At 43.7% G+C, this 144,179-nt stretch overlaps 4 protein-coding genes across 5 annotated transcripts in view; 2 read left to right on the forward strand and 2 right to left on the reverse strand.

Annotated features, from left to right (window-relative positions):
• Positions 1 to 31,061: 31,061 nt before the first annotated feature.
• On the forward strand, positions 31,062 to 91,107 carry PRRT3 (proline rich transmembrane protein 3). 2 transcript variants are annotated; one of them, XM_069966815.1, is made up of 4 exons: positions 31,062 to 31,372; positions 67,220 to 68,712; positions 72,850 to 72,996; positions 88,612 to 91,107. In XM_069966815.1, exons 2-4 carry the CDS (start codon positions 67,308 to 67,310, stop codon positions 90,648 to 90,650), a joined length of 3,591 nt encoding a protein of 1,196 aa, XP_069822916.1. In that variant the 5' UTR covers positions 31,062 to 31,372; positions 67,220 to 67,307; the 3' UTR covers positions 90,651 to 91,107. The 2 variants fall into 2 exon arrangements, with proteins under 2 accessions (XP_069822916.1, XP_069822915.1); XM_069966814.1 differs by lacking the exon at positions 31,062 to 31,372 and adding an exon at positions 38,308 to 38,456.
• Positions 91,108 to 102,704: 11,597 nt separating this feature from the next.
• LOC138788698 (uncharacterized) lies at positions 102,705 to 113,560 on the forward strand. The gene is made up of 7 exons (XM_069966817.1): positions 102,705 to 102,754; positions 104,233 to 104,272; positions 105,368 to 105,495; positions 109,443 to 109,570; positions 109,943 to 110,002; positions 111,860 to 112,049; positions 113,093 to 113,560. The coding sequence occupies exons 2-7, from the start codon at positions 104,263 to 104,265 to the stop codon at positions 113,201 to 113,203; spliced, it is 627 nt and encodes a 208-aa protein (XP_069822918.1). The 5' UTR covers positions 102,705 to 102,754; positions 104,233 to 104,262; the 3' UTR covers positions 113,204 to 113,560.
• A 199-nt stretch (positions 113,561 to 113,759) lies between these two features.
• On the reverse strand, positions 113,760 to 127,254 carry CRELD1 (cysteine rich with EGF like domains 1). The gene is made up of 11 exons (XM_069966816.1): positions 127,119 to 127,254; positions 122,250 to 122,412; positions 121,608 to 121,690; positions 121,168 to 121,278; positions 120,103 to 120,194; positions 119,849 to 120,025; positions 118,882 to 118,977; positions 118,033 to 118,113; positions 117,762 to 117,857; positions 116,326 to 116,463; positions 113,760 to 115,750 (listed from the first exon to the last, which is right to left on the reverse strand). Exons 2-11 carry the CDS (start codon positions 122,379 to 122,381, stop codon positions 115,530 to 115,532), a joined length of 1,227 nt encoding a protein of 408 aa, XP_069822917.1. The 5' UTR covers positions 122,382 to 122,412; positions 127,119 to 127,254; the 3' UTR covers positions 113,760 to 115,529.
• A 12,811-nt stretch (positions 127,255 to 140,065) lies between these two features.
• IL17RC (interleukin 17 receptor C) overlaps positions 140,066 to 144,179 on the reverse strand; it is a 51,799-nt gene continuing 47,685 nt past the window's right edge. The window contains exons 18-19 of the mRNA XM_069966818.1: positions 143,974 to 144,009; positions 140,066 to 142,568 (exon numbers count right to left, since the gene is read on the reverse strand). Of these exons, the coding sequence (XP_069822919.1) occupies positions 141,937 to 142,568; positions 143,974 to 144,009 (668 nt within the window). The 3' untranslated portion in view covers positions 140,066 to 141,936. The remainder of the gene's footprint in view (positions 142,569 to 143,973; positions 144,010 to 144,179) is intronic.

Below are 144,179 nucleotides of genomic sequence, written 5' to 3' on the forward strand. Positions count from 1 at the left end.
CCAGAATAAAGAAGACATATTGGTAATGTAACTTAGTAACTCATTTATGTGATACGACTTTCTTTTTTTAGAAGCAGAGAATTTCAAAGTTCATAAAATGCTAATTTTTTTAATTTTTCATTATATTTTGATGTTTTTCACAAAAAACACACAAAGTAGTGACCAAATTTTGACACTAACATAAAGTGCCACATGTGACGAAAAAACAATCTCAGAATCGCTAGCATACGTTAAAGCATCAATGAGCTATAAGAGCATAAAGTGAGACAGGTCAGATTTTGAAAAATGAGCCTGGTCATTAAGGCCCAAATAGGCTTAGTCTTGAAGGGGTTAAAGGACAACTCCCACAATTTTTTTTTTAGCTTATGTAACACACATTACAAAGTTATACTTTCCAACCCCCATCTTAGCAATAAAAAACAAGATCTTAATTTTGCATTACTCCGCAGCCAGCATATATTTAAAGGGGAAAATTTGCGTTCCAGCCCTTAGTGTGGCTTGGAGCCAGAAGTTGGGCAATTACCCTATCACTGTGTCCCTCACATACATCTTAAGAAATCCCTTTCCGTCTTGACATTTGCACAATGCTGAGCTGTGGCGGCTACAGACGGTGAATTAAAAATACTCAAAATTGAACCTAGATTAAAACTTAAATCCAACATGAATGTAAATCAGTAAAGTAGCAAGAGAGATTTAGGAACAAAGTATCTGCGGGCAACTGGCATGGAATTTCTCAACCAATAAAAAAGGGATTTTTTTATTTTTTGTTCTACCTGAAACAACATAGAGGAATTTATTAATCCAGAACAACAGTGGAGTATTTCCAGTTCACATATAAGTTGCAGCTATTTGGGGAATTGACCTCTTCAAGACAAAGAGCTGAAATGCAACGTATAGCAAAATATTATGCAGAAACAATATACCGAAACATTTATAATTCCCTTGGTTGTTACTATAAGCAGTTAACATGCATATTATAAGACCCCTCTCAACACCCCCCGGACAACAGCTTAGCAAAGGTAATGTCATAGAGGCAGTGCTGACCCAAAGCACAATGTCCTCCCTCCACCACCCATCCCTGCATTAACTGTTTGACTAAAAGCACAAAATGGGGTGGCTAACTACTACCGAGGAGACCTAACTACTATATAGGGGCACAGAGGAGCCTAATACTATATGAGGAAACAGTGGGGCTTATCTACTATATGGGGGCACAGAGGAGGCCTAACAACAATATATATGGGCATACTGTGGGGACCTAACTACAATATTGGAGTCTTACTACTATATGGGGACAAAGAGGGGCCTAACTACTGCCTAACTACTATTGCTTGATATAAATGTAGGGGTCTGCTGTGGGTTTCTATTTGTTTAAGGGTTTGGTCTGGCATCTCAATTCATTTTGGGATGAAATAAAGAAAGCCTAAGGATTACATGTGACTCAAATTCCTTAGTTTGGGGGCATGTCCTAAGTAAATGAGCCTTGCTCCATGTATTGTTTTCAGAATGTACACTTATAATACATAAATATTATCAATTATTATGTAATTATATCCAGAATATAACAGTACAAGGCCCCCATCCCGAATCCTGACATAGCAGAGATGGCAGACCCTCTTTATCACATAGATGATTGCTGAAAAAGCAGATGGAGGAGGAAGAGGAGGAAATGTATATACAGAAGACATTCACCATTTCTTGGGTGTGGTAGGAAATCTGACCATTTCCTTTACCAAATTCCACAGCTTCCAAAGTAATGGGTAAAATGTGCGGCTGAGCTATCAGGCTCTTTGTGACCAAGCTGTGGGAACTCTGAGAAAAATAAAGAAATTCTTTAGGAAGATCCTCAGACTCCTGAGCAATTTACTGATAACAGCAAAAACTTGACATAATAGGGGGAATAAATAAACACGTGGCTGAATTTTGGTCGTTCATCCAATTTTCTAAATTAACAGACAAAAAATCAAGTGGGGTGTGGTTCGCACAGATGATAAGTACGCTTTAAAAGGTTGTCTGGGATTTGCCTTATGCAAATCTATAGAGATGAGTCCGACGTCCATAGAAAATGACTGCTCCAGTCATTTTCTATGAACGTCAGACTCATCTCTACTGCTTTGCATAACGCGCGCGCTCAGCTTAAGGCCAGGATTTTGCCACCCAGGGACCGGGTCCAGGAGCGGGACTTCTAGGGAAGGTTAAGTATGCCGGGCTCCACCGGGGGGTCGGGCGGGCTCCGCCACGGCATCCCGGCTGACAGGTTCCCTTTAAGTATCAACTGCTAGGCTCCACTTCATAAGGGCCCTTGCACAAATCAGCTCTGGCGGATTCCGTCACTAGCCCCCCGGTCCCACTTGACGTTCTGCCGGTCCCATAGACCCGACCATAGAAAGTAGACTTTGGGACACCCCGGTGTCGGGCGGGCTCCGCCACATCATCCCGGCTGAGAGATTCCCTTTGAGAAAGAAATTAAGAAATTAGGCTGGTTTACTCTGGCTAAACTTTTACCAAACACTTTGCATTTTTATGTTTGTTTGTTTGTTTGTTTTAGCAAAAAGCAGCCAGAGGTTTGCTATGAATCAATGGGATTTCATGAAATGCCATACTAACTTGGCGCTTTGTTTTTGCGACGTTTTCTCTCCTCTCACCAAAGGCAAAAAAAAAAGCCAATCACACACCGCAGATTTTTACACTGGCAATTTGCTATGGATTTTAATCGACTACAAATCTATAGCAAATTTTCATGTGTTATATGTTTAGTTGTAGATTTAGGTGATGTTCACACTATGCAAAAAACAACAGCCATATTTCATAACAACTACCGATGTTGTGCAAATGTCGGCCGTTGTTTTTAAATAGTGTGAACAAAGCCTTAGTGTGAATTTCATCTTTGCTATATTGAAACAGGTGAAATCTGTGATTAATTCAACAACAGAACCTGACATATGGATGGAATTTGTAAAATCTCATCTGCTTGCCCAGTAGTGTGGGATTTTACCTGCACAGCATTAACTCAGCGTATGGAATTTTTTATTTGGATGTGTCATACTTTATAAGTTACTTATGGGTGCGCTGCCTATGGCGTAGCACTGGGGGCCCAGGGAGTTCCTACAAACCTTTTAACAGATCAGAGGCCTTTATAATAATCTCCCAGATGCAGAGCTGTAGTTAAATCTCTGAGCTTTGCTTTATTACAGCAGCTGGCTCATGTTTGTAGTGTATTGTAAGGGATTTGATTACAGCGCACGTCATATTCTGCACCTGCTTTATATCACCTGCTCCATGCAATAGAAAAGTCAGGTCAATGGTAACACCAGTACACCTACTGCAGCTGTACCGACTCCACCAAATTCTGTATGTGGCACCTATACAGTTATTTAAAGGGATTGTTTAGTCTGAGGCTGGGCTAACACATTTTGGGGAATTCATGAACAAATGGAGGGATTTCTCATCCATGCCCCTGGCAGAGTGCAATGTGGTGACCAAGAGGTCTGCAAGGTGGTGTAATGCAGGAGCTAGCAGGTGGGGCAGTATTGCCACAGGGCCTGAGTGGTACACTAGCTGTCCCAGGATACCAACAAACACTCAGATAATAATAGCAGTTGACCCCTTTTTACCAAGTGTCGATGGGGAACATCAAGTACAAGAAGTCAGAGAAAATGGACGCTTATCTGAGCTCCTCCGGACCAGCTGCTAATCCCAAGATGGCGTCGGCGCCTGCCCGTTGTCAGTGGCGCGCCTCGGATCCGGGCTCCCCGCTCCCAAACATCTCTCCATGCCCTCCGGTGAGGACCCCAACAGCAGAGAGTGCCTCAGATCACCCCGTCCGGTCCCCTGAGCGATCGGAACACCCGATACAATTGGCGGAGCCGCGACCGGAAGTGGGCAGCGATGACCCGGCCTGGCCGCCATTACGGCAACAAGTGAGTCCCTCTTTGCCCCATGCCGCAGCCCAGGTTTCATCCCCACTGCAGGGACCCCCGTGTCCCTCTGGACCGGGAGGGGAACTACCCCCTAAGCCACAACGCCTCCCTCCACAGGCTCAGGCACATCCTTGCGCCTCGGCAGAGACAGTGAGCCCCATGGAGCAGGGGGAGAGAGCTGGGGGCCCAAGCCAATCACCACAGCCAGAAATGAATGGTGGTCCTCCCAATCTACTACCTCTGACCGGGACGAGTTCCCCTCTCTTGCAGATGACAACTGGTCACGTTTCCTACAGAATATGCCTACTAAAGAGGACTTTCGCTCTCTGATCACTGAAGTGAGGGAGACATGTAAAACTGAAATAACTGCTGTGAAACAGGACCTGCAGGCTATGACCCAGAGAATTGAATCCCTAGAGGATGATCATGATAACACACGTGCTTACATTGTAGACCTGCAGGCTACAGTCTCCTCTCAACATGTGGCTTTATGTGAATACCAACGCCACCTGGAGGACCTAGATAACAGGGGCCGCAGACATAACATAAAAGTAAGAGGCCTCCCTGAAACGGTTCGTGATACTGAACTTAGACGCACACTGGAAATGATATTTAACAAGATCCTTGGAGCTCCGCCGGATCACCAGATACAGTTGGATAGGGCTCATAGAGCCCTGAGACCCAAGGATGCCTCCCCCCTGCCTAGGGATGTGATCTGTTGTGTTACGGACTATCTAACAAAGGATGCCATTATGACCAAGGTCCGTGATGTGCAGGACATTGAATATGACGGAGCTCCTCTACAACTGTTTCCTGACCTGTCTTGGATCACCCTTCAAAAGAGAAGACGACTTCGTCCATTGCTTCAAGTGCTCCGGGATGCTAATATTTTATACCGATGGGGATTCCCATTTAGCCTGACGGCCCGGAAAAATGGCCGCTCGGCCACACTGAGAGCGGCGGATGATTTGCACAGTTTCTGTGAGGCCCTTGATATTGTCCCTCCCCGCCTTCAGAATTGGGAACTTTTTTTCTTACTCACTTTCTCTTCTGACTCGATCCCCCTGTTACCTGCTGGGATTACTGCCTTCTCCCCAGGAATATGGGTGGGGCAGCCGTAGGGGATGTGATGCTCTCACTTTCCTCTGCACCTGGCAGTCACCGGGAGAGCATGGATTGCTCCCCTGGTGCATAGTGATGTTGTTTTATTTTGTTTTTGTCAGTTTGTGTTTGTCAGTTTATGTCTTTTCTTGTCGATTTCCCAAGTCTACTTGTTGTGCACCCTCCTTTTTGTTTCAGGTTTCTCTGTTCCATCTCCTTCTTCACGTTGTCGGCTGGAAAGGTGTCATCGTGAGATCTCCTCTCTTCCTGAAGGGCTCGCTGGGACCCTGCGGGACTGTTTTACGAACCCTGGTGTGTAGGGTACAGGTACATCACTGGATCGCTTTTAATCTCTTTTCATCATGATGCGCCTCGTGACTGTTAATGTGAAGGTCCTTAATTCTGACCTAAAGCGGCGCTTATTGCTGCGAGAACTGGCCCACCTCAAAGCGGATATTGCTTTTATTCAGGAGACCCACCATGATGAGACATGCTCCTTTAAGTTCGCCCTTCATAAATTTCCTCAGGTGTACTCGGCACCCAAAGATAAAAAGAGAGCGGGAGTGGCTATCCTGATTGGCAGGCATTGCCCGCTGCAGGTAGATACCTCAGTCATTGACTCCCAAGGTCGCTATATTCTCCTCCAGGGATCCTTGCATGGGACCCCAGTCACATTATGCAACCTCTATGCGCCTAACTCGGGTCAAGTGGGGTTTGTGGGTAGCGTTCTGGCCAAAGTGGCTCGCCTTCCACCTGCCCTGTTGTTGGTTGGAGGTGATTTTAATATACCGCCCTCGGAGGTCTGGGATAGGCAGACAGTTACACCGACTTCCCCCTCTAAACATGTAAAGCAGCTCTCGGCAGCCTTCCGCAAAACGCTTAGACAACACTTTCTCTATGATCTGTGGAGGATTGGACAACCCACGGCTAAGTCATATACCTTTTATTCACACCCTCACTGCACTCAATCCAGAATCGATTTTTTCTTAGGGAATGTTCTAGGGCTCAGGTCCATGGTACAGGCAGATATCCATCCCATTACCTGGTCAGATCACCCATTACCTGGTCAGATCACGCACCTGTCTCCTTGGATGTTGAGCTGGCGTCACACCCTCGTAGGGTATGCCACTGGCAGCTCAATGAGGCGTTATTGAAACACCCCCCGCATAGGGAATCTTTGGCGACAGGGTTGCGTGATTATTTCCAACTTAACGAGGGTAGTGTATCCACTTCGTCAATATTGTGGGAGGCCCACAAAGCTGTCTTTAGAGGGAACTGCATCTCCCTGTCTTCCCGCCTTAAAAAGGACAGGGAGCACCAGGTCTCTTCGCTTACACAATTATTAAAATCTAAGGAAACCCTTTTGTCCAATCGCCCCACCTTGCCACTTCTCCGAGACGTGGTAGCTATACGTAACCAACTGAAAGACTTGGCCACGGCCAGAGCCAGCCGTTTGCTCTATTTTACTAAACATAAATATTATGATAAAGCCAACAAGACCCACACACTGCTAGCTTCACAATTAAGGGACAATACTCTCCTGACCTCCCCTTTTGCCATGAAGGATAAGCGAGGATGCCTGCATCATGACCCCAATAAAATAGCTACGATCCTAGCAGAGTTCTACACTTCCTTATACTCCCTCCATGACTCCCTCCCACTGGACCCCATGCAACGTACACACCTCCTTGAACAATACTTAGCCTCTTGCCAATTGCCGAGTCTCCCCTCCTCTGATCTTGCCTCTCTAAATGGGTCCATCACCCTGGAGGAATTGTCTGAAGTGATTAAAAACCTCCCAAATGGGAAATCCCCAGGACTGGACAGCCTGCCCTATGTCTATTATAAGACATTTGCTGCCACATTGACCCCGTATCTCCTGGAGATGTATAATTCCTTCCTACAGGGTAATCCTATCCTTCCAGGGATGCTGGACTCATTTATCACTGTGGTCCCCAAGGTAGGAAAAGACCCCTCCGATCCGGCGAGTTATCGCCCCATATCTCTTTTGAACTCAGACCTCAAAATTTTTACTAAAATTCTGGCGGTCAGGCTGGGGATGTATTTACCGTCACTTGTACACGCGGACCAGGTGGGGTTCGTCGCAAATAGACAGGCTGGGGATAACAACAGACGTACCATTGACCTCATTGAGATATTGAACAAGACTGAAACACAGGGCCTTCTCCTAAGTCTCGATGCCGAGAAGGCTTTCGATAGATTAGGTTGGCCCTTTTTGTTCTCGGCTTTGGAGGCTTTTGGTATTTCTGGTCCATTCCTAGAGGCAACACGAGCACTTTATGCAGCCCCCATGGTTAGAGTGCGTCTGCCACATGCTATGTCACCACCGATACCCATCAAAAACGGGACACGCCAAGGGTACCCCCTGTCCCCATTATTGTTTATTCTAAGCATGGAACCCCTTGCGGCTAAAATACGTCTATCCCCAGACATACAGGGAGTTCAGGTTAGGGATCGGGAATTTAAGTTGTCCCTTTTTGCGGATGACGTCTTATTGACTTTAAGGAATCCCCTGATTACCCTCCCTAACTTGCACTCCCTCTTAGATGAATTTGGTGCCTTATCTGGCAACAAGATAAATCCCCATAAAACTGAGGCACTGGCCATTAATCTTCCTCCATCGACGGTCTCCCTTCTGCGGGCATCCTATCCCTACAAATGGGGTGAACACTCCCTTAGATACCTGGGTACAAATATAACCCCGACTTACTCCACACTTTATAAGCAAAATTTCCCCCCTCTTTTTCAAGATATCTCATTGCAACTGATTAAATGGGCCAAATTGCCTCTCTCTCTCATGGGTAGGATAAATGCTGTTAAAATGAACATTCTCCCCAGGTTTCTATACCTGTTAGAAACACTGCCTGTTCCTATACCTAGACTAGCTATCCGGAAATTGCAAGGGTCTTTGTTAAAGTTTGTGTGGAAGGGGGGGGGGAGACATAGAGTGGCTCAGTCAGTACTCTGTGCGGGACGTAGTAATGGGGGACTTGCCATGCCAGACTTTTATAGATATTATCTAGCGACCCATCTACGGAATATACCTTTCTGGACTAATCTCCTGGCCTATACTAAATGGGCGGAGATCAAGAAATTGTGGATAGCACCGATACACCCCAGTAACCTAATCTGGTCCCCTACCCCACCTCCTGTCACCCTCTCCTTACTGAGCCCGATGAAACATACCTGGGACCAGGGGCGTAGCTAAAGGCTGATGGGCCCTGGTGCAAAATTTTAGCTTGGGGCCCCCCTATCTCCCCCCGATCAGGCAAAGTCCTATCTAACGTTATATCCAATTACTCTAATGTGCCACCATGTTCTAATGCCCTGTCACTGCCTCCACCTCATGTACTGCACTACTGCCCCCTATAATTAATGGACTGTACTGTGTCATTGTCTAATCATTGTATTCCAATCTTTGACTCTACAGCTGAAAAACTACAACTCTCATCATGAACTGCCAGTTGGAAACGATGGGGGATGTAGTGCTGCAACCTGAAGAGCCACATGCTGCAAAACTACAACTCCCATTATAAACTGTCAGCAGGGCATGATGAAGTTTGAACTTCTGCAACCTGGAGAAGTCACCTGATATCACCTGCAGTCCTATGTAACACCACAGATAACAGTGATATCCCTCTGAGTACAGATAATGTAGTAGTCATCTGCAGTCCTATGTAACACCACAGATAACGCAGTGATATCTCTGAGTACAGATAATGTAGTAGATGTCACCTGCAGTCCTATGTAACACCACAGATAACACAGTGATATCTCTGAGTACAGATCATGTAGTAGATGTCCCCTGCAGTCCTATGTAACACCACAGATAACACAGTGATATCTCTGAGTACAGATAATGTAGATGCAGCACAAGCTGGAGCTCAACGCGGTAAAGATACGGCCATAGGACATAGCTTGGGCCGCCAAGGCAGATGTCTGGAGGAGGGGGCGCTGGCACTTGCTGTCATCTGATTAGGTAAGAGGCCCAATCAGATGACAGCATGTGCCAGCGGGCGCAGCGGGACAGATTAGCGCAGTGCTTCCCAACCTTTTCCACCTCGGGGCGCCCCTACTAAATGATGTTCTACAAAATAAGAAAACCGTCATACAGTGACTCACCGGTGATGTCTTCTTTGATCTGAGGCGTCACTTTCCCTTTTCCTCTCCATCCGGCCCAGATCTCCAAGATGATTCCTTCCAGATACGTTTCATCCCCTTAGAACCTGCGAGACAAACAATTTAGGCTCCGCACATTTCTAGCAACTTCCTTCCCTTCCTCCCTCCTGTAGGCTCCCATAGTAACTGCACTGTTTGGTGTAATGTGCAGTAAAGTGAGTAGGAAAGTGGGATGCCCCCTGTATGTAGGATTCCCTGCTGTGCCCCCATGAGCTAATAATGCCTCCAGAGGTGCCCCCATACAATAATAATGCCCCCAGAGGTGCCCTCATGAGCTAATTATGCCCCCAGAGGTGCCCCCATGAACAAATAATGGCCCCAGAGGTGCCCTCATGAGCTAATAATGCCCCCAGAGGTGCCCTCATGAGCTAATAATGCCCCCAGAGGTGCCCCCATGGACTAATAACGCCCCCAGAGGTGCCCCCATGAACTAATAATGCCCCCAGAGGTGCCCCCATGAACTAATAATGCCCCCAGAGGTGCCCCCATGAGCTAATAATGCCCCCAGAGGTGCCCCCATGAGCTAATAATGCCCCCAGAGGTGGCCCCCATGAGCTAAAAATGCCCCCAGAGGTGCCCCCATGAACTAATAATGCCCCCAGAGGTGCCCCCATGAACTAATAATGCCTCCAGAGTTGCCCCCTATGAACTAATAACGCCCCCAGAGGTGCCCCCATGAGCTAATAGTGCCCCCAGAGGTGCCCCCATGAGCTAATAATGCCCCCAGAGGTGCCCCCATGAACTAATAATGCCCCCAGAGGTGCCCCCATATACTAATAATGCCCCCAGAGGTGCCCCCATGAGCTAATAATGCCCCCAGAGGTGCCCCCATCAACTAATAATGCCCCCAGAGGTGCCCCCATGAGCTAATAATGCCCCCAGAGGTGGCCCCCATGAACTAATAACGCCCACAGAGTTGCCCCCATGAACTAATAATGCCCCCAGAGGTGCCCCCATACAATAATAATGCCCCCAGAGGTGCCCCCATACACTAATAATGCCCCCAGAGGTGCCCCCATACAATAATGATGCCCCCAGAGGTGCCCCCATACACTAATAATGCCCCCAGAGGTGCCCCCATATACTAATAATGCCCCCAGAGGTGCCCCCATACAATAATGATGCCCCCAGAGGTGCCCCCATACACTAATAATGCCCCCAGAGGTGCCCCCCATATACTAATAATGCCCCCAGAGGTGCCCCCATACACTAATAATGCCCCCAGAGGTGCCCCCATATACTAATAATGCCCCCAGAGGTGCCCCCATACAATAATGATGCCCCCAGAGGTGCCCCCATGAGCTAATAGTGCCCCCAGAGGTGCCCCCATCCTCACGGCTGCCGGAGAGGTCACGGCCCGGCCTCCCATAGGCTGCTGGCATGAAGTGCCGGCAGTCTATGGGAGAGAATACAGGAGGAGGACGCTGACAGGTCCTGCTCCTGTATTCTGATTGCTTTAATGTTCCGCCCGCTCACTGTGCGGGCGGAACATCAAAGCGATCTGTGCATCCCGAGAAGCTGCGCGGCCGCAGCTTCTCGGGATGCTTAAAGTGACACTGTCACAAGTGGCAAGGGGGGGCCGTGCGGGCCCCCCTAGCGTAGGGGCCCGGTCGCCATGGCGACCCCGGCGACCCCTATAGCTACGCCACTGCCTGGGACGTATGGAGACAGACCACTGCCCAGTTTCATTTACACTCACAACCATCTCTGCTAACACCTTTCTTATATACAGATCAGATACCCAAGGCCTGTAGCTATGACGCAATCTTGCCTTGGCAAAAGGCCAGACTGTTCCACTTTGCCGATGTGGTATGCCCCTTTACTCGACAGGTCTTGCCATTCCAGACACTCCGAAAGCGGTTTGACCTACCCTTAGGGGCGGCAGCCTACCACGAAAAGATATCCTACTATGCAGCCCAGATTACGGATTATAATCCCTTCCAGAGACCTACTTTGTTTGAACAGCTGTGTAAAGGTACCCCATGTACCAAAGGGCTAATATCAACGATTTATATCCTTATTAACTCCCCCCCCAGTGGCGATTCCCTGCAACATAAATATATGGAGAAATGGGAGGATTACCTGCAGGGCCACTGTCCCGGGGCTTGTGGCAACTTATTTGGTCCCAGGCGGCCAAATCCTCCTCTTGCATCCCTTATAAAGAGAATCAATATAAGATCCTTTATTTCTGGTACCACACTCCGGATTTGTTAAACCGTTTATACCCTACTACTCCATCGGAGTGCTGGAGATGCCTTGCTCATAGAGGGACCCTACCGCATATCTTTTGGGATTGTCTTTTTTTAAACCGTTTTGGAATGGAGTTCAGGGGTTGGCAGCCGCAGTGCTGGGACAGGTGGTACCTCTTACTCCGCTCTCCTACATCCTGAATGTCCCCCAAAAACTATGAGGAAACACCAAGCAAGGTTGTTTTTATATATACTGACGGCCTCTAAATGCCTCATAGCCAAGTACTGGAGACAGCGTCTCATCCCATCAGCTGTTGAACTTGTGAACCGTATACAGGATGTTAGGAGACTGGAGTACACCACGGCATCCCGAGAGGACAGGGTGGATAAATTCATGAAGATCTGGGCACCTTGGGATGCTTACTTTGAGCTCTCTCATACACCTGCTGACAACAGACACTAGAACAACTTTGACCCTTCTGTCTCTGTCTTGTCCTGGTCTTCCCCCCTGTGTGTCCATGTGGTGTTCTGTGTTTATTGTTCTTTCTCTATAGAGGCCCGGTTGGCCTTTTTGGTTTGTTCTCCAGGTACTTGACCTGAGTTTTTCTGTGAATGGAGTTTGCAAAGTATGTTCTTTGTTGATAATACTATTCCTTCTGGGACTGGAACGTACCTAGTCCTCTGTGGGATGTTCTTTACTGACTTTGCTGAATGTTCTCCGTTGTGATACCCTGTGAACTCTTGTACCTGGATACCATGTTATCTTTTTATTGTTCTAGATTAATCTGTATGTCTCCTTGAAAAATCCATAAATAAACAATTTATTAAAAAAGAAGTCAGAGAAAAACTGAGCAAACTTTTACTATTGGAATCTATTGACAAGGGTCTTTACAGCTTTGTGGGGATGCAGCTGCAAAGCGTGAAACCCAGTACGGAGAATCTGACCTCGCTTTGAAACACTTTCCATTTCAGAGTATCCAGAAGTACTAGGAAGCTGGTTGGAGCTGTCCTTGGCATTAACTGGAAACAGGACTTGGCAAAGCAAAGGGGCCCAATTGGCGTCATGCAATGTCTCCTCCCCTGACTGGACGTAATGTAACCTCTGCAAATTGCAAGCTTTAGTAGATATAATGACCCTTGCAGTGTGGTAAGGCAGAATCCTGCAGTGATAGTGGTTTAGCAGTGCATTCTACAGGTACTCAAGAACACAGAAACACACAGTAGTCTGTACTCCTTCATAGCTACACTAGATTACGCTGAGCAAATGGCTCTCTCCACCCCTACATATAGACTCAAGAAGCTTGTACCCTATTGGTGGAGAGAATCCTGAGGTAATTTGAAAAATGATCGGTGGAGGGGAAACAGGAGACATAAGACTAAGCCTACTCCTGTGCCCGATTTATTATGATTTATGCCTGCAAGCAGGGGCGCCGCAATGATGAGGCGACCTGAATCGTCTGCCTCAGGCGGCGCCACCAGCTATCTTCATGGGGGCGGCATTCAGTGGCAGATTATAATATGAGCGGTTCGGGCGGCCGCCCACATTATAATCCGCCACTGACTGTACCCAGGGCCGCTTTAACCAGAGGGCACATGGTGCACGTGCACCGGGCCCACTGGTTAAAGGGGCCCCCCCCGAGCAGGCCGGCCGTTGCTATGTGCGACCAATGCGGTCGCACAGGGCTCCGGCCACCAGCCTGTCATGGGGGAGCGCCATGGATGGGTAATCTACTTACCCCTCCATGGCGCCCCCTGCAGGGCCCCCCCGTCCACCGCTGCCCCCGTCCGCTGCTGCTGCGGCGCTGAAGCGCCGCAGCAGCAGCGACACTGACAGAGAGAGAGCCATTGGCTCCCTCCCTGTCAGTCACTCACTCTTGTGGCCGCACTTCCTGCGGTCACAAGAGGCCGCGCTCTCCCTCTAGCGCCCGACGTCACTGGAGCGTCGGCGAGAGGGTAAGGGGAGTGCAGCCTCTTGTGACCGCAGGAAGTGCGGCCACAGGAGGGAAGAGAAGAGGAACGCGAGGACCTAGGTGAGTAAAAGTGTTTGTTTTTTTCAATGTTATATAGCAGGGGGAGCTATATACTATGGGGGGGCACAGGGGGCTATATACTATGGGGGAGAACAGGGGGCTATATACTATGGGGGAGAACGGGGGCTATATACTATGGGGGAGCACAGGGGGGCTATATACTATGGGGGAGAACGGGGGCTATATACTATTGGGGAGCACAGGGGGCTATATACTATGGGGGAGCACAGGGGAGCTATATACTATGGGGGAGCTATATACTATCAGGGAGCACAGGGGGGCTATATACTATGGGGGAGAACGGGGGCTATATACTATTGGGGAGCACAGGGGGCTATATACTATGGGGGAGAACGGGGGCTATATACTATTGGGGAGCACAGGGGGCTATATACTATGGGGGAGCACAGGGGGCTATATACTATGGGGGAGCACAGGGGGCTATATACTATGGGGGAGCACAGGGGGCTATACACTATGGGGGAGCACAGGGGAGCTATATACTATTGGGGAGCACAGGGGAGCTATATACTATTGGGAAGCACAGGGGGCTATATACTATTGGGGAGCACAGGGGAGCTATATACTATGGGGGAGCACAGGGGAGCTATATACTTTGGGGGAGCACAGGGGGCTATATACTATGGGGGAGCACAGGGGGCTATATACTATGGGGGAGCACCGGGGGCTATATACTATGGGGGAGCACAGGGGAGCTATATACTATGGGGGAGCACAGGGGGCTATACACTATGGGGGAGAACGGGGGCTATATACTATTGGGGAGCACAGGGGGCTATATACTATGGGGGAGCACAGGGGGCTATATACTATGGGGGAGCACAGGGGAGCTATATACTATGGGGGAGCACAGGGGAGCTATATACTATTGGGGAGCACAGGGGAGCTATATACTATTGGGAAGCACAGGGGGCTATATACTATTGGGGAGCACAGGGGAGCTATATACTATGGGGGAGCACAGGGGAGCTATATACTTTGGGGGAGCACAGGGGGCTATATACTATGGGGGAGCACAGGGGAGCTATATACTATGGGGGAGCACAGGGGAGCTATATACTATGGGGAGCACAGGGGGCTATATACTACTGGGGAGCACAGGGGGCTATATACTATGGGGGAGCACAGGGGGCTATATACTATGGGGGAGCACAGGGGGTTATATACTATTGGGGAGCACAGGTTAGCTATATACTATTGGGGAGCACAGGGGCTATATACTATTGGGGAGCACAGGGGAGCTATATACTATTGGGGAGCACAGGGGTCTATATACTATGGGGGAGAGCACAGGGGGCTATATATTATGGAGAGCACAGGGGGGCTATATACTATTGAGGGGGAGCACAGGGGGGCTATATATTATTGTGGGAGAGCACAGGGGGGCTATATACTATTGTGGGAGAGCACAGGGGGGCTATATACTATTGAGGGAGAGCACAGGGGGCTATATACTATTGTGGGAGAGCACAGGGGGGCTATATACTATTGTGGGAGAGCACAGGGGGGCTATATACTATTGTGGGAGAGCATAGGGGGGCTATATACTATTGGGGTAGAGCACAGGGGGTCTATATACTATTGTGGGTGAGCACAGGGGGCTATATACTACTGGGGAGAGTGCACAGGGGGGCTATATACTAATGGGGGAGCGCACAGGAGGGCTGTATATAACTGGAGGAGCATATGAGGGTCTATATACTACAGGGACACCTTAAAACTATGGAGGCACAGAGGGGTGTAACTATGTAGGAGTACAGAGGGGTGTAACTACTGTATAGGGGTACAAGGGACCTAACTACTGTATGTGTTGGAGCCTAAAATATTTGTCTGGCAGATTCTGGAGAGAAGATTCACAGCCAGGAGAAGACTTCAAGGTGGCCCAGGCTGGATGGAGAGAAAAAGAAAAGGTGACAGACTCTGATCGGAGAAGACGCCTCCGGTGAGTCACTGGATGTAACTTCACTCTGTTATAGGCTTGTACTGATAGGGGTCATGGTATGGCGGTATTATGTAATGGTATCAATGGTGATATCTTTCTGTTTTGTTTAGTGCAGTTTTTATGTAATATGTAATCACTGAATGGTGGAAATAGTGTTATAAGGTAACTACTGTATGTACTGGGGCTCTTGATACAGTGTGGGGGCAAATTCAGTACATTATACAATGTGCAGAAAGGTAAGGGGGGGCCCACTCTTGAGGGCTGTGCACTGGGCCCACCAATGTATTAAAACGGCCCTGACTGTACCATGTACTGGAGCCCCCCCCGCCCCCGGGCAGTATCTGTAATGAGATGCTGTGAGCGGGGGAGACTGTATTCATAAGCGCCGCGCTGTACTAAATCAGCCGCGCGGTGCTGATACTACAGCGCGGCGCTTATGAATACAGTCTCCCCCGCTCACAGCATCTCATTACAGATACTTCCCGGGGGCGGGGGGGCTCCAGTACATGCATTCCACGTCCGTGATCCGTCAGGATCACGGAACGTGGGAATGCAGCCTTAGTCCCCCGGCTGATGTGCGGCTGCCCGGGGTGTCCCGTCCTGTCCCCGGCAGCGCGCGCATCAGAGAGCTCCCCGTGCGCCGGAAGTCACAGGCACAGGCGCACGGGGAGCTCTGTGATGCGCGCGCTGCCGGGGACAGGACGGGACACCCCAGGCAGCCGCACATCAGCCGGGACCAGACCAGAGAGGCTCGACGGGGGAACGGAGGGCAGGTGAGTTGTGTGCTGTTTTTTGTTTTTGTTTTATCTGCTGTGCAGGGGGGGGGGGGAGAGGGGGACCATCTATAAGGTAGGGGGGGGGAAGGGGGCCATCTATAAGGGAGGGGGGAAAGAGGGGGACGATCTATAAGGGAGGGGGGAAAGAGGGGGACGATCTATAAGGGGGGGGGACCATCTATAAGGGAGGGGGAGAGGGAAGAGGGGGACCATCTATAGGGGGGGGCCATCTATAAGGGAGGGGGGAAAGAGGGGGACCATCTATAAGGGGGGGGCCATCTATAAGGGAGGGGGGAAAGAGGGGGACCATCTATAAGGGGGGGACCATCTATAAGGGAGGGGCGGGAGGGGGACAGTCTATAAGGGGGGGGGAAGAGGGGGACCATGTATAAGGGGGGAGGGGGACCATCTATAAGGGAGGGGGAAAGAGGGGGACCATCTATAAGGGGGCATCTATAAGGGAGGGGGGAGAGGGGGACCATGTATAAGGGGGGGAGGGGGACCATCTATAAGGGAAAGGGGACCATCTATAAGGGAGGGGGAGAGAGGGAAGAGGGGGACCATCTATAAGGGGGGGGAAGAGGGGGACCATCTATAAGGGGGGGGGAGAGGGGGACCATCTATAAGGGGGGGAGAGAGGGAAGAGGGGGACCAACTATAAGGGGGGGGAAGAGGGGGACCATCTATAAGGGGGGAAGAGGGGGACCATCTATAAGGGAGGGGAAAGAGGGGGACCATCTATAAGGGAGGGGGGAGAGGGGGACCATCTATAAGGGGGGGGAGAGGGGGACCATCTATAAGGGAGAGGGGACCATCTATAAGGGGGGGAAGAGGGGGACCATCTATAAGGGGGGAAGAGGGGGACCATCTATAAGGGGGGAAGAGGGGGACCATCTCCTAAAAGATCAGCACCCTCCTCTCCTGACATCCTCTGTGCTGCTGGGACTTCTCCTATAGGATTAGCACCCTCCTCTCCTGACATCCTCTGTGCTGCTGGGACCTCTCCTATAGGATTAGCACCCTCATCTCCCGACATCCTCTGTGCTGCTGGGACCTCTCCTATAGGATTAGCCCCCTCCTCTCGTGACATCCTCTGTGCTGCTGGGACCTCTCCTATAAAGTCAGCCTCCTCCTCTCCTGACATCCTCTGTGCAGCAAGGGACCAAACATTATGTTTATTGGGGACAGCAGTGGGGGGGGGCAGTAGTGGATTATAATGTGGGCGGATTGACGGGGGGGGGGGGGGCGTCATTCTATAGTTCGCCTCGGGCAGCAGAGAGGCTAGAATCACCCCTGCCTGCAAGGATGGTGAAAATCTATGCCTTAGATGTCTGAGACTGTAGCACAGCAGCCTTAGGGTGGTATTACACGGGCCGATGGGGGCCCGATAATACCTGTAAACGAGCAGCGATCTGCTAGATCATTGCTCGTTTACTTGGCCTAATATACGGGCTGATAATCATTAAACAAGGGCTGCAGGGACATTGTTACCGATGTCCTTGCAGCCTTTGTTTAAACTGTATACATACCTAATCCATGGTCCAGGGTTCCTCTTCTTCTTAACTTCTCCCCGGGACCGCGCACTTCAGCTTCACAGCGGCTTGTCTCTGCTGACAGGCCGCTCGGCCAATCACTGGCTGCGGCGGTTCCGGCCTGTGATTGGCCGAGGAGCCCATCAGCTGACACAGGCCGCTGAGAAGCCGGAGCGCACGGGACCCGGTAAGAAGCTCTGAGGAAGAGGAACCCTGGACCATGGATTAGGTATGCATTCTTCTTTGCTAATCGTCAGCATCGGCCGCGCACTGCTATTACACGTAGCGGTGCACGGTCGGCGCCCGATGATTATAGGTCTGAACTTATATCAATGATTAGCCGATGACAATGATCATCGGCTGATCGTTGTCTTTAGTACACGGAACGATTCGGCCGATTATCGTTCCGTGTAATAGTACCCTTAGATTTGCCAGATGCCCCTCTCAATAAATCCAGTGTGGGACGTCGGGGCAAGGATTTACTACAGATCCACTAGTCTTTATAAATTCCCCCTTCCAAAGAAAATGGTGTCAAAAAGTCATAGATATTTGCCCAAGACCTGTTTTACGTAAACATATGCAATGTCTGACACAGAATAGTGACCAAGTACTAACCAAAATACTGCATGTGCAGCTAGCCTTAGGATGGAGAAATGCAGTCTTTTTGTGTGGTATTTATCCTGCTTAATGTCAATAAAATCACTCTTTTAGGCTTCTGTTAGGAATGTTAAAAATATATGAATTGTGCCATGAAATTCATGGTGTTCAAGCCAAAGTAAATGTACTCCGGGCATTTATACTTTTGGATATATTGCTGGTAATAAATAGAAAATAACCCTCCTATACTGACCTAACCATGCTCCCTCAGGATCCTTCTGTCACGTCTTTGGGTCCCCCTGTTGAACTCTCTGGCCACTACTTTTGAGATAGACTCTTCACAGCAGTTTCTCTTCTTGCCGTATCTATATTTTCCAGGACACCCTAGGGCTGCATCCAACTTCTTCAGCCTCCGGTATTAAAATGCTGAGTGAACGAGCTCATCTCTAGTTTCCTCACATAATCCTTGTCCTTGCTCATTTATGTATTTGCTGTTGTTTTGTAGCCTATTTGTGTTTTGTAGGTTTTTGTGTTTTGTAGTCGTGACAAACGAATGGAAGAATAATTATCCCACACAATTCTTCACTTTCCGGAAAACAGCATCAGATATAAAAATATAAACCTAGACATACAGTAAATTAAACAAAGACAATTCTGCCCGGACTGATGAGTCTCTCTGCCTTTGTTGGCAGCATCTAGCAACGAGTGGGTGGATGACTGCAAACTATAGGCCTGTATTTTCTGTCTGACTCTAAGAGCCATACAAGACAACAAGGAGTTAACATGTGGCAGTAAAATCACTATTTGCATCTCATATTTGCACAGAAGTGATGTTTGCTTCATTTATGCCAGTATTTTATATTGTTCCATCATGCAGAAGATTTACATTTCCCTAACAATACAGTAGATGATAAAAACCCAGCATGTAAGGGATTTATCAAAACTATTGCAAGTAGAGAAGAAAACTGAAGTTGTCGCCTTAAGAAACCAGTCATGTCATTGCTTTTATTTCCTGAAAGGCCTCTGAAATATGAGAGCTGGAATCTGGCTGATTAATACTTTCTTCTTAGGCTATGGGCCAAAAAGGACAGCTTTGCATCCCAAAACATTTCCTTTCTTTCACACAAAGTAATATTACAGAGGTAATCATCATAGCCATAAAATTGAGCTTTGGGACCTTTACTACCTGTTTAAGTGCAAAAATATGGACATATTTTTAGACGTAACCTGAAAAAAACTTTAGCTTGATGGTTGCAGGTCCTTCGTTGTGGCCCTGTTACTCGAATGTACCAGAACACTTTTTGGAATTTAGTCCACAAGCAAGACAAATCCTTGGCACTCCCGTACCGCCGGTAATCAACCTTAGGTGCTTAGGTGAACAGAGTCTCTCGAGCCGGTGCTACCGGAGGTGCTCAACTCAAAGCAGTATAGTCCAATGTAAACATAACGACTTGAAAGGATAAACGTGGCACTCACCGAGTTGTAGCAAAAACAATTATTCCTTCTTTAATAAATGATCCAACAGGTTACATGGTGCAGACAAAACAATTGGGCAAGAGCTGTATCACACGTATCGTGCTTTATCACAGCCCTTGTGATAAAGCACAATATGTGTGAAACAGCTCTTGCCCGATTGTGTTGTTTGCACCATGTAACCTGTTGGATCATTTAATAAAGAAGGAATAATTGTTTTTGCCACAACTCGGTGAGTGCCACGTTTATCCTTTTAAGTCATTACTTTTTGGTATTTAACCATGAAAACTTTCTCTCAGGTTACTGCTAACTCTACGAACAAAAAAGAAAAGGTGTAGCTCACCAGTATGTAACTGATGCGCCCCACCAGTTGCACAATATGTCAAAAGAAAGCAGAAAATGTATCAGTCCTCAAAGCAAACATAAGGTATACAGGCTTATTTTGCAACTTATTTTTTTATTACATTTTCATACTTACACAACGGCATACATGGACAATTGTGACAATATACCCTTAAGTCACCATATATCTATTGATATGATCATAACCATCAATCTTATGACTAATACACAGAACAGTCCCTTACATTCTCTTTTGCCTAGCGGGTTCAGTCTCCTGCTGGTCAGGTATGAAGGTTTTAATGTAAAGTTTAAAAATAATAAAACTAATACACTATGACAGATCAGTAAAACATGTAAATATATACATATGGTGAATAAAGGATGTTGGGAGTAGTTATCCTATGAAATTGCATTGTTTTAATAGACTGCATATATTTGGTACAACCTACAACCTTCATCCGCACAAGGGCTAAGGAGGATGTTGGGAGTAGTCATTCTATGCAATTACACTGTTTTTAAGCGACTGAGCACTCTCAAACGGCCGTAGGCTTGATGAACTTTCATTATATATCCTTTATCATTACATGTAGTATTTGTTCTTATGTTTTTATGTGATTCATTTATGTTACCACATGGGCCCTGTGGTTTATGCATTGATTTATTGACATTGCCCTAATCATTATTTTGATGTCCGCGCAGACAACGTCCATTATTTTATACATTGTGTGCATTGGATGTCCGTCATCCCCATTGACTTCAGTGCATTGCATTGAAGTCAGTTAAATCGTGTCAATAACGGACGTTTTTTTAATGGAAATAGCGGATGCCTTTTCTCTTTTTTTGACGTTGTGTGAACATAGCCTTTTACTGATCTTTCTTAGTGTTTAGTTTTATTATTTTAAACTTTGTATTAAAACCTTTATACCTTAGATTTTCTTTGAGGGCTTTGTAGTCAAGCTAACCTACAGACCATGTTGACTCCACACTGCTTCTTATCATGTTGTACCAAGTACTTAATAGCACAGTTTCTAGTACACACAGCATCAAGAATACCTTTCACCCAACTCATTCCCATTCAGTCCACTACTGCTGTCACGGCTAGGATCTGCCTGCCCATCCACTCCATGGTCCATTCAGCAGATGCTCTCCAGAGGCTTCCTCAAGCACAGCTTCAATTGCCATTGCCAGTCTTGCTACACCCAGGTGGCCTGGGGTAATATCTACTGGAATAGTGGGGGCACTTCACACAGTTCTCTGGTAGGACTGTCCTGCCACCTTATTGCTAAACTGTACATCAGCACAATAACACCATGAATAATGCAGAGTCCGCTACAAAGAAAGGCATCAACAGCAACAATATATAAAATAAAGTATAATACTTGTGATTAATATGGCGGTATTTTAGGAAAGGTGACAGTAGGTGAAATAGGGGTTCACCTTTTTACAGGTAATCTCCCTATACCCCCCTTACAAGCTACATCTGAATTTCTAGACACATTAGATATCTGCAGCTCATTATACGCCGTTTCACATTTATAAGGCACTGGATTTAGGTTTTATGTTCCTTTAACAACTGTACAGATCTACAACTCTGCATAGCTGCTGCAGGTTGCTGGTTTTGCAGATGACTCAAGACACAGGGCTGCTATTAATTTCAGCCCTCTGTCAAGTACCAGGCCTACACTACATCGTTCATCGAGAAACGAACCTATATCCATAGTAACCAGGCAGGGGTGATAGAATCCCTCCATGGCAGTGCCTCTTCTACCCCACTGAGATTATAATTAGAGATGAGCAAACCGGTTTGGCCGGTATGGGATCCGGTTCGGATTTTTCCAAAAGTCCGAGTCCAGTCGGATTCGGATTTTTGGAAGTCCCCTCCAAATTTTATCGGTATTGCTTTAAGAGGAGCGGTCTGCAGAGAGAGAGGAAGGAGGTTGTTACTGCACACAGCTCGTCAGTGACAAAACACTGCTGCTGCTGTATGCTGCTGTACTGACTACTGAGAAGATATTGCACAAAAGCAAAGACCAAAAGATTATTAGGGAAGCGGAGAGGAGAAACATATAGTGATTCAGAGAGAAAAATAGAGAGGGCGAAAGATAGATAGATTAGGCATAGGAGAGCAAAGGGTACACAGAAGAAAAACGTGCTGTACAGATATGTAAGTACTATACCATACCTCCCAACCGTCCCGGATTCCGCGGGACAGTCCCATTTTCGGGGTTCTGTCCCGCGGTCCCGGAACGGCCCCCCGTGCCCCGCATTATATGTGGCCCGACCAAAAAAACAATAAGCCAGTAACTCACCTGTCCGCCAGTCCCAGCAGCTCCTCTCCCGGCAGAGCGCGCACTCCCGTCATCCTCCAGGGCGGGCAGCGGGGTACAGAGACACTGACTGTGCCGGAAGTGACCTGCAGCCTCTCATGAATTACTTCCGGCACAGTCAGTGTCTGTATACCCCGCTGCCCGCCCCGGAGGATGACGGGAGTGCGCGCTCTGCCGGGAGAGGAGCTGCTGGGTCCGGCGGACAGGTGAGTTACTGGTTTATTGTTTTTCTGGTCGGGCCACACAAATGGAGGCATTGGCTACTATGTGGGGCACTATATGGAGGGATTGGCTACTATGTGGGGCACTATATGGGGCTGTGGCTATTATGTGGGGCACTATATGGGGGGCATTGGCTACTATGTGGGCACTATATGGGGGCATTGGCGACTATGTGGGCACTATATGGGGCAGTGGCTATTATGTACGGCACTATATGGGGGGCATTGGCTACTATGTGGGGCACTATATGGGGGCATTGGCTACTATGTGGGCACTATATAGGGCATTGGCTACTATGTTGGGCACTCTATGGGGGATTGGCTACTATGTGTGGCACTATATGCGGGCATTGGCTACTATGTGGGGCATATATGGGGGCATTGGCTACTATGTGGGGCACTATATGGGGGCATTGGACACTATGTGGGGCATATATGGGGGTATTGGCTACTATGTGGGGCACTATATGGGGATTGACTACTATGTGGGGCACAATATGAGGATTGGCTACTATGTGGGGCACTATATTGGGGATTGGCTACTATGTGGGGCACTATATGGGGGCATTGGCTACTAAGTGGGGCATATATGGGGGCATTGGCTACTATGTGGGGCACTATATGGGGACATTGGACACTGGGGCATATATGGGGGGATTGGCTACTATGTGGGGCACTATATAGGGCATTGGCTACTATGTGGGGCACTCTATGGGGGATTGGTAACTATGTGGGGCACTATATGGGGGCATTGGCTACTATGTGGGGCATATATGGGGGCATTGGCTACTATGTGGGGCACTATATGGGGGCATTGGACACTATGTGGGGCATATATGGGGGTATTGGCTACTATGTGGGGCACTATATGGGGGATTGGCTACTATGTGGGGCACTATATGGGGGGCATTGGCTACTAAGTGGGGCATATATGGGGGCATTGGCTACTATGTGGGCACTATAAGGGGCATTGGATACTATGTGGGGCATATATGGGGGGATTGGCTACTATGTGGGGCACTATATGGGGATTGACTACTATGTGGGGCACTATATTGGGGATTGGCTACTATGTGGGGCACTATATGGGGGGTTGGCTACTATGTGGGGCCCTATATGGGGGGCATTGGATACTATGTGGGGGATTGGATACTATGTGGGGCACTATATGGGGGCATAGGCTACTATGTGGGGCACTATATGGGGCATTGGATACTATGTGGGGCACTATATGGGGTCATTGGATACTATGTGGGGGATTGGATACTTTGTGGGGCACTATATGGGGGATTGGATACTATGTGGGGCACTATAATGGGGGATTGGATACTATGTGGGGCACTATAATGGGGGATTGGATACTATGTGGGCGCTATATGGGGGATTGGATACTATATAGGGCATTTTTTCGGGGATTGGATACTGTATAGGGCACTATTCAGTCAGCAGCATGTGGTGACTGTAGGGCAGTGATTTTCAACCAGTGTGCCGCGACACATGGTCGGGTGTGCCGCGGGGAAAGTTCCCCAAACTATGGTGCCCCTGTGAAACAGGAGAAAACAATGGGGAAGAGAAACCTAGGAATGGGGGAGAAACAGGGGAGAGAAGCAGGGGGGAGAGAAACATGGGGATGGGGGAGAGAAACAGCGGAGAGAAGCAGGGGGGAGAGAAGTTTGGTGGAGAGAAGCAAGGGGGAGAGAAGTATGGTGGAGAGAAGCACAGGAGAGAAGCAGGGGGAGAAGTATGGTGGTATGGTGGAGAGAAGCACAGGAGAGAATCAGGGGGGAGAAGTATGGTGGAGAGAAGCACAGGAGAAAAGCAGGGGGAGAAGTATGGTGGAGAGAAGCACAGGAGAGAAGTAGGGAGGAGAAGTATGGTGGAGAGAAGCACAGGAGAGAAGCAGGGGGAGAGAAGTATGATGGAGAGAAGCACAGGAGAGAAGCATGGGGGAGAGAAGCACAAGAGAGAAGCATGGGGGAGAGAAGCACAAGAGAGAAGCATGGGGGAGAGAAGCACAGGAGAGGAGCAGGGGGGAGAAGTATGGTGGAGAGAAGCACAGGGGGGAGAAGAAAACAGGCCCAGGTTTCACACTGAGTGAGTATAAATACATTTAGAATCTATATTATTAACTATATGTATAATATGTACTGTTTTAGTGTCATTTTGTGCCATTTTGGTTGGTGGTGTGCCCCGGGATTTTTTAAGTATAAAAAGTGTGCCGCGGCTCAAAAAAGGTTGAAAATCACTGCTGTAGGGGAGTGGCTAGGGAGGGTTGCTATGGGGGCGTGGCTATGGAGGGTCGCTATGGGGGCGTGGCTATGGGGACCGTGGCGCACATGTCCCTCTTTGCTCTTTGCAAAAGTTGGGAGGTATGACTATACTGTCACCCTTGTAAGAGTGTATATGACATAGGTGTTATCCTGAGGCACAAATATACCTCGTGCATTTGTGGAGAAAAAACTCTAAAAAAAGGGATCTACAGATATACAAGTACTGGCCTCCAATGACTACTGCTGCTCCTTCACTGCATTTGTGACCTTTTTCCTGCATAGACCTTGTAATGGTGAATTTCCTGCTTAGACCCTGTAATGGTGAGTTTCCTGCCTATACCCTGTAATGGTGAATATTGAAGTCTAAAAAAATTATTTGACTTTGAGATATTGAAAAGATAATGATGTTACTGACATGTAGAAACCTAAATTCAACCAAATACACTACCCCCATATCATATAGATGTTTTAAACTATGAAATCCGAATAAATCCGAAATTCGGTCGAACCGAACTTTTAAAAGAATCCGGAAGTCCGGTCTGAACGAACATTTGAAAAGTTCGCTCATCTCTAATTATAATATAGGTTTCTACAACGTACATAGTATTTGTATGCAGAGGCATTATAATCAGCACTGGGCTTCCCCGGGCAAGTGCCACAGAGCCTCTAGAGGCCAAGAGAGGAGAGGGGCCTTGTGCCCTAATGTTCAGCCTGATCACTGTAGTGCAGGGTGAGCAGGCTGAACATCAGAAGACAGAGAAGGAGCAGGACCAGGTCAGCATAGAGAGATAGAGGGGGGGAGTGTGAAGGACCTGATCACATGACCTGCAGGATCAGCTTGGCAGAGAGGAAGAGGGAGAAGACTGAGCAGTAAGTGCCGTGTGTGTCAGTCAGTCAGTAATGTCTGTGTCAGTGTTTGTGTCAGTAATGTGTGTGTCAGTCAGTAATGTGTGTGTGTGTCTGTCTGTCTGTCTGTCAGTAATGTGTGTGTCAGTGTCTGTGTCAGTAATGTGTGTTAGTGTATGTTAGTGGTGTCTCAAGTAATGGTGCTTAGTGGATGGATCATGGGTGCATAGTGGATGGATGGATGAGGGGCCCGCTATACTTACAGCTACAATGAAATTACTAATACAGATGAGTATGCAGGAATTTGTAAAATCCTCAGAAACACCCATTCTGAACATATTTGTGATCAACCCCTTTGAGGCGTGGAATGATTATGGGGTATGCCACGGACTATATTGTAATTGTCTCATGTCTATTGGGAGAAGGGGAGTCCTGTAGTACCAATCAAGCAAACCAGCAAGCAAAGTATCACAATGATTTGAGTAACCTAATCTATAGGAAAATTTTTCAATTTCACAGTAGAAGGACACAATAGGAAATCACATGAAAGAAGCTGAGTAATAATATAATAGGGGCGGACAAGTGGGTAAGAGATTGATGTTATCGGTTTCTATCTTGTTTTGCAGAAAATGTAATGAGGGTGACTTACATTTAAGGTTTTACTCTTCAGAGCGATAAAGATTACACAACAGTCAGTACAGAGGATAGGGTGGTACACATGTTCTGTGTTGGGGATCTAATTGTAATATAAGATATGCTGGTAGAATAATCTCAATAGGGGAAGAAGTGAAACTTCCCATGAAGTCTATAAACAATTCATCATATTCTGTCAAGTTGGTAAAGACTAAATCTCCTTCTGAGAAAGTTGGGTGACAACCAGTAGGGCACACAAAGTATGGGAGCAGGATGCTATACTGAAGAACCATGTTGGTTAATTAAAAATTTGGAGAAGTTGGGTGACCCTTATCTGAGCTTTAATGGTGGCCAAATAGCTAGTCATGAAAGTTCTGTGTTTAGTCCATTCATTTACATCATATAAGTGACAGCCAGAGCTGAGTTAGAAAGTCAAGAGAGAGGTAAGCCCACAGATCACACTTCTTTCTTCTTTCACTAATATCATTTAATATCTATCCATGTTTTAAATATATAATTTCTGGGGGTCTGATCTTAAGAACAGCAGTCCCTAGTGCCCCATGGGTTTGTCTGGCCACCGCTCTGTTCACTGACTATAGCACTGATAGAGAAAATGAATGGCAATCTCTGCCAGTCCTATAGCAGTGAATGGGATCCTAGCGGTCATGCTCATAGGAGTTACACATTTACCACCTAATATTTGGATAGATGATAAATAATTGAAGTGGAAAAAGTGCTTTAAAGGGTTGTCCAGCAAGGCAAATATTTTTCAAAGGGGCCATGTTGGCTTAAAAAAGGGTTGCCCAAATCTTTACACAGTAGTTTCAAGAGTGCCCACCTCCCTGCTGACCTCTACTTCCTAGTCCCATCTTGATATAAGGAAATGCCCAATTAATTAATCACTTGATGTTCTATTTTATTGGCACAATTTAATATACCACATGATGTATTGAGAAACTTTCATATTATGTTTACATTATGATGTCCCACTGTTATTCTTCCTAGAAATGTATCAGTCAATAGCCAGCTGGGTATTACCAATTAGGGGTGTGTCTCTGCACTCTGTCAGGGACTATCCAATCAGAGCTAACAGTGCCGCACTGTGTAGGGACACACCCCCAACTGATAACACCCACTTGACTATTGAGTCATATATTTATAGTTAGAATAACAGGAACGGCACAACACTGAGCTATGATAAACATTCAAGCTTGATAAAGACCAGTAGGTTGAAACGTCGCACATTTGTCTTGTACCCTGATGTGTGAATAAAACACACTTGCTACTACCTGTGGATGCTGTGGGAATCCTTTTCTTTGCAAGTCTATAGTGCCCACACCAAGGATTGTGGGTCCACCGGTGTGCCTCCAGTTTCCAAATTGGCCGCCATATTCAGAGTAACTCCAAAAGGTGCTGTTGGACTCTTTTTGTTTTTGTTATGCCATAGAGACATGTTAAAAGTTTTGATCAGTCTGGGTCTGAGTGCTCAGACCCGTACCGATTGGGAGATAGAGTGGTGCAGTGTGTCCACTCATCTCTCTTATAATGGGCTCCTATGGAGCCTGATTCTTTTTTTTTTTTATTCAGAGCAGGAAGAGGATGCGCTGCAGCGCTCTCCCCACTCTATCTCCCAATCAATACAGGCCTGAACACTGAGACTGAGTCTCTGTGACATGTCAAAAGTTGTTTATAACGACGGATACACTTTAAGGTTTTTCAAAGAAAACGCCATAAAGAGTTGTGGACATGTATTGCATGTGAGATATATCCTGAGGCACCACCATTAGGATATTCCCCCCTTATGTCTGGCACATCTTTACAACCAATTTTTATTGCTTTAGTGCATGTAAATGAAAAAGAAGCAACTTTCCAAATGGTCTTAATTAAAAATTCCCCATGCTTCTTTTGTACAGCTGCTGTGCAGACCTATGAGTCTCCATGGTAACAAAAAACAAATGCTGTTTAGTCCGTTCCTGCATTCGTATTCATGTCAATCTGTCCCTTAACTTACATTTAGCAGATAGAAGGCAGTATGACAGGGGAGTTGCCAAGTTTTATCAAACTCACATATATTTAAAGAAGGCTAAAGATTAAAATAGAACACAATTTCATTCTAAATAGAAAATCTGATTATAAGACCTGTAGAAGCACCAGCAGAAGGCAGAGCACAGCACAACATCGTGTATGTGTCCTCCTAGGACGGGTACAACATGCTTCGGGCCTCCTCTGATCTGCACCAGCTTTTGATGCCCAGTAAACAATGGCTTACACCCTATAGTGTTGTGCAAGGGCTCTTCTACAAAGCCAGATATGTGGCCGAATATGGACAATGAGCGAGATTGGAGCGTCTTTACACGTCACAATTTATTTAGCTGGGCCACACAAACGATTGCTGTATTGACGCACATCTCTCTGTAAAGCCAATAAGGATAAATAAACCCGGGTCAATTGTCGGCCAAACAAGCCTTTCTAGGAAGACTCATTGCTGATAATCAATTAGCTTGATATACAGAGATTATTTGGCTGTTGCATCTTCTACTGGGGAGTGGCCAGCTGAAAAGCTTTAGATAAGGTAGACAAAGAATCAACAGGATAGCTGGGCTTCAATGAATACCAACATAAGATAATGACCAATCTTCAAATAAGATGACACAATGGACAATATACCAGGTATTAGTGACACAAATAAGAAGATACCAGGTTTAAGGGACACAATACACAAAAAATAATAAATAAGAAGATACCAGGTTTAAGGGACACAATACACAAAAAATAATAAGTAAGACGACACCAGGTTTAAGGCATATAATGAACACTATACCAAAACATTTGTCACATAAACTTTGTATACAAGCTGTGTAACTCATGTAACATAAGTAGATACATGACTTAATACACTGTGGTGAAGGCTTTGTAATGAATATGAAATTCATTTTTATAGACTGTAAACATCCACAGATTAGCCTGAGCATTACACAGGATCAGAGTCACTGGATTCTTTCTTGGTTTAAATAGCAACTGTAGGCAAAAAAATGGTAAAACTACTGTAGGTTCACACTTCTGCCCAGACTGTATGGGAGCCTTTGTAAGAGAACCCATTGGCTTCATCAGAACGGAGCCAGATGGTCCATTCAAAAAGAGACAAAACTGGATGGAGAGGGATAGCTGAGAGAGCCCATTGACTTCAATGAGATCTGTCAGGTTTCCATCAGATCAGAATCTGCTAAATAAATGGAGCTTGCAATGACGGCCCCTAAAAACCCCAGTGGGGCTGGAAAAATGGTGAAAAGAAGTCTGGCATGCAAGACAACAATGTAACCTTGTATTTTCATTTTTATTATTATTTATTTTTGTGTATATATATATATATATATATATATATATATATATATAGCGCGATAAGTCTTTAGTCTTAAAAATCTGTCAGATAATATATGTGTGTAATAGGGCCTGTACAAGGTGAGGGGAGGAAGACAGAAGGCGAGAGGAGAGACACAGCAGGTGAGAGGAGGGAGACAGCAAGTAAGGGGAAGGAGACACCGAGTAAGGGGAGGGAGACACCAGGTGAGGGAAGGGAGACAGTAGGTATGGGAAGGGAGACAGTAGGTGAGGGGGAGGAGACAGCAAGGGAGGGGAGGGAGACAGCAGGTGAGGAGATCGAGACAGCAGGTGAAAGGAGGGAGACAGCAGGTGAGGAGAGAGAGACAGCAGGTGAAAGGAGGGAGACAGCAGGTGAGGGGAAGGAGACAGCAGGTGAGGGGTGGGAGACAGAAGCTGAGGGAAAGGAGACAGTAGGTGAAGGGAGGGAGACAGCGGGTGAGGGGTGGGAGACAGAAGCTGAGGGGAGGGAGACAGTAGGTGAGGGGTGGAAGACAACAGGTAAGTGGAGGGACTAAGAAACAGTAGCTAGGGGGATGCAGGGGGGGGCAAAATTTAGGGTCTCTAAGGGTTCTTTTACACACAGAGATATCTGACGGATCATTTGACAAATTTTTTAAGCCAAAGCCAGGAATGAATTTAAAAAGATCTTTCCTGTATGACCTGTTCTCTGTTCATAGTCTGTTCCTGGCTTTGGCTTCAAAAATTTGTCAGATAAGGTGTGTAAAAGGGCCCTTGTGGAGAGATTTATGAGACAGATTTTTAGAGCCAAAACCAGTAACAGACTGTAAACAGAGAACAGGTCATAAAGGAAAGACTGGGATTTCTCCACCTTTCAAATGCATTACTTTCTTTGACTTCAATAATCTGTCTGTGTAAACGCACCTTAACTCTGGTGACTGGTGGGATTTTCAGCACAGATCTAGCACTTATTCAGGTGATAATTGCTGTAGGCCAGATGACCCCTTTAACATCATCATCCGTGTTCTCTAACTAAAAAAACTATTAGCCTAATTTTCCTAATTTCAGTCTTCGACTAATAGACACATGTAAACTTTTTTTTTCTTGCTTTTTTGGTGGGAAGGGGGTGAATTTTAAATTGGAGGGTTAGTGGGGCACCTTTTCAGGGTTCACTTCAGACAGCTGCAGGGCGGGATGCATCCCGGGACCTAATAATAAATAATATGACAAAACATGAAAGGAAATTTCTAACTTTTCCTCAACCATTGACTTTACAACAGGAAACACATGTCAAAACACAGCAAAACCCTGTCCTGAGGACACAGCGGGAGACCTGGGCTCTGCGGTTATTCCTAGCCAGGTCATGGATGAACCCTGTGTGAAGTGCTTAAAGCCTGTCGAGCTGCATCCCACGTGGCCTGCTTGGTAATCCCTGCATAGAGAGGCTGACCCATAACAGTGCCACAGGCTGACTTCATTCAATTAGGCGTCTCATTATCCGACAGACAGCAAACCTCACTGGTGTACACATGACACAGCTCTCCGCCGGATCCCAGAGCTTCCAGAGGACAGTATCCTGAGGAGATCTAGGACATCGGATGTTAACTCTCAGGGTAAGAGAGACGACTCCTTGCCAGTCTATTGATATCTATAACTGATAGTATCAGTGTACGTATCAGTCTGGAGTCTAGGTTGTGTCACTTTTATCAGATTGTCAAGACTAGATCCAATGCAATCCCAGCTTTAAACTATTAGAATTCTGGGAACAAATATTTCTATTCATTTTTAGCATAGTTAGAAATTTAAATTTAAAGCATACGTATTTCTAAGTAGAACGCCACTCTTGCCCATAAGGTGGGCCTAATATTGCAGCTCGGCCCCATTCACGATATAAAGGAGTTGCAGTATCAGAAATACCCATGGGAAATCATTTTGTGGTTCTGGGAAACTAGATCACTTCTGATCACAGACATCCTCTTTATTGCTCTAGTTACCCAAGACTGGAGAATGTAATAGAATGACTCAATACTGGTTTATCAAAGGTTCTGGATTACTGGAGATGTCATTTAAATAAAGGAAGCAATAATAATCCTCTACTATAACTCTACTATAATCCTCTGCTATCACTTTATAAGTAACAAGAGGACATCTTTGCTCTGCCTTTGCTTCTGCTCCTGTGGGATCCCAAATGACTATGTGTAGGAGACTTGTGTCTTACCATTAGAAGATTGGGCCATTAAGGGGGATATTGGAGATTTTGAAGGGTCCTACCTTTTTTTGCTCTCTGGCGCCCCACTTTCTCAGTCTGCCCATCCATGCAGAGGGAGCATGTTATGCAATGTTCAATAGCTGCCCAATGTAGCAGTGACATCAGTAACATCGGGTGGCTATTGGTCATTGCCCTCAACACGCTCTTGCCCCCACCTCTCATCTGCAGAAGTATCAATGCAGATGTGGAGAAGTGCAGTGCTGGATATCCCCTTTAAATAATCTATCAGCAGGAAAGCCTACCATATAATGCTAAAAAGTTGTAATAGGGCAGGAAGGCTCCATGTAACTTTATTATGCCTTTATTGAGTAACTTTAACTTTTATTATTATGCAAATGAGGATGTTCAATGAACTAAGGGTGGTCCTTTACCGCTAGTGCACCAATCTGCCAGTGCACATATTGTCTTCCCTTAAAATCCATACTGAAGGTTCCGCATGCATTTTCTCTGCACTGTGTAGATAGGATGTCTTAAAATCTCATCTACATTGCTGCAACAGAACATACTTTCTGAACCCAAATTTACTTTTCAACCGTATCAGAAAACAAAAAAAGAAAAAATCCTTTCAGTCAAGTGTACAAGAGGAACAAAGTGTCTTCAAGTGGACTCAACAATTGTAGTAATTTCTTCTCTGCCCATCACAGCCCCTTGTATGAGTAATGCCACAATTGCTGCTATTAGTGGTGCACAAAGCCAGTGAGTAATGTTGTGTCAGAGGTGACGGCTTCTGCAGCTGTGCCCACTGATACACTACTGGAGCGTGCACTCAGCCATCTTCTCCTACAATCCATAGGATTTTGTGATACTTTGAATTCCAGAGCTCCGCATACAATGGAGTGATTTATCAAAGAGGGTGAGGGACAAAAATACCAGCAAAGTGGCAGCGTTTTGCGGAGGGGCCGTATCTACAAATTCATATGTACAAGAACATATAAACCGCCTTAGTTGTTGGGCTGCTATATCCTTGCCCAGGGGTAAGCAGCAGTGATGCCTATGGGTGATGCAATAGGAGCATGACAGCAAGTTTATACATGTATTATACCGTGATATCACTTTTTCTTTCTATGCTGTGATGTTAGTGTATGCATTAAGACAGTACTGTTACATTTTCCATGCATTGTGATGTCTCTGTGTGCTTTGTGCCATGGCAGCACTGGGTATATAATCCCTTTCTTGTGACATCACTGGGTATATTATCTCTTAGCTGTGAGATTGCTTTATGCAACACCTCACTGTTGTGATACCACAATATTAGTGAATAGTGGTTGAGCAAACTTGTTAAACATATTGGCCGAACTCGAACACTTGACATCTGACTCACGGTGGCTGGAGAAGCTGGATGCAGCCCTAGGACTTCCAACTTCTCCAGCCACCGGTAAGTAGAGATGAGCGAGTACTAAAATGCTCGGGTGCTCAATACTCGAGACAAATATTTCCAGATGCTTGGGTGCTCGTTTTGAATAACGAACCCCATTGAAGTCAATGGGAAACTCGAGCAATTTTGCAGGGGACCAAAGCTCTGCACAGGGAAGGTTGCCTGAAAACCTCAGAAAATGATGGAAACAACACGGAAATGGAAAGGAAACAGCAGGGGCAGCATGCATGGACGCCTCTGGGGCTGGCTAATCGCAACATTTTACATTTCATCAAATTGACTACTGACAGCGAATTTAGGGGTAGACGTATAGAGGATGTGTGTAACTGGCATTTTTTTTTTAAGGCACCATGTGCACAGGACACAGCACAGTGAGGATAGGTATAACTGAACTACAGATCCCAGCCAGCCAAGAGAATGTCAGCAACAGGACAAATTGACTACTGACAGCTGCACTACAAGTCCAAGCCAGCAGCCAAGAGTAGCAAAAAAAAAAAATGTTTTAAAAATGTTTAGCCCTTAGAAGGACGGTTGGGTTCTTCTTGTCGTATTCCTGCCTAAACCGCACACTAATTCCCTGCCTAACACTCTCCCTGACAGACAGCAGCTCTCTCCCTAATCTCTTCCAGCCTGCGTCTGAAGCGAGCATCGCGGGACCTGATTCTTATATACCAAGGTCATCTGATCTGGCCAGCCAATCGCTGATATCGACATAATGGGGTTCCACGTGATGCTACGAGCTTCCAAAGACTTTCCTGCATGATGATTGGCTGAAAAAAAGCCGCCAAACATGCAGGAAGAGGAAGATGCCATTGTCTCGAGTATCGTGAGATGCTCGTCCAAGTAACGAGTACCATCGAGTACCCTAATACTCGAACGAGTACCAAGCTTGGACGAGCATGCTCGCTCATTTCTACCGGTAAGCAATATAATCAGAAGCTTTATGTTCTGAACCCACTAACAACTGAATGTGGCCATAGTGAGGTTTGGCCCCATGTAGTAATATGTAGTACCATAGTGTAACCCTTTAACCCAATGTCCTCTTTGCTCCTGTTTATCCACATTACACCCAAAAGTGAAGATCAGGGGACACTTCTGGTCAATGGTTTGTAATAGGTAATATGTGTGAATGTGCACAGCATTTGTAACATGTATTACACAAAACCACTATGATTATTGGGTGATGAGTCAAAGCAGCTGCCACCCAATAGGTCACCATGTTCAGTCATCAGCATGTTACATGGATGACACACCCATGTGGTCACATATTGAATATGAGGTTTTACACTTAAAATGATAGATGAACAAATGGAATTTTACCCTAAAGTTGATATTATTCCTGAATGAACATCCTGCATTTATGTCTGCATCCAAAGGAAGTAGCAATATAACACACAGGTGTATGCAATGTTCGGTATAAATATGTCAGTAACTTACCTGACCGCGCTCCAGCGTTGTCTGGCCCGGCTGGAGCGCAACGCCGTCCTCCTCGGCAGGGCCGGGTGACGTCACCAGGGGAGCCACAGGTCTCGCGTCAGTGAGCGTCGCCCGGCCGAGCAGCTGAGTGCTGTTGTACTCAAGCTGAGTGACGGATCTCTCTGCCACTCAGCCTGCAGTGCACCAGCTGCTGTGTGTCTGGATTCAGGAGGCCGGACCAATCAGCCTTTGGTCCGGGCTCCTGATCCAGTATAAAGTGTTGTCAGTGCCAGCTTCAAGTCGCTGGCTACTAGTTTATCTGATCCCAGCTCCCCCTTGTCCTTTTCCTGCATTTCCCGTCCTAACTCCTTCCGCCTGACTTATCGTGTTCTGACCTTCGCCTGACCTCCGACTTTCCTTGTGTTGCCCGACTTCGTACTGCGTTGCCTGTTTGGTTTGACCCGGCTTGTTTCACTATTCTCTATTGTGTTTTGTATGTCCGTACTGTTCTGTGTCTCACTTACGTAGCGTAGGGAACGCCTTCGTGGTTGTCCGCGACCGTTTAGGGTCGACCGAGGCAATTAGGCAGGGTCAGTGGGGGGTTCTGATTCAGGGCCCACTGTCTCTGTCCTATCTGTTCTTGCCGTTCCCTAACAAAATATTAGAATGAATAATAATAACCGTAACATACTCTTTGCAGACACTGAACATGCAGGGGATGTTGGAATATTTCAGCTCTGGAGTTTGTAGAACTCTGAATGCTGCTCTGAATCTCCGACATAGGTTTACATTGTTAGATTTGGCTGTTCCAGAGATACTGTATGGCTAGAGAGTGAATGGCACGGTTGCCACACTCTCTCCCTGGCTATTTCTCCCCATCACGGCAGGTTTCAACTGATGACATGTCAATAGTTATTTTTCATAATAGGTACTCTTTAAATGGTCGTTGTCATTTCCATAAGTTTGCACGAATCAATAGTAAAAGCAAATGTAAGAAATGTTGGAATGTACCTTATCAGACAAAATGCCTTTTTTTCTCCACTTATCTGGATTGTTTCAGCTTAATTGCATCTTGCAATTCCAGGTTGCCTGCTGTCAATGGAGTCTATGAATAGGGAAGGGGTGAGGAGTAAGAGGGGAGGGAGAGTGATTGTAAAAAACTGCAAGCAGATATGTGACTATAAAGAGAGTTTACTGTCAGTTTTAAATCCCACCACAGGGCTTGATTCCCAGCTTAGACTGCTCAGTAGTGTTCTATAATGTCCTCAATGCTGCTGTATGTTAGTGTGTACTACAGAGTTATAGGGGAGCAGGGTCCCCTCTTCGGTGTGCAGTATACATGTGGAAACCATAGCAGGTAGTCTATACTCACTTTTTTAGAAACAACAGAAAATTAGACATGGGGTCTGCTGAGGGGGAAACTGGTGATAAAAGCAAGATACAAGTTATATAATAGCCAGAAATAGTGCTATTCCTGATATATACATGCATGACAGCATATCCTAAAATGACAGGGAAACTAATAGCAACTTAGAAGACTCCAACCTGCTGCTATGTTCCTAAAGCGTACAGGATGCTGAGAAGGAAGGTCATTTTCTCACCTTGATCCTCAGTCTAATTTTTGTTAAAACGTCAATTTAATTAAAGGAGAAATCGTCCGTATCAAAAATCACACGGGTGGCAGGGGCAGGGGAGAAAATAACAATCAAGCATTGCTTACCTCTCCCCATGGCTGCAATGAGCCACGTGGCAGGCCCCGGGACACCTGCTGGAAGGCATTTTCCCCCGAGTTGTGATGCTGACATGGTGTGGGGTGAAATGCCAGTCCAGCTGATGGACAGCCTGCTCAGCCAATCAGTGACTGCAGCGCATCCTGCCCCAGTCACTGACTGGCTCAGCTGTTGGTCTATAAGCTGTGTCCAGCTCTGCAGGATATCCCAGAGCCTGGCGGGCGTCCTGGAGCAACGATCCACCGATGGAGAGGCAGAAAGAGAGGTGAGTTAGTATAGTTTGTTATGTTCCCCCTTGTCCCTGCTGTTTAAAAAAAAAATTCCTGTGCTCGGGCTTTTCCTTTAATATGGAAATTAGGCAGTTTGGTGCACTGGGGGCTGTTATTGCCTTATGGGAACATAACAGCAGGTAAGTAATGGATGTTCAGTTGTCCCTCAACTTACAAAGACCTCAAGATACAATATTTTCAGCATACAATGGTCCTTTCTGCACCATTGTAACTTGAGACCAGACTCAACATACAATGCTACAGACAGTCAGGATCTGCGGCACATTTAAATAACTAGATGATCAACCAATGAAAGTGTCCATTTTACTGGTAAAATCCCAGTATTACTGAAGTGCACTGGTTGGCTATTAGTGACTCTCTACAGTACAATATTATATGTCCTGCGATGCTCTTCACTGCTCCATCTGCTTATTTTCCTTAAAAAATAATTTAGTTTTTCTTTTTTTGGAGTTATGGATAGAGTTATGGATTGTGTTGAGGGACTACTTTATAATAAAAAGCTCTACAACTTTCTAAACCTAACATTTCTCACAGCTGAGGAGATGTTACAATTATATCCAACGGGCTCAATCTACAAGTAGCACCAATTGTTATCATTATTTCTTTTTAAAGCGCTCTTGATAATACAGGCGATGAGGGTTAACAAACAGAACAATACAAACTCAAAAGCATGTTACATGAATAAGGTAACGCAGACTGGTACATATAGATAGAGGACCCTGTCCACAAGGGCTTACGATCTACAAGTCCTTCTCTTGTCCTTACAGTTTACTACAATATACCAGCCTGGAGTCCAGTCTCTCTACTTCTCTACGATTGCCAGACTGGATAACATTGTAGCAACACATAGGTCTGCATAAGTTTTCAGTCTCCCAAAAGAATGTTTCTATTCACTGACAGCAACCAGATTGGTAAATTGAGGAAATAAGGCATAAGGTCTATCAAAAAGCTGCAGAGCCTTTTATCCCGTTTGCACTTGCTTAGTCCAAGGTGTTTTATTCCATATATTTATATCTAGAATCCTCAGACCTCACAGCCTCTTATGACTGGGAACACTGGCATAGACTGAGCTAAATTCTTTCCTTCTATCATCTCCAACTTTCTGTTCCATACCAAGGACTAAATCCTTTATAGATGACAATAAATTATATACAAGCTGCGCAGAATGGAAAGTGGGGATTGTTGTCCCTCTTTGATCAGGATGTACTCTATGAATTTGGGATTTTTCATAGGACCTTTTCCCTCCTGCCAGCTGCCAGGCTCCTTTGCAGCTTTCCAGGAGTATTTGCTCCCTGTTCTTCCTGGCATGCAAATAGCAGAGGTTAAAAAGTGGCTGAGCAGGAACGAGGCAGTTCTCCAGCATAGGTTTTTTTTTTTTTTTTTTTTTTTGGCTCAGTCAGATTTAGAGGTGTAACCCGGAGCTTTATTATGCTCTGTGCAGATTATTGAAGCCACTTGGAGGGAGGAAGAGAAACTCAGTCAGACTCCGAATCAGAGAAGCGTACACCATTCATCTGCTGTCATTTGGGGAATTTAGGCATTTTTTTTTATCCGTAAACCTCAGGATTCCCATGTATGTCGTAGCAGTGGGGAGAATTCACTGTGTTCTAGAACAAGGTAAGGCTCATTAGATTTTAGCGGAGTTCTACATAATAAGCTGAATTTGCCATTTAACTCTTTAAGGGTGCATTCACACCTACAGGATCCGCAGCAGATCTGCAGCAGATCCGCAGCAGATTTGATGGTGCAGATTTGATGCTGTGTTCAGTTATTTAAATGAAATCTTCTGCGGATCTGCTGTGGATCCGCAGCGGATCCACAGCAGAAAATAAGCTGCGGATCCGGTAAGTGTGAACGTACCCTAAAGCTGGATTACTTATTCATCAAGGTTTACCTGAAACTCTATGTCAAATCATGATGAGCTGTGTCAAATGACAAACTTAGCCATGTTACATTTGATAAATGCAGTCCTGGCACATCTGTACATTATTATTATGTGCCCTGTTAGTCCCCAGGGGGTGGTCTGAGAGACCATGGGTTCATTCATACAGGTGGTGGTGTAGATGGGATATGTCCATAGAGAACATCTGCACTGGCTGGGAGCATGTAAGCAATAATCTTTCTGCAGCTACAGTCTCTCAGTTCAGGTCTTGGGGACCATTCATCTATTGAAGCAAAGGTGAAGCCTTCAAGACTGGATTTGTTAATATTATATATGATACCATATGCATTCAGAATGCGTTCAGAACGTGGTATAAACCACGCCCCTGTTTGTATCCAATAGCTGACTGTCCCTGCTATTACGCCGCTATTGGGGAAGAAATAGAGGAGTGGTTCCCATCATGTTCGGAACGCATTCTGAACGCATATGTGGAAACACAGCTTTACAATGAAACTTCTAAGATGGGACATGATAAACAGTAATAGGGTCCTTACACTTCAGAGGTGTAAGGACCCTATTACACTAACAGATTATCTGACAGATTTTTTTGAGCCAAAGCCAGGAACAGACTATAAACAGAGAACAGGTAATAAAGAAAATAATGAGATTTCGCCTCTTTTCAAATCCATTCCTGGCTTTGGCTTAAAAAAATCTGTCAGATAATCTGTTGGTGTAATAGGGCCCTTACTCCCTTTTTATCTTTCAAACTAGCAATTTGGTATAGCCATTCTGATGAAAATAATGAAAACTGACAGCATAGGATGCCACAGCAGTGCAGTGAGTTTTGTCAGGAGCTAATTGTTTCTTTTTCTTTTTTTTTTTTGCACGGTGCTCTAGAGCCGTGATACATTGACAATACATTGAATATTGGAAGCCTGACTTATGCTGATACATGGAGGTATAGAAAGGCAGCACACTGAAACATGAGGCGCTAGAAAATTAACACACTGATATTTGGGGCTCTGGAAAGTAGATGAACGATACCTGAGGTTCTAGAAAGAAAAAAACACACGAGTTTGGGTTCTAGAAAATCAACATACTGGCATCCGGTGTTCTAGAGAAGCAACATATATGCAGATGCAATTCTAAAGAGAGCACAAAAAAAACAAAAATACACTGACATCAGTTCTAGAAAATAAGCACATCCAGGGGTTTAAGAAAAAAACCCCTAGAAAACCAATTCGCTGGTACTTGGTGTTCTAGAAAACCTGTTCAATGCCACTTGGGGTTCTAAAAAAGCAACAATTCGATTCTTAGAATTGTAGAAAACCAATTTATTGAAGTTGACATTCAGAAAACCAGCTTTGTAACGTGGTTTGAGAACGAGCAACAGTCTAATGGTATGGTCCAATAATGCAGATAGCATATTTGGATATAAACACAGCCTGCAAATGGCGGCCAATGGTTTCCCAATTTTGCTGAAAATATGTCCTACAGTTTTACAGGCAAAATCATGAAACCATTGGCCACTTCACCCGAGTGAATAATCTGCCTTGTTGAACTATACCTAAACATTGCTGAACAAACAGCATTTGAGAATCTAGAAAACCATGAAGTCTACAAATGCACATTCACACTTTACAAGCAGCACACTGCATAGAAGTAATCCTGGGATTGAGGTTCTAGAAAAGAGCACTTATCATATAATGGGTCACCACTATACTAGGATGTAATCATATATCAGCGGTGACCTTTGATGTGCTGTCCCAGACGCCGCTCGGTGTCATTAAACCTGTTGATCAGGTACCTGGAGATAAATAGTGGCGTTAGGAGGAGGAGGATATTCATATTCGCTGTATGGTCGGCTAATGTGGCATCCTGCTGATCCATCTCTATATGCAGCCTGGAAAATTGCCCCATTTGACTGTGTTCTGTGAGACATTTAATGCTGGTACTGAAAGCTGCTTATCCTGACAGTTCTCTGTACTGATCATTGCTGTTTATTCTGTTACCGAGGTGTACTACCAAAGTGCACTGCCATACCCTGCCAGGGACATATTATTGGCCTTTTTTCTTAACCTTTGACCAAGCTTTTCATTTCATGATTGTTTTCTATAAATGGAAATGTCCTCATGAACCTTTGGCACTAGAAACACATGCTTTTAAGTATACGTCCTTATACCTATGGGTGGGGAGTGTCAAGGACCCCTTCTAGCTCAGCAAGACCTCACACAGTCTTTGTGCTCAATCATCTTTCCATACTAGTGCTGGAGATTTCGAATATGCTCATACAAGGTGGATACACTGCAGATTCACTGCAGGCTTCATGTTCTGCATATGTAATTTTGATTTCAGAATCTGCAACAAATTCTGTCGTGTGAACAGAAGAAAGATCTTGTCATTATGTTAATTCAGGGTTATTCTGTTTAAAAATAAGATAGCTTTGGGGAAACTATTTTCTCTACATCTAGAGAAAATAAAGTTTCACCATTATCTTACGTAGGGATTCTTTGCTGTAAGGGCAGTGAGGCTACAGAACATTCTAGCACACAGTGTTGTGATGGTTGATTTATTAAACACATTCAAGAGGGTCCTGGATGCCTATGTTGAATAATATATTACATTATATGATTACTAGATTTATGGAGGTGGTGGGGCGGTGATCCAGGGATTTATTGTAACTGCTATATTTGGTGTCAGGAAGGAGGTTCCATATGGCATTCTGTGGCATCCCAGCTAGTCCCATACATGCCAATCAATGTGGTGACCTGGCCGGCCAAAGAAGTGTTGCCATCTGGAAAGCATTATCACCCCCCCCCCCCAAAAAAAAAAAAAGATATATATCACTGAGCTGTGTCAACAAAGAAAGATTCTTAGGAGGTTTCATAACGACTGGATTCATCGCCTTTATAGCTTTGTGTTCAGCACCAGGGACAACACATTGAACATGTTATATAGCTGTATAGGGAACGTTCTTGGTTGTTGTTGCAACTTTCTGTGTTGATATATTTTGATATTGCAGCTTTTATTGCCACATTTGATTTCTGAGACAATCCAGAAATTCTTTGATACACTACATGACCAGTCTTCCTTGATACACTACATGACCAGTCTTCTTTTATACACTACTTGACCACCTTCCCACTGAAAAAAAAACTTGCCTTTGATCAAATATGGTGGTTTTCAATATGGTGGACATGTTCCAGACATAGCCAAAAAGATAGGACCCATCACCCATTACTTGCTAGGGAATTAAAGGGTATCCTGAATTTTTTGCCTTACTCCATGGGGGAGATTTATCAAACTGGTGAAAAGTAGAATTGGCTCAGTTGCCCCTAGCAACCAATCAGATTCCACCTTTCATTCCTCACAGATTTCTTGGAGAATGAATGGTGGAATCTGATTGGTTGCTAGGGGTAACTAAGACAATTCTACTTTACACCAGTTTGATAAATCTCCCCCTTTGTGTTTATATATATATATATATATATATATATATATATATATATATATATATATAGGCTATGTTCTCACACACCGTGAAAATGATGGCTGTTTTTATTGGACAGCCTTTACTTAATGACAAATAACATCTGTGTTGTTTAAATGATGGCCGTCCAATAAAAACTACGGTCATTTTGACAGTGTGTGAACCTATCCATAATAAAGCATTGTCCTTATGGACATATGATGTCACAGAGGTGGAGCCCCACTCAGGCCTCCCTTGACTAAGGCTATGTTTCCACTATAGGACAGCGTAAAACAATGTCTGTCTGTTGATAATGATGTTTGCAAATTATGACCATGATCATTGTTTGCGGCCATCATTATCAATAGACGGTCATCTTTTTCTGATAAAATCCTGTAGTGGGAACATAGCTTTAAGCTGTTTTCCCACATACATGTTTGGATTATTGGAAGCATCATGCAGATATTGGGGAGAGAACTGTTGGCATGTTTTCCCATAGCATTTGGATCACGTCTGAAAAGAGCTTCTCCCAGTTCGGGAGGACTTGATCTGATCATTATATTACATGATAATACTAATATACTTGGCTTCAAGCAGCTCATCATGACAGGATGACATTGGTTTTTCATGGGTCCATGACACATAACTAAGGAATAGTCTAGTTATTTGATTCCACCCACCACCTTACCTCCCCATTCCCCTATAATAACAACACACAAGCAACTGTTAGGAGAAAAGGCCACAGCAGCCCCCATTTACTTAGTTTTATATAAACATATAAATAACCATTAAATAGAACTTTATTGTAAACAGTTACATCACACAATTATACCTAAGGGTTATTGCACAACTTCTACCCTTGTAGGAGCGGTCCCTGAAGGCATACCAAACTTTTTCCACCAATTGCTTAAGCCGCCATCTCAGTTTTACCTTTAGCCGAGATCACCTGGCCCAAAGGCATCTTATTGGGAGATCTCCACCCACCCCCAGGGACCCTGCCCACGAGGACCAAACTGTGACTGAGCCACAAACCATTTGAAATAAGAGGGTCACACTAGGAGAAAGGTATAATTCCTCCCTTATCAGCAATGAACTAATTGCAACACCTTCAAAACCCCTCCCACTGTGACAACATACCATCCCACCCAACCCCAAGGCCACAACAAAACACCCATCTCTCTCCACCACTGATATTTGTATATAGGGATGGAGGACCTTGTTGCGCACTGATCCTTCCTGTTTTCCACCCTCTCTTATACACTCCTCCCCTGACAGACTCCTCCCATTCCTTTCCTGCCTGAGACTTATTTCTTTATTGCCTTCTTTATTCCCTTCTGCATCATCCCCTTGTCATGTGTTCCCTTCACTATCCTGCGGTTCATTACAGGGCTTACTTTATGGCCACTTCCCCACATTGCGGTCAAAATGATGGCCCAATTTGGTTACCAACAACTGCACGATCCTGCTGATAATCCCAATATTATTGTGCGGCCATGGTTTTGGCCACATTTTGTATAGCAAATGTGGGAATGCAGCCTAAGGCCGTGTTCACACTACATATGACACCTGCTGTTCTGTGACCCAGCCTTGTCACAGAACAGCCAGTGACAGTGCAGTACTGGACGGATAAACTTCTTTTCTGATGAATTGGGATGCGGGCGCATTTGTGTGTGCCCGCATCTCAATTCACCATTGCACACAATAGGAAGTGCGGCTAGAGCCGCACTCTCCATTGTGGGAAATGACATTTTTGTGCGGCTGCTATTCAATGAATAGCGGCCGCACAAAACTGACATATCAGTTTTCACTGCAGTTGCTAGGGATCCAGGCTGCAGTGTATACTATGTGTATACACTCCGGCCGGGATTCCATTGGCTGGAAGCACAACGTAAAAAATTAATTAATTATGGCCGTTGTTGCAAATTGCACCAACGGTCGTGATTAATTGATAATTTACATTGTGTGAACGTAGCCTAAGGCATTATTGATAGTCAATATGTGAACACAACCTCAAAGAATGACAGATCTGTCAATGGAAGCTTGATGGTAGTTTCCAGTTTTCTAATATACATTTCTAAGCAAAAAAAAAAAAGTGAGTGAATGGTGAATAGGTGATGTCGGCGTGTTACAAGGACACCTTTCAAGCTCTGAATGGTAGAGCTTTACTTCTGCTGAGATTTCCTGTATCCTCTGATTAGAAGCAGATGAGCCCGGAGGCCTCTATATGGTGCTTTTTTGAGTAATGATATCACACGTAGCTTTAGCCATCCAATCCAATTATTGTCACTGTGTTAGGGGAAGTGGCTTTAGCTTAGTTCAGCAGAGAGTTGTCTGTAATTATTATGGGAACACAGCAGAGTCGGTGCAGTCTAATGTCATCTCAGCCTCAGGAAACGTGTGAATAAACATTACAGCATTGCATAAACACCACTCTCCAACATCAAACTGCAGTTCTCCTCAAGCAGGAGGATGAAGAAGTCAAGGTAACAATGGGAGCCCTTTATATTCCTGATTGCTTTTAACCGGATCAGGTTTATTCTCCTCTCTGAAAAGTTATTTGAAGAGATTTATAAATAGATCATAACTTTGAAGCGCTATTGTTGTCAGCACCTTAGGGCGGCGATTTTTGGGCAGATCCCATAGTGCTCAGAATATTATCAACTTTCGATCATTTCACTTGATAGAGCAGCACTTTGTGCTTCAGAGCTGCTCTTCTTAAGGAATCTGGCAGGAAGTTGTAACTTGCAAATATACATAAATGTAACCCTTTCTTCCTCTAGTTGCTCCAAGTTCTTTGGAACCTGGCAGGGAAGAATGGGGTGACTAAATTATTCAGAATATCCCTTTAATATGACACAGTAGCATACAGTAGGGGAAGCCAATGGAATGTAAATAAGTGGTTTACAATAAGTGGATCCATGCATCAGGTCAAATGACATCTCAAAGCAAATACACACCAGCCGCAGCCCTATAATTACACTACTCACATTCTACACATCAGGTTTGTCAGTAGGTCTTACATGCCACTACAGCTTGCAATCTGATTTCTGTATGCCAATACATAACGGCCCTATTACAGGGAAAGATTATTGTGCAAAAATTTTTTATATTGTTCAAATTTATATGATAATTTTTCGGCGAGTATGCAGAAAACAATAAACAATCGTGTCTTTTAAGCTGTCCATAAAATCATTGTTAATTGTATATTAATTGTTTGCAAATCTTTCGGTGTGTACACATCATTCATTTGTTCTTACGATCGCCCATATTCGAAATTATGATCGTAATTAACAACTATCGTTCAGTTTATTATGGTGAATAATTTGGGGGTGTTCACAGAAGCGCTGATTGGCAATTGTTTATCTTTAATTCGAGAGAACAAAAAATGGCTTTGTCTAATAGGACCTTAAGGCCGAGTTCACAAGCTGTAAGACAGCATCCGTTCTGTGACACGGCCATGTCACAGAAAGGCAGTTGTCTGTGAGGTTCACCCTGGCCGGTACTGCAGTACTGGCCAGATGAACTTCATTTCTTTTGAATTGGAATGCTGGCACATTCAGGGCACCAACATGCCTATTAACCATTGCAGACAATGTAAAGTCCGACCAGAGCTGCACTTTACATTGTCTGCATTGTCAACTTCGTGTGGCCGCTATTCAACAAATAGTGGCAGCACAAAATCAGTTTTGAGGGCAACCGCATGGAATCCCAGCTGGAGTGTATACAGTGTCTATACACTCTGTCCGGGATTACATAGAACACAATGTCATTAGACATTTTCAATAAATAGTGGCCGGTGTTGCAAACTGCAACAACAGACGTTATTTATTGAAAGAATACGTTGTGTAAATGTGGCCTAAGGTTGTATTTGTGAATGCCTATTGCCAGGAGTAATAGCAAGTGATGATTACTCCCTTCCCATTGTGAGGGTTCTTATGTATGGAGCAGAACAGGAGAGATCACACATCATGTATGCCCAATATAGTTACACATGGGTCTTATGTTAAACACCACACCTCTCACCCATGCCGCTGTATGGCGGCCTCAAAGATTTATGCCAGAAAGCTGATGTAGACTTATTCTTCAATTTCTTTGGAGAGGCGATAAATGCCCCCTTTGCACCATTTTGCACCCCATTTGGCAAATATGGTGTAGACCCAGCGGAAAGGGCAGTGCTTGCACAAATACTTTGTGCATTCGTATCTCTTAGCCTTTTTTAGAGAAATTCTAAAGTCTATATTCCACCTTGGTACTGGTAAATATACAGGGCTTTTTTCAGGTACCACCCTAGTTCATGGACCATGCCTGCAATTGCAAATCAGTGTCATGTAATTGGCCAGCACTACTAGACATAACCATGAACAATAGTGAGGTGGTGTCGCGAGAAAAAAAAAAAATAGGCCCATCTGTGTTACTCTGCATTTTTCCTTTAATATCAAAGGGACATAATAAATACTAGGTTTGCAAAGTCAGAACTCTTATACTCACTTATAAACTATTTCATAGCTCCCACTTCAAACACCCTTCAAGATCAAGCCCAGACAAGAATGGGCACTAAAGCTAATGGAATGTGTCACTACGGTGAGTGCGGTGCGGGGCCTGCTCAAACCCACATGCTGGCAGGTTCCAGCTCACACACAGTAAACACTATGTGGAGGAGTAGCATGAATAATAACATATCTTACTCATGTGTCAGGTGCAGGTACCAGATGTTCTGTGTAAGAAGCTCCTATCATCCTCAGTCTACACAAACAATACACAAACCTCACCTTTAAATTATAAGTCCTTTGTAAGCCGGTGGGTCTGTGGGTCCTGCTTGGCAAACCAGTGGCCCTTTCTAGCTATAGATTTCCCCACAGTGGGCGCTATAGGGGAAATGTAGCATTACCTTCAGTTTCACCAGGCAGATGGTTTTCTGCACAATGGGGGAGCCCTTCTGGTGTAATAGGGTGAATGAAGAGCTACATGCTGTGCCTGGTATTGCAGCATAAAAGGGTTATCAGGTAGCAAAAAGTTTCTATATCACTGTGGGTGGCAAAAAAATAAAGTCTTACTCACCTACCTCGCTCCAGGGCAGTTTCTTCTGTGATTTCTTCTGCTCCCCCACTTACCTCTCTGCTTCAGTCAGTGAGTTCATCTCTGAAGTAGAAAGAAGAGTGATAAGCGAGGACCGAGTCAAACTGGGAGCTGTGGGAGGCCTTGAGAAGTGAGTATTACTTCTTGATTATCATGCCTTACAATTGTCTTGCTACCCAGATAACCTCTTTGAGGGTACGTGCACACTACGGAATTCTTTGGGTGGAATTCGCCAGAAAATATCATTGAGTCTATGGAACGGGTGGAAGTTCAAGTGGAGACCGTCTGGCAGAATACGCTTAAAGTCTCAGCAGAAATCCCGTAGTGTGCACGCACCCTAAAGTCCATTTTACATGGGGAATTTATCAGTCAAACAGCCTGATTATTTCCCCATAGACCCAGCAATCAGTTAAGGAATGAGCAATGGCTTGTTCATTGGCTGATCGCTGTGATTGTGTGGCCTTATTGTGGTCGGCCACATATTTCTCTCCGTAAACAGGGGATGTGCAGCCAACAGTGATGTAAGTGGCCAGATGATCATTGAGCTCTGTAGCACTATTCAGTACTCATATTGGGAATGTGTCCGGCCATTCAAAAGGACCCTTGACCACACACAGAAGCACAACTGATGGGCATTGGTGGCACTATTTCTGAAAGAAAGCAGTCGTGTTGTTCTACTTCTGTCCCCTTTAAGTGATTAGAATTAATTTCTTACTGTCTGCCACGTTATTATGTGTTGCAATGCCATGCAATGTGAATAGGGTGGTAGAAACTCTGAGCCAAATGCCCCCATGCCCCCCGCTGTACTCAGGTCCAGGGCTGCCTTTCTTACCTTGGTCATGTTGTTCCTTACATAATGATAGGCTAAGCAAATATTAATTCAGTCCAGTGATGAAATTCTTCACTGTATATAAGCATGAGATATACGTTAATCTCTTGGCAGGTACAAAATATTAATTAGTAAGTGTGATGTCTGGTCTCAGACAGCGCATGGTGTAAGAATTGACTAATGCTCACTTAGACAGGGTGGGGGCATATTACACTCCCTAGCCGTACTCTCTTCCAGCCTATTAAATTGCACACCCATAACATGTATATTCCTTGATTATGAGATGTAATTGTTTTGTGGTAAGGTGTGAGTATATAGCTATTTGTGTTTATGCCATTGAAGCTTTTTTTATTTTATGAGACGGCACAAGGGACCTGATCAGAACAAACAAATTAATAAGGGAAGTCTCTGTTGTGAGCAGGTCACATGGGATTACTTGATCTGCTGCGAAACTGGGCATACTTAATTCTCTGGTTCTCCACAATGCATGTGCTTGTACACTTGTAATATTGTAATCGTGATGTCACTACCAATCTATTTAGTGGTTCCCAGGCACACACATATTGTAATCCCAGATTAACCACATAGCAGTCAGCTGCCCAAAGACTGAAACCGCCTGGGTCATGGCACTAAGCTGGAAAATACTTTAAGAACAATTTCATCAAATAACTTGAATTTTATTGGCTCCTATTCAAATCTGAAGCCCGGGTCCCCCAAATAGTACATGCCATATAAAGTACTGATCGCCTCAATCAGGGACCTTACAGACTCCACAACTCACTAAGGGGCCCTATTACACGGGACGATTATGGTGTGAAAAATTGCTATATCGTTCGAATTTAAAGGATAATTGTTCTACGTAATTGCAGTCAAGGATTGAAAAATCGTTTTTGTGTCATTGATCGTTGATTTAGATCTGAACCTAAAATCATTGTTAATCGTTCGCTGTAATTCCACATTTGTTTACTCAAGTTCCGCATTTTTTTCCACTAATCGTTTAGTGTCATTGCACATTGTTCATTGTTTTGCTGGCATCAGATGGAGTAAGTGATCGTAGGAATGATCTCGGTAATGATCATGGTAACAATCATAACGAACGACTCGTTCTGGGTAATATAGTGAATGATATGGTGGTCTCGTTTGCGATCATTTATCATTAGTCGTTAATCGTTCAAAATTGTTTTGTGTAATAGGACTCTAAGATTCCAGGGTTGGTGTACGCAACTTCTGTACCCTCTACAGTTATGCCCCCCACCCCTCTTCTGATTTCACCCACATAGGGGGAGATTTATGAAAGGGTGTAAATATACACCTGGTGTAAACTGCCCACAGCAGCCAATCACAGCTCAGCTTTCAGCTCTGGTAGAAGATAAGAGGAGCTGTGATTGGTTGCTGTGGGCAGTTTACACCAGGTGTATATTTACATCCTTTCATAAATCTCCCCCATAGAATCCATAAATATGATCTGCCCCAATGTATACTTAGGGTACTAGGGGCAATTTTTTATTTTTATTTTTTAACCGAAGTATTTAGTATTTAAGCGAAGTAGTATCTTCCTTTTCCACTGTGTTCACACCGGGCATTCCTGTTTTACTATAAGTTTTCTGTTTTGATGATGTCCCATGTGTCTCATTGAGTTCACAAGGGAATGCTGGGTGATTAATGAACGGCAGAGGTATCTAAGAAACCCTGACAAGAATTTTTGACAACTTGATCAAAAAGGACGACTCAAGGACTGTTTTGTATAGGATTTTTCCTCTCAGACTCACATGACTCAGTGACTCCCATGCATAGCAGTGCCTCTTGTTTATTTAGTACTGTCTGTCGGAGGTGAAGTCCCAACACTCTTCACTGCCTAGGTATAAATATTACATGTCTCTGGTTACACTGCAGGGACACAAGATCCCCCCGCCCCCCCATAGATCATTGTATGTGATGCAGACCACAAGCTTTCAGATACACAAGGGAAAGTCTATATGGTACCTGCAGGCCTGTATTCTAGGTGGCGGTCTGTGACCCTCATAATGTGTGGGAAAATGTCCTTGTTTTGTAATGGATGCTGCTACTTCCTACTGAACACCATGTAATATATCTGCATGATATTCATATACTTACTTTTACAAAGCCAGGACAGATTTAGGGGGAATAGGCAGTCCCCTAGGGTGCCAGGTGAGCGGGGTTGAGGGATAAGTTGTAGCATCTCTTATTGGAATCTCTTATTATAAGAGGTCGCTGCTTGCTGCAGATATGAAAAAATTCATCATAGGCTCCCAAGCCGAGTGTCCCTTGGCAGGTGTCAATGGCCCACAAGACCCTCCACAAAGCCCATACTGACATGGGGCCTTAATATGTAGAGAAAAGGCTCTATAATTCATTGTGGTTATTGTATGTTTCCACTCTCTCACAAATCCTTTATCTGGCACAGGTCTGTGATACAGAAGAAACCATTGATTTAAAGGGGTTGTCCAGCAAAAATCTTTTTCTTTCAAATCAACTGGTGTCAGAAAGTTATATAGATTTGTAATTTACTTCTATTTAAAAATCTCAAGTCTTCCCATACTTATCATGTCCTGCAGAAAATGTTGTTTTCTTTTCAGTCAGACACAGTGCTCTCTGCTGATATCTCTGGCCGAGACAGGAACTGTCCAGAGCAGGAAAGGTTTTCTATGGGGATTTGCTACTACTCTATACCATTCCTGTCTCGGCCAGAGATGTGAGCAAAGTGCAATATGGCAGACTAAAAAGAAAATATTTTCTGCATGACATACAGCAGCTGATAAGTACTGGAAGACTTGAGATTTTTAAATAGAAGTAAATTACAAATCTATATAACTGTTTGAAACCAGTTGATTTGAAAGAAAAAGATTTTCACTGGACAACCCCTTTAAGGTGAACCTGTGCTGGAGTGCTGCATTATCAGTAGTATTTTACATTTCATTATGTCTATTGTTTTTGTTGTGTAATCACAGTTGAAAATATTCTTTATGGCCAAATAAAACTTACTAGTGATTATAGTGCACTGTCTGTGTTGTACTGGCCCAGTTATAGTTACTACACCTGTGTGTGAATCAGGTCAGAGAAATCTGCAATGTATGACAAGCCATTATGTGGCTGGCCTGGGATCACAAGTGCAGAGGCTGCTAATTTCCATGACGGGCTCATCAATATTTTTAGCAATGATAGATCTGTTGGTATTTTTTGTGGTTAACCTAGCTGGAACCTGTGTCAGTAATTTTTAATGAGTTAGGGTAATGCAATCTTCTTTCTGGGCACGCAGTACCCTGGCAGTGTGCTGACAAATGGCACAAAGCATTAATCCTAATGTGATTCAGGCCTGCATGGCCTTTTATTACCATGAAACTGCTAATGTAAGATATTAGAGAGGTCCAGTGAAAATTTTTATTAAATTATTGTATTGTAAAGTATTCTGCTTTGAGAATATCATAATATAATATGTAAAAGTTAACTGCTTAGCTCCCGACACGATGCTTACCTGCCTGCGTTCCCCCGACACACTCCTGCATGCTTCTCCAGATCCCCGTACACTGACAGCCTGCTCAGCCAATCACTGCGCTGTCCCACCCCAGCCAATGATTGGCTGAGCGGGGACCCAGAGAAGCATGCAGGATTGCACTGGTGGAACGTGGACAGGTAAGCATCATGTCAGGAGCTAATTAGTTAACGTTTACAAGTCTACGGCACGATACTTTCTCACAGCTGAATGAAAAAAAGATGTGTGAGCCTTCAGTCAATGAAGTAATGCAGTAATAAACTAGCTAAGTCACATGTGCTGGTGTAAATGGCTCAATCTAAATCATCAATAGGGCTGCAGCTTATTGCAACTCCCACTAGTTGCCCCGATGGCTAATGGGCACAGTTATACTGCAATATACCTCCCTTATCAATATTCCTGAGTACATCCAGGACTCTAGGAAAGCTAACTGACAAGTACTATGAGTACTGATAGGTGATTAGATCACCCAACTCTCCCAGAAGCTGAGCAGAACTTTACAAATGACTCAAGGACAAGTAATATGTCCTGTGACCTTTCTGCTACTTGGCACAAATACAGTTATAGGTTCCAAGAGCCAAAGAGTGGAACGTAGGATCTAATACTCCTACAGAATTGGAACGTTCAGGTTTACATAAAAATGTAGCATGAAGTTATTTTTGTATAATGGATAGCGCAGTCTCTTGGATTCTTATAGATGTTTACTAAATGTTAATATGATACTGTCTCTAAAAGGCTCATCCTAATAAAGATATAAATGATTTAAAAAACTGACTTACTGGTAGTAGTTTGTGACAATATATAATATCTTATATCTGTTAGAAGGACTCCTCTATTATCTGTCAGTAAGAGTTCAGTTCCGCTACAACTTCACCACAGGAGAAATTAAGCATTATATAGTTGGTGTCCATCAAAGTCAGGGGGGTCCTCCAGGGATTAAACTCCGCTCTGTTTAGGGGTTGGTCACTTTATAGTAAATTTAATCACATTTCTCTATAATTAGAGGTCTTCACTGTACCCACTGACAGTTACTCGCTGTGTGACCCATAGTGCTGATATAAGAAGTCGGAAATCGTCCTGAACCCGTCCATAATATGGCCCTGCATGGAGCAGCACATGGCCTTGTTCTTCCCTTGGTGTCCTCCATAATCATATACAGGCTCAGTGGTTACATGCTTCTCCGTGCTGGGCCATATTATGGATGTTATCACCATTTGGCACACAGAGCAGGGCAGCAGATTATGTTAACCCCTTTAACTCAGAATAGCCTAAATGGGTCTTGAAAAATTTTTGCCATCATGCAGCCAAAAATGACATGATTTTTACTATAATTATTAGATTGGTTGCAGGGATGAAGTAGTTTTACTAACAAAACCATTCAACTATTAATACAGGAGCTCCCACACAGAGCTCAGATGGAACAGTCAGGAGGAAGCCTGTGGGATGGCTGAGGATTGTAGTCCATTGGCTGTACGCATTGACAGGGTCAGGCACTGTGGTAACATAAACCTTGCCGTTTCTTTAGTGAAGAGCAGCAGTATTATCCACAATGGAGGCACAGTTCTTGATCAATACAACAGGCAAGCTTTTAGCTGGAGGATGGTAACCCAAGGTGTTAGTGATTCTAGGGTACCTGAAGACCCCTCATGTCAATAGTCTTTGTCTTTCCTGGAGCAGGCAGTAACTGAATCACATAAGAGCTCAGAGGTGGTATCTCATATCCACTTGTCTATCAGGTACTCCAATTCCCATCAATGAGGTGTGAAACCGAATACCCCTTAATTCTAAGGGGGGGAAGGGGGGGGGTCGGAAATTTAGTAAACAACCAGGTGGTGGCAGTAGTAGTATCCAATCAGATTGTTACAATTTTACTTTCTCTTTTCTCTCTCTCTCTCTCTCTCTCTCTCTCTCTCTCTCTCTCTCTCTCTTTCTATATATATATATATATATATATATATATATATATATATATATATATCCTGTTAGTCAGATTTTTAAGCAGAAATCTGATTCTATTTAAGGATAGGAACTGTCAAACTCTTTGGTTTTTGCAACATTCGCCGAACCTGACCGCTCTGCATTTGATTCCCTGTGGCTGCAGAGGTTGGATGCCACCCTAGGGCTGCCAGGAAAACATGGCTACAGCGTATGGCACATGAAGCCTATGCAAAGAAGACAAATTATTTGCACAAAGTAAACACAGTCTTGTTACACTGTTTATGTCAGTAAAATAAATAGTAGGGGCCGTGTATATTTTTCTTTCAAGTGAAAGTTATTCTTTGACAGGACAGATATGTTTCCTTTCTGGGACTGGAAGAAAAAAAGTGAACCTGAGTTTGATGGGTCCAGCCAAATATCACGAATCATCTCAGGGCTGAAATATTATGTATCCACTGCCCTCATTTATCGGGGTGAGATATGATTTGTATTATTCCAAAAGTAGTGTGGAGCTTATTTTGAAAAAAAATAAAATAATAATTCAATTTTCATTGACAGTTGTTCATTCAAAATCATTCCTCTTCTTACAACAATGCAAATTATATATATATATATATATATATATATATATATATATATATATACTGTAAAGTGGATTTCTACTACATCCCTATATGTTTACAGTATAAGCACTCCACTATATTGAGCTGAAAACATCTAGGAGCAGCGGACTACAATTCCCATGATCCCTTGCCTCCCAATAAGGAAGGATTGCATCCAGATCCATGAAGCTGGGCTCTTCTAGCTAGGTCTCAGCATCCCAGTCAGCTGTAGGCAGAAGGATGCTGTGCAGAATGAACTGCAGGGACATTGCCAAGGTGAGCTCATCATCATCATCAGCATGGGGAAGGCCATGCAGCACAGAACATGTGCCCAGCACAGAGGATGACTGCATGCTGAAGGCTGCACTCTAAGCCTATAACCTTTGCCAGCTCTGCAGACATGTAAGTGTCCATAGATCACATCACATCCTGATTGTTACGGAGTATTTAATAACGTTTTGCATGAAACATGTACATATCCCTGTTCTGTATGTACATAAGTAATGATTTATATAATTATATATGATCTATACATCTCCATAGAGACAAGCGTCATGCAGGTTGCAGAATGGATATAAGTAAAGGCAGATGTGAGATTGTTATTACATTGAATATTAACCCATCCAGTGCCAGGAGCTGCATTGCTTTCTGCAGAGCTGCACATTTTCTGCAGTCGCCCAGCACAGAATCCGTCTATTGCGGCTTAGCAGTCAGGTAATGCAGTATAATCTGATGGCTGGCTCATAATGTAAGGGACAGCACGTGAAAGAACAGCAGATCACGCTGTCAGTACAGCAAATGCTAGGTGGGTGATGTGGCATGTTTAAGGGGATCTGACACTGAGCACCCTGCCGGCAATCCAATCCTATGTGGCGTGCAGTATGTTGTGTCAGATCGGTGTGTGAGGACATGGTATGACATAGGGATCTTTATTTTGTGTATGTACTTTATCATCAGGCCATATACACAGTATAGACATTAAACGCCTGTTATCACCTTTTAATGATGGAATAATCTGTCATTAGTTTTCCTATGTTAGCAGAGGTTTATTGTGATCTGAGTAAAGGGGCCTCGTTTTTTAGAATGGGCTGTGTCTGGTATTACAGAAATTAACTGAGGAGGATCTGTAATACCAGACACAGCCAATGCACAAGAGTGGCGCTTTTATACAGTATCTCATCCATTCCCATCCAGACCTAATACAATACTTTATAGTTTAGCATAATACAGACACATGACAGCTGTCGGTTTAGATCATAAGACCCAGGGTGAACTGGGACTTGAGGACATATGTTTATTATCGTGTCAGGACCTCGGCCTACCAGAAGTCCCTCCTGACCTCCGGGCAAATCCTACCCAACTCCCATTAGGTTGTAATGCGGATATGTTTTGCATAGTTGTACTGTACCTCATGAGCATTCTGGGGTTAAATATTCAGTGCTGATGACCCCTGTACTGATGACCTGTATTCTTATTCTTTGGAGACTTGAAACACATTGGACAAGGCTTGTGGTTAATCATGAGAATATTACAAATGAAGTGTGCAGTGGTCATGTCATGCTAAATGTATAACACATGGAAATGGCAGAGTGTAATTCATTCTGGTGTGGTTCAGGCTGGTCAATATGCTATAAATCTCCATGCCCTTGTTGGTTTGGTCATCCTGCTAATCCGACACAAATTGAATATCTGAAATTTCTTGTCCTTAGAATTTTTTAAAATCAGTTCAACGTTGAGATTATTGTAAAAATGAGGAAGGAGATGCAGAGGGAGGTGTTTCTTCTTTTCTGTGGTGGAGTTGCAGGGAAATTGAAGGGTTATTCCCATATGAAATATTATAGTTAATCTTATTGGATTAACTTATTTTTGCATATACATTCATATAGCAAACTTGTCTCCTCCAAATTATCGACCATCACCCTACTTTAAAAGCTGGTATATATATATATATATATATATATATATATATATATATATATATATACATATATATATAGATGTATACAGATATACAGTAGAGGGCAACATGGGGGATCATTTAAAGTTGGGATGTAAGTGACTTTTTCAATTTGTCTCTTTTTCTGGTTGTCAAGAAACCACAGGGCTTTTTATTATACATTTTGTAAGGTTTAATGTAGTTTTATGTAATAGAATTGGTACCTCTTAATGGAAGACCTTCCTAGGGACAGGAGTAGGACACTAACATTGCAGCCACTTTAACAACAATGGGTGAAGGATGACACAGGCTTAATGATCAGAAGAAGATCCACCAGGCCCCATGTATGACAACTGAGAAATCCAAGAAAATCGAAGTTCCCCAGTATTAAAGCTGAGCTCTGATTGGTTATTTTTTGCAAGAAATACACTTCTTTTCAGAAGGAAATTTGATCAATCTTTAGTTTTTTTGTGCTTTTTTTTCTGGCGTACAACATCTTTGTATTATAAGAAGAGCGCCACAACTTGATATTCCCCTCTTTAAAGAGTGCCTTACAGGCCACGTCATACCTGCCATTAAATATTTCAATGTTGTTTTTTCTAGAATTCCAGATCTGTGAGCAAAAACAACATATGGCATTTCCTACATGCCATACACTAGAGTTTGAAAACCTATACTCAATGACAGCTGGTGAGTCTGTAGCTACAGTAGTTAACATGCACAGAATATCCAAAGAGTAGCTTTGGACCCTCACCCACCAGGCAAAAGGCCTAGGTATCCCCATATGTAACTACTTCATGCCATATATGATAACAATATACACAGATTAGCTATAACAATAAATCAATTGAGAAAAACACATAAAGGGAGATTTATTAATTAAGCTGTGCACCCGTTTACCCCTCCAGATTAAGTCTTAATGAATCCGGCAGGACCGGCACCTGTTGCAGATCAGGTGCAGAAATGTACACCTGCTTGGGTGTATGTAGGTGCAGAGAAGGCCATGCCTCCTCCTCTTTTGCAACTCCCTGTCCGCTCACCAGGTGTTCGAGGCTTACGCCTGACATATACTGTACCATGCAAAAGGCAAAAATCTGCCACTTTTCAGTGGCGTTGATAACTGTGCCCCATATTGTATTGGTCCCCCTCATGCTGCTAAATTAGCTCTGATCCATTGAGACAAGGACTCCACATGACCTCTGAAGGTGTCCTGTGGTATCTGGTACCACCATGTTGGACGCAAATCCTTATCATTTGTTTAGTGTAGCTTTCATGGATCAGACTTGTTTTTCCAGCATAGATGTTCAATCAGATTCAGACCTGGGGACTTTGGAGGCCAAGTCAACACCTTGAACTTTTTATTAAATTTCTTGCCCTCCAGCTGGTGCGAAACTACAATTCCCATCATGCCTTGACACACTTTGAGTATAGTTTTGCAACAGTTGGAGGCCTCAGGTTGTGCCTTAAACCATCCCTGAATAATTCTTGCAGGTTGTGCATTATATTGATGAAAGAGGCGACCATGATTTGGAGATGCTACTGCTATGTAGTATATGAAGTGGGTCATAGTATTATTTACGTGACGCAAGGCATACTTGCCTAGAGTTTTATACTGCCTCTTCCCATGCACCCCGGAGTCATCTCATGGTCCAGCTCTTCCTCCAGTGCTCCATGGTCCAGCTCTTCCTCCAGTGCTCCATGGTCCAGCTCTTCCTCCAGTGCTCCATGGTCCAGCTCTTCCTCCAGTGCTCCATGGTCCAGCTCTTCCTCCAGTGCTTCATGGTCCAGCTCTTTCTCCAGTGCTCCATGGTCCAGCTCTTCCTCCAGTGCTCCATGGTCCAGCTCTTCCTCCAGTGCTCCATGGTCCAGCTCTTCCTCCAGTGCTCCATGGTCCAGCTCTTCCTCCAGTGCTCCATGGTCCAGCTCTTCCTCCAGTGCTCCATGGTCCAGCTCTTCCTCCAAGTGCTCCATGGTCCAGCTCTGATTCTCACTTACCCATTGTTGGCACTTTGGTGGGCAGAGATCAGCCTGGTCTGTGACTATGCAGATTCATGCACAGCAATCTGTAATGCCCTGTGTGTTCTGACTCCTTTCTATTATATTCAGCAGTAACTTTTTCAGCTACTTGTGCTACAGTCTGTGGTATGGGACCAGGTGGGCCAACTTTTGCTCTCATAACCCTGATGCCGTTTCACTGTTGTCCTCCTGACACTTTTAGTAGGTGCTAACCACTGCATACTGGAAACATTCTCAGGACCTGCCATTATGGAGATGCCGTACCGAAATGTCTAGCCTGGAAACATAGATGCTTCTCCACCATGACTTTTTATCCATCATGTTGTTGGAGTCTCTTAGATCCTTATACTTACCCAGTATTCCTGCTTCCAACATATGAAGAACAAGTACAGTTTGGTATAGCTTCATATAATAACATTTGTGTGGTGTATTTACCTCTATAATATAGGAATAATGTTCCCTTATGGGAAGCTAGGAGTTTTATGCCCCCAGATATAGGGGCCACGTCTGCCTCTGCACCCTCTATACCCAGGGCTGAGTATTTTGAGATTTGGAATTGTAACAAGGCCTACGGTCTCGGTATTATAAGGTATTATATAACCTGTTGAATGCACCAAAACCTAGTTTCCATGGTTTCAAGATCCTAGGTGACAAGCTAATGTTATCCATACAACCATTATTTTTATATGCCTCTTAAGCAATTTAACTGCAGGGTTTTACAGTGAATTACTATAGAGATGAGCCCTGCAGGGGGCCCATAAAGAGATGGCGTCTTTTCTGGTTGGAAAGATACTTGCGTCCAGGGTGGCCCTTTCAGCATCACAGTGACAGTACCTCTTATTTTTGCTTTTTTATTTATGATACCAGGGGGGGGGGCACAGGAGCTTTCTAAAGTCAAATATACTATATAAGTTGAATCTAATAATACATCTGTATGCAGTAACTGCTAAGCTCCCCCTAGTGGTTAAAGCAGAAAGCTAGAATTTGATCATTTAGCTCTATGTCTGTGTAAAGCACAGCAAGGACTATGGTGATGTTTGTCAGGAATACTCAATTGTGACCTTTATAAATATTATGTATTCAATTTATATGAGCAGGAGACAGTAACAGAAAGTGGGTCTGTGAATAGATTATTGGTGCTTCATAGGAGGTGCAGGGCTGTGCTGTACCAGAATAAAGAACATTGTACATACAAAAAGCAGAGACTTAGTGGTAATAGTCATGGTGTCTGTAGCAGATAATTCATAAGTGCAATGGGCAGGGAACAGACATGGACACTATATGACAATACAGCTCTATAAAGGCATAAGGCAATTAAGTCAGAACGTGTTTGTGTAGCAGAGCTGATTCAGTGCCCTTTGAAGACTTTATGACATGTGATGGTGGGTGGAAGGTAAGCTTGTACAATGGGATAGTCTCCAATTTGTCACCCACTGCCAGCTCACAGCAGGGGCATCCAGTGACTCCATTATATTTCTCTTTACTGAATGTTGAATCACAAGTTTTTTCATGACTTAGCAGCAGTGATTGTGTCTGTGCTGCAGATTATCCTTCTGTTGTGCAGGGTCACAGGGGATGCACTGTGTTATCCAGGAGCAGGGCTGCCAAAGTAAAACTAATGGCAGAATTCACATGACTTTTATCCTATCAGTTTACATGCCAATCACGTCACTTTCTGGCAGCGTGCATAGATGCCAGAGCACAGAGGAGGTGGGTATGGTATTGTATATGGGAACTTTTTCGATGCAAAATCATTAGGTAATAAAAAGGTATACTGTTTGAACTTTGAGCTTCTTAAATTATAGAATTTGCAGCACATGCACATTGAACTTTGTATTTGTATAATGCGTTGTATGATTTTTCCTGTACATGTGAGTTTCTAATTCACATGTATTAGGCTATGTTCACACCACGTAAAAGTACGGCTGTTGTTGCCTGTGGAACATTACCTATTGTTCTATGGGATCCCAGCTGGAGCGTATACACATAGTATACGCTCCGGCCGGGATCCCGTGCGGCGCTGCAAATAACTGACATGTCAGTTTTCTGCGGCCGCAATTTAATGAATTGCGGTGGTAGGAAACCTTGTCAGTTCACACAATGAAGCGAGCGGCTCATTGTGCGCTATGGGAAGTTCTGATGTGGGCGCGCTGGTGCGCCCGCATCAGAACCCTGCGGCCGAAAGATCATCCGGCCAGTACTTAAGTACCGGCCGGGTCACGGAATGGCCGTTCTATTACGACGTGTGAACATAGCCTTATACTGTAAATTGCAGAATGTTTTGCGCCTGACATAAAGGGGACATGCCATTGCTGATCGGTGAAGCTGACAGTAGTTGGACCCCTGACAATCTTTAAATGATGGCGAGTCCTAAGGATCTGTAGGATTTCTAGTGCCTCTTAAGGTAAATTCACATAGATTTTAAAGGGGTTGTCCAGCGAAAATCTTTTTCTTTCAAATCAACTGATATCAGAAAGTTATATAGATTTGTAATTTACTTCTATTAAAAAATCTCAAGTCTTCTCATACTTATTAGCTGCTGTATGTCCTGCAGGAAGTGGTGTTTTATTTTCAGTCCGAGACAGTGCTCTCTGCTGACATCTCTGGCCGAGACAGGAACTCCATCTCGGTTTTCTATGAATCCCCATAGAAAACTTCTCCTGCTCTGGACAGTTCCTGTCTCGGCCAGAGATGTCTCAGACTGAAAATAAAACACCACTTCCTGCTGGACATACAGCAGCTAATAAGTATGAGAAGACTTGAGATTTTTTAATAGAAGTAAATTACAAATCTATATAACTTTCTGACACCAGTTGATCTGAAAGAAAAAGATTTTCGCTGGACAACCCCTTTAAGGTGCAAAAAGTACTGCAATAACCCTTAAAGCGACCCTGTGCTCAAAATCTTCCCCCTCCTAACCGCTTGTACCTTCTTATAGCTGCTTTTAATTCAAGATATTTCCTGGGGTCCGTTCGGCAGGCTTGCACCGCCTCTCTGTCCCTCCTCCCCACCCTCTTCAACATTAGGAATGCCCCAAGGCAGTTTTTTTTCCTATTCATCACCTGTCAGAACACTACACAGGTGCCTTAATGATCCAGCACATGTGCAGTGTTCAGACAAGAGCTGAATACGAAAAATCCTGCCTGGGGCATTACTAATGAACGGAGAGGCAGGGACGGAGAGGCGGTGCAAGCCTAGAACACAGACAATCTAAGGTCGCACCAATTTGCCACAGGGCTGCAAGTTTAAAAGTTGTTTCTTAGGACAATAACTGCATCCCTTGCCAAGCACACCCCAGGACAGATCTTGGATTAAAAGCAGCTATCCAAAGGTACAGAGTTGCTTTAAGAATAAAACAAAGAGAGGGATTCTTCCCAAAACTTGGGACTTAGAGGTAAATGAGGCACATGGGGTGCTCACTGCCTGACATGGTTATTGGAAGCACTTACAGTGCTGAGTCTGGATGCCTCAGTAACAAGTGGCAAACATGGGCACAGTACCAGGACAGTGGGATATAACCTGAAAATTGTCAATGTCCTGCTGGATACAGGATGGTTAGGACATACAGGCAATTTGACAATGTTTATTGGAGAATCTCCAGCAGGTTCTAAAAAATTGTGGTACTATCTATATACAAAAATAATGTATCTTAATATATATCACGAAAAGTTAATATTCATAGCTAGACAATTATAGCTCTATGGCTGTTCACACCAAATAATTAACATCTCGGTGGTAGAAAGAGCTCCGATCACAACCTCAATTTGCAAATGTTCCCTGGGGGCAGATTGTCAGCTGTGAACATTGCAAGCATCCCTTATAACATGAAAAGAGCTTCAGATAGGCCTGGAAGACGCCTCGGAGAGCTGGCATCCATTAGTCTCATGCACACAGTCCTATCACAGAGCCATGTTGTACAAATTCACAATGCAGCACCATATGGAGGTCATAGGGAGGCTCATGGAGGTTTTTTTTTATGTAGAAGGAAGAAAATCTTTGCACATTCCATTAGATAATTATATATATAGAAAAAAAAAGAAAACATTGGTAGCACCTCTATGCCTCTGTTCACACTGCAGGTTGAACGCTGCTTGTGGCTTAGGTACAGACAAAAATACAAAAAGTGCAACAGCAACCCACAGGTGCAAACACTTACCATATATACTCCCCCCAGTGTACACATGATAAAAACCTGCTCTGTAGATATTGAAAAGTGAGGATCTTAGCAAACTATTTGATCAGAGTGTATCATGTCACCACGTAAGGTGTCCTCAGAGACATGGTCCCTAGGGCTCTATTAGAAAAGGGGTTAAACTATTGACGGTTGTCTGTTTATTTACTTCACACGGCACTGAGAGGAGTGGGCGCATGGAAGGCCTGCAAGCCGCTCTAGTTGCTACTATTGGCTGTGGACTGAGCAGCTCGGCCAGAATATCACACAATGAGACCTTTTATCTCCTCCGGCCTTTTCTCTCTAACAGCAGAAAACAAACCCCCATGGTCTTTTGCTGCGTTTTGGGAAGCTGCAGATCCACCTAACCGTAAGTTCAGTAAAATCAATGTTGTGCAGGCTGCGGGCGTGATTTGCTGTGTCCGGCCACATACTGGAATAACTCGCCATCGCCCCAGCTCTCTAACTAATAATCTGTAATGTGCTGTTAACCTTGAAGCAACACAAGGACCAACTCAAGGTCAAGTGTGTTTATCTGTGTCTGTGATGGAGGCTGCTCTCTAGCTTATGGCCATATGGAGCCGGTGAACTTATACTGAGCTGATCTATCACTTCATGCCTGCTTATTGTTATGTTTTTATGTACTTCTTTAGGCTATGTTCACACATAGGGAGAGATTTATCAAACATGGTGTAAAGTGAAACTGGCTCAGTTGCCCCTAGCAACCAATCAGATTCGACTTTTCATTCCTCACAGATTTTGGGGAATAGAAGGTGGAATCTGATTGGTTGCTAGGGCCAGTTTCACTTTACACCATGTTTAATAAATCTCCCCCTCAGTATTTCCTTCAGTCTTTTGGTCATTTTTTTCCCCCAACCAAAACCAGGAGTGTAACTGACTGGAAAGATTCACTCAGTTTCTGTGTTTTCAACCCACTCCACTTTTTGTTTTGTTTCAACATAGCCTAACATTATAGCAAAAAATAAGGCATTGTTTACTAACAGAAGTTAGTATCTGGAAGAGGCTCAAAGCGCTCATTATCCTTAGATTTTTTTGCATGAATAAAATTCAAAAACTACAGTGAAGAGTGACATATTCACTGGAAGAGCACAAAATATATAGCAATGTATATTATATATACATATATATATGTTAAAGGGGATATAGTAGCAGGTTGGGGGAGCCTAACCTGCTGAATGATCCTTATAGAAGTATTCCGGATTTTTTTTATATATTGCTGGGGCTGCACAAAAAATAATAAACAACCCATACTCACCTAATAAGCAACCTGGGGGTCCTCCTGTGACGTCTTCAGGTCCTCCGCTGCACATTCTGATCACTACTACTTGTCTCAGCAGTGACAGCCTGCTCAGCCAATCACTTATGGAATCTGGACAGTTTTTCGGGAGGGAATGTAAATGTTATTGTGGTGTGTCCATAGATGTCTGATACTGTGAGCATTGATTGTGCAGAAACATACCCTATGGCAGGGATGGGGAACCTTTGGTCCTCCAGCCGTTACAGAACTATAATTCCCATCATGCCTTGACAGCCAAAGCTTTGCCCTATGGCTGTGGATTTCCTATGGCCATGGATAATGGAAACACACAGTTGGATTTTTTTAACCCATTTCCAGAAAGAATAACAGCGGAAATGTAGAATTCTAAGCAAAAACGCTTGAGAATTGTTATATCATTGGGGAATAAAAGTATTCACTAAAGAATACTGATGGGGAGAGACAACAGGCCAGCTATATCAGACTGAGGAGGGGCCGATAACGGAACATCCGCTCACATTTAGCTTCATAAGATATAGTTTAGGTTAAGCGGCTCGTAATAACTCGGGGGTTCTTTTCTCAACTATGGAATATCTCCTTCCTACAGAATGTATGTTTGTCTAGCAGTACAATTCCCAGAAATAGGAAAGGACTTAACCAAAACATAGCTGAAGAGAGGAAATGTCAGAGAGTTTCAAAGGGGCTTTAGATTAATATGGAGTTACAACTATACATTAATAGAAATTTTATCTGCTGAGAATGTTCTTATCCCAGGATGAAACTTATGAGTTGTCTCAATGTAAAAAAAATATGAGAGTGATGATACTAAATGGATTTAACACATGCTGCTTCTGTCTTGTTGGATTTTTTCCCAGGTATTGCATTGGCTTTTAATATTAAAGGGGATGTGCACATTGAATAATCACTGTTCCTTAAAAGTGATTCAGTGATGAGCCAGGCAAAAGGTCCTGCTGTTGGGCCCCCCAGCATTTACTTGTAGGAGGACCTGGTAGCAAGAGTTCAGTTTGTCTACAGTGCCTCCAATGGTGACATGAAGAATTACACAGTTCACACTGAAATCAGGGAGCTAGCTGTATGATGCATAGACAGTCTGGTCATCCAGGAGCTGCTGTTTGTATCTGCTCTCTGCAGAAAAAATTGAGGATCCCTAGTGGGGGACAGTTATTAATGGTTTCAAAAACTTGATAAACACTTTGAGGCTTGTTTTTATAATGTAAAATAATCATTAGTTTGTGTCAGATTCAGCCCGAACAGAGAAGTCATCCACATCAGTTATTATTTGGGGTACCATCTGATTCTCCATTACCTACAATATCTGAATCCATTTATATACAACAGTTCCGGTGGACACCTTAAATTGTAACTAGTAGATATAACACGAATATAGTTATGTCTAGTCCACCTAAATACCATATATACAAGGCGATCTATCCAAAATTAGTATACCAATGAATTACCAGATCATAGCCAATACAAAAACTCACTTTTATTTAGACATTAAAATACTTAAGAAACCGAATAGGAAAATACTCCAGCACTAGAACGTATAACTTGCATCATGGGTATACACTGTAATCACATATATCCATAGTGTAAACAATTTCTCCTACAGAGCCACATGTAAACAATTATCAATATCACAGCGAAGAGGGGGATATGTATCACAAAATAATGGAAGAGACACCAATAACTCACATCCTAAGGTATATTACCAGGTCCTATGTCTATGTCTATTCCAACCCCCTCAACAATGAGTAAACATTATCACATGTAAAGTGTAAAATATGCTCCGTATTGCACCTTACCCATATTGTAACTGCAAGGAACCCCAACGCACGTTTCGTGTCTTCCAAACGGCCCGCTGAGTGAGGGGGTTTAAATAGACATAGACATAGTACCTTGTAATATACCTCAGGATGTGAGTTATTGGTGTCTCTTCCATTATTTTGTGATACATATCCCCCTCTTCGCTGTGATATTGATAATTGTTTACATGTGGCTCTGTAAGAGAAATTGTTTACACTATGGATATATGTGATTACAGTGTATACCCATGATGCAAGTTATACGTTCTAGTGCTGGAGTATTTTCCTGTTCTGTTTTTTAAGTATTTTAATGTCTAAATAAAAGTGAGTTTTTGTATTGGCTATGATCTGGTAATTCATTGGTATACTAATATCTGAATCCCATTGACATAACCCAGAGATTTCTTTAACATGGTATTTTCAGTGCAGATCTTCTTTAGGAGATATTTTTTTTAGGGTGCCTTCACACCTACCGGATCCGCAGTGGATCTCACTTCTGTGGATTCGCAGCGAGATCAGCTGCGGATCCAGTATCAATTCACCCCTATGATAGCACATACTCACAGCGGGATTGACATCTGTGAATATGTGCTTTAACCCCCCGCTGTCCACAGCCCCGCCGCATCCCCCATCCCTGGCCGCATCAGCCCATCCCCGGCCGCATCCAGCAGCCCGCATCCCCCCCATCCTCCCATCCCCGGCCGCATCCCCCTATCTTCCCATTCCCGGCTGCATCCTGCAGCCCGCCGCCGAGAGCATACAGTACCCGCTCAGCGGAGCGGCTGCAGTGAGGCTGCCGGCTCCGGTCCCACTCAGATCAGCTGAGTGGGACCAGAGCTGGGAGACTCACTGCAGCCGCGCCGCCGAGCAGGTAATGTATGCTCTCGGCGGCGGGCTGCAGGATGCGGCCGGGGATGGGGGGATGCAGGGATGCGGGCTGCAGGATTCTGCCGGGGATGGGGGATGCGGCCGGTGATGGGGGGGGATGAAGGCGGTGGCTGGCTGCCGGATACAGCCAGGGATGGGGGGATGCGCCAGGGATGGGCTGATGCGGCAGGGGATGGGGGATGCGGCAGCGGGGGGGTTAAAGCACATATTCACAGCGGGATGTCAATCCCGCTTCGAGTATGTGCTATTATAGGGGTGAATGGTACCGGATCCGCAGCGGTTCTCGCTACAAATCCGCAGAAGTGAGACCCGCTGCGGATCCGGTAGGTGTGAAGGCACCCTTAATGATACATGTCTTAAAGTGACTCTGTACCCCAAACCACTTGTACCTTCGGATAACTGCTTTTAATCCAAGATCTGTCCTGGGGTCCGTTCGGCAGGTGATGCAGTTATTGTCCTAAAAAGCAACTTTTAATGGCCGGGGATTAGAATATCTGTGCTCTAACTGTGCACCACCCCTCTGTCCCTCCTCCCCACCCTCTTCATCATTAGGAATGCCACTGTAACACTTCAATAGTTTGACACCTTTTTATCAATTATAATTTCAAATCACCGACTGAAAATTAAAAACTATACCTAGTCCTGCCATTGGCTTGCCAGTGAATGAGAGTTTGGAGCATATAGGATCTATATACATCAGTGGTTTCCATCCTATTGTTCTCTAGCTGTGGGAAAACTTCAACTTCCATCATTTCTTTTCAGTCACAGATGCATGCTGGGAATTGTAGTTTTACGAGCTGGAAGCCAATGACATACACAATAACAATGAAGTATTCATTTGTATAATGAGGAATCTCCATCTCGCACGCTTGCATGAATGCTCAAGAGCTTGGCTCACTGTCTCGTGATGATATTAGTTTTGCTATTAATAGTAACCTTTGTATTTCTTTTGTGTGACAGGTCTCCTGGGTGTATCAGTATACGTGGAGCCAGCTATGGTTGGACAGTAGACAAATGAGATAAAAACTACCCTGCCTGGAACATAAAGATGGCTGCTTGTGTTCAGCTTACCGTGTTGATATTTTTGGCCTCATTGACAGTGATCGAGCCTTCAACCTCCTTATTTAATGTGGAGGTCAGTAATGAGCAACATAGCAATGAACTAACTAAGGACAATTCAATGAGGAATGTCTCTGAAGATAGAAGGTTGCCTTCAGAAACATTAGAGGTCGAAACCTCTGATATTCCCCTATGGACTCCAAGAAATAAAGAAGACGTAGTCCTCACTAAACCTCCAGGACGGATTTCTGCAGCTTTGATATCAACATCATCTTTTATGACAGAAGAGAATAGTCCAGAAAATGTAGAAGAGATCTCAAATGAATTTCCATATACGAATAAAAAAAAGACTGATGACTTGGAAAAAACCAGAAAAATGGTCCAGACGCCCTCATTGGGTCCTGTCGTTACCATGTCAGAGGAACTTAGGCAAACACCTTTCAGGATACCTCCGACTATCTCCAAAATCTCTGGAGGTAACACAGAAAATAAGACTGGAAACAAAGTTCTGCATGAGGACTTGACCCATGTGAAGCCTTCTTTTCAGATGGTTGGAGATGATTTGCAACTCAAGAATGATGTAGAAGCTGATAATTTGCGAGAGAATGACATCAAAGCATTAACCACTGCCCGGACAACAGTTTCCACTATCACTCTGATATCTACAGCCATGGTGGGAGATGATGGACCTTTTACTCCAATACACAAACTTCAAATAAACAGTGGAGATGAAGCAATCAAAGAGCTGCTAAAAAATAGCCTAGACTCTCATGACCCTGCAACTTCACAAGGGCAGAAAGTCACATTAGAGGACAACATTCTTGATGAAAACCTAATCCCAAAGGTCCACGGAGTGCCTACAGAGAGGTACCAAGCTGCATTCCGGACCACAGATGGATACTCAACTCTGCAAGACCATGAACCAGAAAGTAATGAGGTTATATCGGCTGACGTTGAGTTTCCTCATGAAGATGGTGTACATTATCAGAAGGATGGTAACACAATCTCTGAAGACTCCATAACCTTAGGAAATGATACAGAAGGTCAATATTTGTCTAAGGAAATAGTAGATGCAGTTGTTCAGGTAACTAATAAAGAACTTTCTACAGAGCCTTCTAACCAGCCTCAACCCCCAACGTCACTGCCTACTTTACATCCTTATGTCATGGAAAATGACCTTCTTCAGGCTACTATGGATATCGAAGATCATATAACAATGGAGGCCAAATCCAAAACAGAAACTGAGAGAATACTAATAAATGGGGGAGGTCAGGGTGAAAAGGGGACTGACATATTTCCCATCTCTTCTCAAAAGACCAGCCTAGAAGATGTGATGTTGACTTCTCCAAATTCTAATGAAACACCAACACCAGCAATGCAAGTTCTTGGAAAAAGTGAGTATTCATTAATCATTGTCTTCCTGTATGTCAATTAATTACAAATGATAAATCTTAAGCGGATTTTCATTGTCTTCTGGGTTATTCATAGGAGATTTATATCCTGTGAAATATGACAGGATGATTCATTGTATACTATAGTATTTCTTTGCTCTATGACTTATTGTCTTCCTGAATGTTTTCATTCATTTGTATAAATTGAAATGCTATGCCTACAAAGAGTGGTTGATGAAAAAAAGATAATGGTGAGTGAGTAAAAAGAGTAGTGGTGAGTGAAGGTGACACTGGTGATATCTCACAAGTTGGTCCCCCCAATAGTAAGCTAATCACAGGACGGACCCCCACAGCTCAACTGTAATCTGTGAGAAGTAAAACCAGCAAGTATTCAATTAGCATGACACAGTTCCCATTAAAGTCAATGCGGTTCATGGACGTGCTGCCTGTGTCCTAAAAAGAAGAAGTTGTGCTAGAAAAAAGAAAACAGAAAAAAAGGGAAATTTTGGCAGCACATCTATGGTGCAACAGCAACCCACAGGTGCAAGGTCTTACCGTATATACTCCTCCCAGCGTACACACGGTAAACACTTGCTCTGTAGATATTAAAAATGAAAATATAATTTATTTATTTTTTTTAGAAAAGAGAATCTTAGCAAACTATTTGATCAAACAGAGTCTACCACGTCGCCACGTTAAGGCCTCCTCAGAGATACGGTCCCTACTCCAGCATTTTCACACTAACAATGGCCTCTCCTGGGCTGAATAAGCCTACAACTGGGCAGATAGGAGCCAAATGATCTCTTTTATAGCAGCCTTGGGACATGGGTGGAGTGCAAGCCAAAAGGAGGTAGCCACACCCCCCACATTTAACAGAAAAAAGGGAAATTTTGGCAGCACATCTATGACTCTGTTCACACTACAGGTTGCACGCTGCTTGTGGCTTAAGTACAGACAAAAAACAAAAGGTGCAACAGCAACCCACAGGTGCAAAGGCTTACCGTATATACCCCTCCCAGTGTATACACGGTAAACACCTGCTCTGTAGATATTAAAAATTTTAGTTTTTTGTCTGTACTTAAGCAACAAGCAGCGTGCAACCTGCAGTGTGAACAGAGTCATAAATGTGCTGCCAAAATTTCCCTTTTTTTCTGTTGAATGTGTGTGTGGGGGGGGGGGGGGCTACCTCCTGTTGGCTTGCACTCCACCCATGTCCCAAAGGCTGCTATAAAAGAGATCATTTGGCTCCTATCTGTCCAGTTGTAGGCTTATTTAGCCCAGGAGAGGCCATTGCTAGTGTGATAATTGCTAGGGTAGGGACCGTGTCTCTGAGGACGCCTTAACGTGGTGACATGGTACACTCTGATCAAATAGTTTGCTAAGATCCTCACTTTTCTAAAAAAAAAATATATATTTTAATTTTTAATATCTACAGAGCAGGTGTTTACCATGTGTACGCTGGGAGGAGTATATACAGTAAGCCCTTGCACCTGTGGGTTGCTGTTGCACCTTTTGTTTTTTGTCTGTACTTTAAAGAGACTCTGTACTCACAAGCTGCCCCCTCCTAACCACTTGTACCTTCTTATAGCAGGTGATGCAGTTATTGTCCTAAAAAACAACTTTTAAACTTGCAGCCCTGTGTCAAATTGGTTTGGCCTAGAGTGTCTGTACCCTAGGCATGCACCGCCTCTCCGTATCTCTTCCCCGCCCTCTTCACCATTAGGAATGCCCCTGGGCGGTGCAAGTCTAGTGCACAGGCACTCTAGGCCATGCCAATTTCACACTGGGCTGCAAGTTTAAAAGTTGTTTCTTAGTACAATAACTGCATCACCTGCCGAACGGACCCCAGGACAGATCTTGGATTAAAAGCAGCTATCTGATGGTACAAGCGGTTTGCTATACCCATCATGCGGCCGTTAAGGGTGATCAGAGAGGGCTCCCAGCGTGAGCCCTCTCTGCAGCCCGCTATGTATAGCCGGCTATGTATAGCCAAGGACCGCGGGTATTAGCCGTTGCGCTGCTGGCTAATTAACTATTCAAATGCAGCTGTCAAAGCTGACAGCTGCATTTGAATAGTGGTGGTGCCCCCTGTCCCTGGTGTCTAGTGGGGGATCCGCCCCCTCGGTGAGATCCCTTGTACTGAGCCGGCCAGTGCTCAGCATTCCATGTATGTGGTCTGCAGCAGACCATTATAATAGAGTACCGATCTGATGGATCAGTGTTCTATTATATACACAGCATTGATCTTAATGGGAGATCAGTGATGTGTATATAGAAGTCCCCCAGGGGACTTCTAATTACTGTTAGTGAAAAAAAAATAAAGTGTTTTTATTAATAAAAAATCCCCTCCCCTAATAAAAGTTTAAATCACCCCCTTTTCTTATTTTATAAATAAAAATTAACAAATAAATTAAAAAATAAGCATATTCGGTATCACCACATGCGTAATCATCTGAACTATTAAATGATTACATTCTTGATCTCATACGGTAAACGGCGTAAGCGCAAAAACCCAACAAAGTGCAAAATTGCACATTTTTGTTTACATTAAAACCAGAAAAAATGTAATAAAAAGTGATCAAAAAGTCGCATATGTACAAACAAGATACCGGAAGAAAGAACAGATTGTAGCACAAAAAATGACTCCTCACACAGTCCCATAGACCAAACAATAAAAGTGTTATAAGGATGGGAATAGAGCAATTTTAAACATTTATTTTTTTTTTAAAGGTTTCAATTTTTTAAAAGCCATCAAATAATATAAAAGTTATACAAGTTACATATCGTTGTAATCATACTGACTTGAGGAACATAGATAAAATATTAGTTTTACCATAGGGCAAACGCCGTAAATACAAAACCCCTCGAAATGAAAGGAATTTTACCTTTTTTCCTATTTCACTGCACATATAATTTTTTTCAGTTTTTTTCAGCATATTTTATAGAAAAATTAAGTCTGTATTTGCAAAGTATAATTGGTGTCGCAAAAAATAAGGGCTGATGTGGGTCTGTAGGGGAAAATATGCAAGCGCAGTGGCCTTTTAAACATGGAGGAAAAAACGAAAGCGCAAAAATGAAAACTGGCTCCGTCCTTGAAGGGTTATAGGCAGCACCTCTCATCTGTAATGGTCTCCCCGCTGGATTTCTCTTTCTCATGGGGATTTGCTCATCTGATTCAGCTGCATGTAAATCACCAAGACCTTTTGATAATGGAGAGATGCTGTCACCTCACGGTGTCCATATATGTAGCTGGACGCTTGAACAGGCGCGAATACAAAGAGAAGAAGAGGCCATCTGTGGCACAACCACCCTGTGGAGCTTGAATTTGGATAACCAGTCATATAATATAGTTTATTCAAAGTGTAAGAAGTACAAAAAACATTACTTTTGAATAAACTTTGAATATTAGATGACCAGGGATACAAGTCTATTCTTCCTGCAGACCCAGGGTTTCTTCTTTTCCTTGCATTCGTAACTCCTAGAGGTGACTGAACCTGCCAAAAGTTTGGGTTTGCACCAACCTGAATAACCAGCATTAGACTGCTTCTGCCTGGAGAAGGCGGATGCAGCCCCAGGACTACCTAGAAAACATGGATACAGCCTATAGGCTATGTTTACACACAGTATTCTTGCTCAGTATTTTGGAACCAAAACAAGGAGTGGATTGAAAACACAGAAAGGCTATGTTCACACACTGTAGAAATTTTGTGGATGGCCGCCAATTAATGGCAACATAGTTTTTAAAACAATGGCCGTTGGAATAACTGCAAATATTTGCCATTATTTGGTTGCATCCACTAAATTTCAACAGCGTGTGAACATAGCCTTTCTGTGTTTTTGTGTGAACATAGCCTTTCTGTGTTTTTGTGTGAACATAGCCTTTCTGTGTTTTCGATCCACTTCTGGTTTTGGTTGCAAAATATTTACCAAAATACGGAGCAAAAATAATGTGTATACTCTCTAGTAACTGCAATGAAAGAGACATTTTTAAAGTGTTACTCTGGACAACTACTCCATTTTTCCTTGGCACAATTATTTAATTTGTCCATAGTTTCCTATCAATGAATCGGGTCGGCATTCAACTATGATGTATTTCTATGGAGCATGTTCATCCTTTTAATACTCTCTATCACTCCATAGATCCTGATAAAGCTTACGAAGCAGAGAGGTCATCCACACAGCCTGGAAAAGTGATACCAATAACTCAAAGAAACGCCATTATTGGAAGTGTCCCTCCTGGACTTGTCATGTCTACAACATGGAGGACGCTAGTGACCAAACAGCAAGGTAAGATGTTAACCCTATATAAAGTCACACTCTCCATTCAGAGACATCACTGAAACTCAATAATATGTAGTGTCAATGATGTGGAGAGTTTTCTGAGAGAGCTCCGCAGTCTGTTCCATTGTCTCACTAGAAAACCTGCTTTCAATTAGGAATCTGCTGGCAAAAAGATCAAAATATGCAATAATCCTAAAGTACTGGGCGGCCGAAGCAGGAAAATAAATATAGTGAACTAAAAATGGTTGGCTTTAACATTACAACATAATGACCCTGTGTGTATGCATGTGAAATAACCATATAGTCTAGAGCTGTATATATATATATATATATATATATATATATATATATATATATTATTTTTTTTATATATATTTTTTTTTTATTTTTTTTTGCACAATGTGTATGTTTTGTTGCTCTAGATGAAACAATTTTTACAGGGGACTCCGACTTAACATACTAGACATGCTGTCAATGAACTTAAAGGTCCCTTGCTTACAACAGTTGAGCAAAATAGAGCACTTTTTTGGAAAGCAGTGAGGTTAATATCATTCCATGTATTTTGCACATATAATTTTTGGCTAAGCTTACAATTCAGTAGTAGTTGGAAGACAGTATTACTTGTAATGTATTGGCACATTGGTAGCATTGGTTTCCTATGATTAGGGACATACCTATAGAGGGGGCAGAGATGGAAGCCGCACACAGATGCTGGTGCCCGTCTACAATATAGGGAGACACCAGTATATTATATCTCACATGGTGTGAAGGGGTCTAATACAGAATTTGCATCGAGACCCAACAACCTTAAATTATATCTCTGTACAAATACTAGAGACAGTCGAACAGACCGACATAGCGAGAGAGAGAAGAAACTTTAAGAGGCTCTTAAGAAAGTCTACACAGGTTGGCAGCTAGTATAACTTGATGTCCACACTTCATGAATACAGGCAGTAATGGTGCATGAAAGTTTGGGGCTGAGAGCAGTAAGACAAAGAACATGACCGAGGACTGGTTTTCATTCTTTACATGATGAGGGCTGCATACAGAAAGTGGACTGAAGGGACTAACAAGAAACAGATGGAAGGGGAGCAGGACTGAAGTGGAGGGGGGGGGCTGGATTTTCCCTGTAAATTTTTTATTTTTTGCTGGGGTATTGCCAGCTCTTCTCTCTGTACAGCTCTTAAAGTAATAATAGTTATACATGCTAAATAGCTAGCAAGGAAAAGCCCAAGCTGGAATATCATAGTTGCCAACAGTCCCAGTTTTGCCAGGGCTGTACTGGTTTTCGGCGGACAGTCCCAGCAAAGTAATGTTCTGGCAAGACCCACCCCCTATGCTGACCCCTATACTTTTACCTATAAGCATATCTGGCTTATAGTTAAAAGATACCTGCTCTGCCAGTCACTGTTTTGGCTGCAGGCAGTATTCTTCCTCCGGCCACTAGAGGTCGCTCTCTCCTCCTAGCTGTACGTCTCAGCTAGAGGAGCCTGGAGAAAGAGGAGATGGTGTTCTGCAGGGAGCCAGGTAATAACTGTATATATAGTTAGTCTATATAGTTAGTACCAACTACTACTGAATTATTTGAATGATTGCACTGCTGTAATGACACAGCGCAGCTGTGTCATTACAGCGGCACTGTCATTTAAATAGTTCCCTGCTCCGTCCGTCCACCGTCCGTGCTTTACAGAGCGAACAGACATGTGAATACAGCCTCACTAAGACAAACTCAGGCCATTAGTACATTCAGAGGGCTGTGTAGGGCTGAATGTAATACTGTATCCCTCCCTTAGTGGCCACTATAGAGGAAATCTACCAATTGCAACTCTTTGTGGGGTTAAAGGGGCCGGCAATTAGTTGATTACTGTAGCAGCTCTATTATTAAAGGAATTGTCTGTCATTAACCAAACCTGTGAATTCATACCTGCTTCTATTCTAGAAAGGATAGAATGATGATATCTGTAGGGTCCGCCAGTCCTAAACAAGTGTCAGAGAACATCAGTGTGGCCTCATCCTCTCTTACAAAGTCGCTTTAAACATGCAATAATGATTGTGGTTATTCTGGGCCGAGCAGATATTTTAAGATGTCAGACGGTATTATAAAAAGAATCAAACTCCATTTCCTGAGTTCCGTCCGAGATACGATGTCTCCACAGTGGAAATTTAAAACAGACAATTGAAAGAACACAGAATGACTTTGTTACTGTAGAACTTGTGCAGGTGTCAGTTTGTTGCAATTCCAGAGTTTCTTCTGTAGGAAATGAGTCAGAGTCTGGACGATGGATGGGGTAGGGCCCCCGGGAGGGAGAATTGAGGCCCCAGCTGCTGCAAAAAAGGGGTGAAGCACACGCTTAGTTCTCCGTAGCTGCTGCTCGCTACTTTCCTTGTAGATTAATAGACTGATTCCAATACGTCACCAGAAATACTTTACAGAACACAGCAGCAGAGAGAGGTTTTAGTGTTAGTATTTAAGGGGGGCTCAGATTCTGGAATGACGTAGACCTTTGCAATTGAACATTTAAATGTGTTTTTCTCCAGTTTTCTGAGTGGTACTTGGGCAAAGCCTCGGGTTGGGTTATGCCCAAGGTGACTTTTATCTCTTTTCTCTCCAACAATGTCACTGGAGGTCTTTTGGAGGGTTTTGGATTTTTCCTGCTCCTCTGTGGGTCCTCATGGTCACCATGCCACTACTTTTCACTGACTGCTAAACCACTCATGTCTGAACATCAGCAAATCAGTGAGAACTTGGCATAACAGAGGGGTATGCTACTAGGCCAGAGAGTGGCCAACACTGTGCCAGTCCAAGCCCTTGTTAGTAAGGGAAACCATCCTTTTAGGGACCACACAACTCAACTGGGAAAAACAGCAGTAGTTTCACACGGGTAACTTTAACCCTGCAATATCCAGTGTTGCACTTAAACCTTTCACTTTGTTACCTGGGAAGAGGGTCCACTACCCAATACTCTGCTTAAAGGAGAAGTCCAGTGAAAATTTTTATTAAAGTATTGTATTGCCCCCCAAAAGTTATACAAATTCCCTGCACTTACTATTGCGTCAAGGCTTCACTTCCTGGATAACATGGTGATGTCATGACCCGACTCCCAGAGCTGTGCGGGCTGTGGCCGCTGAAGAGGATGATGGCAGGGGGACACTGAGGGACACGGGGCACTGGAGGGACACTGAGCATCCCCCTGCCATCATCCTCTCCAGCAGCCACAGCCCGCACAGCTCTGGGAGTCGGGTCGTGACATCACCATTTTATCCAGGAAGTGACATCCCCATGTTATCCAGGAAGTGAAGCATTTCCTGTAATACGTGTTTTTTGTTAATTTGTGTGGGGTAATACAATACTTTAATAAAAAATTTCGCCGGACTTCTCCTTTAACTTCCACCAGAGCCTTTTTGGTCTGATGCTGTCCCTCTGAATGCTGCCACAACACCTTGACCTACTGTATTACTGCAGCACCCTTCAAGGACTGTGGAAACTCTTGTCTGCCACCCAGACAGTCTCCTTTGGATCCAGACTATACTTCTCCACCCAAGCTCCCTGCTTGTTCAGTCTCTGCCCACAGCCCACTGTCACACTCCTGCGGCTCTACTCACCCAGTATGCTCACACACTTTGGGGGAGATTTATAAAGTACGAGTACGCCAGTCTTACAACCCCGGCACTATTTACCTGGCCAGCGTGCGCCTCTTAGTAAATTTGGTGGGACCGAAGCATGTGAATATTTCTGCCATGGTTTATGTTTCCAGGCGTAAACCATGAAAAACTAGCAATAAGGCTAGCAGGGCTTACACTTGGCATATGCCTTTTCCGTGGTGTACACCAGGAGCACATATTACTAAATCTGCCCCTTTGTGCAGGCTCTAAACCACCTCATTCACAGTCACACTTTATTAGGGCTGCTTTTCTCTTTAGGGATGTGACACCAATGTTAAAGAGACACTCCAGGCAAAACGGATACCAATATAACATGGGGGGGGGGTGCAAGTAGAGAGATCTTTAATAAGATCCTGATGGCTGTGGATGCGCAGTGAATATTTACACAGTGTGCAGGAGAGGGAACAGGATGATATTCTGGTTCTACCTGAACAACAGGGCATAGAAGGTCAATGAAGTGTATGAGTCGCTTTATCTGCGCTACGAGATTCCATCTCAAAGCTTTGTTTTGAACAGGAAACTAGAGTTCATGGCATCCTTATATGATAGTGCGGTGTTTGGCCGTGTCTGGTTTATATTTCGCATATGATCCTTGTTAACCTCTCTGGACAACAAACCCACAACAAGTATATGAAACAGATGTCACAGGGGAAAGTAAGAGATGGCTGCAGGGTCTAGTTCATCAAACACATACGCGGCTTCCTGACCCTCATGCCATCGGAGAGCTTAGTGTAGTTAATAGTACTGGAGCATGGATACATCATATTTCCTTCCATTCTGAAAGAAATCTTTGGTTTTTTGCTACTATTCACAAGTGAGGTGAAAATTCTTGTTTCTTTGAGTCAGTCGCCCAGCGTACCTGTCACAGTCCGGTGTGAAGTTCATGTTGCTGTGAAAACATCCCAAACATTACCGAGTTCCGTGCACAAGCTTTATTCTAAGTTCTAACTTTGACAGGTACGAAATCGGACTCCGCCACTAGAGGAGGCAGTTTACTTATACATCTGTATACCTGTGTGTGTACCAAAATTCTCATTTAAAGAGGTATTCCACTTTTTTGGACAAATAAAAAGTAATCTCCTAGATATGTCACTTTGTAATATACACTCTACACTGTTCTAGCTAAATTTCCGGGCCATTCACCCCCCTGAAATGGCGAAAAATCTTCTCCTGCCCGTTATGTTATAGTTTCCATTGAGTAGTAGGCTATGGCGATGTAGTCTCCTATGAATAAGTAATTTGTATGTAGTGAACAGTTCCATGAGTTCCACCACTGTAGGCCATCTAGGCCAGCTGAGAGAGAAGGACAGTGTAAAGAAAGAAGAGTGACCGTAATACCCACAACCCACCCCTCACAGCAGGACACGGGCGCTGGCTTTTACCAGACCTGGAAGCTCTCCTGGAGGAGGCTGGCGGCCATATCCAGCTGTGGGGGGAAGGGGGGCTGTCTTTTTTCCTCACTTGGGCTAGCAGGCCTACAGTGGCGGGACTTATGGGGGAGTGGTGAGCAATAAAAGCAAATAAAAGAAAAAAAAACATACATTGGTTTAGAATTTGGCGCTGCATAACTTTCCCTGTCCCCATTTTTTTCTGCAACTCCCATTAAAGTCAAAGAGAGTTATGCCAACTGTGAAAAAAACAGATGCCTTTGCTGTTTTCGGCTTCCTGACTACCTCCAGTGACTGCAAGCTAGCCAGAGGGGGCCAGTAAGCCCTTTAGAGATGAGTGAACTTGCCGAAAGTTCCGGCTTGCACAAACTTTCGGCAAGTCCACTTATCTCCATCCTTGTTCTAAAGACAAGTGCAGGTCCCTGGACCCTTATCTATCAGACATTAATGTTATATCCTATGGATATGCTAATAATGCTTCAGTTTAAAGTGCCCATTTAATGATCCTACTTTGCAAAGATGGACTACAACAATGAGGGCAGCTCCTCCAAAACCAGGGGTACAGCACAAACAATAGATTCTGTGCATGCCATATTTATAGCTCCACACAGGAGTAATATAGCCATATATACAAACCCTTATACACAGATTTGTCTCGATTTCTCTTTCCAGTTTTATAAACAATGTCTGCTTTCTCCATAAGTCACTCCTGGTCTTCACCATCTTCATGTGTTTATATGAAGAATTTTTTGAGTGATTGCCATCACAGGAACCTGATTATGTCATGGATTTCAATGGAAAACAGCTTTACAAACCAGGCAGAGAAAAACAGCCACATTTGTGTTATGAATTATAGGACCAATCACGTCGTACAGGGTTCTGCTAAATGAATTAATGGCTCAGATTTACGATTTAAAGGGCCTGCTCTTAGCCTATTAGTACATTGATTACAGAGCCCAGTACAGTGTGGTTCACTGCAGATGTCAGCAACATGAATTAAAACAGAGGCATATACTGGGAAATAGCATTTCATCACAGCAAACAGTAATTTGCACCAGATTATAGTAATACTTGGATATAATCAGCACGGTGCCGAACTGTGGTACCATGATGCTTTGCAGAAGACATTGTACTTAATGAGCTAGTTTAACTAGGCTCATTGTAATTACATTCCCAGTGGCACGCTATACGATCATAACATAATGTATACGGTACATGGTTGACCAATGCATAAGTATTACACAGGTACATATACTCAACACCAAGATACGTGAACCATGTTTCTTAAAGTGAGACATTTATGAATGCTGCACCCCTGGCATACACCAGGGAGAAGGCGCTGATTTGTTTCTTCTCCCTGGCGTACGCCAGTCATACTCCTCGGAGGGGGGGGGCGGCAAGGTAGGGTGGAGGCCTCCTTCTATACCTGATTTACTGTAGGCGTAAATTGTGGCAGAAATCTACACTTGCTCAGGAGCAGATGTAAATTTCTGCGCCCACCATACAGCAGCCGCAGGTCAGGACAGATTCAAGAAGAGAAGCGGGCCTCTTAGTGAATCCAGGGGGGGGGGCAGTTGGGGGTGGGGCTTTATTTAAGATTGACGTACGAGTACACTGATCTTCACAAATGTCCCCCACTGTGGTAATAATTTCTTAAATTATCTTTGTAGACATTGGAGCTGAGTTTTTTTTTTCATACAGAGCTCCAAATCCCAAACTTGAATGATAAAATGCTGCCTGACTGCAAGCACCCCTAGAGGGAGCTTAAAGGACAACTAACATTAACTAACATTAAAAAAAAATCCTATTCTTACGCATTTGCTGTCGATCATGTCCTCTTCTCCCGCCGCCATTTTGTGATGATGTCGTCACAAGCGGGGGGCGGCCTGGTCTTCCTCTGCTTCCCCGTCTTGCTTTAGAATGAATGGGAGCGGTGTGATGCCAATGAAAAGGGAAGGAAACCCGGAACTAAAGAAGAACTGAAGACGCGGACGGGGGTTGACGGGGACCGCGGGCGGCGGTATTTTCGAATGGCGATCGACTAAGTGCCTTTGTATAATAATCATTAGAATTTCACCTTAAAGGGGTATTCCTATCAGAGCTTGTTATTCCTTTATCTATAAGATAGGGGATAACAAGCTAATGGCAGTGGGACCCTCAATGATTATCACTCCGCAATGAATGTTTTTGTCTGAATCCTTTAAAGGGCTTATCCTGTATTAGAAAAATATATCTGATTACTTTCATAAACAGCACAACTCTTGTTCTAAGTTTTGGTGTGTTATTGCAGCCCAATTCCTTGGAAGTAAATGGAGCCAAGTTGCATTACCACACACAGACTGAGGACAGGGGTGGTGCTCTTTTTGGATGAAACTGCCTATGTTTTTCTAATCCTGGATAATCCTTTTAACCTGTCCTTGATGGTTAATGTTGGCCTGTGCCTACAGGCTAAACATCCTCTCATTCAATGTACTTAATGGACTCAAAAATTCCACATCCCTTTCAACTGATGTTCGTTCTCCTTGTGTTATCTGTGGAGAGGTTGAAGAGCACATGGTAGCATTCAGCATTAGTTTACTCAGGCAACAATTCATTCATCTTGTTGTTTTTTTATCACAAAGTGTTTGTTCCAGCTTGCTCGGGGCCCACGTAGCTGCGTAGATGTTGTACAGTCAAAACATGAAGCATGAATTGACAATCAGTGGCTGAAGGCTTGGAATGTAGAAAGCAGCAAGAAGCCCTGTGGGTTGTTAGTTGGAAGGCAACTCAGGCTACTGAATATGGAAATGCATTATTAACAGAGCATGCTGGTCCTACACTGTGCAGACCAATAGTTACTAGAGTTTATGTAGTAGCATATATCATCAACAAGGTGTTCTATAAACATATCAGTCTTAGAGAGAAGGTCCTTCAAACTTTAAAGGGGTACTCCGGCCCAGGGGTATTTTTAAGCTATGGCCGAGGAGGGGGTGGTTATGGACGGCGGGGGTCACTTACCTCCCCGGTTCCAGCGCCGGGTCCTGGATCGCGCCGCATAGTATACACATAGTATACACTCTGGTCGGGATCTCTCATGGCGCTGCGAGAAACTGGCATGTCAATTTTCTGTGGACGCTATTCAATGAATAGCGGCCATAGAAAACCCTGTCAGTGCACACTATGGAGCAAGCGGCTGTGTAGTATGCAGTGGGTAGTTCTGATGCGGGCTTGCAGGGTACTGCAGTACAGGTCGGGATGATCTTTTCAGAGACCGGCTGTCCCGTGACCCGACCGGATCATGGAACGGCCGGTCTCTTACACAGTCTGGACATAGCCTTAGGGTGCGTTCAGGATCCGCAGCAAATTTGATGCTGTGTTCTGTTATTTAGATCAAATCTGCTGCGGATCCGCACCATCAAATCCACTACAATACGGTACATGTAAAGCTACCCTTATACAGTGTGGCTGTATTCACACACCAATGAAATGACAGATGTTTTTATTGGATGTCTGTCATTTAGTGGCAAATAATGGACGCCATTTCAATGATGTGTGAACATAGCCTAAAGCTGCAATTTGGAACTCCCAACAGTCATGGGGTTATAATTTTCCAACAGCTGAATGGCCACAGGTTTCTCATCACTACCACAATCCCTTCAATGATTTCAGTATGCTGCTCTACTATGTCCTTTAATAACAACAATTGCATAAGTAGCTGGCGGAACTGTAGGGTATTTCCAGCCAAGGTATTCTGTAGCCCTTCCAGCTCGACCGAGACTCTCAGCATGCCAATGAGAAAATCGCCAGCTGCAAATGTGTCGCAACCCCGCGCTGGCCTGGAATATTGATTAATGTCACATTATGTTAGGATTTTGCTATTAAAAAAACAGACTGATTGGAAACAGCGGCCGTGGAAAGTCGACTTTTTGAGTCTGGGTTTTAGCTTTATTGAAAACAACAGACCATATTTTATTTAATTCCCTTGTCTCCGAGTATTTTTAATATATCATTTACTGTGGATTTAGAGCCAAAGATAGAGAAGTGTTCAGGAGCTTTGTAGAAGCAAGCAGGCTGTCCATATATATGATCACATCTCCATTTTAGTTTTGCTTATATTAAAGAGGTGCATTGATTTAAGGACATTAAAATCTTTGTGACCCCAGTAAAGTTTTGGCCCATTCCTCTATCTCCTGATTCCTTAGTGCTTGTAATGTCGGCAGGGGAGCCTGGAGATCAAGGAGTATTGAGTGACTTGGCCATTGGCTTTGAACCACATCACTCACTTATTCCATAATACAAAACTCATTTCGTCTCGGGCTTGAAGCATCACACGTAGCCTCTGTGGAGACCTCAAGTCATTGTGTCAGCCTAAACCGAGTACATTTTGACTTGAAGCATCTGCAAGAAAATTTCCATCACCTCATCAAGAACATTAATTCCTCCAAAGAATAACTCTGGTCTTTCCTTGCTGCGCATCATGGAAAGGTTTAGTCTACTGTAGCCCACCCAAGTCATACGCTGCCTTGCTCCTGAGTAGCACTGTCTAGAGGCTTGGGGTAAATGTGTTGGGTCAGGAGGAATTTCATAAGGTTACTTCACAGTTTATATGAGCTGTACAAACACAAGGTACAAGCCAAGGAGATAGCAGTCAGAGATTAAAAAACCTTTACCCATTTCCTTGTTAGACACAAGTAAAAGTAGCTCTGACTGTGCTTACATAATTCTACCTCTAATATGTCATAGGCAGACGTGTTCTGGGCCCCTGAAATATCTGTAACAGAGTCCTCCACAGATCTTGTGCAATTAACATTATTGATGTCTTAGTTCCCTATTACATGGAACAATTAACTGCTGAATCCGACAGATATCTCCCCGTGTAATAGAGGCAGCAGTCAGCCGATTTAAACCTGTCAAAAAAATTTCAGCCATTGTCTGCACATCTCTCTGTGTAATAGGTGAGAAGTGGCCGATAGCTGATTAAGCAAGGGCATCAGGGAAATCACTACTGAAGTCCGTGCAGCCCTGCCCTGGATTATCGAGCTGTGTAATAGGCTCGGTAGGCAAGCGCCGATCTAACAGATCTGCATTCGCTTACCCTAAAGGTCGAGCAACTGGTATGGCCTTTAGCTGTCGATTGCAGCTACTTACTTACCTCTTCCTGTGTCTCCAGTCATAGAAAACAATTATAGTGCAGGACAATTAAAAGTAGCATTGATTAAAAAAAAAAAAAATAGTACTTAAAATGTACATTAAAAAATGCCAGGGGATTGGGCGGGGGGGATAAAAAAGAAAATCTATACTCACCTATCCTGTCACTCCTGGTCCAGTGCGACTCCAGAGTTCCTGGCAGAAGTGATGTCCCATACACTCTGCACAAAACCATTACAGTGAATCACTAGTTTTAGGGGTCATATGCAAGAGGAAGTGCTAATGACCATTTAGCCCAGTGACTGGCCGCACAAGCACATACAGAGTGTACAGTGGAGTCACCAGGCCACCATGGCCTTCAGAGCAGCGGCTCTGTTGAACCAAGAAGGGCAATAGAAAAAGTAATCCTTCTTTAATTGTACTCCCAGTGTATTGTATTTATATTTTTACAGGTTTGTATGTGTTCGATAATCCATGTTCACATCCCCTATGAGAGAATTGTGAGTTAATACAGAGATTTCTGTTCGGGACCCTCAGCTATTGGCCAGGGCGAAGCCTAAATCTAAACAGTGTCCCCTACCCTGAAGAACCTGACATAAAGGTCTATTATACATACCCTTCATTGACTTCAGTGAGCACTACGTCATACTTAGTTAATCCTGTGGTGGCGCTGCAGGAAAAGTGACATTTGCCTCTGGCTTCCTGCATAATATAATAACTGATCGGTGGAGGTCCCAGCAGTAGAAGATCCTGTGATTATCTTATTGTCAGGACACCCTTCTAATAAAAAGGCGTAAGGGCTAAAGCAGTATATTGAGCCTTATGATCTCTGTTACTGGGGGAAAGATAAAGGCAAACACTCCAGGTACCAGTACGGCACAAATAAACGTGCACAGTTTAATGGCCCAATGACATCCCAGGGCCCTAATAGGATCAACTACACAAGTATTACAAAGTTAGCAATCCCTTAAATGAAGACATCTCTGAAGGCGGCAGAAATAGAAGCTGTCGCTGCACATTGAGCGCTCCACAATAACGTCACTGATCTTATTGTATACCACCCAGCCCGACCTAATCCCCATCAAATCCTGTTTTCTTTTACTGGACCTGGAGATTGTATTTGAATGCCCTTGAATACAGGGATGAGCTCATCGTGTTGTGCTGTGCCCGGCCTCTTGTGTAACTTGTTCTGTGATTTCTATTACAATATCCCCCCCTTCCCGCAATCTGCCCATTGTTGAGATGTAGAAGTTACCTCCGCCACACTGCGTCCAGGGCAAACACTATCTGACATAATGTTCATTGATTGTGACTAGAGTGAGTGAGTCGATCCGAACCCGAACATTCGGCATTTGATTAGTGGCGGCTGCTGAACTTGGATAAAGCCCTAAGGCTATGTGGAAAACATGGATATAGTCATTGGCTGTATCCATGTTTTCCGGACAACCTTAGAGCTTTTTCCAAGTTCAGCAGCCACTGCTCATCAAATGCCGATCGTTCGGGTTCGGATCGATTCGAACCCGAACCCGGTTTGCTCATCTCTAATTGGGACTATAAAGCCCTACAGCCTTATGCTGGATGGAGGTACGTGGCAAGGTAGGTATCTGGCTTTACTTGCATGTGAGGCAGACATTTTAGGGAAAGTGTAATGCAATATATTTATTCCCCATTGCTTCTGAACAAGGACATTAAAACTGTCTCTTTTTCGCATGTTTTCCTTTATATGTTGATAACAACCAAGTGAATAAAGAGGGTTTAATGGAAATACTGTGCCCTTTAATATGAAGCAAAAGGAGCGCATCACCGTAAGTGTGTGCATACTGTAGGTGTAACTTGAAATTCAATAGTCCTAATACATAGTCTGTACCTAGTCCCTATCTACCATATGGCTTCTAAAATACTGTGTGACAAAGGGGCCCTTACAAGCAGCAGAGGCTACCACTGCACCCCTGTAGTATCTGTGCTATGGCCTGCCGCTACACATCCCTGCAAGGATTAAAGGGCTTAGGGCTTTTATGTTCCCATTGATACTGCTGGCATGAACCCCGCCAATAATATACATGCAAGGCTGACTGTATCTAAAGCCACTGCCAGGCTTCTCACAAATCTAAAAAGCCCAATCTCTTTCTTCTGTTATTGGAGAACTGCCAAGAGGTGTTCAATCATATGAGATTGGCAATTTAGCTGAAAGCAGAGAGTACAAACAACTTTTAACTGTTTATGGCCCACTTTAGGCAACTTTACCCATGATTCGTTTTTCTAATGGTGTCTCGGCTGTAGAGATGGAGAACCCTGCAGGTTCACACTATCCATGAGAAAGAAGGCTAGGATCACCATGAGCTGAAGACCCCCATTTGCAGTCTTACCTTGAATCATAGTGGTTTACTTAATGGGAGCAAAGTTAGTATCATACTCAGGAGTTGTGTTGACTTGACTTGAGAAAACTGTCCAGGTTGGCAACTTCTCTGAACCCGAGCGCTTGGCATTTGATTTCTGGCATCTGGAGAAGTTGGATGCCGCCCTGAGAGTCCTGGAAAACATGGATACAGCCAATGTTTTTTTCCTGGCAGCCCTAGGGTGGCATGAAACTTCTCCAGACACCAAGAATCAAATGCCAAACGTTCAGATTCAGAGAAGTTGCCGAACCCAGACAGTTTCTCAAGTCAGTTCAACACTACTCAGGAGTCATTATAAGTCTGTTCTAAGAGGTTGCAGAGGTATCAGTTGCACCTGGTTCTCAAAGGCTTCTCTGCTGCATAGGAAGGCGTTAGTATTATCCATTGGACATAAAGTCTAGGGACCTCAAGTAATGGGCCAATCTGATGTACCCATTGTGGGGAATAAATGAACATTTTCTGGGGAGGTCTTGTTGGGTTTTGCTCCTTTATTTTGGCTCTCGTCTGTGGAAAAACTGACATTTGCCATGAAAAACACAAATACCCAGCACACTTAAATATATAATAACAGATTTGTAAACCAAGATTTTCTGGCGCAAAAGTGGCCCATTTTTTGTGCAAAAATAATTATTTTAAAACGGCTGAAAAGAGAAATTTTGGCGCAGGAATTCATTTACAGTACACCAAGTTAATGACAGCGTGTGCCAAAAACCAAGCAGCCGGGAACAGCTGAAAACACAAGAAGACGATACAAGACTTTTCATTTATGCCCCCCAGTATGTTAGTTATACATGTTAGCGTACGACAGTAGCGTTATCATTACAATGATGGCTTTGGGCAATAGAAATAATAGCATTAACCCAAGATAAGCGCATCGCACATCTATGTCCACCAAGCTGTCAAAAGCCGTTGCTGACACTTACATTGTTTATATATTTGTGGATTACCATGAATCACGCTGCATACAGTCCCATGGTAACGGCTGATCTATGCAGTGGGGCACCATAACACATGTGGATGAATCAGATCCATAGCATATCATACTATGATACAAGGAATAGGGCTATGAATGTAACTCATTGTACTCTGTGCGCCGCTATGACTATAAGGCTGAGGAATGCAGACGCTTCACTGTACATTACATCTGTCCTGTCTGAGCATTGGAGCATTGATTGATTATAGCTTGCAGGAATAAGCCATTTCTCTTAATTTATCAAAGACATCAAAAGACAAATCCTCCAAGAGAAGTTTTATCACTTTATCAGGAAGGCCATATGTGCTAATATTAATGTATGCCTATAAGACTATACCAATACTACATGATGAATGTTTATAAAACACTGTAACTCAGCTGAAGTCTTAGGGTGGTATTACACGGAACGATTATCGTTTGAAAAATCGTTAAATCGTTCGGATTTGAACGATAATCATTTCGTGTAATAGCAGGCAACGATTAAACGACCAACAAGAAATCGTTGATCGTTTAATAGGATCCGGACCTATTTTTATCGTTTGATCGTTCGCTCATCGTTCGCGCATCGTTCGCATATCGTTCAGTGGAATAAGAATTCACAGCTGAAACGTACGCAATATCGACGACTAAACGACCGCAAGAACGATCATAAATAACGATCATCGTTTCGTGTACTTGGGCGAACGATTTCGGGTCGTTTGCTTTAGCGGTCGTTTAAGATCGTTTATCGTTAATCATTAGTCGTCGGAAAATTGCTTGGTGTAATAGTACCCTTATGGAGATGTGAACATTTTAACAGTTGGGAAAGTTCTGTCCAGACTGTGCCTGGTATTACAGCTCAGCCATATTTAATTTATTAATGCTAAGCTGCAATACCAGATTCAACATATAGCCAAGGGAGGTGCTGTCTATGTCAAATAGAAGGCCCATGTTTCTAAGCTCACAAACCTACATAAGAACTTTCCCAGAGAAGTACAGTGCAGGACACCCTGCTCCTGCACACTTTGTACTCTTCTACTTAGTGAACAATGGCAGGATCATATACAGATCGCCCAGTCCAGGAAATATAGCTTGTAATGCTCAGTGCAATTCTGCTCACCACTGGGTAACTTAAAGCGACTCTGTACCCACAATCTGACCCCCCCCCCCCCCCCGTCCCACAAAACCAATTGTACCTATGTATAGCTGTCCTGCGGTCCATTCGGCAGGTGATGCAGTTACTGTCCTAAAAAACTACTTTTAAACTGGCAACCCCGTGCTCAACGGCCGGGACTTAGATTGTGAATACATTAGGCTTGCACAACCTCTCTGTCCCTCATCATCATTAGGAATGCTCCAGGCAGATTGTGTGCAATGTTCAGACAGGAGAAAATGTTCCAGGGGCATTCCTTATAATGAAGAGGGTGGGGAGGAGGTATGGAGGGGTAGTACAAAGTTAGGGCACAGATATTCTAAACCCCGGCGATTGGGCACGTGGCTGCAAGTTTAAAAGTTGTTTTTTAGGACAAAAACTGCATCACCTGCCGAACGGACCGCAGGACAGATTTTGGATTAAAAGCAGCTATCTGACAGTACAAGTGTTTTGTTTTTTTTGGGGGGGGAGACAGATTCTGGGTACATAGTCGCTTTAACACACTCACTGAGCAGTGAGATATACAAAGTTTGACTTGATGCTCAGTGTATAGGACTCCCTGTTCCTCAACTGCATAAACTTAAAGAAAATTGGCATAGTGTTGGAGTCAACACTAAGGGGGAGATTCATCATAGGGTGTAAAATTTAGACTGGTGCAAACTGCCCATAGCAGCCAATCACAGCTCAGCTTTCAGCTCTAGTAAAATTAAAGCTGACCTGTCATTGGTTGCTGTGGGCAGTTTACACCAGTCTATATTTTACACCCTTTGATAAATCTCCCCCTAAGTGTTAGTGAACTACACAGCTCTGCCTTTATATTTATGGCTGCCCATGGTAGGGAATGTATTTAGTACATTTCTAGGGAAGAAAAAATATATAAAAAAAATGTGGTTTCCCACATTTTTGTAATTTTACATTAACTTTTTACTCATTTTCTTTTAGACTCAGTGCTGGACATTTCAAGTTTTGAAGAAACCTCTGCATCAAAAGTGTTCCCAAATGGAACGAGAAAGAATGGACGCAGAGGAGAGATAAGAGTCACCACTCAGAGGGCCCTACATCGTCCTCAGCTCATAGATGTGCCAACTTACCATCCTTCGAAAAAACCAACCTTGGATACTCCAATGTGCTCCAAGAATACTGGCTCATGTGAATTTGTTGGAGCCAATCAAACACTCCTGAAGTGGGATGACCTACAACGCACCCTTAGCTTTGCATGGGACATGCACGTCTATGGGACTGGTGCTCTCTTCTTGTTATTATCTTTGATTGCCCTTATAAACCTTATTGGATCTCCTATTCTACAAGTATCATATCTTCCTTACGTTATTTTGGCCAATGCCCTCTTGTTTGTAATTGGAATCCTACGGGGAGTATTTTTTCTTCTTGATCCCTATGGGACAAGGATGAGAATAACACAGCCTATTGCTCTTATACTGTACAATGTTACCTTCCCACTTATGATAACTGCATTTGCTACTTTGGTTCTACTGGTCCTGAAGATTTCTCATCTTCAAGTGCTACCCCCAAAGTTTCAGAGCCTTGCGTTGCTTGCCGTCATAGCGGTCATTCATTTTATTGTTCTCCTGAGTGCGGATCTTCTAACCCATCTTCTGAATCCTTCTGTAAATATGGTCTTGCAGATCCTTTCCATTTCGTGGGGTATATTTTTAATGGTTGGCAATTTTGTTGCATATTACCAACTTAGAAAAAGCAGTAAAGAGATTGTAAATGAGACCCAACGAGTGTCGCCAACTGAAGACATTGTAGTGGTTCAAACCCAAGAAAGGAACATCAAGTGCATCTTTACATCATCCAGAGTATTATTAGTAGGCAGTATTTTTGGACTTCTGTGCTGTGCTCTACAGGTATATGCCATCTTGTGGCTGTATGGACTACTTGGCAAAAAGAATGAATTCTCCTGGTCCTGGTGGTTTCTGCAGTTCTGGTTTCGTATATTCGAACTGGCTCTATGCTTCTCCATGATCTTTGTAGCATCTCACAGCTTTTGCCTACAATGCAGTAGCAATGACCATACCTGCTGGTCCAAAATCATCAGCTATTTCTGCACCTACAAGAAAAATGATGTTCCAGAATATCCAAACAACTGCTATGACTGGACAAACAGCATCCAAGACAGGATGGTCAATAATAACATCAGCAAAAGCCTCATTCGCAACCAAGCCGAGAATGTTCCACTTAGAATTCTTAAGGAAAATAATGAGACGAAGAGTAACGCTGCCATTGGGAACAACAGTCAGTCTTCATCTCCCCTCTTCAGACCCAAACCTGAGTCTGTTTTTGGGCCCAAATCTCAAAATGTGACCATGGGACGCTCTTATACTAGTATTTGTTTTGAGAAGGAGTCAATGCTTTCACTTACAGATCTGGAGTTTCGTCCGCCATCGCCTATTAATCTAAGTAGGAGCATCGATGAGGCATTATTCCGAGAACATCTGGTAAGAGACAGCATATTTTTAGATTCTAGTCTCCAGTATCCTAGCTACCTGACCAGACAGGATTCATGTTCATCCCTGAAGGAATGCTCTGCTATAAACCAGACAGTAGACCCACTTATTTCAGCTGACTTGAAAATGAGACGATGCAGCAACCCCGACTACATGTACAGCATGGCCAAGGGTAACTCAACAACCGAGGTTGACTCTCCAAGTGAAAGCCTTCAACAAAGTAAAGAGCTTCCCCGTGATCTTACCAGTGATGCAGTGGTATCAGTTAGCTCCATGGACAGTGTTTCCAAAGGGTCTATCAAAATCAGCTGGAACCCTTGGCGCCATGGACGGTCTTCTGTTGACAGCCTTCCCCTTGAAGACGCACCCACCACCCAACTTCTAAAGCAAGGATCTCAGCCCAGCATCTTGTCCAAAAACAGTGAGCCTGAGAAAAGTTTTGGGAGGAGACTAATCGAAAGAAGTCAAACCACAGATTCACATAGTATTGCCAGTGAGACCATTGAACTGTGAGCCTAAAACATTATTTCAACCATGGACTTGTAGTAAAGGGAAAGGTGCCTGTTTTATTAAAGGAGGAACATTTCGGGAATTATCAAAGAGGAGACACCGTGGCCTCTAGTTGGATATTATATACAGCCGTTACTTGTTATAAGCACACCAAGCATCTGTGTTTTAGGAATCGCCATATCTCTGTGTTTTGTTACAGAACAGTTTTTTATGTATTTATTCTGGATTGCTAAGTGTGACTTGCTTCACTGGACTGTTATTAAGGAATACAAGATGGACGCCTAAGACTTCTGTCTATTATATTGTCTTATAAAAGCACTTAAAGGCAGAACATCTGCCAGACATAACCCTATGAAATAGTATTGTTTTAAACAAAACCTAAAGGACTTGTATAAAAAGCGGTACTTTAACCAATGAGGTACGAGTTAAACCAGATCTTTTCACAACAGCCATTATGAGGCCTCCTGCAATGCAGAGACCTAACCAAAAAAACAAAAGTGTTCATTTTTGGACTTCATGACAATCAGACAAAGGGAAATCTCAAAGCGTAGATAAAATGGGTAGAAAAACACTATGAAGAACAGGATGCAATCACTACATATGTGCATACTGTAAATACATGCTGTGTTATATTGCATGCATAATGGGACATCCCAAACCAGATAGCTCTGCTGGGTATTTTTTATGTTACGTACAGGAGTCGTAATACCATCTAACCATGCAACAAACCCAATTGTGGAAATTGTAGTTACATTATACATTATATGTATCTGTATTAAGATTTTGTAATTTTTTTGAGGGCTAGTTTTCCTTGAAGGGCAATTCCACGTCATTGAAAATCTTCATAAACCTTACTCCATCCTCTACATACGGATACTTGGAGACACTGTTACTTTGGTTGGTGAGGCCATTATTGGTGTATATGAAGTAAAGCCCTAATTCCTGTTACTGCTTACTAACCTAGCTTCATAGCTATCTGTGGTGCGTATACTGCAGCAACCTGTTAAAATTGGAAGCCAATGTATATGTGCATGGACCGGCTATACGTGCCACAGAAGGTACAGTTGTGGTGGGTACCCAGCCTAACTATCTCGGTAACAGTGTTTCATTGCAAGTTGGAATCTGAGTAGCGGTGGAGATCAGTATAAAGCAAACATTTTGGAAACCAAACAAAGTAAAATAATATTCTTTTAGCACTTTTTAAAGGGATACTATCAGCAGGTTGGACAAATTTAACCTGCTGATACCTTCCTCCTCAGCGTCCCAGGCGCTATAGGGGGCTATGTGTCTTACGTTCCTCCTCGGCGCAGGTCCTACGCTGTTAGTCCGGGTAAACTCCCCTCCGGAGCACCGTTAGCAGCACTGCCATCTGACCTGCTCCTCCATTAATTATGATTAGAAGAGCGGAGTTACTCTGACTAACAGCACAGGACTGATGCAGAGGAGGAAGGTAACACATACCTTCTATCTAAGACGTTATAGGGGGCTATCAGCAGGTTAGATTTGTCTAACCTGCTGATAGTTCCTCTTTGACCAGCTGTTGGTGCCCTTAGTTTTTTGCCTGTCATCCACTATAGTAAGGGCTAGATTGTCAACCGGATGGTCACCATCACTTAGTTCTCAGGGAGACATCACCCAGTAGGGACTGCCTCCCTGGCAATCCATAGAGTGCTACAATGTCCATAGACTGTCAAGGGGGTGGTCACTGAGAACTGAGTGATGGTGATCACCCAGTTGACACTTTAGGCCTTCATTAGCATACTAGGTGCAGAACTGGACATTATGACATTGACATTGTGGCCACATTAAACAGGGGCATAACAATAAAAAAAATAAAGCACATAACCCACACACCCTGAATGGGAACCCCACATCACTCTCCATCATCTTCTATTGAACCTTTCCGCTGAAGATTAATTAACCCCGGACAGACTAGTTGCTAGGGACTTGTGGCCTAACAACCCAGATAGAAGACTTCAGCTGTTGACAGTGTACCCCTAAGCAGTCAGACCTGTCTCACCACATCACTGGTTTGGACTGTACTGACAACAGAGAAGGTGAACAGCAGGAACCACACCATGCCATTCCCTATCTCAGCTTGCATTATTAATCAGATATATATGAGTTTTTTATATGCTTTGGTGGAGACCAGAATGCAATCTCATACAGGGAAGGCCGTCAATCATTGTGTAGAATGAGCCCCAAATGAGCAACAATATTAATAAATGACTAGTTCTAGTGGAACTTTAACTAAACAATGTATGAACCTGCTCAGCTTCTTCAGCTCTATAATATGCTGCATTTTTAACACCACACAGTCCCTTCACAGGGGGTAATGCCACCGACACTAACTGTTCCACCTCGCTCATGGAGTATCCAGTATTTACAATTACCTTGTACTGTGAGGCGGCTGATTCTGTACATAGGTCTTTTTACTTGTGGCTATGTATATGTACACACCTTGTGGCTTTTGTTGCACCAGCAATCTTTTATCTGAAGTCTTCATAGCCATTGCTGAATATACAGGACCTCCCTACGTTGGAGAGGAATTCGAGGCAGCTGAGGCCGAATCCCTTGACGTCCAGAATGTGATAATGGTGTAGACTGTGGAGTGTAGAGTGAAAGCTGTGACAATCCAAGTGAGACAGTCACCCAAGTGGGGATCATGTCTCTCTCTACCACTGCATAGGAGCCGTATTTCTATATAACTTATTGTCAAGGCTTGGTAGGCCAGCCATTTTGTGTGCCAAATTACACCTGTACATACAATAAAATATGTCTGAAAACAATATCTGATTGTATGCGTCATTATCAACTGGTGTCAGAATGTTATATAGATTAGTAAACTACTTCCATTTAAAAAGTCCTCCAATACTTATCAGATGCTGTATATCCTGCAGGAAGTAGTGTATTCTTTCCAGTCTGACATAGTGCTCTCTGCTGCCACCTCTGTCCCTTCCAGGAACTGTCCAGAGTAGTGGCGAATCCCCATAGAAAACCTCTTCCGCTCTGGACAGTTCCTGTCATGAACAGAATTGGCAGCAGAGAACAATGTGTCAGGCTGGAAAGAATACATCTATTCCTGCAGGACATACAGCAGCTGATAAGTACTGGAATTTATGACTCAATAACCAACAGGGTGTTACCAGTTAGGGGAGTGTTCCTACACTGTCAGCTCTGATTGGATAGTGTCACACAGTATAGGGTCATGCCCCCAATTGCTAATGCCCATTAAGAATAATGGAGGGACATCACAACACTGAGCTATAAGAGAAGAGGTATGTAATTGTTATTTCATAGGCACTGTATGTATTTGCACCTCTGTGTCCTGAATAAGCAATGAATACAGGTAACAGAGATATATAAGGAAATAACCATCTCAATAAGCTTGGTGAACTATGCAGATCCTTGGTGAAAATTACTGTGTTAGGCTGTTGTCCAGCTGTTAAAGAGGACCTGTCACCCCCCGTGCCGGGGTGACAGGCTCCCGACCCCCTGTTAGATCCCCCTATACTCACGTGATCCCGGTTCCTGATCCGGTCGGGTCACAGAGATTTCAGCGCCCGAAGCCCGGCGCGCGCTGAGAGATGAGTCCGATGCCCATAAAGAATGACGGAGCATTGGACTCCCCATTCATTCTCTATGGGCATCTGATTCTGCTGTCAGCACGCGCGCCGGGCTTCGGGCGCTGATATCTCCGTGACCCGACCGGCTCAGGAGGCGGGACCCGTCAGAATCACGTGAGTATAGGGGGATCTAACAGGGGGTGGGGAGCCTGTCACCCCGGCACGGGGGGTGACAGGTCACCTTTAATAGACCTTACAGGGATTATAATAGTGTATCAACAATTATGTCACTGCAGATGCTCCCAATACAAAAGAAGTCTTGTTTTTGTATATATATGTATATACACAGAGTCAAATCCAAGCTGTGATGATCTGCAGTGCTCCCATGTGGCTGTAATGTGAATAGCACCTCATTAATCATAAAAACCTTAAGGCTATGTTCACACTACGTAAAATAACGGCCGTTGTCCGTGCCGCAAAACTACGGCTGTTGTTTTGAGGTTCCCTATGATGACTGCAATGCAATCTAACTACGGCCGTTGAATTCACACTACGTATCAGATAACAGCCGTTGTTTATACGGCCCCGTGAAAAATGAACATGTCAATTATTTCCGACCGGTAATACTGCAACGTAAAACTTATATCTGCTGAATTAAACTTGATTTTGATGTAAAAAATTTTCTGAGTGGTTTCTCGGGCTGGGCGCAGTATTTAAAGTAAATGACCTGTTTCATCCCGTTTATAATCATGCAAGGAATCAAAATAACCTTTTGGCCTCAAAATAACGGCCGTTGAAAATAACGGCCGTTGAAAATAACGGCCGTTATTTTACACAGTGTGAACATAGCCTAAATTTACAAAACAATTGGGCCCCAGTTTATAATCTCTAAATTCAGTTGCTTCATTCAGTTCCATTGCCCAGGTGTATAAATCCAATCCCTACCAGTGCAGTCTGCCTTTACCAACATTTGTACAAGGAGGGGTCAGTGGTATCAGCACAGTGCTGTTCATGAAATCTCTTTCCTTTTACATCTTCTATAATTAACTCTGAGTTGTGAGTGGTAAACTAAAACTGTTTAGGAAGCACAGTAAGTGAGTACAGTTACAGGCACATAGTGCATAAAATCCTCTACATTCTGCCAACTCCACAACCGCAGAGACTAAGGGGGAGATTTATCAAACACGGTGTAAAGTCAAACTGACTCAGTTGCCTCTAGCGACCAATCAGATTCCCCTTTCATTTTCTAAAATGTTTGTGAGGAATGAAAGGTGGAATCTGATTGGTTGCTAGAGGCAACTGAGCCAATTCTACTTTACACCAGTTTGATAAATCTCCCCCATAGTATACACTCCTGTCGGGATTCCAAGCATCCGCCGCGAAAACTGACATGTCAGTTTTGTGCGACCACTATTCATTGAATAGCAGCTGCACAACACTGACAGTTCACACAATGTACTTTACATTTTGTGCTATGGGTAATTAGAATACCCGCCCGCATCCCAATTCTAATAGAAATGAAGTTTGCTCACACTGGGCATTCTGTGACATGGCCAGGTCACAGAATGTCCAGTGTCTTATGTAGTGTGAACCCAGCCATATAGTGTACATTTACTGTATATTATATATATAAATATAAACACAATAGCTATATATCTACACCAGCCAGACCAATGCTTTTAGAGCAGAGTGGTGGTCCATAACAGGAAATGAGCTTTCAACAATTGGAGGGGAAGAGTAGCATATCAGGAGAAGGGGGCAAATTTGCCAAATGAATGTATTTGCAAAAATATTTACCAGGATGGGCCTTACAAATGCAACTATGTAAGTTGGGATGGGAATACCCTTTTAACAGGGTACCCTGTCCTGTCTGACAGGGAGCCCTGACCTTAACCCCATCGGACACCTGGGATGAACTAAAATGGACATTGAAGGCCAGATCCTATCGCCCAACATCTGTCTCTGATCTCACAACTCTTTTGGATGAAAAGGCAAAAATGTCAACAGACACCTGTAAAATCGTATGGAAAGTCTTCTAAGATGAGTGGAATCTAATAGAAAGGGGTATTAAAAACTATGGAAATAGAATGGGATGTCCTAACAAATCCTGTAGGTGTACTGTGTAGGTGGACTGTATAGGTGCCCACATAGTGTTTATAATCCTAAATACTGTGCTAGTGTATTTCAGTATGGTCGTGGTATACTGACATTTTAACCGCAACAGTCTCCACCAGCATCTAAGCCTCCCTTAGTGGTAAGTGCTGGCAGCCAACAATTTAACTGCACGGCTGTGTGAAAGGAAGTTGAGGATTTAGAACTTTGTACTAGGAAAATGGGACTCTGTATATATATATGACTGGTAAAATTAATCAACCCAGAATGATGGGCTTACACATGAAATGTTTAAAGTTGGCTTTCCACTTGAATTACTCTCCCCACAAATGCTGGAAGTTGCCGGGACTGGCAGCCTGCGTATTCCTTATCTCTCCCTATAACAGTAGTCCTGCACCGGGACCTCACACTGTGACTCTGAATGATTTATTTGAGGCATCAGACATCTTGTGCTGCTGAGTCTACAGAACAGAATCAAAGAGGCACAAAAAAACCTAAAGCAGCAGATCTGTTTCATATTTCCTCTATTTGTTTAGGTAGGGTAAAAGCAGTACATGAAGGGTGGACATGTCTGGGGTGGTCCTGGCGAGATATCAACAGAGTCTTATACAAACATCGCATACTATTCATCAGGAGCAAGGTGATGTCAGACAAACATTGTGCTAGGCCGAGCAGCAAGCGACATACGGGGAGCACCACTGTTTCATGTCCCACACAGCAGGGCACTGCATGCATAATCCATCTTGTGTACTGCTATTATATCTACCCTCTAATTACTCACATAGACAATGGCAGGCACTGACAACCAGGCTGTATCAGGTGGATTCATCCAACCTGGTGTAAGGGCAGGTGGAGCATTGCTTCCAGGGGACAATATGGTACATTATAGCATAGCACACAACCATAGTAGTCATAATGTGCTCAAGTACAGACTGTTTGGAGAGTCATGATTCTATCTTAAAGGGGTTTCTCAACTTAGAAAATCCATTTTCATTACATAATATATATACATAGAGATGAGTGAACCGGGTTCGAGTCGATCTAATCGGTATTTGATTAGCGGGGGCTGCTGAACTTGGATAAAGCTCTAAGGTTGTCTGGAAAACATGGATACAGCCAATGACTATATCCATATTTTCCACATAGCCTTAGGGCTTTATCCAACTTCAGCAGCCACCGCTAATCAAATGCCGAAAGTTCGGGTTCGGATCGACTCGACCATGCTCGAGGTTCGCTCATCTCTGTATATAAACTATAGCTCAATACATCTACATTATAGCTATATATCCACTCAAGTCAAGGGAATGCTTTTAGAGCACAGCGGCGGTTTGTAAGCTAGACAATGAGCTGTCAACAATGGGAGGAAACGATCAGCATATCAGGAGAAGGAGACAAGTTTGCTAAATGTATGCATTTGCAAAAATATTTCATTTGACGAGTCCTACAAGTATAACTATGTTAGTTGAGTTGAAAATACCCCTTTAGGCTATGTTTACACAACTTGCATATTATGTCAAGATTGTTTTCAATTAAAACAATGGCCGTTCTTTTCATAGTGAAGTGGGATGCATTGAAGTCAATGCAAACAATGGCCGTTGTTCACAAATTGAATAACGGCCATTGTTTTATATGACCGTCGATATATTGAGCATGTCAATTATTTCCAGGCATTGTGCATTAATTTCAATGCAATTTTCACTGCAAACGACGACCGTTGTTTGCGTGTTGTGTGAACATAGGCTTAAAGTGTAACTATCATTTAAAGAAACATCTGACATGCCATAGCGACATGTCAGAGGTTTGCATCGGTCGGGGTCTGGGTGCTGAGACCCCCCGGCGATCGCTAGAATGAGGGGGCAGACGCTCTGCCTCTTCATCTCTGCTGTAATTGATAATACGAGCAGTCCATGGCATTACTGTATATTGGGAGCCTATGGAATTTACGGCAATTCCGTATACCGGACGTATCATAGGCTCCCATTATAACACAGAGTGTTCATATTACAAGCTCATAGCAGAGAAGAAGGGGCAAAGTGTATCTGCCCCTTTGTTCTAGCTATCGGCAGGGGTCTCAGCACCCGGACTTCGGCTGATACACACCTCGGACGAGTCGGAAGTTTTTTTAAATGACAGTTACACTTTTAAGACCTTCATACAAAATACCTGTCTTTAGAAAACACCCATTTAAATTCTTTCCACTTGAGGTCTTGTATTAGGGAAATATTACATGATATAATAAGGTATAGTCTTTATCTGCTTATTTACGTTGCATTAGGAGATGCTTCCTAATATGACCCCCTTCTACCAGCATGGCAGGTTCGTCCAGTACCTATTGTATGATGGTTACAGGCGACTTTCTCTGGACAATAACTTCCTGCTTTCTACTCTGTAAGATCTCCATTATCAAATTACCGCAGCAACAGACACTGTATCCACTCGGCACTGTGTCCAGACCTGCAATTACTTGCTGCTGGTTACAGTTCTGAGACTGCTACAATTTAGATAGATTGTCCTATTATTACCAACAAAGAACATGCTGATACTGTGGCCTGAGAGGGGACAAGCCGAGTATTATGCCATGAAGGTGAAGTTTCTAAACCCTTTGCAACTATGTAGACTACTGAATCAAAGAAAGAAAGAACAATTGATAGATAGATAGATAGATAGATAGATAGATAGATAGATAGATAGATAGATAGATAGATAGATAGATATGAGAGGGATAGATAGGAAGTAGGAAGTGAACAACCTGTCAGGTCAGCACTCGTTTCCTGCTTGCTGCCTGTGCTATTACATGCACAGACATCAAGCGGGGGGAGGGGGAGGGGGGGAGCAGCCCGGACGATATCTAGATTGTTTGGGTGGCCCATAGGGGAGAGCAGCAGTCTAATATATATATATATATATATAAACATATATATATATATATATATACACAGTGGTGCCTTGGATTACGAGCATAATTCGTTCCGGGACCGTGCTTGTAATCCAAATCCACTCTTAAACCAAAGCAAATTTTCCCATAAGAAATCACAGAAATGCAGACAATTGGTTCCACACTCCAAAAATAATAATTTATTATTCTTAATACCATGTAAAATTAATGAAACAATCATTCAGAAACAGCAGAATATGTGATATTATAAGTTACTGTACAGTAATGGAGAGGATGGGAAACACAAGGGCGGAGAGAGACTGCAGGGAGTATAAAGGAATGAGCAGGGCAGATGTGGGCACATACATGCAGCACTCTCTGTCCGGGGAGAGAGGGGTTACAGCTATGGAGAGATTACCTCCACAGTCCTGTCCCCTGATGCAAGCCCCAGCCTGAAGTGGATCTGGTATGATTTGGAAGGTAAGGAAGACCTTCTGGGTCTGAGTACAGGGCTGTAGACCCCGCTATGCAGACCATGCCCCTCCTCCATGCGCGCTCCCACAGTACAGGGAGCTCTTAAACCAAAGCAATGCTCTTAAACCAAGTCATAATTTTGAAAAACTGTGAGCTCTTATATCAAAACGCTCTTAAACCCAGTTACTCTTAAACCAAGGTACCACTGTGTGTATATATATATTTTATTGTATTTTTGTACTGATTAATATTGTGCATACACTGAGGTACAGTATATGGTTGTGCAATGATTAATGCTGTCTGTGCTGCCACCTCTGGTTGATACTCTGTTAGTGTATCATGAGACATATGACCTTCCCACATCTTTCTTAAAAAGGCAACTATCAGCAGCTTAGATGAATCTAACCTGCTGAGAGCCCCCTATTGCGCAGGAAGTGCAGAGGATGAAGGTATGTGTCTTACCTTTACCCCCACCTTCTCCTCTCCCTCCCTCCTGAGAGAGCTGATGTAACCCAATCCCTGGCAGGCTTTATCTGCAACATTGTAGCTTCTTTGTAATGCTGGGAGGGGTAATGACAGCGAGTTCATTAGCAACTTGACCTCAGAATAACTCTCCCGGTATTTTAAAAGAAGCTACAATGTTGCAGATAAAGACATTCAGGGACTTGTTCATATCAGCCATCTAAGAAGGGAAGGGGAGGAGGGGAATACAGAGAAAAAAAGCTCACACACAGATTTTTTTGTTTTCAGCAGAAAGCAGCAGCTGAGAACTGGAGTAAGGAGACTGAATAGATAATAACAAGTATGGAAGGAATTGTTAGTCTCACTATGGGCAGCAACATATGAAAAGTTATGTTTGAGTGGAATACCCCTTTAAGGGGAATCAGTCAGCACCAGGTCCCTACCTAAGGTGCTGACAGTGTGCTGTAGCTGGCAGTCCCCTAGTGAGCATGGTGCCTTTTGTTAATCTGACTGTTGAGGAGATTATGCACAATCTTAGGTCTCCTACTGTAATTAAGAGTCAAAGAAGAGTTGTGGCTCAGTGTTTGTGCCTAACTCTGGTACACCTAACCATTGCTTCCTCCTCCCACTCCTTCATGAATAATCAATGCTGCCCGGCCTCCTGCCCGCTCAGCTGTCAGCCAGTATTTCTGATAGCAGATCATTCCTCTCTAGGTAGTTTATGTCTGAAACAATATAGATAAATCTCTGAACCCAAATGTGTTAGGGTGCGTTTACACAGAGAGATTTATCTGTCAGATTTTGGATGCCAAATTCAGGAATGGATTTGAAAAGAGGAGAAATCTTAGTCTTTCCTTTATGACCTATTCCCTGTTTATAGTCTGTTCCTGGCTTTGGCTTTACAAATCTGTCAGATAAATCTCTCCGTGTAAACACACCATTAGAGATGTGGTCTAGGTGGGAGTAAATCACCTGTGTTGAGAGCAACAGCAGTTGTTTTTTTCCTTGGTTCGATTCCCTTGATGGAAATGAAATATAGCTATTTAATTTTTTATATTATCGTATAAAATAACTGAATTTTAAAACGAATTTGGTCTTGATTGGGAATTCTTTGCACTTTTAAAAATGATACAATAGATAATGCACTTTGATGAATTCCTTATGTACATGTACATTTCTCTGCTGTATTTTAGACCAGCCTGTCGGACAAGCTTCTCCAGCATCTGTGGAAATGATCTCCTCCCTAGTGCAAAAATATTTGAATGCCTTATTTATCCCTGGGATCTGACCCCTGCTTTCCTGACAAAAATGTCCCCTGTAGTGAGTGAGTATTATTCCATACAAAATGTGAGATTATTGTTCTATTGCCATAGAAACATTCCCACCAGACTAGTTATTAATACCAGACTGGCGGTTTCAAGCGCAGATCTGGATCTGCAGTCACAAGTTCAGCAGGCCATGCACATCCTGTAAGTTAGTAAAATATTGGCCTGCAGACTACTGATAGCAACCTATGATTGCAGTATATAAACATATATATGTTAGCAGAATTACCTGGCTTCACATGGGTCTATTTAATTTAAAGGGGATCTCTGGCCAAAATGAAACATTGGCTGCAGGGGAGGGACATAATAAATAAGTTCTTTTTACGTCCCCCAGTTCACCGCAGCTTTGCATCACAGGCTCACTGACTTTTGCTGGAACTCATTTACTCCCAGGTTCTGGTGTCGTCACGACCTGGGGGAAAATACCCGACCCGGCTGATGTATTGCCTGCTTAGCTATTCAGTGACTACAGTGGTATCCTACCCCAGTCACTGACGTGCTGAGTGGGCAAGCATCAGCTGGGTTGTAATGTCACTGAAGCAGGAGATCCAGGAGGTCAGCGGAGATCTGGGGGCAGCAAGGAGGAGGCACCTGTACCATCTACATATAATAATTTGCTCCACTCAAGTCAATGGGACATTGGCCAGCAGTGCACACCGCTGTAAATGATTCTGACCGTCTGAATAATGAACATGCTTAATATTTACGACCGCATTTGCAAAATAGCAGGGTTTTTTTTCCACCTGTTGTCACATTGTTTTATTTTCAATCAAAATGACGACATCAGGCGAGCGGGCGCACGGGAGGCGTACGCCAGGAAAAAGGTACGAATCTGCACCTTCTCCCTGGCATACGCCTCTGGCATAAGCTTCATGAATTCCCCCCCATTATGTTTATTTTGTTTTATTTTTTTGTGAGACTCAAAAGGGTGGTCATTTTTAAACTTTTAAGGAATGGATCCAGCGGAGGAATGTTGTAGTGTGCATCAGTATCCTGTTCTTCCTGGGTGTCAGCATACACTACAAAATTTGCTTTGAAGTACTGAAAGTCTGAACTTACCCTACACACTGCAGGGTCAGACTACACACTGCAGGGTCAGACTACACCAAATTTACCTGTAGTCTGTAACCATGGAGACACATTCATAGGAGCTATGTACACACATAATCCTCCTTATTTGTAACAGTTCATTTATTGTTTTTTCTCTTTTGATGATTTAGAGTTATAAAAGAATGGTTGTAAAAGTGTGCACACCCTTTTAAGACTGTAAAGGTTCGCACTGCTAGAACAAAGGTAAATTATACCTCTGGATTAATTCACTTTCCATCTTTTCGCTGCCAGAAGATTTAACTCTTTACAGTCAGTTCCCTCCTTTACCTCCAAACTGCAGACTGAAGTGACACAGAAAGCTAGGTTAGTATTAGGCCGGCCAAAGCTCAGTATAACGTTACTCCCTATTGGCCCTGAGGATGTTAATCTACATTCTTGGCATCAGAGTCCCCTCTGTGGGAGTCCACACAGCAGCTCTCTCTCATGTTGGAGATTGTCACTTGGCGGGGCTCTATTGTCACTTGGTCTCCAGGAGAAGCAGATCACATGATGCAAACATTCAAGCCATAAGCTACAATAGACTCACAAAGGAGCGAGCAAAGAGGGAGGAGGGAAGATACAGTCACAGAAAGTAACTCTTTAATCTCACTTACAGTGATCTGCCACCATACATTTATGAGTAATCAACATTTCCTCCTCTAAGTGCAGTCTGCATTGCCAGGGACATCAGGTAAGCACGGTCTGGATTGAACTTTTACTATGGGCCTGGAGGTGATCACCAAGAGGTTCTGCAGCAGCTGAAGACTTGTTTATATCCATTCATGAATGTGTCATAGAATGCATACAGAAATGAATGATAATGGCACAAATATATTAAATTGGCGAACACATTGTAGAACACACGTTTGGGCTATTTCCTATTGCTATTGATATCCTGGCAAAGATTTTTTTTATTTTTATATTGTCCTAATATGTCATTTTTGGTTTTAACACCTAAGATGTTGTTTTGTCTGTTTTGGGGAAAGCTGAGTAACCAGCAATATGGCCATTTTAGCTGTCATCCAGCTTATTTAGACTTACTGTATATCTAGGTACATTACCTAGAAAAGGCTGAGATTTTATCATTGTTCTTTGGTGCCTTATCCTTAAAGGGGTTGTATTGTATATAATTAAAAAATGATTTCATGTCTGGGTACTCTGGTATTGCATCTTAGTTCCATTAAGATGGAGGGGATAGAATTGCAGTACCACACATAACCTGTGAACAAGTGTGGCGCTGTCTTTGGAAACCAACAGCCATGGTTTTCTAATCCTACACAATCCCTTTAATTATTTATAACATTACTATAATTATCATTCCTGTCCTGTCACTGACCTGGATTCTATCCTTCCATTTATTTGGGGTTTTGGGAAATCAGGGCAAGACCCTATATAGCAGCCTAGAGAATCAGATGGCCCACTTATCAAGAGTCTTAATCGGAAAATGTGGTTTGGTACGTAGTAATGCGGGAACAGGGAAAGTTATGATAAGTTGACTCAAGAATTTATATAGAAATTTCTGCTCCTTATATCTAAAGCTCTCCCATTGTTTCAGAGATGACAATATTAAGCCTAAAGGACCAAAGGACTTTGTCAGTGATTTTAAATACAGATTTACCAGGTCTCTGTACAAGTCACTACTTGTCGGTGACGATTATTTACAGTCTTTATTGTTATTACAGGAACACAGACGTCACCTGTACGGCCACAGAATGAGCCTGAGTGAGTACTGAAAATCTGTATTCCGATAGCCCCAGTCTTCTGTCATTCCTTTGATTTGAACCAAAATGTAAAAGTCAGTGTGCTATGAAAATAAAAAAGGAACACACTCACTTGCCCCTGTCTCCCAGAGCAGCGGGGACTTCTGGTCCCCACCACTGCTGCTTCCTGATCCTGTGACACTTTGTCCCTGCAGGAACTGCATGATCAGCCAATCATTGGCCAAGGTGGGTGACTTTTGAAGTCAGTGTTTGGCCGAGCTATCAGTTCTTAAGGGGACAATGGATCATAGGACGCAGGATGGTGGGAACTTGAAGCCATCAAAACAGCAACTGTGGGGAATCAGGGCCAGTGAGTATGATTAGTTTTTTTCATAGCCATCACATCAGCAATCAGTGAACCTGTCATTATAAAAAAAAAATTACATGTCACAAAAACATCAAAAGTTTTGATCGGTTGGGGTCTAAGTGTTCAGACCACAGACGATGAGGAGAATGAGCTGGGAGAAGTTCTCGCTGCCATGTGTTCCTCTCCCTGATCTGTGTCAGTCTATCCTGGGCAGGCCCCATAGACTTGCATTATGCGGCCATCCAGGTAAGGTAACACAGAGCCGGAAGAAAATGTGCTGCCCATGGATTTCTCCTGGCTGGTTCTCCTGATCAATCGTTGTCTGATTATTATTATTATTATTGACTGATCGAAACTTTTGACATGTCTCCAGGTACACTTAGCAACAGCACCACTGAGTATTTCAGGAGAGGAGTGTGCTGCTCTTGGGAGACAGTGACCTGTCCACTCATGTGATGATGTTACTGAATACAGAATTGTATGGCAGTCACCAGTATTATAAAGGTTACAGTAGGTGGGATCCTGTTGAAGGTTTTGAATTTGGTCACAGAAAGTAACAGATTATAGAAAAAGTGGACTCCCAGCAACACAGAGTAGTTCAGGACGGGAGATTTAATTATAATTTACTTAGAATTTTTTTTTTTTTAAATAACGTGAACCAACACTGGAAGCCAAGAGAATGCTGAGAATGGAGATATAGTGCCACCTATGGGTTTTCACATATTAATAAGAACAATTCTCTTCTTTCAGGAGGGGTGTCTTTGCCCAGTACTCCTGTTGTCACTTTGGGAAACTTTAATGTTCCCAAACGAAGATGCCAGATTACTCCCTTGTGCCTTCCGGCAGTGTCCACAGCACCTCTATCACAATCATGTATGGTACGTATTCTTATCAATGATAATACAAGTCTGTCCTTTCTCTACATCAGTCCCCACCTGCAGAATTTATTTTATAGATGCCTGAAAAGGGTTAAACTGGTGTGTGTAAAAAGGTGAACATGTATTCTAAAGAGTTTACATCTAGAAGGCTGTGAAATGATACTTTCATTCATCCTGCCTTTGCACTAATGTAGGTGTGAATATATATGGTTATATACATTGTACATACGTTAACCTTGTACTGTTAATAGGCTGCAAATCCTAGTGGCAGTGTTGTATGTTTACTGTTGTGGCTGGCAACAGGAATGAGAGGTTTTTGGCCTGGCAGTCCCAAGGGTTGGCGCAGGGACTGGCACAAGCCAATGTGCAGCGTCATCACACTTAGTGGTTTAAGCCTTAGAATATGTTAAAGGGGTACTTCGGAGAAAAAAAAATGTTTTTCAAATCTAATATAGTAATTTATGAATCTGTATACCTTTCTGACACTAGTTAATGATAACTTACATACACCATGGCCGCCTGGGCCTTGTGCACTGTGACATACATGTACCTCATACTGTATATGGAGAGCCCACAAGAGCCGTTGGCCTGAGCAGGACGTGTAGGCCTGAGATCTGTACACCAGGAGACAAGCTTATCCTTCTACACTAAGGGAGGATAGGCTGAAAGTTGCTGGAGTGCTGGTGGACTGAAGGTGGGTGCACAGGTTGCCAACTGGAGTCAATAGTCATCTCTGCCTGAGTGAGGTGCAAGGTTCTGGAAAGGAGGCAGCTAGACAGGACGAGTGTCATGCAGCAGCTAATGACCTTGCACAGTGATTGTTATAATATTGGGGCTACAAGGGTCTCGTAGTGGGGTCCAAACAATTAAAACTACCCTTCTGTCAAAGGCCTTAGAGAGGCCTTGTAGTGTCAGTAGAGGCATATGGCCTACAGGACAGTATCTTAGCAGGAAGATAATGCTCTTCAGAGCAGTGACTTGGAGAGAACGTCAGTTACCAGATAGCCAGTAAGAAGTGTGGACCTCTGTGAAGTAACTGTGAAGAGAACAGAAACCTAAAGTTGACTTTTTACCATCAAATGTTGATATACTCCTGGTAACATTGTATTTCTAAAAATCATTGGGGATATAATGGGAATGTGTCACCCAATTTTTCTTTTTACTGATTAGAGTTGGATAGAAAAAAAATGTCTTTTATTCTAAACTATTTCTAAAATATTTTCTCACTGTATTTTTTCTACTTTTTGTACATTGTTATGGGGACAGCCATATTGCCTGGTCTGTTTTTAACAGCATTTAGTGACATGCTTTATGTCATGCGTGATGACATACCACCAGGCAACTACTCCAAGCAAAGTGAATGACCTGCAGCTAAGGAACATCAGCTCTCGAGCCTCCATGCGGATACACAATGACAGAGTTTGATGCGTGCCTGTGCACATTGGGTGATTTAATAAGTTGTAAAGTAAGAAATTGTTTTGCTATTTGTGCTTAAAAGGGTTATCTAGCGCTACAAAAACATGGCCACTTTCTTCCAGAGACAGCAACACTATTGTTTCCAGCTCCAGTGAGGTTTGTAGTTAATTTCCATTCACTTCAAGGGAACTAAGTGGCCAAACCCCACCCAAACTGGAGACAAGAGACGTACTGTCACTGGAAGAAAGTGGCCATATACAGGAAGAAAGTAGCACTGGATTACCCCTTTAACGAATATTGAATACATAACAAGCATTTTGGGGAAAAAAACTTTTTCGCTTTTTCCTAAATGGCAAGATGAAAGCAGAGAGCGTCCTTCATATCTAAGAGAAAATGTGTGGAGACAAGATATTCTGCTATCACATGGTTATAAGGAGAAGTCCTTAAAGGGGTTATCCAGTGCTGTAAAAACATGGCCACTTTCTTTCAGAGACAACATGACTTTTGTCTTCAGTTCAGATGCAGTTTGCAATTAAGCTCCATTCACTTCAATGGAACTAAGCAGCAAAACCCCACCCAAGCTGGAGACAAGAGTGGGGCTGTCTCTCTAAGAAAGTGGCCATGTTTTTAAAATGATTGCACCCTATTGTAAAGAGGATCTGTTCTAAGCACTGGGGGGGTGGAATTTACTGTTGAGCCTAATACCTGCGATTTTTCTGTCTAGTTTTAGCCATTTGTATTTCTCCTTGGTGCTTGGTGAATTTATCAAAAATTCTGCATGTGCTAAAAAAAAATTGTGCATATGTCGAAAAAACAAGTAAAATGTATTCACCTGGACAGATTATTAAAAAAAAAAAAAAAAAAAAAAAAAAAAATCACATCTAATGATATATATATATATATATATATATATATATATATATATATATATATATATATATATATATATATCGCCACAGAGTTAGACTTTGACTTACAGGGGCCACCCTGGTGTTTCCCTATTTAGGTCCCATAGCTCGCAACAGACTGAGGACCTGAGGGACTACGTATCAGGGTGGTTTGGTGCTCTCCCCACTAGGAGGCACCCCTTGGCAATGGGCTTCCTTCTCTGGAGAGAGGGATATCTGGCTATTCCCATGTTTTGAGACTTGCGGCGTTTAAGTGTAAGTGACAGGGGGAGTCCCCTGTCACTTACCGATCGGGACCCCCGCAGTGTGACTGCGGGGGTCCCGATCGGTAAAACGGACTGCCGGAGGTCACTTACCTGCCTCCGTGCGGTCCGATGGGCCATCTGCTACACTGAGCCTGCACAGGCAGGCTCAATGAGCAGATCGCCGATAACACTGATCAATGCTATGCCTATGGCATAGCAATGATCAGTGTAAAAATCCAAGTACTGGATGTAAAAGTCCCCCAAAGGGACTTCAAATGTGTAAAAAAAAAAAAAAAAAGTTAAAAACAATAACACACTGCCCCAAAACCCCTCCCCCAATAAAAGTTGAAATCACCCCCCTTTCCCATTATATAAATAAAACATATAAAAATAAATAAACAAACATATAATATACCGTAGCGTGTGTAATTGTCCGATCTATTAAAATATAACAAGCGTCATTGCGAAAGGTAAACGGCGTACACGGAAAGAGGGAAAAAAGTGCGCGGATTACCGATTTTATGTTACATTATATAGAATTTTTTTTTTATAAAAAGTGATCAAAACGTCCGATCTTCACAAATATGGTATTAATAAAAACTAGAGATCATGGCGGAAAAAATTACACCCCATACAGCCTCATAGGTGAAAAAATAAAACCGTTATAAGCGTCACAATAGTCCCATTTTATTTATAATTGCCAAAAAAAAGGATTTCATTTAAAAAAAATATATAACATTAGAGAATCTGTGTAAACCTGCATGTGGTTGTGTTCGGGCTGACCTATGGAATAATGGTATCCTGTCGCTTTTACCATATAGTGCATTACGTAGACACAGGAACCCCCCAAACGTTACCATATTGCATTCTTTTTTGCGATTCCACCAATTTATATCTTCATAAATAATATATTTAGAATTCCATCATACATGTGATGGTAAAATGAATGACGCCATTACAAAGTACAACTATTCCGGTAACAAATAAGCCCTTACATGGCCTTGTAGATAAAAAACTGAAAGTGCTGGAAACACTAAGATTAAAATTTGCGCGGTCCACTGGGTCATTTTGGGCCTGGTCCTCAAAGGGTTAAAGGATAAGGCCATCTAGTATTATTTTTGTATTATTTTTGCCTTAAATGAGAAATGTCAAGAGTGAAAAAAAGATCTTGATCTTCTTGAATCCCAGTATAGACTTGATGAGAAGCGCTTTTCAGTGTTTTTTTTTTTTTTCATTTTAATCAGATGCTGCATTGCCACCATAACATACTCAGTCACAGGGAGTTATACCACCCCCTGGTGGCTGTCACATGGTAGGAACCAGGACATTGCACAGAATTTGGGACATCTTTTGTTAGACAGTTTCTTTTGTGTTGCAGTTCCCCCAACGTCTGAATCCCTTGCATCCCCCAGGTGTGAGGAGAAGGACAGTGAGTCTGGAGACTGTGGCCGTTCATCATCACAACCAGCAGAGGGTTATTAACATGCAACAAAAAGAATACAGCAGGTGAGTACAAAATGGTAAACAGCTGCCGGTGGGCACATGACCTACCAAAAAGTAATCACCTAGAAGGTCACTATTGTTTCCACATTACATGAAGTAGTTGCTTTTACTTCTGAGTTGAGTTGGGTGAACCTAACCTAAAATCCAGGAATTGTACCTATTGTTATAGCAGGTATCACAGTATGTAAAACTAGATGGGGCCTGCATCATCCGAGCTGTGACTGATAAGGTTAGGGATCTGACAGCAAGAATCAGACATCTTATTCGCTCTTCTTGTTATGACATCACGGAGGAAGGTTTCCTCAGGAAACAATGTATCCACTGACAATGTGAGTAATGGTATTCATTTTATAATAACTTTCTGTGTTTTACTAGATTTCATCAGGGTTGGAGACGGCCATTTTATGGATCAGCAACAGAGAAAGAAGACTATAGGTAAAGGCAATAGTCAATCACCAAATGTCTATCTAATCATTATCAGTTAATATTTCTCACTCTATAGAATCTGACACTTGCTTCTATTGACCAATGAAAAGAGATGGTACAAAAAGGAAAAACCATTTAAAATCAAAATTAGTTTGAAAAAGTAAAACCAAGAATTTTAAGGTAGGTCTGGGTTGTGAAACTAGTGGTCTTCAACATGACAAAGCCCCGTCTTACTCGTGCTACTGTAAGCATCCTGTAACTTGGAGAGAGTTTTTGAACGATAATCGCTTCATGGAATAGGGCCTTAAAGGGGTTATCCAGTGCTACAAAAACATGGCCACTTTTCCCCCCTCTCTTGTCTCCAGATTGGGTGGGGTTTCAAACTCAGTTCCATTGAAGTAAATGGAGCTTAATTGCAAACCGCATCTGAACTGGAGACAAGAGAGGGGGAAAAGTGGCCATGTTTTTGTAGCGCTGGATAACCCCTTTAAATCTGTGTATTCCTGCGCATGGTGCTCATACTCAATACTAAATAAATAGAGATTTTTTGAATGTAATGTTGCTATTTTTAAATCATTTGCATATGATAACTATGTCTATCAATCCTGGGATTTCTATACTTTAATGACTTTGTAATTTCATTGTTGAGGAGTATTACATGCAGACTGTGCTGCAGATTCTACAGATACAGATTTCACCAGTTTTTTGAAAGCGGTGAATTCTACAGTGGATGTTTCCATCAAATCTGAATGAATTTGTAAGATCAAAACCACTTGTCTGTTAGGGTCTATTCACACATCAGTATATTTTTCATTGGGCAAATTTGAGTCCGCTATTTTTAGTTGGCAATCCGCAAATTTCCATCCGTATTTTTTTTGCTGATCTGCAAAAATTAATAAGTGTGGTTAATAATAATCTAGTCACTTTTTGTGGATGGCATCCACAAAAGTACGGATCCCATAGGGTCCAATAGTATGTCCGTGAAGGAATTTCAGTCCACACTAGGGCCTGTCACTATTTTTGCAGTACAGATCACAGCCCTGTACACCACTACAGAAGTGTAAATGGGGCCATTGAAATACATTGATCCTATTTTCTGTTCATAATTGCAGACGTGTGAATAGGGCTTTACTATAATCTGCTGGGAAGTACAATTTGCAAAAGCACAGTCCTGTACCTTTAGGCCCCAGATTGAAGATGTATACAAACAAGTTTTTACATTTTAACACTCAATCTGGAAATTTTCTAGACATGCTTATTTTTGAGGTCCTGGTCACAAACAATTCCATTAAAACAGGCTATCAGTGGTGAGGTCTATATTCTCAAAATGATACTTTACTGATGGCAGTTCCAATTTAACCCCTTTCTGCCAAAGTGATTTTTGATTCTTGTTTCATTTTCTTTTCCACTCATTTTTTTGGTTACGGGGGACAGACAGGAATTAAAAAAACATAGCAGATTTCTTCTAAAACCAGCACCACACTTCTTCTCAGGATGTGTGTGGTATTGAAACTTGACTCAATTCACTCCAGTAGAGCTAAGCTGCAATACCACACAAATTGTGGATAGATGTGGTGCTGTTTCTGGAAGAAAGCCACTGTGGTTTTCAAATCCTGAAGAGAAAAAAAAAAACCTTTAATGGCACAGATGCTAAGCAGTCATTAACCTCTACATATACATATACTGTATAAAACAGCTTGCAAGACACGCCAGCAGCTGCAAACAGGCTGCATAGGGCTAGGAGGGGGGCTCATTCTCCAGAGGTGGAATAGGCATCCTTTAGATAAGCCATAAGTGATGGTAATACTCCATGACTGGATGAATTGTAGATACACATTGCCTAATATATGCGTTTTTATAAATCAGGAGAGAAATCAGACAGTTGCTTAAGAAGCAGATGAGTGAGAAGTGGAGCATGTCCAGAGAGGTGCTGGCCAGTCAAAGCAAAGAACTAGAAGCCTTAAAGGAAGCCGATAGATTTGCAGTGCTTCAAGACTTAGAGCAAGAAAGAAAAAAAGCCTTGTTCCTGAGGAGATACCGGGACGAGAACAAGAAGGTGAGTCTGGATTATTACAGCAAGTATATACACTAGAGAGCATGCTTGGTTCATCTGCATTTGGTTACCAGTGGCTGAAGAAGTTGGATGCAGCCCTAGGAAGTCCTGGAAAACATGGCAATGTCAGCAGTTTAGGAACATGAATGGCAGCTGACATTCACTTTAAAACGCCTGTTTACTCATGCAACATTTACTTGGTGCTGCCTTGGTTTCCATTTTTTTTTTTTTTTTTTTAAGTTTTGGCTTCACAAGTTCTCCTGATATAAATCAGCTGGGTATACAAGCCTGAACCATGGAGGGCACACCTCACAATTTACAAGACCGCTAACATGTTGATGCCAGATACCAAAGAATACCTTCAAAGATGTTGTGTAGACCATGCCTCAACAGGTCAGGTCAGTCCTGGCAGCACATAAGGGACCTACACAATGCATGTCCACCATTTTACATAAAGATGTATACTTCTAGATCTATACCTCTTGTAGTTAGTTATTTAGGTTACATTCTGTATTAGGGTGGGTTCACACTACATAATCAGCGCAGAGAAGTTCCGGCAGATTCCATCACTTGTACCCACACACATTTTCACCCGTGCCATAGACACCATTCTATGGCCCGGGCGGATTCCGCCTTCCACCGAAAGGACTGACATATCAATTCTTCAATTCGGCAGATGGTGGAATCGGCCAGGCCATAGAATGCTGTCTATAACACGCGCAGAGACGTGTGCGGCCATGAGTGGGTACAACGAACTTATCCGCGCGTATTTTACAGTGTGAACCCACCCTTACACATCAGAGCTATTATCACAATTCTGCAGGCTTTACAGCTGTTACCTTGCAATACCCCCAGTGTTCCCAGACTGTACCAACAAAACAAACGCCAGAATACAGTACAACATGTAGGAAAAACGAATTCCTCCTTTATTACAAGAGCTCAGCTAAGCTGTTATGGACATGTCTGACCACTACATTGGTTAGCAGGTATCAGCAAAAAGTAGCAGAATTGTAAATGCAACTATTATATTGGTTTTCTGTTTCTAGTTAATGGAGAGCAAGTGGCAAGAGAACCGTCTGACCCGATCCATGGAGACATTGAAGGAGAGAGAACTCCTACAGTATAACCCTATTAACTGGAGTGGAACCCTGAAATAAGCTGACCTAAACATACGGGGGAATGGACACAAACCAGTGAGCCCATCATCTACCAGACTAATCCTACAAAGCATCAGACCCAGTGCCAACTGGAAACGGCCAAACACTTGTAGCAGGGTGCACACAGCACTGCCTATACTGCTAATTGGTGGGAGACTTATTAAAGAGGTTTTCCAGGAACAGCCTAAATATTCTCATGTAATAGGTCAATGAGTGTATGAAAATTAAAAGTGAGACTGTCACCATGAAGGGTGCTGTCAGTTCTTAATATGAAGGAGGGGAGTCCATTGATACCTTATTATTATTTATTTTCAAAGCCCCCTTGATTTCAGGGTGCTAATGTATTGCCACGATGTTTTATAGCCCAGGCACTGCCACAGAGGTGTGGGCTCTTCTTGTTTGGTGCAGAGCTCACTCTATGTATAGGGGAAGGTGGCAATACAAATAGCTGTGAGCCAAACAAGAATTCAGTCGGAAGCTACCTACTGTGCACAAGCAGCCTTCATACATCTCCGAAGCAGACACCCTATACATTCAGGTTATAAAAGGAGTCCCATTTTAAAGGTTGAAATAAGTTTATTATCCTGAGAAATAAATAAAGACTAACAGCAGATCCAAACATACATACAGGGGAAAATAATGTAACATAGAGTCTCCAACCTGTGGCCCTTAAGCTGTTGCAAAACTACAAGTTCCTGCGACCGCTGGAGGGCCACAGGTAGTGACAGCTTAGCAAACATGCAGACTCACCACTCTACAATAGTAACTCTTCCTGATGTGTATTCAGACCCTCCGTATCCCCAGAAGTAGTTTTATCAGCATTTCTTTATCCACTGGGATAAAAACCAGACAAAATAAATTCTAAGGAATATAACAAAATGCACAGCAGCTTGACTCATAGGAGGCTGTACAACCACAGGCAATGCTGATCACAGTCAATGCTGATAAAGTCTGTGATCACTTTAATGTATCAGATCATCCCTGGCGGCTTCTGTCAGCCTTGCCAGCCTATTAAAGCTGGCGGGACGGGGTGCAGCAAACCATAACCCATGGTTTAGGCAATAAGAAACTGACAACGACTTCAATTTAAGATTATAGCTGATCAGCAAACTGAAGAAGCTAGATCAGCATGTGGGAACAGACCATAGGCAAATGATACAGCATAACTGATTGTAAAGGCACAATCTAGAGAGAATTTTAAAATTCATGATTTTGCAAACAATTTTAATTGTTTAGTTTTATTGTCTCTATAAACCTAAAAAGTAAAGTTTGCAAGTAGTCTTGATTAAAAGTGTACACAGCACTTATGGAGACCCATTGCCAAGGTTACAGACTGTAAATTTTGTGAATCTGGTTTTGCAATCAGATTTATTTCTTGCATCACAGTTTTTAGTTTTTCTTTTTTATTACTATCAGCAGGTCAGCAAGAAAAGACACAAAGAGTGATGCAAACAGGCTACACAGGGTTTGCATGTAGTCAAGAACCATGGAGACAAACAGGTCTGCATAGGAACTGTACACAACTAGAGATTTCTAGTCAAGACTGCAGGATTTAATTTTTCAATGGTGCAGTTACCCAGCAACTTTCAGCTTAATAAAAAAAAAAAAAAAAAAAAGCACATAAAAGCAGCCACCATATAGATTGCACAGAGCTACCTTCATTTAGCCAGCTCTTATAAATATCTGAGACCAATGCCACATCTTCTTACATTCATTTCCATACAGAACACCACCGGTGTGCGAGCCACAACAAATCTGTGGTAAGCCGGTAGGATCCACACACTGAAAAACCCCATAAGGGTTCTCTAAAGCCCTGGTACCCATTCGGGCCCCTATTAGCAGTACTCTATGGCCTGGTCAAAGGGGCAGTGCACCACGGACAAATCATATGATGCAGACTCTCAAAAGCCCAAGCTGGGGAGATACATAGATGGAGGGTATAGGACAAATCCTCATTGGGTCCATGGTCTCCTCTTCCATAGTGATAATATCACATAAGTAAAAAATCTCTAAAATTCCTGGATTCCCACAGGTCTTTCCTTCTATGAAAAATGAAAGTTCCAAATCTTTATCACAGAAGGATTCTTTAAACCTACATAAGATTGTCAGTGGTTTCTTGAAGATGATGTCTGTGCTTATATGTCTTCTAGAATATTAAGGGGAGGGGGGTCATATGGACATTCCTTGGAGATCTGTTTTTTCCAAAATTTCATAGGTTACCAAACCACTGCTTGTCATCTCTGCTGCACAACAGAACTGTATTAAGAGGAGAGAGATGCTCCATTGACATTCCGGTCCATCACACCTTGTCCAGACTAATAAGAAGCTATCTTCCTTTCAAAAATCCATCAAGCACTCTGTCACTTTTCTCAGAGAACCAGTACCCAGCCATGGCAGCCACAGCACCAATGAAGATGGCGGTAAAGACCATGTCACCTTTGGCAGCTAGTGTGGCCAGAGCACAGATGACCACCCCGAAGAACATCTGCTGCAGGACCACCACCTCATCGTCCGTGATGTCATCAAACAGGCCCTTCTCAGAGTCATCTTTCCAGGAAGAGACAAGAGATACAAAATTAACACTTAGATAAATTTCCTTTGTGCATTGAAGACATAACACTTTGTCTAACTAAGATGTAGTGACGCTAATAACCTGCACATTCTTTATGCTTGATGAATTGCCAAGATTTTCCTAGTGTGATGTCAGGGCTGGGGTGCATATTGTGAACCAATGAGATGTCTGCTATCTCCTATCACAAACCGTAACTAAGCGTCCTTTATATGACAAACACTTGTAAGCGAGATCAGCACTCATGTGCAGTGCCTTCACAAGCCACAATGAATTGCATGACCGGGCAGCACGAACAGTTGCTACATTGTTCATGCTGCCAATTACATTCATTGTTTACCGAGAGATGTGCGGCAGATAAGGATACATTTTACAGCCGGTCAAAAGATCCAATCAGCCAAAGAGCAGGCATTTTCCTGTTTGTCATCTGACCGCCAACACTTTTACCTGGGCCCATTATCGGTTGAATAGGCACTCCTAGGAAAGCTTGTTAGCCATCATCAACCTGGGTAAAAGAGCCTTAGAGGACAATTCTAAAAATTGTGAAACTTACCTTTATGATCAGCTCTACATGATCCATCAATCCTGGAATAACCTTTCTCACAGACGCAGGTGTAGCTTCCCTCCGTGTTCACACACTCCTCCCGAAAACCTTTACATTTAGGAATTTCATTGTCGCACTCGTCTATATCTGTAAAGTGCGGTAAGAGAAAAAGCTTAGACTATTAGTACCGTGTTTCCCCAAAAATAAGACGCCCTCCGAAAATAACACACCCCCTACTAATCTACACTACAGTCAGTGTAAAATAAGGCACCCCCCAAAATAAGGCACCCCATACCCTAAACTAGGACACCCCCCAAAAGTAAGGCCAACCGCCACCCACGATTCTCTTAATCCCCTCGTGGAGCTTCACAGCTGGCACCGCAGGCAGCTTGGTCCATGGCCCCCCCCCCCCACCCAACGCCCACCGCGCGCCAGCCACCGCCGCACGCACAATCCAGTGCACAAGGCCGCATGCATGACTCGACGCTCAACGTTACCACCCCCAGGACCTGCCTCTGCACACGTCCAGCAATGATGTAAGTATTGCGGGGAGGTCCGGGGGGTGCAAGGTCTTATTTCTCTCCTCTCGGCTGGGGGGAAAACCCCGAAAATAAGACATAGTGCCTATTTCAGAAAAAAATAATATAAGCCACGGTCTTATTTTCGGGGAAATATGGTAGCATTAAAGGCAGATTCAAATAAAGGGGTCTGTAACTAGCCTATCATACCAGGTATACTCTTACCCAGCCTGCTCCCCTGGTTTTCTGACTGACTGCTCTATGCAGTGACCCTATTCAATACCTCCACCAACATGCCTGTTCTGCACAGACAGCATATAGATTCATACCTCTTCATCTCCCTGAACCCTCAGCCAATAACTAAAAAGAAAAATGGTACAGGACTCACAACCCCTTTAACGCTGTGCAGCAGTGACACCTTGTGGCAGTGAGAGGCATTGACCAAATTAAAAACAGATTTGACATTTTAATATGCTTTTTACAAAGAATAGTCATAGTGAGCAAAACCAGTAGCAGGCACCTGTTCATTTTGCATGAAGACAGTAAAGAATGAGAAGACAAAAGCCATAATATAAAAAGAGGTCCTCACACTCACAGTAAATCAGTTCTGACATCCTCCTGCTACTATAGGTTTTACAAACTTACAAACCTACAGTGGGTGTTGTAAAGCTGTAATTCCCAAGATGGATTCCGCAACAGCTAGAGAGCCACAGCTTCCAGACCATTGCACTAAAGTGTATGCAACATCTGTAGTGTATGTATGCAACAAAATGGTACGTCCTGGCTCAATCTTTGCTGGGCTCACTAGATACACAGATATTCAACAAAGCTGCAAGCTAGAACAAAATACATCAACTGGAAGCACAGAACACACTTTTCACACCATGTGCCCCACTCCCTCAGTAGACCCCCAATAGACATACTCACCCAAACACTTGGCACCGTCCCGATAGTAGCCAGCATTGCACTTCTTACATCGCGCTGACCCTGCGCCCATGCAACCAATGCACGATTTATCACAGTCTGGAAAGCAGAAGGGAAGAAGGATGCTATAGTGAATTCACATTGACTTATGTGTAGACCCTATATTAAAAGACCCTACGTGCACACCCTATACTGAAGCGGACTGCAGTCTTTGGTTGGTAAAATTCTAAACACACTGTCCAAAGTTATTACTGGTGCACTGATGGCTACATACCTCGGCATTCATACGATCCATCTGTATTGAGACAGTACTGATTTGATTTGCATCGATCTACTGTGCCACATTCATCAATGTCTGAAGTGGAAGAATAAAAATAAGTAATTTGTACGGAGGAAATCTTACATCTTATACTCAGAAGGCCTGCAGTCACCATTTAGGTATTACAGGGTCTATCCAGATCAGCAGGAAACATATACAGTATACACTGCACCCACCCAATAAAGAGATGTCAACTACAGTGAAACCTTGGATTACAAGTATAATTCGTTCCATTAACGTGCATGTTATCCAAATCATTCTTCTAGTAAAGCAAATTTTTCCCATAAGAAATAAATGAAAAGTAGAGGATTCATTCCACAACCCAAAAAAGTAAGTAAGGTATTCTGTATCAGTAAAGAACACTATCAGTAAAGAAGGGGTTAATCGGACACACACACACACACACACACACACACACCTCCTCAGGTGGCCTAAACTTGCTGATGCTGGTACTAGTGTTGGTTACCTGGAGCAGCTATCAGTGAAGGGGTCAGAGGGAAGAAGCAGTGACACTGACGGGCACCAAAGGAGAGCCAGAAGGCGTCCAATCGCCGGCAGAGTTGATCAGGTAGTAGTTGGTTAAAATAAGAGGGCTTTCCACCCAGTACAGTATCCTAATGGGAGCACAGGGGGCTCATATTAAGAGAATGTTAGATTGTCTTGCAAAAAAAAACTCTCAAACTAGGTTACTTGTAATCCAAGGTTTCACTATATTCAGACTGGAACCAATAGCCAGAAAGCAGCAGCTGTATTGCAGCTAAGAATGGTTGCTTCTGTTATAATATCTCCTTACAGATCACTCACCGATACATTTCATGTCATGCAGCATCCAGCCCTTCTTGCACAGCAAACACTGATACTCCTCTGGTCCCTGACACTTGCTGCAGGAACGGTGACACTCTGGACAAGAGAGAAAACAATGTAGGAAAGTCATCAGTAGAGCAAGAAATTATATAAGCACATCACAGGGTACCTGCAGCCAAGACTTAAAGTAAATGTACCATCAGGTACTTTGTTTTTTTGTTACATAAGCAGATCTCTCTGCCACAGTGCTTTTTCAGAACCCTGCAATCCCTGGTCGTGTGCCGATCGGCTGAGGTAAAAATAAATAAATAAAATAAAATCTGATGGCACATTCACATTAAGGTTATGTTACAGAGCAGTCAAATAGGTCTCAGCTTCAGGAAACAAAATGACACGGAGAATGTATTACTGAACAAAGAGTAAATCACAATATCAAGCCCCAAACAATCCCTTTATACACACACACACACCTATTACAGATACACTGTTATGTTCACTGCAGTATATGATCAGGTTCATAGCCTTTGCCTGAAGTACTCTTTTAGACAAACGTACAGGTAAGGATCTTATCACATGAGGCAAGCCATGTGATAAACGAGCAGTGATCTTTTAGATCTGCGTTTGTTCACATGGCTCAGGATCGTTCGTGCAGCCCTTTGCTATACATTATCTATTACAGAGATGTGTACGACAGACAATGATTTTTTTGAGGGGTCAAAACAGCCAATAAATTTGTGTTTGCTAAGCAGTCAGCTGATCGCTGGCCCTACTGTGCTTTATAAAGCTTGTCTGTCCATGATCCCCCCAGGCTTCCAATGTTATTTCTGTACATGCACACAGAATCTAATAAACCTCTCTATAAATAAGGATTTGTGAATTTTATTGAAAATCTATTGGATTTATTAAGTAAAAGAAAAACAAAGGATAACTTCTGAATAGGAGCATGCACTATAGTCCCCTTACATACCAGAACATACCAGGTGGCTCTCATTTTTGGATTCCTCATAATAACCAATAGCGCAGTCCATACACAGAGGGCCACCATAGCTGGCATAGCAGTCGCACGTCCCTGTGCCAGCTCGTGTGCCTGCTCCATTACACTTTCCATTCCCGCTGCAGGGCTTGTCAGTGCCACCCGGGCAGGCTGTAAGACAGGAAACAGAATCATACAGCCGCTCTATTATATTCATCACTCCTGATTCTAATAGGGTAATAACTCACAAGCACAATCTGGCCCCCAGGTGCCTTCCGGGCAGCAGAGCTTCAATCTTTCCATACACAGCCAGTCAAAGAGGTCGCTGGGTTCTTTGGGTCTGGAAATCAGAGACGAATTTAAAATGTACTTGTTGCATCTGTTTTATGTGTATTTATTAGGTTATTGATGTTTTAGGAATTGGTGCATCTCCACAAGTGCAAACATGATTGATGGTTGTAGTCCCCATCTCAGGGACCTGGCACCTTTTTGGAGAGCCCTGATTCCAATTCAAAGCGGCCATCAGAAGCCAACTTTCCTACTAATATGAAAGGAGAACTGTATGCACTGTGTGTAACTGTCTCCATTGTCCATTGGAGTCTCCTGTTACTGAAAGTTTTCATCATAACTCAATTGCTCACCTGAACAATTGCTTTTGTTCACCAATGTCTGGGTGTTTAGACCACCACCAGCAGGGAGAAGTATGTGGCAGAGCGCTTATTTCCTTGTCTTTCCCCAGGAGATGATCCCATAGACTTGGGGCCCTATTAGACAGGCCGATGACTGTCTGATCGAAAATGTAAGCGAGCGCTGATTTGCTAGATTGCCACTCATTTACTGAGCCTTTTACACAGCTCAATCGTCTAGCAAGGGCTGCACAGACATCTTTAGCAATGTCTGTGCAGTCCTTGTTCTAAACTGTTAACACATTACATCTCCACGCTCCCGGTCTTCCCCCAGCCTCTGCAGCTTCAAAGAGGTTTCTGAGCTGACAGGACGCTCAACCAATCACTGGCTGGGAAGCAAGTAGAGGGCAGGAAAAGACCAGGAGCGTGGACAGGTAATGTATTAACAGTTTACATCATCATTATCGCATTAATCAGCCTGATTCGGCCAATTATCGCTCAGTGTTATAGGGCCCTTATTGAGTGCCTCTCCCCTCTAATTCTAACAACCAGTGGAGGTCTGAGCCCAGCTTTCATTTTACCAGCACAATATGAGAGATGGAAGCTGAGCTGTAACTGGGTGTTATGGGTAACAGAGACATTTACTAAGCCAGGCTGATAACTCTCCCTTTTACTTGTTATCCTTACCTCTTGAACCACCAGGTCTCCAGATGTTCCTCATTCTGCTCCAACATATTATTACATTCAAAGTCAGACTTGTCACAGGCCGTCTCTATCACCTCCAGAAGACGAGTCTCACTGCACAAACAGGATGCCATTACAGAGTGCCGCAAAATGGAATTTCCCTGCACTGCATTACCTACCATTTAAAGGGTGTGTTCACACATACTTCATCTGCTGCACATTTGATGGTGGGGATTTAACCAATATAAATAAAGAGCTGATATCAGCACCATGAAATTGGCAGAAACAGTACATGTGAACCACTCCAGATGGTCCAGTTTAGTGGTTTAGCAGATTGGTAGAAGCTCTTTAGGGACTATCCAGAAACAGAGACAACTCTGCCAACACTAACCACTGGCAGTAGCAGCCACAAGAACACCATCAGTTCACAAGCATCACAATACCTGCTCTCATACTTCGCCAGCTTCTCCTCCTCCCATGCAGTGTTGCCGCCACCAAAATTCTGCCCAGCGGTTTTTTCTATGCCCTAAAACACAGATTGGGGACAATGAGAGACAATTATAGCAGCAAATACGGACAAATTACTCTTAAAACCCACTTAAAGGGGTACTCTGGAGACTAAAAATATATTTCTAATAAATTGCTTATAATAAAGTCTGCCACCACCAATCTGAGCCCTGCAGGTGCCATCCCTCTGCTTTGAGCTAGTACCCCTTCGACCAGTTTGGGGGCAGATAAACAATAAATGAAGTCTCTGCCAATCCTGAAATTGTTCCAGAATCAGAACACAAACTTTATACTGTATGTAATTCCCCTTTGAATCAGTATAAGGACGCTCAACAATTTACGGTACGGTTTCTCAACATCTCCAAATATTTTAGAACCCGGAAGAAAAAAAAAAAAAGTGATGGGGAGTGATGGGCCTCATAGCATATATGGTGCATAGTCTTACAGCCTTCTGATTGGCACCATTAATGCACTATTCAATGGTTGCCAGCACTTCCAGCACTTAGCACATAGTCTATAGGGGAACAGATTTATCTCGATTCCCCTAATAAAAAGAAGCAAACATCTTGTAGTCTCACCCTCATAAAATTGTTGACCAAGCTGCGGCAAGTCCAGCATGGCTCTTGTTTGCCAAAGCCAAGTCTGGAGAATAGAAGAAGAAGGAACACAGTGCCCATCAAGGTGTCCATAAGTCTGTGCTTGAGATCCATGACACAGAGCAGAGGAAAATGAGAGCCGATCCTGAATAAAGAAAAAAAAAAACACATATGTAAGAGCTCTCCACACACACACAGGAAGTCCTGAGGGTATACTGTACGTCAGGAGTATTTCCCAGCAAACATGTCACACAGGCCATAATCCTGATTTAGGTGTATTATGACTGCTGCATTTTCAGCCCATCTAGGATACAGGAGGCACATGCTGCCCAATACATAAGGTATACATCACCTTACAGCATCCATAGGGGTTATCACACAGCTTGCCTAATAAAAAAAACAGTATAGCCCCAGACCTCTGTACTGCTATCTAGCCAGAGAGACATGATAATAGCAGCCATGTAAATTGTCACCCAGCTTTTCTTCTCCCCTGACTGCCATGAGTACTGTGCAGCAACCAGATAATAGCAGGATAAGGCCGGGGACAACACATATAGAAATGTCACTTTATTTTTAACCCTGCTGATAATTCCTCCGGCAGTGATGGCGATTATGGGTTGATGAAGGTTTGAGGTCTCAAAGGACAAGAAAATAGCTGCAATAAATAGTTAAGTAGCAATTTGCTTCAGCAGAGGCAGGAGATGCACAGATGTGTCCTATAGCGACGGAGGGGGAAGCTCGAGAACATGGCTGCACACAAGGCACAGCAGATCTGAAATGGCCTTAAAGGGGTAAACAGAGTTGTATTTCTTATTTCACCATCTGTTCTTACACTAACCTTCCTCATGCCTGCAGCTGCTGCTGTTCTCACTAAGCTGATCCCAATGCACTGCACTTCTTGCATTTGAGGGTCAACACGTGGTATTGCCTGCTAAGCCAATCGGAGGGTGCAGCGTTGTCCCACCTCAGGCCGGTGTTTGGCTGAGCAGTCACATCCTTGTGTAGGACGCAGCACAGAGGGGATTGACACTGGTGAGTACACATATCTTTATTAAAATTAAGCAAAAATAGCACTTCACTTGTCCCTGGGTTATGTGGCATACTCACCTGCCCCAATCCCCTCTGCTGCTGTTCCAGTGAGGCCCAGTCCCTGCTACCTGCAGTGAGGTGTTGACGCTCAGCCAGAGATCAATCACTGCTAAATTCACATTTCCCACAGGATCAATACATCATAGGAAGCAATGAACAGCAGCAGGGACCAGTGTCATCGGAATACCAGGGGTGGGGTATAAGGAAAGTTGTTTTTTTTTCCTTTCAGGCTCAAAATGTATTAAAAAAAAAAAAAAAGCACTGTAATAGTCCTTTAATGGGGTACTTCAGCCTTAAAGTGTACCTGTAACTTTCAAAAGCAAATTTGCAAGTTTCCAGTCAATATTTAGTTATTTTTTTTTTAGTTATCATGGAAAATACGGTACTTCCTGTGTTTAGACGCTGCCTCCCTGATTTGCCGCACCCCCCTGCCAGCCCATCAGGTGAACAGGGGATACAGCAGGCGTAAGACACGGAGAAAGAGCAAATCTGCGCTCTCTCACTAATGTACGCCAGGGGCCCAGTCATAGTAAGTGTAGCCCCCCCCCCCATGTGTTTAGTCTTTTTTTTACCAGCACAAGACTAACAATCTGCCTTCAGGAGACTGGACCTGGATACAGGCAAGTATAATTATTATATTAAAAATACAGTGGTACCTCGGTTCTCGAACTTAATTGGTTCCGGAAGGCAGTTTGAAAACCGAGCAGTGTCTTCCCATAGGAAATAATTTAAATGTGATTAATTGGTTCCAGCAGCCACCAATAATTACCTACAATACTCATATATTACACTGATAAGTGCTCAGTATAATCACTACAGTACAGTACAGAACAGCAATATACTGTACAGGACATTAAACATAAGAAATGTTCATCAGAACCAGCAATTATAGTACAGTAGTCACCAACTCCTCACCCATCCTTTACTGTATAGCGTCCCCCCATCCAAGCACTGTACAGGATGGGAGATGGTGGTGCACTGCCTGTACTACTACTGCACTGTATATGCACTCCAGCAGTCTTATACAGCACTGTACTGTATGTGAAGCCTCACCACTGCTTAACTCGCCACGTACAACCCACCATCCACGCTCGCAAAAACGTTAGAAAAACGTTAGAAAACCGAGCAAAGTTCGAATTCCAAACACTACTTCTGGGTAAATTTTCATTTGAATACCAAGCAGTTCGAGTTCCAAAGCGTTCGAAAACCGAGGTATTACTGTATAACGAATGTAAATTGCAAACTTGATTTTGAAACTTAAAACTACAGGTACATTTTAAGCAGCTACTCCTTATCCTGTGGGGTGAGGTCTGACCACCGGAACCCCCACTAATCCTGAGAATAGGGGTTAGGATTGTCCCTGGAATAATAAGAGGATCAGCAGGTATGTGCCCAGCACTACATTTATTCTCTATGCTGCTTCCGGACAGTGCCCAGCTCAGCGCTCACCAATATTCAGAGGCCCCCTAGAAATATATAGCAACAATCAGTGCCCCCCATTCATTCCAGGGGTCATTTCCTCGCTGTTCTTGTGATCGATGGGTCTGACCATTAGAGGTATAGGTGGTAACTGAGATGAGAATACCCCTTTAAGCATGCAGCAGATTACTTCCAGATCTTCCTGTACCATTCATCTGAATAGAGTTTGCAGAAATCCCTGCACATACTGCAGATCAGCTCCACTTGGATGGATTTTTCCATTTAAAAAAATTCTGCAACAAATCTGCCAAGAGTAAATTCACTTCTATAGTGAGCAGCGCCCCAGTGGTTTCAGAATGATGCTGGTAGACCATCCACTATAGAGCAGCAGTCAGCCCACCCACTGCTCCGAGGACCATATGGATGAAGGATACAGCTCTACCCATAATGTGCACAGGACTGGCCATCTGTCACTATACCGACATCTAGTAACAGTCACAGATTATTGCAAACAGTGCAGTGTGCCGCCATCTCACCAGAAACGTTAGGGTCACCAATGATCGGCCGTTATACAACCATAAGACAGAAGGTACATTGATTCATACACAATGTATCAGCTGAACCTCTCTGCGTGGCGGCTTCCATTGTCTCACCACAGATGTAGAACACATTGATCTATATTGTGTGGTCAGTCTGTAGTCTATGGGCCCCTTCTGCCAGCTGTGCCCCTGGGCTGGCACGTCACAGATCCCCGTGCCCCTAGGCTGGCACATGACACATCCCCGTGCCCCTGGGCTGGCACATGACACATCCCCGTGCCCCTAGGCTGGCACATGACACATCCCCGTGCCCCTAGGCTGGCACATGACACATCCCCGTGCCCCTGGGCTGGCACATCACACACCCCCGTGCCCCTGGGCTGGCACATCACACATCCCCGTGCCCCTGGGCTGGCACATCACACATCCCCGTGCCCCTGGGCTGGCATCTCAACCATCCCCGTGCCCCTGGGCTGGCATCTCACCCATCCCCGTGCCCCTGGGCTGGCATCTCACCCATCCCCGTGCCCCTGGGCTGGCACATCACCCATCCCCGTGCCCCTGGGCTGGCATCTCACCCATCCCCGTGCCCCTGGGCTGGCACCTCACCCATCCCTGTGCCCCTGGGCTGGCACATCACAGATCCCCGTGCCCCTGGGCTGGCACATCACAGATCCCCGTGCCCCTGGGCTGGCACATCACAGATCCCCATTCCCCTGGGCTGGCACATCACAGATCACCGTGCCCCTGAGCTGGCACATCACAGATCCCCATGCCCCTGGGCTGGCATCCCACCCATCCCCGTGCCCCTGGGCTGGCACATCACCCATCCCCGTGCCCCTGGGCTGGCACATCACCCATCCCCGTGCCCCTGGGCTGGCACATCACACATCCCCGTGCCCCTGGGCTGGCACATCACACATCCCCGTGCCCCTGGGCTGGCACATCACAGATCACGATGCCCCTGGGTTGGCACATCACAGATCCCCGTGCCCCTGGGCTGGCACATCACAGATCACCGTGCCCCTGAGCTGGCACATCACAGATCCCCATGCCCCTGGGCTGGCACATCACAGATCACCGTGCCCCTGAGCTGGCACATCACAGATCCCCATGCCCCTGGGCTGGCATCCCACCCATCCCCGTGCCCCTGGGCTGGCACATCACCCATCCCCGTGCCCCTGGGCTGGCACATCACCCATCCCCGTGCCCCTGGGCTGGCACATCACCCATCCCCGTGCCCCTGGGCTGGCACATCACACATCCCCGTGCCCCTGGGCTGGCACATCACAGATCACGATGCCCCTGGGTTGGCACATCACAGATCCCCGTGCCCCTGGGCTGGCACATCACAGATCACCGTGCCCCTGAGCTGGCACATCACAGATCCCCATGCCCCTGGGTTGGCACATCACAGATCCCCGTGCCCCTGGGCTGGCACATCACAGATCACCGTGCCCCTGAGCTGGCACATCACAGATCCCCATGCCCCTGGGCTGGCACATCACAGATCCCCATGCCCCTGGGCTGGCACATCACAGATGTGCTGGCCCGGTGACCTCTGCCCTGCTGTCCTACACCAGCCTTACATATAATGCACCTATATGAGACTGCTGCATGCCTGCTCTGTACTACCATGCACCACTGCATGCCCAGTGTCACATAGCCCCTATAGACAGGGCCCAGCCTGCCAACCTCTGCCCCTTGCTGCCATTGCCTTGTATACCTATATGTTCTGCACTATGTTACATCCCCCGGCACACACAGCTTCACCCCCGGCTGCCCCCCCCCCCCAGATACCCACCTCGGGCCGGCAGCTGTGCCCGCGCAGGGCGTGTCCCTCAGACAGATGCGATACGCAGCATTAGCCCCTGCTCCCGGCTGACTATTTATTCTCCGCAGTTCCCAGCATGCACCGCTCCTCCTTGCGCCGCAATCCTCCGCTGTGGCTGCAGGACACGTCTATTTCACTGGAGCTGCCCGTCAGCCAATCAGAGCGGGCCATGTGCGCTGACGTCACCGCTCGAAGCTGCGCTCAGGAGCGATTAAAGAGCCCGGCACCTGTCAGGGCGGATTAACCCCTTGTAGTCTGGTCATAGAGGGCGGAGAGGAGGAGAACCGCGCCTGCTCCAATAGGCTGACGGCAGATACACATGCGACTATTTATAGTGTGCCCCTTGTAGCGGCTGGGAAGTGGGATTCTGGAAGGTTCTGGCATAGAGCACTTGTTCTGTGGGATTGCGAGGTTATAGGATGCAGCACAATACTATAGGAATACTAGAAGCCGTGGACATTGCGACTTTTTGTAGCGCTACAGAATTAGGCTGGGTTCACACTACGTTTTTGCAATCCGTTTTTTTCCCTTTTTTTCCCCCCTTTTTTTTTTTTGCAAAAAACGGATGAAAAAAATGGATTGCAAAAACGTAGTGTGAACCCAGCCTTACTGGCAGCTGCAGTCCTGTAACTCAGTGAATTGCTCAGAACCACAGCTTCATGGTTAGGAGGGCATTAGAGATGAGCGAACCTGGAGCATGCCCGAGTCGATCCGAACCCGAACTTTCGGCATTTGATTAGCAGTGGCTGCTGAACTTGGATAAAGCCCTAAGGTTATGTGGAAAACATGGATATAGTAATTGGCTGTATCCATGTTTTCCAGACAACCTTAGAGCTTTATCCAACTTCAGCAGCCACCGCTAATCAAATACCGAACGTTCGGGTTCGGATGGACTCCAACCCAAACCCGGTTTGCTCATATCTAGAGGGCATTGATAGGGAACCTTCAGCCCTACAATTCCCATCATGCTTGGGCATCCAAAGCTAAACCTTTAGCTGTCCAGGCATGCTGGGAATTGTAGTTTTGCAACAGCTGGCGGACTGCCAGTTCCGCATCCCTTGTCTTGGGGATCATTTGTAACCATGACCATAGGACTACACTGCAGCGACCAAAGCTAGAGGAGGACAGGGCCACCATAAAGGTCTGCCAGTCCCAGAAGAAGCATAAAAATACAGCATACTGCAACTTCCCTCCATGTAATAGACTGGGTGATTCCTAACACTCATGTAAATCACTGTACATTATGGATTATGAGCACAATGCTTGTAATCCAAATCCACTCTGAAATCAAAGCACATTTTCCCATAAGAAATCACTGATATGCAGACAATTGGTTCCAACCCCAAAATAATGATTTCTTTTTTATTCTGAATAGCATGTAAATCAAATGAAACAAACATTTAGAAACAGCAGAATATGTGATATTATAAGTTACTGTACAGTATAGCAATCAGCATGTGGTGTATAATGTATAGTAAGGGCATAAACCTGAAAATACAGCAGCAGTTTGTAGATACAGGATGGAACTGCAGATCTCCATAATGCAGTAGTGTAGTACAACAGGCTAGAATAGAGAAGCAGGGCTGCTGTCAGAGGTCTGTGTGGTCACATGACAGCAATGGGGAAGGGGTGTGTGTTCAGCATGGACCAATCAGGAAGTGAGAATCACAGAGCTGTGCAGGAGGACAGTGACAGAAACTTTTCTATACAGCAGTGTTAATAGCTGAGTGTAAATGCAGGAACATTATAGCAGCAGTGTGTATAGCTGAGTGTAAGTGCAGGCACATTATAGTAGCAGTGTGTGTAGCTGAGTGTAAGTGCAGGCACATTATAGCAGCAGTGTGTATAGCTGATTGTGATTGCAGACAGATTATAGCTCAAATGGAGGGGATGGCAAACACAAGAGCTGGCAGAGACTGCAGGATGGAATGAGCAGGGCAGATGTGGGCACAGTATAGCAGCACTCTCTGTCCGGGGAGAGAGGGGTTACAGCTATGGAGAGATTACCTCCACAGTCCTGTCCCCTGATGTAAGCCCCAGCCTGAAGTGGATCTGCTATGATTTGGAAGGTGAGGGAGACTTCCTGGGTCAGAGTACAGTGCTGTAGACCCCGCTATGCAGACCATGCTCTTCCCCGACTTTCCCTCCCACCGAGGACAGGGAGCTCTTAAACCAAAGCAATGCTCTTAAACCAAGTTACAATTTTTAAAAACTGTGAGCTCTTCTTGCAAAATGCTCTTAACCCAAGTTACTCTTAAACCGAGGTACCACTGTATTTAGAAATGACTTGTTACCCAAGGAAAACAGTTCTGGCCACTAGGTGTCTCGCTACTCTGCAATCTGCTCTTCACTGCCTGTTGTTAGGGGTATTCCATCTCTGGTAATAGAGAGACCAGGACAAAACACAGCAACTGGATCTGAGTCTTATGCTATGCTGTATGTCTGCAGTGCTGCAGTGTAATCTCTTTCTTCCATTAAACCTGTCAGCAGCAGCAGTTCAGTGCTCAGTGTAACCTCTTTGCTGCTGTTGTTTCTTTCGCCCCCTCCCAGGCAGTGCAGCTGTGAACAGGACACAGTATTATTGGTCTATAACAGTGCAGCTGTTGCAAAACTACAACTCCCATCATGCATGGACAGCCAAAGCTTAGCTTTGATGGTAGTTGTAGTTTTGCAACAGCTGAAGAGCCCAGGTTCCCTACCCCTGGTCTATAACAACACCTCCACAGGCTTCCCACGGTGCCACCTCCTCCCTATTATACACCTATACAAAATCTCAGTTTCCACATTTATAAGTTCCTTAACTTTATTTTAAGTTTTGTAGTAATAAGAAATATTAAGTCATATACACGTGGCAAACATTTATATATAGTACAATACAACATACAGTATATAGTAATACTATAACAGCATTAATATAAACCTAAAACAAAGTAAACCCAATACCCAGTCCTATGGATATACAGGGTGTTCCACTCACTGGTTGGCTACAACTCAAAATCTGACAAATAGTATTTAATTGTATATGAAATGTGGTCAATACCTTAGTGCAGCGGTTCAGAACTGGGGTGCCGTAGCACATAGGAGCACTGTGAGAACCCGCCAGGGGGGCCGCGGCATTCCAGTGGGCAAGTTAAAGGACAAGTCCGGAGCTTAACTTTGATCTGCTAATTAGAGCACATTACAAATTTATATAACATTGTAATGTGATTAAGTGAACATTTTGACCCTCTTCCCTATGTTTTCCGCTGACCGTCTTTCAGTTTGTTCAGCCCCCCTTTATACGTTGGCAGATGACGTTACTCGACTCGGATTGGCTGAGCAAGCTGCAGGCCATCTGATCTCTTCAATGAATGAATGGAGGGGCAGGAGATTTGAAATAGTGGGCGGAATGGGAGGGATCAAGGGACTTGTAAGGACTAAATAAAGATGGCGAACTGCATGATAGGGTCCAGAGAAGGCGCAGTTTTAAATACAGACACAATCAGCAGCTTTGGCAACTATAAAGATTAGGTTTGGGAGGTTTATTTATGTTTTTGTTCCTCCTTTAACCCCTTAAGGACCGAGCCAATTTCGATTTTTGCGTTTTCGTTTCTTCCTCCTTGTGCTTAAAAGGCCATAGCACTTGCATTTTTCCACCTAGAAACCCGCATGAGCCCTTATTTTTTGCGTCACTGATTGTACTTTGCAATGACAGGCTGAATTTTTGCATAAAGTACACTGCGAAACCAGAAAAAAATTCAAAGTGTAGTGAAATTGAAAAAAACCCCGCATTTTGTTTATTTGGGGGAAATGTGTTTTTACGCCATTCGCCCTGGGCTAAAACTGACTTGTTATGCATGTTCCTCAAGTCTTTACGATTAAAACGATATGTAACATGTATAACTTATATTGTATCTGATGGCCTGTAAAAAATTCAAACCATTGTCACCAAATATACGTCACTTAAAACCGCTCGGTTCCCAGGCTTATAGCGCTTTTATCCTTTGGTCTATGGGGCTGTGTGAGGTGTCATTTTTTGCGCCATGATGTGATCTTTCTATCGGTACCTTAATTGCGAATATACGACTTTTTGATAGCTTTTTATTACAATTTTTCTGGATTTGATGCGACCAAAAATGCGCAATTTTGCACTTTGGGAATCTTTTGCGCTGACGCCGTTTACCGTGCGAGATCAGGAATGTGATTAATTAATAGTTCAGGCGATTACGCATGCGGCGATAGCAAACATGTTTATTTATTTATTTACTTTTATTAATAACCTGGGAAAAGGGGGGTGATTCAGACTTTTATTAGGGGAGGGGGCTTTTTACTATTAACAACACTTTTTTTTTTACTTTTACACTTATACTAGAAGCCCCCCTGGGGGACTTCTAGTATAAGTGCTTTGATCTGTCATAAAGATCTCTGCAGCATAGATATGCTGCAGAGATCCATGAGATAGGCACTCGTTTACTTCTGGCTGCTGCAGCCGAAAACGAACGAGTGCCGAGCCGAGGACGGCGCCATCTTGGATCGGTCCCCGGCCGGCTTCAGTTACGGAGATCGCTCCTCCGGGATAACATCCCGGAGGAGCGATCTCCCCACTAGACACCAGGGATGACGCTGCGACCGGTAATAGGATGCAGCTGTCAACTTTGACAGCTGCATCAGATTACTGTATTAGTGGGCACAGCGATCGGACCGTGCCCACTAATACCTGCGGTCCCGGGCTACAAGCGGCACCCGGGACCGCCGCGGTTCAGATGTATGTATTTTTAAATATGTTGTTACGTAAAGAAAGTTATACAAATCCCTCATATACACTAATTATGGGACATGCACATATTCTGCTATTTCCCTCAATTTAGTAGCTCAGGCAGGCTCCCTTCCTCAAAAAAAATGGGACGTCACATCTCAAGTGTATGCACCAGCAGGGGGCGCATGTAAAAGTGTAGCATTAGAATAGACATCTATTCTCCCTCACTCCCTTTGCTGGTAATGTACCCCTCCCTCTGTCCCACCCCCCTGCCCGATCCTATTACACTTGCTGCAGTGGGGTGAGCGCTCCTTATCTGATGCTCACCCCAACTAGCCACCCGTCTCCCCCCTACCCGGTCCCGTGCAGGAGCGCTCACCCTCTCCCCGGGGTGAGTGCTCCTGCACCGCCTCCTAACTTGCCGCCCCTCATCTAAACCCTCCTCCCGGTCACGGCCCTGTGCAGAGTGCTCACCCACTGCCCGTTCCCGGCGGGGTGAGCGCTCATGCACCTCCTCATGTCCCCCAATCTGCCCCCTTTCAATAGAGCCTGCCAACCGGCCCCGTGCAGAGTGCTCACCCGCCGCCCGGTCCACCACCTCTCATGCACCTCTTCCTAAGCAGCTGCACCTTCTCCCAAGCAGCTTGCTTCATCGTGCATAGGACCGGGCGGAGGGTGAGCGCTGAGACTGGCTCAGATTGCTTCATCTCAGGGCTCACCCGCCGCCCGGTCCTATGCACGATGAAGCAAGCTGCTTGGGAGAAGGTGCAGCTGCTTAGGAAGAGGTGCATGAGAGGTGGTGGACCGGGCGGCGGGTGAGCACTCTGCACGGGGCCGGTCGGCAGGCTCTATTGAAGGGGGGCAGATTGGGGGAGATAAGGAGGTGCATGAGTGCTCACCCCGCCGGGAACCGGCGGCGGGTGAGCACTCTGCACGGGACCGGGCGGAGGATTTAGATGAGGGGCGGCAAGTTAGGGGGCGGTGTAGGAGCACTCACCCCACTGCAGCAAGTGAAATAGGACGGGGCAGGGGGGGTGGGACAGAGGGAGGGATGGAGAATTGACGTCTATTCTAATGCTACACTTTTGCATGTACCCCCTGCTGGTGCATACATTTGAGACAAGACATCACATTTTTTTTTGGAAGTGAGCCTGCCTGACCTACCAAATTGAGGGAAATAGCAGAATATGTGCATTTCCCATAATAAGTGTATATGAGAGATTTGCATAACTATCTTTATGCAATAACATATTTAAAAAAATATTTTGCCCGGAGTACCCCTTTAATTTAGCTTTGGGCCTTACTTCTCCTTCAAAGCCAAGGCTTTGGCTGTTCAGGCATGATGATAATTGTAGTTCTGCAACAGCTGGGGCCATAGTTGCATCCCTGCAAAGGGTTATTCCTGACACCAACAGTTACCTGCCATCCTGTAACAAGCTGATAAGAATTGAGCTGACATTTTATATGCCCCGTAGAGAAGAAGTGGAGCACTGACCTTGCAGGTATACTATGCTTCATTAATTTTGGGAATAATTTTTTCAGTTGAGAATACCCCAATACGATCAAAATAGACTGATGAGACATAAGTCACTGATTGCGCCTGTACAGTGAATGGGAGCGGAAGAAGTTTGTCTCCACTGTGTAGTAGTGACGATATGTAAATGCAGGAGATGAGCGCAACTTGAGCATGCCCAAGTCTGATCGTTCTGCATTTTAATACCAGTGGCTGAAGAAGTTAGGGAGTCTGGGAAAACATTGATACTTCCTATGGCCGCCCCAATGGCTGCATTCAAATTCTTCAGCCACTGCTGAATGATCGGACTTGCTCGAGTTGAGCTCCTCTAAAATAACTGCAGCTCAGCTCCTGTTCATCTGAATGGGAGCTGTGATGCAGTTACAGGTCGCACCGCTACACAGAGCTACAAACTGCTTCTGGCCCCATTCACTGTGTAGTGTAGGCACCGACCAGTGACTGATGAGCTGCCTTACAGAGAACTCTTCAGTCTATTTTGCCTGGAAAACTCCTATTTTTCCTGTAACTAAGGCCTAGTCAAGTACCAACTAATAAATCACCAGTTCAACTGCTATTCATATGAAGGCCACTAGGGGTCACTATTAAAACAGAAATGACCTCTTAATTAATTACAACCATCCAAATAAGGAACATGCTCATTATTTTTGCAAAAAAAAAAAAAAAACCCTGTATATTTCACCTGTTAATACATTTTTTTCACTCAAAATAATGGCTGTATTTTGGTATTTACTTTGTGTGAACTTAGGCTTCAAGTTAGGCAGAGCTGCAGCTGCAGAGACCAGGAAAGGCCCAAGGACACTGGGGAGCATGGTAAGATATGTAAATACTTTATTACGCTAATTTACACTGAAGGCAAGGGCTGCTAAGGATGTCTGTACAGCCCTTACTGCCCAGTAAACGAGTGTCAATCTAGCCGATTGGTGCCTGTTTACACTTTATGATCGGGCTGTGTAACAGGACTCTTAGGGCCCTATTTCACGGGCCGAGGAGGGCCCGATCAACGATGTAAACGAGCGGCGATCTGCTAGATCGCCGCTCATTTACTGGGACTATTCCCGCTTCGGCCTGACATGTCAACATTACGTCAGCGAATTGAAGGACAGCGGACCTCAGCGCTGTAGCGCTGGTACTTGGACCCTCTAAAGGCTATCACTGGCCATATATACATGCATAGTCCTGATGTTACCTTTTGCACTAGCATCTGAGGGATGGGCCCTGAAAAACTATGGGTTGCAGAACGCTGAGCTGTTATGTAGGTTAGGATTACTTTTACTTTCTATATCATTCCAGTTTCGTAAATGATGATAATGGTCATGGGGACTTTCCAGCATCAAAACAAAACATCATGAAAACAAAGCAAAGTAAAATACTAAAATATAGAACCTCTGATTGGTAGCCCAATAGTTCTTATCATAATAAAAAGCTGCACAGTCAGAATTTATTGCCGTGTTTGTTACCAGTTTTGCTCTTTGTCCTCAATTTGTAATTTATGCATCAGCATAACATAACATAATTGTGTCCCTTCAAAAGTCAACAGTAATAGAGAGCAGAACAGCTCCACCTAGTGGCTACATTACCCTAAAAGATGGAAGATTGGCAGGTAAAGTTTCAAGAACAGATGTGATTACTATGTGCACAGCCCAGAGGGAACACGATGACTGGGCCTTGTGGAACATTGCAGCTATTCATTGCTGTAACAGTGAGCTAGTATCTCACATACAGTATGTCCCTAGAAACCCCCCAGCAAAAGATGGACATTTCATTTCATGACACCGACAAACAAGAACATAAAGGGGTATTCCCATCTCACTAAAATTTTATATTCTTGTAGGACTTGTCAAGTAAAATATTTTTGTGAATACAATCATTTAGCAAAAGTGTCTCCCTCTCCTGATGTGCTGCTCTTTCTCTCCCATTGTTGACAGTTTCTTGTCTAGATTATTGACCACCACTCTGCTCTAAAAGCAGTGGTCTGGCTGGAATATATATAGATATAGTGTAGATGTATATAGATACAATATATATACAGTACTGTATAAGATATATACTGTATACATATATCAGCTAGACCACTGCAAGAGAAAGGTGGTCGATACCTAGACAAGGGGCTGTCATCAATGGGAGGGGAAGAGCAGCACATCAGGAGGAGGAGGCAAGTTTTCTAAATAAATGTGCAGAAATATTTAACTTGAATAACTACAGTACATTAGTTGACATGGGAAACACTGCTGCTGTCTTCTAAATAGTTCCACACTTGACCAACGATCAGGACTCTGACCACTGGGAACCCCACTTATCCTGAGAATGAGGACATGAGTTCCTAGACAAGGGATACCTGTAGTTTATAAGGAAACAACTAAAAATGTTAAAGATAATATGCCAAAAATGTGTGTGGGAAACCCCAATGCAGGTACACCCAGGTACAGCTTGAAGGAGGAATGTTACTGAATAAACTTAAAGGAAAACTAGTATAGTGCTTCAACAAACTTTCAAAGAGCAGCCCCTATCCTAGTGTTAGTAATGTTCACTTCGTAGAAAGTGCTAGCCACTCCTAGACACCTGGGTAATTGTAGACAAGGAAGAGAATAACCTCATAACAAAAGCAAAATCCCCCTCCCCCATTGCCATCCAGAAACAGGGCCGTCTGGGGATGGAGGATGGAGCAGTCTACTTTGCACCTTAGTTCTTAAAAGGCCCAGTAGTAGCCTCTATGGTGTCCATGCCTATTTACCAGGATTTGGCTGTGCCTTTAAGGTGAACATTAACAGTAAATTATCAGCAGGTTAGATATTGCGCATGGGGCACTGAGGATGAAGGTAAGTCTCTTGCCTTCATCCTTGGCACTGTTTACGTGCAGTTTATAGTTTAATACAGCGTCTAGTAAAGCCGTTTGGAGCACTGGGGGCGCAGGCTACCACCTCCAGAGCTCTGATCCACACCTTCTATTGGTTATCAGTGGAGGGGGAGGGCCGGATCTGTGCTCTGTGCCCCCACTGCTCCAAACGGCCTTACTAGACACTGTATTACCACTTTTCCCCGAAAATAAGCCCTAGTAGAGGGTTTGCAGAGTTCCTAAATATAAGGCCTCCCCAGAAAGTAAGACCAGGCAGATGTCAATTGGCATCTTGGAATCTCTCTCACAACGTCTGTATTCACTTGCCCCAGGTTTATTTCATAGTGGGGCACTAACATGTATTGTCTTTAGATATTGAATGGTAGCCCCTGAGCTCTGCATTAACAAGCCCCTGATGGGGAGCTGCTTCCAGTCATTGATTTACATGTAGCAGCTATTCATACATGCCCATTATGTAGATGAGGAGGAGACTTGCTTTGTTAGAGATCAGTCCATATAACGTGATTATAATATGTTAATGATTACCTCTGCAGCCACGGTGCTCTTAATACCCCGCCCCCCAAAGGGTTAAGGGTTATTTACACTACTGTATTATATAACAGAAGGGCTTGCATGCTCCAAGGCTGCTGCAACTGCTACCTCTGTGCTACGTCCCTTGGGATTCATATCTATGATAGCGGAGTGTACTTGAACCCCAAAACATTGACAGTAAAAGCAGCTCTGCTATAGTCCTGTATGTATCCAGCATGAGATGAACACATGACTCCTATTTCTAGGTCAATAGGTGCATTCATAAATTGCACTTGGATATGAGCTCAATAAACAGATCTGTTATCTGGTGCTGTGTGAATTAGATCTCGGTCACGTCCTCATTCCTGTTATCAGTGACTTACAGATATGACTGGGGTCAAAGTTTACAAGAATAACTCATTCTGTCTCCTCGTGATTATTACATTGCCGTTGTGACTTTTGATGAATCTCCACTTATATGGTAGGAAATGGCATAAATAGGAATCCCATTTATACTCGAAGCAATACTGCCACTTAAAACTTTTGACATGTTACACAGACATGTCAAAAGTTTGGGTCTTGGTACTTGATACTCTAGACATACAGTAGGCAGGAGAAGAGCATGGCTCTGTGATTCACCCCTTAACTCTCTGCTTCATGCAGCTCGTTGCAAGTGAAGGGCTTCTGCAAAAATAAGCACTATTGGCACATATCTAATATGAATATTCAAAGATATTACAATAAACATAGCCTATTGCTTTTGAGCTGATCCCTGCAGTCTTTGCACACTTTTTTGTCTACAAACTCCATGTAGTAATATGGCGGCCACTCAAGGTTACAGAGGGCACTCAAGGGTCATACTGTTGCCTCATCAAGACATGCAGACGCCATGTGATATGATGTCACATGGTTATTCTATTACATGGAAAGTATGACCTCATTAGATTTAATGAGCAGATTAGGCCCAGTAGTTTAAACTGGCCATTTAAGCTAATGTCCTTTGCAGCTGCCCATGCTGCCTACTTTAGGTTTTATGAAGGTGTAATTTTTCCACACACATGTACTCATAGAAATCTTGCCCAGTGGTAAAAACAACTCATGCGTCAGACTGTGACGTCCTGGTAACAGCCCATTCACATCTAATCTTGTTAGATACACAGGGCTGGGTTTATTAAATTTTACTGGCAGCATTTCCCTTAAATATTTACATTGGAAAAACTTAAAAAATGTCACTTGTGGGTTTGGAGCCATTCCATGGACTTCATTCTACTGAGAGTATTGGATGCCATGACACATCTACAGTGTGATTCATATAGGAGAATTTACCTAAAATTGATACTGGTATAAGTTTAGACCAGTCTTCTCAAACTGTGAGGTAATGCCTGACATCGGCACACGACAGGAACTCCAAAGCAGAAACCGATAACACCAGCCCTGTGTTATTGGTGTAGACCTTGGCCAGACTTGGGGAGGCAGGTATACAGTATGGGGGGCGTTACTGCCCAAGGGAGTGTATACAATATGGGGGAAAAACTACAGAGGGGAGGTATATAGTATGGGGACTTACTTCAGACAGGTAATGTATACAGTAAGGGGGAACAACTACAGAGGGGGGGCAGGTATACAGTATGGGAGAACAACTAAAGAAGAGTGTATACATTATGGGGGAGGAACTATAGAGGGGGGAGATATACAGTATGGGGGGCCTTACTGCAGGGGGGAAGGGCTGTATACAGTATGGGGGAACAACTACAGAGGGGAGGAGGTATACAGTATGAGAGAACAACTACAGAAGAGTGTATACAATATGGGAGACGAACTACAGAGGGGGGTGGGAGGTATACAGTGTGGGGGGACAATTACAGAGGGAGGAGGTAGGTATATAGTATGGAGGTATATATAAATAAAACAAAAGAGTGTATACTCCGTGGAGTTAAACACTCGTCGGCGCTGCACTGCAGAAAGGTAACTAATTTGCTGCTATATAGATCTTGAGGATTCCGTATCCTCAGTGAAAATTACAAACCAAATTACCAATATGATCTATAGCGCTATAGTACCTGGGGGATATGTTGTCTGAAATTGGTATGGCAAAAGGAGAATAAATATAGGTATACTCAGATGGTTATACTAGAAGGCAGCTGATTACCCTAGGTATATAGATCAGCTGTTACTCAGCCTACAATAAAGTGATATATGGCTAGTTGGACACTCTCGTTGTTCCTACCTGTTTATTGCCATTACGATGTATAGTTCACACGTGTATACTCTGCAGTTTAATGATGCCCGAAATGTAGTCTTGAAAAATTGGAGGAGAATGTAGATGTCCTTTTGATCGGGGTCGGGAGCGAGCCCCGGACGGTGGCTCCGCTGCTACCTTACACCCGGCGTAGTGGAGTAGATCGGGAGGAATCCACAGTTGAGTGACGTCACTTTGGTGGATACAGAGGCCGATGTGGGGAAAGAAACATCTAACGCGTTTCAGCAAGCTTGCGTTCGCCCTCGTCAGAGATGAGGCGGGCTCCAGTGCTTCTCCTTTTGCCATACCAATTTCAGACAACATATCCCCCAGGTACTATAGCGCTATAGATCATATTGGTAATTTGATATAGTATGGAGGCCTAACTAAAGAAAAACTTACAGGATAGCAGCCTAACAACAGTAGGACATAGAGTATGGTGACTAACTACCGTATGGAGTGGGGCTACAGTGTTGTGTTTTTCTGAAAATAAGACCTATCTCAAAAATAAGTCCTAGCCAGACCCTGTCTGATTTTCAGAGAAACGCGTTGGATATCCCTGGGCAGCAAAGAAGCTTGATTCACACCTGCATGTAGGGAATTGGCCCACTAGGAATCCTCTCTATTAAGCATAGCTTAGTGTTTCTGTTGCTCTGGTGGACCATGCCCATGTACAATACTTACTTGACAGGCTGGCATGACTTTATGCATTTGCCCAGTATTTGACCATTTACCTAGTATTAGTACAAACAGATGTAGCTTTACCCATCCATCATGTGGGGTTTCAGAGACAGCAAATGCATAGTGTAAATAAGGTGGAGTAAGACAGAACTATGACACACTTGAGGAGGTCCCTTTACTTTACAAGTTTTCATTACTTGTGCCAGTTTCCCCCTTTCCACCATAAAAGAGACTACACAGACCACTCTGTAACATACACTACTTAGATCCTTGGGCCTACATCATCTACCCTCCTTCCCAGCCCTAGAGGGTGAAAGGTCAACAACAAGCAGATAGGCAATGTGTTTACAAACCCGAAAAAGTGTAAATACCAAAAATAATTTTATTTCCTTCATTTCCTTAAATTAAAGATTTTTTTTTTACTTTTGTAATTACAATATCATGACACAATTCTTAGATGAGGTCACAAATTAGGAAATAATTACAAACACACCTAAATAGAGACAGTAGTAAAATGTCCAGACACGTTTCATGGAAACTATTTGGAGGTTGCATAAGAAATAGGAAATGCCCTGAATATCAGAGCATGATTCAAAAGAAAAAAATCTGCATTCAACAACTGAATATGGCTATGTTGACACAACGTCAAAAATTGAGAAAAGGTGCCCGATTTTAATATTTTAAAAAACGTCTGTTTTTGCCGCGATTTAACTGACTGCAATGGCAATGCATTGAAAACAATGGGAAGACAGACGTCCAATGCACACAGTGTATTGAATAACGGATGTTTTTGCTGCGGGCGTCAAAATAATGAACATGATCATTATTTTCGGACGTCTTTTGCAAACAGCGGACGTTTTTATTAGTTGTTCACACACAGTTTTCTTTTGTCACGATTCTTTCTCCATTTTGCCTATTAAATTCAATGGACTTTTCAATTAAGACACACCCAAAGGCCAATTAGTAAACCCAAAGTAAAATAATGTACCAAGACCCGTCATTGCACTAAGGGGAGGCCAGACAGCTAACTGACATCCGTTATTTTAGACTCAAACAGAGCTGAAAAAACGTTGTGTGAACATAGCCTAAACCTGTAAAAAAAGGCAAGTTATTATGTATTATCTTTATCGTGGTTGAAGCTTCATTTTTCTGATACATCCCCAGCATACACATAGAACTGAATGATGGAGGAGGGTGCCTGCAGCCATCACTAGATGGAGTTTAGCAGCTTATACTGTTATTACATACTGTCCACACATTAACCCTAATATTGAAACCGTATGCAGTAAACACTAGAGCTCCCTCTAGTGGTGGCTGCAAGCTAAAGTATAAAAATTTGTAGCTGAGGTTTTATGGGAAGCAATTAAGTGCATGTTTCACCTACAGTAGTTTTTTTTAGTCAGTATCCAGATACTGAAATTTGTTATTTTTTTAATTTAATTCTGATTTTATTTTTTATTTCACTTTAGTGCATTATTATGGGAGCAGCTTCAACTGTTTTCAGCAGGATTTATAGACATGCTTTGCAGCAAGTGCCATGGTCTTAGACTAGAGTCGCCGTATCCACTTTTGGAGAGTTTCAAGACGTTATCTATAAATTGTACAAAGATCATTGTGCAGGGACAGGAGGAGGCTGAGTCCTGAAAATCACCTATTGTGAATGGAGTCAATTTTATCTACCATCTGGCGACTACTTTCACTGTTATCGTACCTTATAAGGTAAGGAGGAAACTATTGAAAACTGTATTTTTCAAAACAGGAAGTATCTGCTTATCGTTAGACTGAAAACTGCAAGATTTCTGGATCATTTTATAATATACATATTAAAATGGAGAGTTAGAAAAAAGAAAAACATCACCAGATATTCTTAAATAAAAAAAATTAATTTAAACAATAGGTCATTTTCTGAGCACACCTTCCTTCAGGAGCCTCCACCATAATCCTTAAGGTCAGGAGTATTTTTGGTGGCAGATAGACTTCCTCTTCTTCGCCATGGACATCAAACTCTTTATGGTATCTCATCCGTACCATCTCATTTTGCTGGATATACTTAAGCATATTTGTTAGTTTTAGGTTGGGCACTTAAAACTAGCACTAACTTTACACCCACTTCACATTTTCCATACTTGACTCTACCAGAGATGCAATGTCCACTTCTGAGTTATCTCTCGGTTCCTTCGACAACTTTTGTAAACACTCAGCATATAGTCTGAACCCGCATCTTCATCTTTAGTTCTATGGAATTTTACTTGTATCCTGCACTAAAGGCTGCAACTCCAGAGCGACGCTGTCTTTAGGATTTACAGATTCTGGCTTGTCTTTGCTGTACAGTCTGTCCCGGATTTTATTAGCTATTCTGCTAACTTGCTTGTAGCCAAGTTTTTTTGCATTGACCCCTGCAATTTCTTTTAATAACTTTTCAAGATGTAGTGGTACCTCGCAGACAGGGTCTGAATTGAATGGTTGAGGGACAGAACAGGAAGGACTGAAAGTGGCAACAATATATTGTCCTTTGGCCTTATTGTTACAGAAATCAGACTCTACGCAGCTTAACACAGCTCCAAAAGACTGGTTAGGATCGAGGTCAATATGCTGTTCGTCCTGTGCTTTCCATGCAGTGTACTTCTCTCTGGCTCCTTCGGAGAAGAGGAGGATGATTAGGCCTTCCTTTTCAAAAACAATGGCTTTTTGTTGGTGGTACCAAGGCACTAGGTGAATTTCACTTATTTTGACACGATGCCACTGGTCTAGGACCACATCTAACTGGAGATCCTTCAAAGAAGAGGCAAATACATGGACTAGGCTTTCATATTCCTGGCTGTCAGGAGAATACAGGATCAAGATTCTACGGTTATTGAAGATGTCACCTGAGGGGGAAAAAGTTGGATATTCAGCGTTAGTGGCATATATAATTGGGGCTTGTTCCACTATGTGTTTCTTAAGCTGTCTCTCAAAAAATACATGTAAGGTTAATGATTATTCTCAAAAACATTGTCTTGTGTGAAGACGATGACGCCACTTATACTTGAGGGAAAACACAAAAAGCACACTGGGATATGGCCTACTGCAAGCTCTCTTCAAATAGAAGGGCCCTGACTCACTGGACCACCAGAGCCTGCAAGGGTAAAGGACCAGTACTTATGCCCCTTGACTTGGTTAAGAGGGTCATTTTGAGCACTGGAGCTCTGGTCATCCTGAGGACCATCGTCCTATAAGGGCAAGAGAACTAAAGGGCTGCAACTACTTGATTTGCACTATAAGGCCAGGTTCACACTATGTTAGACACCAGCCGTTCTGTGTCCCGGTGGTGTCACAGAACGGCCGGTGTTAGTGAAGATTATCCTGGCCGGTACTGAAGTACCAGCCGGATGATCTTCGTTTTTGCTGAATTGGGATGTGGGCACCATAGCCGCACTCTCCATTGTGTGCACTGTCAGGGTTGTGCGGCTGCTATTCACTGCATGTTGGCCGCACAAAACTGACATGTCTGGTTTTTGTGCATTCGCTAGTGATTCCGGTCAGAGTGTATACTATGGGGGAGATCTATCAAAGAGTGTAAAATTTAGACTGGTGCAAACTTCCCACAGCAACCAATCACAGCTCAGCTTCCAGCTCTGGTGAAAGGAAAGATGAGCTGTGATTGGTTATTGTGGAAAGTTTGCACCAGTCTAAATTTTACACCCTTTGATAAATCTCCCCATATGTGTATACACTTCGGCTGTGATTCCATAGATGGCAACACAAGCTAAGTTTCCTATTAATCACGGCTGCTGTTGCAAATCGCAACAAAGGCCGTGATTAATAGGAAACTTACGTTGTGTGAACATAGCTTAAAACAATATGCTGTAGATTTGCAATTTGAATGTGGTCAGATGTAATGCAAAAAGGCAACTGCTAAGTATTTCATTTTGTGGTATTGCAATGGGTCATAAGTACCCTTAATGACAAACCAGTGGATGGCATGGGAGATCTTCTAACATGCAATAGAATACGCACCCAAAATATGAGCCACCCCTTACTGCAAAGCATCATGGTTCACGCCTCAGGAATCGTACAGTATTTGGTGATAATGTTGTGAGGCTTCTACACTAACAAGATAAGACATGAGTGCTAGCAGGGCAAGAACTGTAGCCAGAGAACTGTAATTATTAATGCCCGGAAAACTTAATTATTGTTTTTTTTTTATTCCCGGAATATCCTGATTACTTCATTAATAAACATTATGTAAATAATCACATTATATTTATATATATATTAATATATAGTACTTACTGGGGGATTTTTCAGCAGTAACTGACTTTATCCATTCTGCAAAACAAGTAACAAAATAATTAAAAAATTACCATTGGCCGAGCAGTCAACTGATATCACCTGGGAAGCACACACATGTCCACCACAGTGACCACTATAGGTGAAATGTAGCCATGTACAGTAAAAGCTGGCATGGTCACCTTTCTCTAGTGCCCTTGACCCTGCCA

This window comes from Dendropsophus ebraccatus, chromosome 4 (genome assembly GCF_027789765.1).
Source record: "Dendropsophus ebraccatus isolate aDenEbr1 chromosome 4, aDenEbr1.pat, whole genome shotgun sequence".
NCBI classification, from domain to species: domain Eukaryota; kingdom Metazoa; phylum Chordata; class Amphibia; order Anura; family Hylidae; genus Dendropsophus; species Dendropsophus ebraccatus.

Coding starts and splice junctions, on each gene's coding strand:
- LOC138788698 (XM_069966817.1), top strand. Junction 109,571..109,942: donor CAACAAAAAGAATACAGCAG/GTGAGTACAAAA, acceptor GTGTTTTACTAG/ATTTCATCAGGGTTGGAGAC. Junction 110,003..111,859: donor ACAGAGAAAGAAGACTATAG/GTAAAGGCAATA, acceptor TTTATAAATCAG/GAGAGAAATCAGACAGTTGC.
- PRRT3 (XM_069966815.1), top strand. CDS start 67,308: ATGGCTGCTTGTGTTCAGCTTACCGTGTTGATATTTTTGGCCTCATTG. Junction 68,713..72,849: donor AATGCAAGTTCTTGGAAAAA/GTGAGTATTCAT, acceptor ATCACTCCATAG/ATCCTGATAAAGCTTACGAA. Junction 72,997..88,611: donor GCTAGTGACCAAACAGCAAG/GTAAGATGTTAA, acceptor ATTTTCTTTTAG/ACTCAGTGCTGGACATTTCA.
- CRELD1 (XM_069966816.1), bottom strand. CDS start 122,381: ATGGATCTCAAGCACAGACTTATGGACACCTTGATGGGCACTGTGTTC. Junction 120,195..121,167: donor GAGACCTGGTGGTTCAAGAG/GTAAGGATAACA, acceptor TCTGATTTCCAG/ACCCAAAGAACCCAGCGACC. Junction 117,858..118,032: donor TGGATCGTATGAATGCCGAG/GTATGTAGCCAT, acceptor TCTGCTTTCCAG/ACTGTGATAAATCGTGCATT.